The sequence below is a fragment of the Lissotriton helveticus genome, chromosome 1_1 (assembly GCF_964261635.1).
Source record: "Lissotriton helveticus chromosome 1_1, aLisHel1.1, whole genome shotgun sequence".
NCBI classification, from domain to species: domain Eukaryota; kingdom Metazoa; phylum Chordata; class Amphibia; order Caudata; family Salamandridae; genus Lissotriton; species Lissotriton helveticus.
This window is the reverse complement of record NC_136057.1, coordinates 2,119,717,992-2,119,862,170: the sequence shown is the minus strand read 5'-3', so window position 1 is coordinate 2,119,862,170 and position 144,179 is coordinate 2,119,717,992.

Genomic DNA, 144,179 nt, shown 5'->3' with positions numbered 1-144,179 from the left:
GGCGCCTGCGTGTTCCTCCCCGGACCTCGTCACGCAGGGAACACTGCACCCCTGGGCCTGCTCGACCCTAGGCCCCTCCTGCTGAAAGAAGCGGTCGCGCTACTGGCTTGCGCGGAAGCGTTTCCTCGCTTCTCCTGACGCGCCTGGTGCCCCCCGGGGTCCCGCAGACGGACCACACTGCGCCGCTCCTCACACGCTGCTGCTTTCCTCCCCCGGCTCCAGAAGAAGTACCTCACAGATCGGGCACTCGCTCCTCCAGGTGCTCCAGGCTCCACAGTTCCCCAACCACCTCAAGGCGCTCCAAGGGGACCACAAATGACTCGCTACCCTGGTAGGTGCAGCGCTGGGCAGGGCATATAAGACTGAGTTTCAGAAAGCAGATCCTGTCAGTTTCTACAGGAATGCTGATCCAGAAGGGTTTTTCTTCTCACGAAGCTTGTTTTCTTGGTCAATAACTGTTGTCTTGAGAGAGGGATCGGTCAAGGGCTAAAGGGGGAACAATCCTCTGAAGTAACTGTCAGCCTCAAATGACAACTAGCTGCTCTCAGTGTGTCCACCTCCTCTCACCACTGCCTCACTCCTCTACTCTGGGGTCAGCACCAAATGGCTGCTGGTCACTGGCCTTATATAGGGTGGCCTGAGACCTGCAGAATTCTCTAGGGTATTCTAGAAAGTTCCCTAATGTTAACCTATGGACCTGTCCTCCAGTGGTGTCCGTTATGGCAGTTGGTGGACACCATCTTAGGTTTCTTGAGATCCCTAGATTTTCAAGGGGGCTGACTAGGCCTCACAGGTTATGAGGGAAAAATGGCGTCATCGCCAAGGAGCACCTAGCCTCCTGACAGCATTAAAAAAATTCCTGATGGACATATGTAAAAATAAAAATAGAAAGTCTGGGAGGCTAAGGGGGACAAAAATAAATCATGGTGGTTAGAGTCTTCCCAGAAGCAGACAGGTCTAACAGCCACCATAAGGAGAAAGTCACAATTTGAGGCTTATCTCATTAATATTCATGAGGTAGGCCAGATTATGTCACACTCTGAGTCAGAAATTTATGAATGTGTCTATTTATACATAGGTTGGTTCTCAAAATTCGATACTGATCACAAAAGTACTGGCTGCAAATTATGACAGTTTTTTGCAATGAATAGTTCTTACATCTGGCACCTTATCTGGAGATGGTTCAAAGATAGTTGAAATACATTCAAAGAACACATTCAGTTCAAAATAAAGAATCTGGGGGCATATTACCAATGATTAGCGATATTTATCGCTAACGAAGCTTAGCAAAAAAAATGTTAACGCTAAGCATCGCCGGAAATTATCGCAGAGATAACTTGCTATTAGCAAGGTTTATCTCAGAAGTGATAAAAATCCTTGTGCTAACTGCCAAATGAGAGATTATTGCAGGAAAACCAACGATAATCTCTCAAAGTTTGGCGTTAGCTTGATGATAGGGGCTCACAAACTTAGCCATGATATCCACCTTCCATAGGATATCATGGCTAAGTCAGGAAAATACCAGGTGTAAAAAAAAGCAGTGCTAACCGTGGTTAGCGCTGCTTTTTTTATCACTAACAGGGTTAGCGAAATCCTTGATAATAGGAGAAATGTCGCTTAACAACATTTCTCCTATTATTTTTCTCTGGAACGCCCCCCTTTGCATCTCATTAGAGATGCAAGGGGAAGCGTAGAGAAAAAGGGTGCTAACATGCGAATTTGCATGTTAGCACCCTGTTGCTGATAGGGAGATAATTTTATTTCCGCATTCTTGGCTTTTAAAGCCAAAAAAGTGGAGATAAATCCCTTGATAATATGCCCCCAAATTCTCCTATTGAATGAGTACTGAGGGGCATATTATCAAGGGGGTTTATCTCTGCTTTTTTGTCTTTAAAAGCCAAGAAAGCGGAGATAAAATTATCTCCCTATCACCTATTACCAGTTAGCGACATCTAGTAGGAGATAGCGACCATCTTGGGCCCCACTTTGTATGTCAGTGATATTTATCACTAATGACATGCAAAGTGGGCGTGCCAAGATGTTAGCGACTGGAAACAGTCGCTAACATCGCTATCTCCTATTACCAACTTTTGGACATATTCACGCTAAGCGCGATTATCTCCAAAAGCTAACACCTGCCCTGAGCAGTTCTTAGCCATGTTATCCAATGGGAGGTGGATAACATGGCTAAGAGCATTAGCTCGGTAATGCATGAATATCGCTGACTTTTCAGCGATATTCATGCATTGCGGCCGTTTTTTATCGCATTTGCGATAAACCTTGGAAATACCAAGGTTTATCTGCGGTAAAAATCGCCGCAGCTCAGCGGTAAAATTTTGTCTCTAACCAAGCAATAGCGATAATTATCGCTATTGCTTGGTAATATGCCCCTGAGTTCCCAGTGAACTGACCTCAGAATCTCAAAGATGCAGGATGCAACATTTAACATCCATCTCAAAGAAGTAGGCAAGTTGTTTTGAATGTGTTGAGTTTTTGTTTTAAAATTTTGCAAAGACAATGGGTTTCTATAGTACTGTATCTCCTAAAATATCTCATGTGAGTCAAGGATCTAGTGAGGCAGATCTTGGGATAAACCATGGTGTGATGGCTGGTCAAGAAGAGACTTAACCCAGGCGGAGATGCATAAAATCTCAGGCACCTTCTTGTTGCTCAACTTTGAGTCTGGGTAGATACTCAAATCAACTCAGAAAACAACAAGAACATGAAGATTCTTGGCTGCTCAATAATTTAAAAAAATAGAAAGTGAACTAAATGCCAATCAAGGATGTGTGTGATTTCTACTTGGCTACTTCTACTAAACCTATCCCTCTTTAGCACTGTGTCTGGTCAACTCCTGGCTTTTAATAACCCCCTCAGTATATCTCAGAGATAAATAAAGCTGAATTGGTGCATTGGCAGATGGGATAGTAGGTCACAAACATGACGAATATCCCTTCTGGTGCAATGCAAGCTCCATATGATATAATGGAATTGTAATTTGTTGAATGGGATATTTTGTGACTGAGATCCCTATCAACCAAGATCTTAATCAGGTCCCAAGTTTGGAGGCAAATCTCTCTTCAATATTGAGCCAGAGACATTAACTATGGAAAAATCAAGGATGCATTTTTTTGCCTCTTCAGCTCCAGGTATGGTATTTCCTGAAAGTGGAATATTTTTAAGAGTAGGCATAGTTGGCGGAGTCCCACTACACGGATTTATGCAGAATTGATCAAAAACTCTGTGAAATTCGCTCCATTCTGTCGCCCAAGAATTATTTAAAAAGAAACCTCACAAACCCTTGGTAAAACATCAAGTGACTCTATTATCACATGCTAAAATGCATATAATCATCTCACAAAAGTAAAAATGAAAATACAGCAAGCAGTGACAGAGGTGATGATTTTGATGTCCTCACTAACCTAGGGAGAGAACCAAGCAGATGCCTTGAACACAAAGAGCACATCCTGCTGAACGATTGGTGGTGTTCCCATCCTCCTAGGATCACCCCAAGCACAGTTATGGGCAAAAAATACAATCCCAACCAAAGGCCCTGCAAAGCATTATGGGACAATATTCAAAGGTGCCGTGAATATATTATAGTATCCAATATCAAAACATTCCTCAAGGGGCAGGCTCTTGGACTCAGCTGAGAGCTAATACTATAATATTCACTAAACTCTAAAATCTCAACCCATAATGCTTTGCTGGGCCTTTGATTGGCATTGTATTTTTGCCAATAACTTTGCCTGGGGTGATCCCAGGAGGACGGGACCACAATAATCATTGAACATGATATGCTCGTTGGGTTCAAAGCACCTGCTTGGTTTCCCCTCTAACTTAGGGGGGACCCCAAAATCATCGCCTCTCTCATTGACAGATAATTTTCAAAGCTTACTTTTGTGAAATGGTTACATGCTTTGTAGCATGCCAAGGTAAAATTGTTTTATCAATCGAGTGTAGTTGTATTAGCCTATTCGAGATTTTTTGTTTGAATTCTGTTGTGTGTATTAGTAAAAGTATTAAACAGAAAACGGACTTACCTTTAGTAAAAAATTATTATCTTTGCATGTTACAATACATATAGCCATCTTGCAAATTTGAAAATATAGCAATCAGTGCTTTTAGTCAAACAATAAATAATTCTATCTTTATATGCTAAAATGTATTTAGTCATCTCACAAACGTAAAAATGGAAATTAGCAAGCAGTGAGAGACTTGATGATTTTGGGGTCCTTCCTAACCTACGGAGAGGACCAAGCAGATGCCTTGAACACAACGAGTCCATCATGCTGAAATGATTCAGGGGTGGTGCCATCCGTCTAGGACCACCCCAAGCACAGGTATGGACAAAGATACAATCCCAACCAAAGGCCCTGCAAAGAATTATGGGACGATATTCTAGAGCGCAGTGAATATTATAGTATCCAATATCAAAACCCTCCTCAAGAGGCAAGCTCTCGGGCTCAGCTGAGAGCTAATACTATAATATTCACTAAACTCTAGAATCTCGCCCCATAATGCTTTGCTGGGCCTTGGGTTGGCATTGTATGTTTAACCATAACTTTGATTGGGGTGGTCTGAGGAGGAAGGGGATCACCACTGAATCGTTCAGCATGATATGCTCTTTGTGTTTAAGGCATCTGTTAGCCCTCACCCTAGGTAAGGGGTGACCCCAAAATCATCACCTCTCTCATTGCCTGATGTTTTTCAAAGTTCATTTTTGTGGATTGGTTATATGCTTTTTTTTTTAGCATATAAAGGTCAAGTTGATTTACCAAAGGGTTGTGGGTACAGTAGGTAACTTCATTGCGTAGCAGAGTGGGAATTTTTGCATGAATTCTGTGTTTTCAATGAAATGCACAGTTACCAAATCTCTGCAACTTCCGATAGCAGAGCAGAGTTCATTGCCCAGTGTTAATTATTTTTAAAGGCTTAATCAGTCATTATTGCTGGTGCGACCTAACTAATCATAAGGGAAACCTCAGGCTTTTTGCCAAGTTACGCAAAATGATAAACTTGTTTTCCTGGGAATACTATTTGTGATAAAATAAATTAAGATTTCCATGCACCTAAAATCCTAAATTGAACTCCCCAGCCTCAGCTTGGTAAATCTTTCTCAGTCATCAAAACCTTACACGTAGTCCGCCCGATTCAGCTAATAGAACTTCAAAAGAAATCTCTGTTGGTGATCAGTTGCTCAAGCTGCCTATAGAGCCGGAACATGTCACTTGTAGGAATGAGAAAAGTATTTCAGATATATTTTCAACCTCGGAAGTTCTGCTTGGCGGTCCATAGGGGTTTCCTCTCTCTTTTTATGGGTATTGTGTAGCTAACAAACAAAGGCCCAAAGGCATGATTAAGGTATTATCAAAGGAAGAGAGGTGTATGCCTATTGGAATGGCCATAGGTAATATAACTTTCACTCTCATTCACCAGATAGGTATTCTGCACACATCAATCAATGAGTAATCTTGTAAAGTGCAACTACTATCCTGTGACGGTCTGAAGGTGTTATACATATCACATATTGTGGAGCCTGTTGAGCAGTCAACTCACATTGCAAAGGTCAAATCATGAGTAGGTACTCATTAAGAATGCTGTGATTTTATTCACTCTCATCCTGACTTAACTGAGTTACTGAGGACTATAAGTGGAACTCAGAAATAAAGAATCACTGTGAGAAATGTGAAAAAAGCTCCTGATTCTGTAAGTAGCTTCTCAATCTTTTACTGCATTTTACATGGAAATTTCTGTAGCTTTAGACAATCAGATTCTTTGGGTGAATCTATGCAACCTGGAATTTTGATAGGCCATTAACTTGCAATACTGGCCTCATCTTATACTCCCATAATGGGAGCCTACATCTCCAGAGCAAAAAAAGAAATAGGGGTAATTCGGGAAAAATGAAGAGACAGTTACTTTCAGTAATATTGTAAGTAGCTAAACACTGGGATTCAAAATGTTAATGGCCCTGAATCCTAAAATGTCATCTTGAAAGGCCTTCATTCCTTCTAGACCACCCATAACCTTAGTCATATATATCTTTTTTTAAAACATTTTATTGAATAAGAACAGTACGTAAAACATACAGTGTAGCAAGCATGACATTTAGGGTATAACACTGGTCCGGCCAATCAGTCATCGCATATCACATGTAATTGAACAGAATATCAAGTATCATCAAGTTTGGCCTAAAACATACAGTTGAGCAATCATGGCAAGTAGAATGTACCACTGGTCTAATCAATCAGGCCTCTCATTCCATACGTAATTGTCCAAATACCTCTGGTTTTGGTTTGAGACTCTAAGCCTATCTACCCTGCCCCTCCCTGACTCACTCCTCGACATCGTCCTCATCCGAATCTGTTTGTTCGTCCTCTTGCAGGGGTTCACAAATCTCCCCCCTGAACACGTTCCACTGGGTCCAGATCTTGTTCCACCTGCATGGGCTCGCCCCTGCTGTATAGACCGCCCTTTCTGTAATCATAACCATAACCATATCCATGTTCTTACACCACTGTGCTAACGTGGGGAGTTCTGCTGCGCCCCATTTCTGAGCTATGTCTCTCTTCGCTACTAGCATGCCTACTGTAGACCAGGTTTGACCGTATCTAGTGAGGTCATTCGGCTTCCATACGTTTAGCAGGCATTTGCGTGGCTCAGGGACAAGGGACACCTCCAGGGTCTGGGAGATGGTACGCAATACTCGCTATACGGGGACATTCCCACATGGTATGTATAAATGTTCCTTCCTCCCCGCACCTGCGAAGACAGTAGGGGTGTTGGGCCCGTTGTATTTTGTGTAGGGTAGTTCTCGTGTAGTACACCCGGTGCAGGATTTTGAGCTGCACTAGACTGTACTTAGCCGAGATGCCCACCTCTTTCGGAGATGCCAGCGCCTCGTTCCATTCCGAATCGTCCATATCACCTAATTCTTAGTCATACATTTTTGAAAGACAGTAGAACCACTTTGCCAGACCAAATGACATATTCTTGGCTGGCTCTTTCAGGTGTCAATAATGCGATACATTGTTTAGAGATTTCATCCAAATCATCTTGATGATATGTGCAAGTAAGGCCTAGGGTGGAAAATAGCTCAGTCACTGATTCGGAGGCAAGGAAATTGTCAAGTCAAATGCCATCATTCATTTAGCATTGAATTTCCCATCCTTAGTAAAAAATAATTAATTATCTTTGCATGCTAAAATACTTATAGCCATCTCACAAAATTGAAAATATAGAAACAGTGCTTTTAGTTAAACCATAAATAATTTTATCTTTACATGCTAAAATGCATATAGTCATCTCAAAAACGAGAAAATGAAAATTAGGAAGCAGTGAGAGATGTGATGATTTTGAAGTTCTTCCTAACCTAGGGAGGGGACCAAGCAGATGCCTTGAACACAAAGAGCACATCATGCTAAATGATTCAGTGGAGGTCCCATCCTCCTAGGACCACCCCAAGCACAGGTATGGCAAAGATACAATGCCAACCAAAGGACGATATTCTAGAGTACAGTGAATATTATAGTATCCAATATCAAAATCCTCCTCAAGGGGCAGTCTCTCAGGCTCAGCTGACAGCTAATACTATAATATTCACTAAACTCTAGAATCTTGCCCCATAATGCTTTGCTGGGCCTTTCGTTGGCATTGTATGTTTACCCATAACTTTGCTTGGCTTGGCCCTTGGAGGATGGGAACACCACTGAATCGTCAAGCATGATATGCTCTTTGTGTTCAAGGCATCTGTTTGCCCGCACCCTAGGTAAGGGGTGACCCCAAAATCATCACCTCTCTCATTGCCTGATACTTTTCAAAGATCACTTTTGTGAAATGGTTGTAAGCTTTTTTTTAACATGTGAATATAAAGTTGATTTACCAAAGGGCTGTGGGTACTGTAGGTAACTCCATTGCGTAGCAGAGTGGGAATTGCATGAATTCCGTGTTTTCAATGAAATGCATAATTATCAAATATCCGCAACTTCTGCTAGCAGAGCGGAGTTCATTGCCCAGGGTTAGTTGTTTTTAAAGGGTTAATCAGTCATTATTGTTGGCGAGACCTAACTAATAATAAGGGAAATCTCAGGTCTCTTGCCAAGTTGCGCAAAATGCTGTACTTGTTTTCCTGGGAATACTATTAGTGATCAACAAAATTGTAAGATTTCCATGCACTTATAGGTAACTCTTTCTGAAGTGCCAACCTAACACTGCTTTACTCTTCACTCCTGACCTCTCCCTAGTCAATAAGGGAAAAGGTCCGAGGAGCAACCCTTTCCATTATTATAGCACTTCCTCTGTACCTAACTGCAAGCAATCCCACAGCGCCTCTCGCTTCCTAAATCCAAGATGGTGCCAAGATGGTGCCTTTCCCCATTATACAAAGTGTGTGTGTCTATTCCAGAGGTGTGCCAGGGAAATGAACAATTCCTCCTCTGTGGCCACTCAAAACCAGGTCTGGGGCTGCTCCTTTCTGACTGGAACTGGAGGATGCCTAACTGGGGAACAAAATAAGAACCCTGTCCAGGTGCCAGCTGGCATTTACCTATGACAAATGGGTTTCTTTGTAGTAAAGAAGATCCTGGGCACATCCGAGATAGTGAACTGCCAGAGGAACCGAACACCTCTCCATACCAAAGGCCTCTTTTTCAGGGAAATGCACCTTCACTGCGCATCCGTGACACCGCATGCTGTCAGAAAGCGGTCATTATAACGACCATGTTGTGACAACGCATACCATTACTCTGCAAGTCGTTAAGGGGGGGAGAAGGTGTTGGATTTAAAATCCAACACCTTCCCTAAAGTCCGCACAGAATGGAGTTGGAATAGTAAATTTTACTACTCCAACATCCAGCGCCCCACAACGACTTGCGGAGTAATGGTATGTGTTACGACCGCGTTGTGACAGCATGTGGCAAAAAGGTATGCGGAGTGAAGAGGCTTATTCCTTTTTCAGCTAAGGGAACACATTTGTACCTTATCAAGGGAGCTATTCAGCTATCAGGTGACATGGGCTCATGCAAGTGGTGATCCAGACCCATTAATTAAGGAAAAGGTAACTTTCAAGTAAAAACCTTTTCCTAAAAATTACGAATCCAACGTTACTAGTGAACTGGGCTTGTAATAAATATTTCAATGAGTCCAAAACTAGAATTTGCAGCTTATTTATAGAAAGAGATAACATTATTAAATGTAAAACTGTATCCCAATGATTTTCTTTTTGATCAGTCAACCCTGCTACAGTGAAAATCACTTTTAGGGACTTTTCACTGTAAGGACATATTTAACAATAACCTTTGCAGGCCGAACATTTAAATACCAAATTTTGTGCCGTACTTCTACACTCTCATTGTAGTGGATGGCACAGTTGGTGTTGCAGTCCACTTGTGACATTTAATTTACAGGCCCTATGTACCCTTTTGTAGCATATACGAGTGATCTATAGGTAAGTTAAATATGCCAATAAGAGGTATGTCAACGTCAACATGATGAGTGGTAAAGTGCTAAGAGTTCTACAGCCAGCAACAACAGGCAAGGTAAATATTTACGGGTATAGCATGCACAAGATGGTAATTTCCAACAACTTTGAAAATGTCTTTTGCTTTTACATTGGTTACCCTTCTTTTCTGAAGCTAGAAAGCTCGTCAAAGTAGCTATAAGACTATAGTAGCCACATCTACATAACTATACTCTTCTCTGCACATCAAGTCAGATAGTCCCCTAGTGCCATTACTCGTCAAATCACCCATTTGGATTGTTCTCTCTATGATATCAATTGGTGGGCACTCAACACCCATGGGGGCGGGGACGACAGAGCATACAATAGCTACTAACTCCAAACATGATGGTTGGGAAAGTTTGTCACTAGTGTCCTGGGATCTATCCTGCGTTGTTTCCGAAACCTGGGCCCAGTGCAAGCCTGTCAGCTCTTGAGGTAAGCATTCAAAGGCTTCTTAGAGACGAAGTATGCTCAGAACTTGTTCCTACACTAACAGACAAAGGGGCATATTATCAAGAGAGTTATCTCCGCTTTTTTGGCTTGAAAAGCCAAGAAAGCGGAGATAAAATTATCTCCCTATTACCTAGCTGTCGCTAACACCAGTTAGCGACAGCTAGTAGGAGATAGCGACCATCTTGGGCCCCGCTTTGCATGTCAGAGAAATTTATCACTAATGACATGCAAAGTGGGCGTGCCAAGCGACTGGAAACAGTCGCTAACATCGCTATCTCCTATTACCAACTTTTGGAGATATTCGCACTAAGCGCGAATATCTCCAAAAGCTAACACCTGCCCTGAGCATTTCTTAGCCATGTTATCCAATGGGAGGTGGATAACATGGCTAAGAGCATTAGCTCGGTAATGCATGAATATCGCTGCCTTTTCAGCGATATTCATGCATTGCGGCCGATTTTTATCGCATTTGTGATAAACCTTGGTAATACCAAGGTTTATCTGCGATAAGAATCGCCGCAGGTCGGCGATACATTTTTGTCTCTAACCAAGCAATAGCGATAATTATCGCTATTGCTTGGTAATATGCCCCAAAATGTAATAATATCCAGACCAGTTATTATCATTTTCTTTTAGTTCCTTGGCCGCCAAGAAGAACAAGGAACTGGAACAAAGTGAGGGGGTTTAGATGCTACGTTTATACACATTTTCGATACAGGGAATAGAGGTTCTATGCTAAAGGCATCATTCATAACTGGCTTAGGTTGGTTTTATTTCAAATGTCATTTACTTGCTGTTTCTCTTACATGTTTTTGTTCAAGGGAATAGTTATCATAGAAGGGTGTAATTGATCTGTCCGCAAGTACGAGTATTTAAAACATGGGCACAATGAACTATACAATTTGTTCAACTGGCTGTCATTAGCCTTCCTGAAGCACTAATCTGGGACAGATGAAAGGGCAGGCTCTGCCTTGAAGCTTCATCATGTTGAACAACAGAAACTGTAGTCCCACCCTTCTCTTCTTCCATCTACCTCAACTCAGTGCCCAGGAAGAACTAATAGGCAACCTTACATATATAAATAAAACTAAAAGACCAGAATGTGACCAATCTGTTCCCAATGGAGTTATAAAATTGGGGAGAAAACCTCCTCAACTATTAAAAACTGCAAACAACAATTAATTGATGTAAACACGCACAAATACACAGTATGGATCTCCATTATTTTCCCTCAGAACATCTATAGAGTTATGTTCCATATGAGCGAACAATTTTTGGTGCAGCTGTGCTTAGTAAAAATAGGTTACTATTCATGAGAAGCAAATCTCACATTGCATTTTATTCCAGACAACGGCAGTTCCAAACCTAATGGGGCGCACTAATGACACATTATTGTACATTAATAAATAAAGATCGAAGTAAAAATATTTAAGACAGACAGGTCAAGTAAATTGCTCACTATAAAACATGTCTTCTAAAGCCTTGAATTGCATTAATTCAGTGAAACGTTTAAAGATATGTGAAACATTTCTTATCCTCCATCAGGAAGTTTGATTTTAATCATGTTAAAAAACTCGCCTTCATGAAATGGTATAAATGAGAATATTAAGACATAATTTTCATAAAGTACGTAGTGACTTATGTTGTCTTTGATTTGTTAAATACATGGTCATATACATACATAAATAAATATATACATGCATACATTATTTAGAGTTTGATGGTCAGAGAACTCTGCCACAGAAATTACCCCCGGACCATGAGTCAAAACTCTCACTACGTGAGGGACATGTATTTATGTTTTACAAAGACAAACTCTACTTTTGGATTTTGATTGCAAAACAAAAATAATTGCTGTGGGGTTGCATTGAACATGACGTTTACACTGCAAAGCAACTGTACCGTGGGAGGATCCTCAGTGTCGGTGGCTCCTCTGTAGGCACAAGCATGTAGAAATCTTCATTCAAATATAGTGTGCTGCAGTACACCAGGGTGTGGAGTACATCCCTCGGAAGCCTTGGGGCCATATTATGTATGAACATATTTTCCTGGTTAGTGCCTAGTGCACATTTCAAAACGGGCACCCAGTGCTAATCAAGAAAATGGGCTGCATTATAATAAATGCACCACCCCCAGGGCAGCCATGAACTAGCACTGCCCTGAGGGCAGCACATTCAGGTGAAAAACAGAGCAGCTGCTTTAAAGCTGATCCGTGTTTTCACAGTGCAGGTACAAACCCGCCTGCACTTTTAAAGGGGGTTAGAGATCCCCTTGCAGGAGGATGAAGGGAGTAACTGCAACTGCCCACAAGGGGTTGTCTGGGGGATCCATGGGACCCCATTTCCCCCTGCCAGATGGCTGCAATCAAGGGGGGAGATAAGAAAAAACTCATCAGCCCACCCATTGGCGGAACTTCATCATCTGGGATTGTGAAAGTACGAGCTGGTATCCACTAGATAACTCACTATTGTTTTGTGAGTATTTTCTAGTACCGGATCCACCAGTGATGAAAGAAAGTCAACAGAATCAACAATTTGCTACTTTCATCTACTATATTGTGTGTCTGTATACACTGTTTTGTTTATTTCCAGGAGAGGTGACTTGATATCCATGAAACGCGGAGCTACCACTCACTAACATCTTAGTTGGTAGGTCATCCTTGCATGGTATGTAACTCTCACTATACTTTTCTCAGTAATAGTTGCAGTAGTGTCGTTATCATAGGTCCTGAAGAAAGCCACTCACGGCTGAAACATGTCGACCAGTTAACTTACCATCAGGATAGCAGTATTTGCTGAAATTCTATCCACACTCTGTATTTTAACTTTGTCATCATGGTGACCGCCAGAATAAAAGTTACACTTTGGCACCATGGTAGTCAATTTTAACATACCACTTTTCACTAGCACATACCCTTTGAGCACTGCAACAATTCTGCCCACAGCTCTTTATATTCTTTTGACTTTCTTTCATCACTGGTGGATCCGGTACTAGAAAATACTCACAATACAACAGTGAGTTATCTTGTGGATACCAGCTCGTACTTTCACAATCCCAGATGATGAAGTTCCGCCAATGGGTGGGCTGATGGGTTTTTTCTTATCTCCTCTCACTATCTGTCAGTCTATATACACACACTGTTTAGAAGAAAGCAGACACTCACTAGTCCACTGAGACCAATAGCACCCCATTTGTGTTTTTTTCTAGTTAGATTTGGGGATAGGGTGCATTTTGGTCGGTAAACCTGTTTCCCCTATAGACCTTTCTTTATCCTTGTGTTTTTGTTACTATAAGTGCAGCCACGGCTGCGGGTCTTTCTTCATACAGGCAATTTACTTTTAAGTTGCTGTAAGCTCTCCCCTGGTGATTCCTGGTGGACCCATTAGGATGGCGGAATTCGCGGGCTTGGCCTTCGATGAGGACACCCTACAAACAATTCTTAATGATAATCCTAGTATACTGGATTCTCTACCCACGACCGATTAAGTGCCTTTAGGTGATTGGGATACCATCTTAAATTTGAAGAAGAGTCATACTCGTACCACCATTCATGGCCAGATCATGGCAGAGTACCTTCATGGGAAATGTGCCCCCACAGGCCTTATATTCACCAACACCCCTAGATTATTCTTACAGACAAGGCCTTCCTCAGGAATTGGTCGTTAATCGCGTGGCGGTGCACCCACGGCTTATCTTGATTATTACAACTGCTAAAAGAGTGGCTGATACGATTCTTATCGAAATACAGGTCCTAGAGGGCCAGATTAAAACCACTCTTACTGACAAACAGTTTAAGAAACAACAGGACGAGGCTAATAAACCCAACAAGGAGTATAGAGACTCAATCTTTTTTACAAAGATAGAGAAATTCAAGAAGGATCTAGCCAAATTCTCAATGGAAAAGATCTATCCATATATCAGTGACAACTATGTACCTCCCGATGTCACTAAGAAAGGAAAGAGATATGGTTCTAAATATTCCACATCCTCTTCTGATAATGACTCTACTGAATCAGACCCGGGCTCCAGTGGGACCTCCCAATGGAGAGGCCGAGGTCAGAACAATAGGCCCAATCGTAGGAGGGGCGGACAGGGCAACTATTTCCAACAAGGTCCATGGTGGCCCCCAACACCCTGGGGATATCCTCAGTTTCCACATCCAATGCCACAATACCATCCACAGCCCCAATTTTTTGACGGACAGGCTTTTTTAGGACAGGGCCGGGGCCGGAGCCGGGGCCGACGGAGGGGCCAGCCCATGGTACACTGGGAGGACGAACAGGAACCCCTCAACACCCGCAGCCGACGGGGCCAACAATAACCACTTCAGGTAGCAGAGAGGACCTGGTGGTCAATCTCAGCTCACGGAATTTGACCCCCATTGAGCACCAAGTCCTTAGTAAAGGCCTTGGATTTGTTCCTACTTATAATGGCAATGCTTTCGAACTGCGCAGTGAAATTGAAAAGCTCTTCAGAAAGGTCCGCCTTCACTTTTTCTTTTCTGACCAGAAAAATGATCAGGAATCCATTGAAAAAGACACCAATACCGGTCTCAAACCTAAATCTATGTTTACACCTTTACTCCAACAAGTACCCCCAATGGTTGGTGCTTTCGAGAAAGCCGTTATTCATGAGATTGGTTCTATATCTTTATCAGATCGTGGCATTTACCAAAATCTGTCAAAAGCTGAGAGAATGGCAGTTGATACACTTTCCAAAGATACCAGGATTACCATAAAACCTGCCGATAAGGGAGGTGCCATAGTGATTCTCGACACCATCTCTTACTGAGCAGAATGCCTTAGACAGCTGAGTGATTGTAATTCTTACACCTCACTTAGGGTAGATCCTACTGAGAGACTGTCTTTGGAAATCAAAACCTTGGTGGAAGAAGCTAGTGCTGAGGGCTGGATTACACCCCAAGAGGTCCGTTTCCTGGTTACCATCCATCCAGTGACTCCATACTTTTATGCCCTGCCGAAGATTCATAAACCAGCAAGACCACCACCTGGTCGGCCTATAATTTCTGGTATTGGATCTCTTTTGGAGCCGCTCTCCACCTTTGTGGATGTGTTTTTGAGGCCCTTGGCTCGACAAATGCCGACCTACCTGCAGGACACTAAGGATGTCCTTCGCCTGCTGCCGGAGGTTGCATTCAACATCGAGACTGACACCCTTGTCAGTTTCGATGTTGAATCCCTCTACACCTGCATTCCGCAGGAGGAGACCTTACTGGCAGTGAGGAGCTTACTAGAAGCCCAAGAGCACGACAGTATCACACCTATCAGCTTCATCATGGAACTTGCCAGGATAGCCATGATGGAAAACTTTTTTCAATTTGAGGACTCCCTTTACCTACAGACATCTGGTACCTCAATGGGTAGTGTTTTCGCCCCCAGTTTGGCAAACCTTTATGTCCACCTATTTGAGACAAGATCTGTACTCGACCACAGTAATCCGTTCTTCCATCAGACGATACTGTGGAAGAGATACATTGACGACGTCTTGGTTGTCTGGCACGGTGATACAACATCTATATTTGCCTTTCAAAATTGTCTCAATGCTCAAAACTGATACCTCAAATTCACAGTTGAGCATAGTAAGATTGAACTTCCGTTCTTGGGTCTATTCATTTTCCCAAAAGACGGTCATTTGGCTAGTAAACTCTATCGCAAACCGATGTCTAGGAATTCCTTATTGCAATTCCACAGTCACCATCCACGATCCCTTCAAGAGAACTTGCCCTTCGGGCAATTTCTGAGGGTCCGCAGAAACTGTTCTGAGACTAGTGACTTTGAGGATCTCTCCCGGGACCTGAGCAGTAAACTCAGAGAACGAGACTACCCTCACGCCCTGATACGGAGAGCACGCAAGAGAGCCTCCAATAACCATCGAGAGGCTCTTCATGCCCCTACAGCTGTCAAACCTCCCTTGGAAAATTTGACCTTTGTCACCACGTTTAGCACTGCTTCCACACAGGTACAAAAGATAGTCCGCAAAAACTGGCGGATTCTTAACACAGCTGGAGTGAATATTCCACTTCCATTGTTTGCCTTCAAGAGGAGCCATAATCTACGTGATGATTTAGTACACACCAGACCTCGCTCCTCCCCACAAGACCTTTTCAATACACTATGGGACCTGCCACTGGTCCAGGGTCATTATCCATGTGGTTGCTGTTCAGTGTGTCCACAGACTGAAAAAACACTCACTGTCGACATCGGTACAGAACGCCCATGGATTTTAAAACACCACACTAACTGCAATAGTGAAAAGGCGATTTACCTTGTAACTTGCCCTTGCTCTCTCCGCTACATCGGCATGACCACCAGAAAGGTCAAACTCAGGATTAACGAGCATAAAAGCACCATCAGGCGGAATCGACAAGCAACGCGCCTGACCAATCATTTTATGACTATGAAACATACCCCTGAAGAACTGAAGTGGATAGTGCTGGAGCAACCTTATATCCCTCAACTCGTCAGCGACATTTCCCATTTTCTGTTTGTCAAAGAACAAAAATGGATTTTCAGGCTGAAGTGTGATACCATGGGACTCAATGATGAGATTCCTTGGGTCCAAATCTGATGGTTAATTGGCCCATTATCAATCGGGCTCCTTTGACCCTGTGTTCATTCCCTTCAGAGCACTAATAATTAGATCTCTGTTTTTCCCGACTTACCCTATATGTTTTCCCGCTCCATTCTCGGGACAGTTGCCAACGCCTGTGGCTGCCGCTTTCTGTTCATTATACAGTATTCGAACTAGACCCCTTTCGAGCCTACTTAGCTGTTTCTCAAAGGGCTTATACATGACTATGAACTGAGTGGCTGTAACTGCAGTGTCGCGCTGTTACTGTTACATACTTCAGTTCTCACTGCTACTTATTTCAGGTCTTTATTACAATATTCTATTGTTGCATGTTTCATATTTAGTCTGCTCATATATAATCCTATTTCCGATCTTTGCATTGACAAAATCCGATGCGCCTTGCAAAGACGATAGAGAACGGAGCCGACGTCAACTTGGCCAGCGACGTCACTAGACAGGCTTGGATTGGCTGTCTGCCGGGCCAATCATCCCGACGAGAACACGCTGTGTCAGTTGACTCGGCCACGTCTTTGTATCACCACGTGCAAGCTCGGTCCTGATTGGATGATGCTTCATCCTCTTACAAGAGAGAGTTTTCGGTATTGCCGAATGGAAGCAAACAGGGCTTTACTTGGACGCCTTTGCCTTGTACGTTATCTCGGGCAATCATAGCTTCCATACCGGTTCGCGCTGTCAGAGCCGTGGCAGCGCTCACAAGTATTCATTACATTACTCCACACGGAGAGAAAGCGGAAGTGTATGTTTTTCCGTTCTCTCTTCGGCCCGCATAATGGGTATTTGAGCCTGTTGCCCCTGTCCGTCACGTTACCTTCCCCTCAGCTCAGTTGAGCTTGGAGGTACCGACGGACAGGTAAGCACAGCACTCTTCTTACGACCTAATTTTTTGTTGTAAACAAGTCTTACTGAGGGTGGTTATCTAAATAAGATAGACTTGAGAGGGTTGCAAACTTATTACTCGTTTTTTTAACTTGCAACTCGATGGTGATTTCAAGTACTCGTTTTTTCAGCTAGTTAACTCAATGACTCTACCAACTGATACTTTTTAGCTGATTAATTTAGATGCTGCAGTTTATGCCGAGAATTATTTCGAGTACCATTTTTAAGACAAACAGACATGTGTAGTGACCAGATGGCCGTTTTTTGACAACTATACACATTTGTACTTTTAACATCATTTATCATCAGTTGACTAAGTCAGCTGAGTACCGCTGTCCGGCTGTTGTCCATCTCTTTACACTAGGGGATTCTAATGAAGTGGAACTTATACCAGTTAAATGACTATATTGGTACTTTCCTTCTTTCCATTTCCTCAGAGCGGGGCCTCATTACCTGAGCGAGCGCCAGGCGAGGTGAGGCCACTCCCAAGCAGATTTTGGGTGAGTGACTACTTAGAATAAATATTAATGAGCAATGTCTCACTGGATGTTATATGTCAGTCAACAATTTGCTACTTTCATCTACTATATTGTGTGTCTGTATACACTGTTTTGTTTATTTCCAGGAGAGGTGACTTGATATCCATGACACGCGGAGCTACCACTCACTAACATCTTAGTTGGTAGGTCATCCTTGCATGGTATGTAACTCTCACTATACTTTTCTCAGTAATAGTTGCAGTAGTGTCGTTATCATAGGTCCTGAAGAAAGCCACTCACAGCTGAAACATGTCAACCAGTTTACTTACCATCAGGATAGCAGTTTTTGCTGAAATTCTATCCACACTCTGTATTTTAACTTTGTCATCATGGTGACCGCCAGAATAAAAGTTACACTTTGGCACCATGGTAGTCAATTTTAACACACCACTTTTCACTAGCACATACCCTTTGAGCACTGCAACAATTCTGCCCACAGCTCTTTATATTCTTTTGACTTTCTTTCATCACTGGTGGATCCGGTACTAGAAAATATTCACAATACAACAGTGAGTTATCTAGTGGATACCAGCTCGTACTTTCACAATCCCAGATGATGAAGTTCCGCCAATGGGTGGGCTGATGGTATTTTTCTTATCTCCTCTCACTATCTGTCAGTCTATATACACACACTGTTTAGAAGAAAGCAGACACTCTCTAGTCCACTGAGACCAATAGCACCCCATTTGTGTTTTTTACTAGTTAGATTTGGGGATAGGGTGCATTTTGGTCAGTAAACCTGTTTCCCCTATAGACCCTTCTTTATCCTTGTGTTTTTGTTGCAATCAAGGGGGCGCACTGACAGTGTGCCACCTTTTATATGCTCCACTGTCGGTACACATCCTGAGAGTTTCTTTGCCTCTGCTCCCACATCTGTAATAGTGCGTGGCACAGAGGCAAAGGGATTCCCTCAATTGCATGAGTCCACACCCCCATTCAAATGAGGGAACACCCTCTTGAGGAAGCGCTGGCTCTGTATGTGTGGAAGGCGGTTTCCGAAAAATTAACTACGGACGAGCAAAGACAGTGCTGCGGACCCTGAGTAGTACGCTAGCACCTAACGGGTGCCCAACAATTCATCATTGTGGCATACAAGATCTAAATATTTGAAATAACACATGAGCCTCAAAAGAGTGGCGGATTGGCTGCATGCCATCTACTAGGAAGATTGTGTTCTGTCTTATAAAAAGATTGTTGGTCCTGAGGAGAACTCCGAATTGGGGAGTTCGAAACGCGTCGACCTGTTTTTTTAGGGTTCTTCCGTCAAATCGAAATTAGTAGATAAATAGTGTTTATGAAATAGGACTAATACTAACGTGATTGTGTTTAGTACATTGATTTCCATCTGTATCCATTGTCTATTAATTTATATAAACTCACGTGGTTTGACATTAGGACCTAATCATTTTTTGCTTTGTAGGGTGAATGTAGATGGATGAATGGTTTGGCCAAAGTGAAAGTTGTTTTGTATAGTATGTTTTCTTTATAATGCTTTTTCCAAATTGTTTGTATATACACATGAATATATATATATATTTTTTTAAATAATTCTCTGATCCACTAGTGTGAAAATAAATAAATAAACTAGTGACGTAAATAAAAAACCGGATCTTTATGTCTTGTCCATAGGGGTCTTTCTAAAAAACAGTTAATCATATTCAGTACTGGCAGTTGTGTTGTTGGTTTTATAGGCTCTGTATGTGTGCCAGTGCTTTCAGTATTACAGAAGGGGATGCACAAGCGTCTGCGACCCCTTCTGTAACACCAAAGTGCCCCCGGGTATTTCAAAGCGAGCGCAAACACCCGGTGAGCCCCCGGGGCCCTTCTATAATATGGCCCATAGTCTTAGCCAATGTGTGCCTGATAATATTGATGGATGGGGCCTATAACAGTAGTTACAATGCCATCAGGATTACAAGATATGATGTTCATTCTCAAAGTAAAACTGGGAAACAAAGGCATGAATTAGCATGGAAAAGATGATTTTTGTTTATTACTTGCAACATACATCTAATGTACTGTATTACTGCCAAGCGCTACCGATAACAGAATTGTTTATTTGTATTAATAATGCTGTCTATCTTTATTTCTATCTATCTATCTATCTATCTATCTATCTATCTATCTATCTATCTATCTATCTATCTATCTATCTATCTATCTATCTATCTATCTATCTATCTATCTATCTATCTATCTATCTATCTATCTAGCTATCTATCTATCTATCTATCTATCTATCTATCTATCTATCTATCTATCTATCTATCTATCTATCTATCGATCTATCTATCTATCTATGTTATGTTATGTTATGTTATGTTATGTTATGTTATGCTATGGTATGGTATGTTATTTTATGTTGTGTTATGTTATAACCTCCTGCTTTGTTTTGGTGAATGTGGGGGTGGTGCAAGTAAGTGTGAGGTAGAGCATAGAAGTCGTGTCTGCTAGTAAAAGTGTATGAGATTGTTAAGGTATGTTAGTCCAATGTTGTGTGGGGCTTTGTAAGTGTGAGTGAGTAGTTTGAATTAGCTGCATTTGTGAATGGGGAGCCAGTGGAGTTCATTGAGTTACAGTGCAATTTGGGTGCAGCATAGGAGGTCTAGTATGACTCTTGCAGCGGCATTCTATATGTCCTGAAGTCTTTGTAGGAAGGAGTTACTTGGAGATTCCAGTGTAGAGTGCGTTTTCACTGACAAGCCTGTTTGAAGGCTTGGGTGATTGTGTTTTGTGGCAGCTGCTTGGAGATCTTATATAGCATGCATGATACATGGAAAAAGGAAGTAATCACTGTGTTTACTTGTGCTGTCATGGAGAGGTTTTCATCTAGGATGATTTCCAGGTTTCTTGCATGGTCGGTGGGTAGCAGTGTTTGCTCTGCTGGCCACAAGGTGCAGTCACAGGGCAGGTATGGTTACCAAATTAATAAAACCACATTTAAAGCCAATTCTTCATTGCTCAAGAAACATTATCTACGAATTCAAGAGATCTGCACTTTCTGCTGAGCTGCTTATTTGTCAATAGTAAATGTGAATGTGCATTCATCATACACCTGTCTTGACAGATAGGTGAAATACCAGTCTTGTTTGTGTTTTTGTCACAACTAGCCATAACCACACTGGCAATAGCCTGCTTCCGTGAAATACTGCTGGACAGATACATTTTCTTGTGGAGGTTCACAAGACTTTTGCATCCTTGTCAATTTGGTTGAATGGTACCTGGTGCCATATTCAAGGAGCAGGTTGCAAAAGCTACCTACTTTGGATTGCGCTTCTCAACCCAGACAACAGAAAGCTCAAACTTTTCAATTTTTATTTTTTATTTTGATCCGACTAAAAGTTGCTTAGATAAGGTCAAAACCCAACAAAGTTGGTTTTACTCAAAATACTAGCCAGACTTAGGGGTCCTATTGAGGGAAGCATGATGTTCTAGAGGCTCTCGTCAGGTTCCAGCACATCTCATCCTTTGGGCATCAGACCTTTTCAAGGGTTATTGTTAAGGTGAAAAACACAAAAATAGTCCCCCATCCTCATGTTTTAAAGCAGTTTTACTGTTTGCCAAAATTTCAGAATGCTCTCAGCAGCACCTCTCTTAAATTCAGCATTCAAACGATCTACCTATCCATATCTCTATCTATCTATCTATCTATCTATCTATCTATCTATCTATCTATCTATCTATCTATCTATCTATCTATCTATCTATCTATCTATCTATCTATCTATCTATCTATCTATCTATCTATCTATCTATCTATCTATCTATCTATCTATCTATCTATCTATCTATCTATCTATCTATCTATCTATCTATCTATCTATCTATCTATCTATCTATCTATCTATCTATCTACCTATCTCTATCAATCTATCTGTCTGTCTGTCTGTCTGTCTGTCTGTCTATCTATCTATCTATCTATCTATCTATCTATCTATCTATCTATCTATCTACGTATCCATACATCCAGCCATCCATTGTTTTTAAGATTCAAAAATCCTGATTCTTCAGGAAGTTGCTTGAGCCCCAAGGTTCCAAGATTCAAAAATGCCAATATGAAAAATACTTTATTGTTTTTGATTTTATTTCCCGAGTGCCTCCTTGGGGCCTCTGCACATAATCCTGAGAGTTAAGGTTGGTTCAGTCTGCTGCTTTATGCCCTATTTCTTTTTATTTTGCACACAGTGCTTGGTGCACCATGCTGGGTAATGGTATATATTGTCCGTGACAGTCAGCCAATTAAAATACGGTAGATTTGCAAATCCACTATGAATGATGGGAGACAAAGCTCCTTAGTCCTTTATTTTTTTAGCTGTATTAGTGAATCATTCATGGATTTGCAAATCCATGGCATAACCAATGATTTACCATTGAGATAGCTCTAACATTTCTCCTCTTCATGGCCATACCAGGACTTTTTGAATACTAATTTATAAAATAAAAAAATTAGCCCTGGCTAAAGGTCCTACAGAAAATTGCATGGGGAAAACACGTTTTGGGACCCCCTTTTTTCTCAGCCCCCACTTCACGAATCACCCCCAAAGTTTCAGGGAAGGAGTGGAGCAGAGCAGGCCATTTTCTTAGAGAAATTCACGCGCAGATTCGTCCACCGACGCCAAAGTTATTTCAAATAGAATGTTGCCGATTTTCTATGGAAACTAGGTTTTAACTATAACTACCCATTGGCGACCACCAGTAGGTAATATATATATATATATTTATATATATATATATATATAAATATATATATATATATTCACTGAAAAAACCACAGGTTTCACACCAGTTATAGTTATCTGAACATTTTACTCATACAAAACCATTGAAATTCCCACGTTATAGTTAGTTGGACTCACTATAACTCGCGCGCCCGCAATCCACTGCTGATGATGTCACATATTACATCATTCATGACATGGTCAGTGACATCACTGATGACATCACTGATGACATCTCAAATGACATCACTGATGACATCATCCAGTAAATGTGTGTTCCTGTAAATTAAAAATTAAAAATGTGTTTAACGTATTGTAGAATGAGTGTATGTATGAGTGTTTGGATAATGGATTTAGTAGATGTATGACTGACTGTATGAGTGGGAGATTAAATGTGTCTTACTGAATGCATGGGTTAGTAACTAAACTGTCTGAATGTGTGCATCATTATGTCTGTTGTTGTGTAAGCTGCTGCATGTGTTGATCAGTAGCTATATGAGTGGCTATATGGGTTATTGATTGGTTGTCCAAGTATTTGTATGTGAGGGTGAGGGTGTGTGTGGGTGGCTGGGAGGTGTGTGACTCTGTGCATATATGTGTGAGCAGTTGATTCACTTGGTATATGGGTTCAACAGTGCATGTGGAAAGAGCTGTATGGGTGGTTGACTGTCTGCATGGATGTGATGGTGAGTGAATAGCTATATCAGTGCTCCATGTCCAAGTAAGTGCATATGTAAAACACAGTGCATGTGAGAGTTGGTATATATAAATGACTAAACATGAGAGCCTGTGATTGCGTAAGTGACTGTGTGGATCAATGTGTACTTGTATCAGTGATTGTAAAAGAGAGAAAGTATGTGTTAGTATATGTTTGAATGAGTAAGGTTTAGTGTGTATAACTATGTAGTTGAGGAAATGGGAGTGTGATTGATTCTTTGCATAACTGACTAGGTGTGTGAGTAACTTTGTGGATGAGTGTCAGCGTGTGAGTGTCTGTATAGGTGTATGAGTGGATATGATAGTGTTCTATGGATGAGTGACTGTATGTATGAGTAATTGTAAGGGTGAATGAGTGGATGTGTGTGTAGACCTAGGAATCAGTGAGTGCGTATGTAGTTACGGGTATTGGTGTGTCAATAATTTCAGGAATGGTAGTTTGTATTTAACACTGGGTGTATCAAAGGTTAGATTAGAGTGTGAGGAGGTGCATCGTATTATCACATGGATGATGTCATCAGTGATGTCATCAGTGATGTCATTTGAGATGTCATCAGTGATGTCATCAGTGATGTCATTTGAGATGTCATCAGTGATGTAATCAGTGATGTCACTGACCATGTCATGAATGATGTAATATGTGACATCATAAGCAGTGGATTGCGGGCGTGCGAGTTATAGTGAGTCCAACTAACTATAACGTGGGAATTTCAATGGTTTTTGTATGAGTAAAATGTTCAGCTAACTATAACTGGTGTGAAACTTATGGATTTTTCAGTGAATTTGAAAGGTTTTTTAAATGCTAATTCCTAACTATAACGAGTGTGAAACCTATGGTTTTTTCAGTGAATTTCAAAGGTTTTTTAAATGCTAATTCCTAACTATAACGATTGTGAAACCTATGGTTTTTTTAGAGAATTTCAAAGGTTTTTTAAAAACTAATTCCTAACTATAACGTTTGTGAAACCTATGGTTTTTTTCAGTGAATTTCATAGTTTTTTTAAAAGCTAATTCCTTTGTATATCGACTTTGTAACCTACGATTTTTTATTTTTTTATTAGCTGTTTTTACAACAATTAATTATATTTAAAAAAAAAAAAATATTTGTTCAATGTATATATATTTTTTTTACATTTTTTCCTGGTGCGCTCAGGGTGCGCGCACCGGTAAGCTTACCGGTACCATTTTGTCTTGGAGCGCTCAGGGTGCGCGCGCCGGTAAGCTCTCCCGAGAGCGCACCGAGAGCGCTATTTCTGCGTTCGTAAAAAAAAATATGTATGAAAAGTAAATAATAATGCAAGACATTTAGTACCATACTTATAAAAGCAGTATTTTTGATTTACGAACTGAAAATGATTTTGCATTTCCATAAAACTATCAAAACGTCACTCAGGCGCGCCGCGGAAGCGCCTATGTTCGCGCCGAGTAAGCGCCCCCGGAAGCGCTCCGGTGCGCGCAGCGTAAGCGCGTCAAGTCATGTGACCCTAAAATAACTCTTTTCATTGGTTGCTAACAGTTTTGTTTACAAAGAATGAAATCCCCACCCATTTCCTTCACTTCTTCTTTCACTTTTGTGACTGCAAGACCTGTCTTTTTGCTGCTTAATCTTTGTTGCATTATCATGGCTGCCAGAGCATCCAGCAGCAGTGATGACACAGAAGGATTTATAGATGAAGAGGTTCCTCAGCCTAGAGTTAAGGAGCATTTTATCTGGAAATTTTTTGACATACCTGAGGGACGTAAGAAAGTAAATGCTCCAAAGGTGGAATGTAAGATCTGCCATACTGTACTTTCCAGAGGAGACTCCACAAGGAAGTACAGTTTTGGTAATTCTACCATGATTCGCCACGTGCAGAGAAGGCATCCCCAGAACTATGCCCGGGAGAGTGTCAGGGCACTGGCACGAGAGGCTCCCAGGGATGGTGCCTCTACTTCAACCGGAGGACCAACTACATCGGTGAGGGGGCGACCAGAAGAGCTGATCCCTAATATTCAGCCTGCTTTTAAAGAAGCCGTAATTAAATGCGGACAATGTGATCAGCTACTTTGTTTTGGGAAACAAAGTGTTCTGCTCATGGTTCGAGCATTAGAGAACCACCGCTGCCGTCCCCAGTCCTAATTGTTTTTTTTTTTTTGCTCCTGTTGAGCAGTTTCCCATTCCCTGTTTTTGCTTTTGTTCAAAAAAAAGGAAAAAAGAGGAAAAAAAAGTTATTTTTAGAACTACCTCCAATTCTCATCAAAGAGCTGTATTCTTAAAAAAATGAAAAAGAGTAACTGAAGTGGAGTGCAGTGAGAGAGGAGACGAAAATGAGTGAGAAAGCAAAGAAAGGGACGAGAGGGGAAGGGAAGTGAAGTAGGGGGACTGAAAGAAGGTGAGTGTGGGGAAGGAGAGTGAGGAGAAGGAGAGTGAACATGGGGAAAGTGGATAAGTGAAGAAAATGTAGTAAAGGAATGGGGGTGTGGAAGGGTAAGAAAAGAGCAGTGATGTTTAGGAAAGAGTGGAGATACAGACTGGATAAAGACAAGTGAGTGTGAGAAAAGGTGAGTAACGCAGTGAAGAAACAGAGAAAGTGAAAGAAAAAGTAAGAGTAGAAGACTGAAGGCCTCATTTATGAGGCCATGCGTCACTTTTACGCACCAGTGCTGTAAAAAATGCACCTTGTTGAGTCATATTTACAAAGTGACGCATCTACGTAGATGCGTCACTTTGTAAACCCCTGCGCCACATTATACCTGCGCCAGGTGTAATGTATGCAAAGGGGGCGTATTGTCGCAAGAAAGGGTCGTAGAAGTGACGCAGTGAAATCTATGAGATTTCACTGCGTCACTTTTAGGACACCGTTGCGTCAAAATCTTGCACCTGCCTCACAGCAGGCGTAAGACTGACGCAGGCCCGTTCACATGGGGCTGGCCCCATGTGAAAGGATGCATTGCTGGAGTTGCGTCACTTTTGTGACACACTCCAGCAATGCATCACTTTTGCGCTTACAGATACGTCAGAAATACTGACGTATCTGTAACTCCTTGCAACATAATGCGTCATACATTAAATATGACACATGAGTAGAAGACTGAAGGCCTCTTTAATGAGGCCATGCGTCACTTTTACGCCACCGGTGCGTCACTTTTTGTGACGCACCAGTGCTGTAAAAAATGCACCTTGTTGAGTCATATTTACAAAGTGACGCATCTAGGTAGATACGTCACTTTGTAAACCCCTGCGCCACATTATACCTGCACCAGGTGTAATGTATGCAAAGGGGGCGTATTGACGCAAGAAAGGGTCGTAGAAGTGACGCAGTGAAATCTAGGAGATTTCACTGCGTCACTTTTAGGATACCATTGCGTCAAAATCTTGCGCCTGCCTCACAGCAGTCGTAAGACTGACCCAGGCCCTTTCACATGGGGCTGGCCCCATGTGAAAGGATGCATTGCTGGAGTTGTGTCACTTTTGTGACACACTCCAGCAATGCATCACTTTTGCGCTTACAGATACGTCAGAAATACTGACGTATCTGTAACTCCTTGCGACATAATACGTCATACATTAAATATGACGCATGAGTAGAAGACTGAAGGTTTCATTTATGAGGCCATGCGTCACTTTTACGCCGCTGGTGCGTCACTTGTGACGCACCAGTGGTGTAAAAATTGCACCTTGTTGAATTGTATTTACAAAGTGACGCATCTAGGTAGATGCCTCACTTTGTAAACCCCTGTGCCACATTATACCTGCGCCAGGTGTAATGTATGCAAAGGGGACGTATTGACGCAAGGAAGGGTCGTAGAAGTGACGCAGTGAAATCTATGACATTTCACTGCGTCACTTTAAGGACGCCGTTGCGTCAAAATCTTGCGCCTGCCTCACAGTAGGCGTAAGACTGACGCAGGCCCTTTCACATGGGGCTTGCCCCATGTGAAAGGATGCATTGCTGGAAATTATTTATTTCACTCAAATTTTTTACACAGTTTTTCCCCGTGGTGCGCTCAGGGTACGTGTACCAGTAAGCGCCCATGTGCGCGCGCGCACCCTGAGCTTACTCCGCGAAATTAAAAAAAAAACTAAAACTTTTTTTGCCCTTCGGAGTTCTCCTAGGCCCCCTGATAAAACATAAGGGGGCAGGGTGTCTCTACCCTGCCCCCTATCAACGTTTTCCACTTTTATTTATCACCTCTTGTGTCTCTGTTCTTCAGAGTCACAAGATGGAGGACTATGCAGACCATTTAGAATGTTTACTGACACCCAAGAGCCAATTAGCTTTTGAAATTTAGAACCAATTAAAATGTTTCTTTGGTTTTGAATTTGTGTGTGATGAAGTTTCATTGCTTTTCTACATGAACATACATGAAAAATGAGAGGTAAACACAGCCATTTTGTGATAGTACTCTTTGAGGTACATTTGTGAGGAATTTTTGGTGTTCTTCTTCTGGTGTTAAATTTACACAGTACTAACTCTTCTACTGCTTTTTAAAAGGTGAGTTGTTAATTTGTAAGGGGAATGTAATACTTGATAAAGCTAGTTTTATATTATCTATTACTAAAAACGATAAATGAAAGTGATTTTTTTTCTGCATTTTACAGCTTGAAATTTGAAAAGAATATGGATCTGAATGAGGATACCGTTGATATTAATTTTGAAATTTCTGCGACTTTTGTTGAGGCGAGTTTTATTGAGGTCTTGAATGATCCTGTTGAAAACACTATAAATAAAGAAGACCTTTTTTTGAGAGGAGATGGAATTGGGGATTTTAATGATGAGACTTTGGATGCTGAATTAATCGAATGTTTGGACTATATTGAGTTCCAGGATTCATGTATGAAGACTTCTGATGAGGAGATTCGTGATCAGTTAATGTTAGAAGTTCTTTTAAATTATGAAAATTTGGAAGAATAAATTTATATTTAGAAATGACAAATTGTTTGAGACATTTTTTATTATTCTATTTGTAATTTATGAGATAGTAGCGAAATGATTGTGGTACAAAGTGAGACTTATAGTATAGAGTGCAACATTTCTGTGTTACATAGTAAGTTTACTCACAGTTACTTCCCTACTCCCACTCTATGTTCTCCAATATGCATTTCACATCTCTTCTTCATCTCATGCCTTCTTTCTCTCACTGTCTCTCTCTAATGTACACCATCGCCGCCATTTTGTGTACTTTCAGAAGACCGTGAAATGTAATGCTCCAAAGGTGGAGTGCAAGATCTGCCATACTGTACTTTCCAGAAGAGACCCCAAAAGGAAGTACAGTTTTGGTAATTCTACTATGATTCGGCACGTCCAGAACAGGCACCCCCAGAACTATGCCCGGGAGAGTGTCAGGGCTCTGGCACGAGAGGCTCCAAGAGATGGTGCCTCTACTTCAACTGGAGGAGCAACTGCATCAGTGAGGGGGCGACCAGAGCAGCTAATCCCAAATATTCAGCCTGTTTTTAATGAGGCCTCCATCAAATGCAAACATTGTGATGCCCTAATTTGTTACGGGGAGCAAAGTATTATGATCATTGTTCGAGCATTAGAGAACCACCGCTGCCGTCCCCAGCCCTAATTTGGATTATTTTTTTTGCTCCTGTTGAGCAGTTTCCCATTCCTTATTTTTGTTTTTGTTGAAAAAAAAGAAAAAATAACTACCTCCAATTCTCATCAAAGAGCTGTATTCTTAAAAAATATGAAATGCTGTGAGAGATGTTCAAAGCTTTTTTTAAATGGCATAAATTGAGATAGAATATACAAAAAAAGAGAGGCATATTTACAAGTTGCGTGCACAATCTTTGACATAGCTGTGTGTCTATAAGGTAGACTCTCACAATGATAACATCTCTCACGGCATTTCATATTCTTGTCTGGGTGCATATTTACAAGCTGTGTGCACAATCTTTGACATAGCTGTGTGTTTATAAGGTAGACTCTCACAATGTTAGCATCTCTCACATTACATAAGGTAAGGTCATGGGCTTTCCCCATGTGAAAGGATGCATTGCTGGATATTATTTTTTTAGTACAATTTTTTACACTGTTTTTGCCTGTGGTGCACTTCAGGGCCTCATTTATAAGGCCATGCGTCACTTTTACGCCGCCGGTGCGTCACTTTTTGTGACGCAGCAGTGGTGTAAAAATTGCACCTTGTGGAGTCATATTTACAAAGTGACGCATCTAGGTAGATGCGTCACTTTGTAAACCTCTGAGCTACATTATACCTATGCCAGGTATAATGTATGCAAAGGAGGCATATTGACGTAAAGAAGGGTCGTACAAGTGACGCAGTGAAATCTATGAGATTTCACTGCGTCACTTTTAGGACGCCGTTGTGTCAAAATCTTGCGTCTGCCTCACAGCAGGCGTAAGACTGACAAAGGCCCTTTCACATGGGGCTTTCCCCATGTGAAAGGATGCATTGCTGCAAATTATGTTTTTTACTATAATTTTGTACACTGTTTTGCCCTGTGGTGCGCTTGAGGGCCTCATTTATGAAACCATGCGTCACTTTTACGCCGCTGGTGCGTCACTTGTTGTGACGCACCAGTGGTGTAAAAATTGCACCTTGTTGAGTCATCTTTACAAAGTGACGCATGTAGGTAGATGCGCCACTTTGTAAACCCCTGTGCCACATTATAACTGTTCCAGGTATAATGTAAGCAAAGGGGGCGTATTGACGCAAGGAAGGGTCGTAGAAGTGACGCAGTGAAATCTATGAGATTTCACTGCGTCACTTTTAGGACACCGTTGCGTCAAAATCTTGCGCCTGCCTCACAGCAGGCGTAAGACTGACACAGGCCCTTTCACATGGGGCTTTCTCCATGTGAAAGGATGCATTGCTGGAAATTATTTTTTTACTATAATTTTTAACACTGTTTTGCCCTGTGGTGCGCTTGAGGGCCTCATTTATGAGCCCATGCGTTACTTTTATGCCGTTGGTGCGTCACTTGTTGTGACGCACCAGTGGTGTAAAAATCGCACCTTGTTGAGTCATATTTACAAAGTGACGCATCTAGGTAGATGCGTCACTTTGTAAACCTCTGTGCCACAAAAAGACGCAACGGTGTCCTAAAAGTGACGATTGATTGATTGAGAAAGCAAGGAAACATGTAAATAAATCTGTTTCTGCTTACCTCAGAGACTATGGTATGGGTTCCATTTACCACAACAACTTGCGTTACAACATGCAAGACATCTATAGGAGAGATGGTGTGCATTTTACAGATGAGGGGAATGGAGTTTTCCTCTTGAATATAAGACTCTAAACACTCTACATTATTTTTTTACTCTATTTTTTTACATTGTTTTTCCCCGTGGTGCGCTCAGGGTGCGCGTACCGGAGCGCGCACCTGGGAGCGCACCCAGCGCTTATCCCGCAAAAATTTAAAAAAAAACAAAAACGTTTTTTTGCCCTTCAAGGTCCTTCTAGGCCCCTCTCAGAAAACCTAGGGGGTCAAGGGGTGTCTACTCTGCCCCCTTTTAATTATTTCCCCCTTTCTTTTTCACCTCTTGTGTCTCGATTCTACCGAGACACAAGATGGCGGACTCTCCAGACTGTTTAGAATGTTGACAGACACTCCACAGCCAATCAGCTTTCCGCTTGCGTACTCCCGTAGCGCGCCGGGTGCGCTCCCCGGTACGCGTACCGGTGAGCGCTCGGAGCGTGCCTATAGATATATATGTGTTTTTTAAGTTAATTTTCAAAAAAACACTGGAGCAATTTTCAACAAACATAGCAAAGGCACATCTGCGTACCAGTCCCTACAACTTTGCCAAGTTTTGCGTAATTCCATTCAGTGGTTCGGGCTGTAGACTTGTCAGACCGCCCTATGGAAATTAACATGGGGAAAACACGTTTTGGGACCCCCCTTTTTTCTCAGCCCCCACTTCACGAATCCCCCCGAAACTTTCAGGGAAGGAGCGCAGCGGAGCTGGGCAAAATTTTGGAAAATTACACACAAATTTCTCAACCGACACCAGAGTTATTCCCAATAGAATGTTGCGGATTTCCTATGGTAGCCAATCCTAACTATAACTACCTCAAGTCAAGTCAAGAATCTTTATTCGGTGAATAAAAAACACCATAAAAGCACATTTATATACACAATAACAATTAAAACATTATTAAATACTGATTAAGATCCTTGTACATAATTGTTATAATAAAAGGATTTGCCAACATAAGGGCCCAATAAATACAAATTCATTCATTCGTCTCCTCTTGTTTGTCTTAAACGAATAGCAACTTTAATAAAATTCAGGATGCTACATAGAGTTAATGGGTCAGAGGCTTTAAACAGAAATATTAGGGCATCCCTGGCGTGTTCCAATCGCGTTTTTTTTAAAATATTTACAAGGAATCTGCGCCTGGGCATGGAAAAATAGGGACAAAGCAAGACAAAGTGAAGGGTATCCTGCGGAGACCGGTTGTCGCAGCCGCAGGGACCCTTCTGCTCAATAGATGAGGTAAACCCTGCAGGTATAGCCAAAATAAAGGGGAGCAAATTCAGTCTGAGACGGCACATTAAAAATCTGTCCTGTGCATTATGCAGAAGGGATAAGTAAGGCTCCATACCCTCCACACTTTTTACCAAACCATGGGCCCTTACAGTCTTTTTCACTCCTTCCGCATCCGCTCGGCGTTGGGTTACTTGCCCCAAAAATAATTCCCCCACCCGTTTCTTATGCTGTGCTGAAATAATGGCAGGATTTGTGAAAAGATTCCCCAGCCCTATCTCCTCCAAAGTATTTTTCACGTATTTGAGCCAGGGGATGCGCATTGAATAGGTCCTACCTAGGCAGTCCAATAGGATTTCTCTACTTAAATGCGCGTCTGGGTTTATCCATATTTTTAACCAGGCCACTATTGGTCTGAGTTTTACCAAATCTTCCAAATATGGCCTCCCTAGCTCCCTGTGGGCTATAAAACCAGCCGTGCTGGGTGGCACCCTCAGGATTGCTTTCAAATACCTAGTTTCTTCTTGTTGGATACTTACTGTATTCACAAACCCCCAGACTTCTGCCCCGTAAATTACTTTAGAACATGTTATGGAGCCGTACAAATTCATCACCTGTTCCGGACTCCATCTGCCCACCCTCCTACCATATCCAGCTATTGCCCCGTTAGAAGCAATCATTTTTGCGCAACGTTCTACCACCAAAGGGGTAAATTGCAGGGCACCATCAAAAGTTACCCCGAGGTAGGAGAACGTCTTAACCTGCTCCAGGCGGTGTGAGCCAATTGTATAAACGAATTTGGTGGAAGGTTTTTTGCCGGCCAGAAGCACATATGATTTCCCTAGGTTAACAGATAGGTCTAGGTTACTCATGAACTCCACAAACCCTTCTATCAGGGTTTGTAGGCTGCGTGGTGTTCTTCCTAATAAAACCGCATCATCTGCATAAAGCAGGACGGGGATATGCCGCAGCCCAACCCTTGGGCAGTCTGTATTTAGACCCAGAAGGAACTGCTCCAGGTTGTTGATATACAGAGAAAACAGAAAGGGGGCAAGTATACAACCTTGTCTGACTCCACTCCTACATGGAAAGGAGTCAGACAGTCCTCCCTCCCTGTTAAATCTAACCTTGGCCGTGGTATCACTGTGCAGTTCCCTCAATATGGTGATTAGGCCACTTTCTATCCCCATACCTGACATCATGTCCCACAGTTTTCCTCTGTTGACGTGGTCGAATGCAGCTGCCAAGTCCATGAATCCCATATACACGGGTTCGTCGCTGGCCAGGGTATACTTGGCAGTCAGCATATACAGGTTTAGGCACTGGTCACTGGTGGACCTCCCTGTCCTGAACCCATACTGAGTATCCGAGAAGATGTTATTCTCTTCTGTCCATTCGGTCAATCTATTCAGGATTGCCCTTCCCAAAAGTTTGGCCGATACGTCAATCAGGGAAATGGGCCGATAACACTTCGGGTCATCTCTATTGCCCTTCTTAAAAATTGGTACAATGATCGCCTTGGACCATGAAGGGGGGAGACCACAGGTAATGGCGGTGTTTAAGACCCTTGTCATCAAGGGAGCCCATAGGTCTATGTTGCTGAGGAACAGGTCTGGCGGAATTCCGTCCGGACCCGGGGCTTTATTTTTAGTTAAACCCTCCATCCCTGTCACAATCTCCTTGAGAGAGAATGTAACTGGTGGGGCCTGTCTTGAAGATTCCGGTGGTTCCACATGGGTGCCCGACTCATGATTATATAAACCCCTAAAATGGGTTACCCATTGCTCTGGTAGAATATTAGCCCCTATCTCCGGAGAATCGTTTTCTAAAAAGGTCGGCTTATTGATGATTCTCCAGAACCCCGCTAAATCTTTTCTTTCCCCAGCTTCCCTTAGATCTGCCCATGCTTCTGCCTGTAAGGCAAGTTTCCTCCTTTTCGTCTCTTTTTTGTACCTTTCTCTACTGAGCCTAATAATCTGTGGATCCCGTGGTTTCGTCTTGAGGGAACATTTCAGTTCCCTCAGTGCCTTAGAGCAATCTCTATCAAACCAGCGGGGACTTGCCTGGATACGTATAGGCCCACTAGACCTTAATAGTTCATCAATTAGGCTAGCAATGTGGACAAACGCTTCCAGGACCCTTGGGCCCTGTGTTTCCAAATCCAAACAATCATTAATGGCCACTAGCCCCTTATCGCCCAGGGTTTTATAAAACTGTGCCCCATCAATTTTGGACCACTTCAATCTCCTACCTTGATCAGTGGCCCTCTCCTCAATTAGACAACGGGATTTGGTTACACTGCCCGCTTTATAGAGGAACGTTAAGGTGAGCGGATTGTGATCACTAAAACCGCTCCACTCTATCCCTACACTAATTATTTTGTTGATCAACGGTCTCGAGACCAAGATGTAGTCTATAATAGATGCACAGCCCCTACCCTTGAAAGTTGGTGGGAGCATACCGTCCAGCTGAGGGTCTATCATGTTAATGGTATGCTCTAGGTCGTACTTAGCCCGAAGCAGCCCAAGAGCAACCCCAGTCGGCGTATGTGCAAAATGCGGCCCTTTCTCGATCGGGCATTGCCCCCAATCTGTATTTGCCTTTATCAGAGCCGGGCAGAGGTGACAGTTAAAATCTCCTGCCAAAAGTACGCCATGAGACGGCCCATTATTCTGAGATATGATTTCTTGACCCAACCTCTGATCCAGTTCAGCCAATAGGGATGAATTAGAGTCTGATGTCTCACTGTTATAAAAATTAAAAAAAGACAATTTCAACCCCTTGCCAGAGAACCGAACTGCCTGTATTCCGTACAAATTCCAATCAAGAGACAGCCAAATGCCTGGGAGAGATAAATCTACATAAATGGCTAAGCCCCCCATTGCTCTCCCAGAACTCGATTTTCGGGCGGGGACAAAAAAACACTTGTAACCCTCAAAATGGTAGTTATTCACCACCGCCCATGTCTCCTGCAGACAAATAACATTAAATTTCCTAACAAAATCAACCCACTCCTTGTTACTAAATATTCCAGCTAAACCCGCTACATTCCAAGAAATTATCCTCATGTCCTCTCCACCCAAAACTGCACCCCCCTGGCTCCTTGAACCCATCTCCTGCAACTCCCCTTGTGCGTCCCCCCCACCTCCTCCCACCAACCCATCCACAGCCATACCATTATCTTCAAATAACATGGGTTCCACCTCCCTGAATGTTTGAATTTGCGGGGTCCGGTGTCCTTGCTCCTCCGGTATTGATACTTGAACACCCTTTTCTATGTTCTCCTTAGGGGCCTTCTCTGCTTGTCAATCCACCCCCTCTAGGCCGTTCAGGCAATCAAACCGGTTATAAGTAGGGAGGGGAGGTACTGGTCTGCCAAATAATGGCCTAGGTTGAAAGGCCTGATGACTCCCCCTTCTCCCAACCCTCTCCCATCTATCATGAATTTGGGGTGGGTAAAATGGACCAGGGGCGATGGGAAAGAAGAAGGACACGCGAAGGGTTTGAATAGTGGATTCCCTCGATATGTTTTCCCCTTGACATATGTGTGACACCGTACCCTTGTCCCTAAAGCTCACCAGTAAACAGTCCCCAGGTATGGATTTTTGGGTTCTCCCCACCCATGGGACCCTTCTTACCATTATAATTTCATTATTGAGGTGTCTCGGGAGGGGTCTATTTCTGTTTAGCCACTTGATTACCCTGGTTTTTAGGACACAAAAATCCTCTACTTCTCCTTCATCAAGTTGCGGGACCCCTGCCATAACCACAGTAAGGTCATTAGTTTCTGGTGGTAAATTAGGACGACGGGGTTTTACAGGGGGCTTCCTTTGATGGTCTGGGCCACTATTATCTACCCGGTGAGCCGAAGCTACTGGTACTAGAGGGGGATTAAGTGTATTTACACAAAGTGGGTTGGTAGTTACAGGTTTCGGGTTTAGGGATTGATGCTGGACTACCCCCTTTGCAGCTTGTGGAGGGCCTGAATTTACTACCCTGTGTGCCGACCCTTGTGGGGCTACAGTGGTGGTACTAGGTTCTGAGTCACTTCCCTGTCCGCCAGCGCGTGCTTTCAGACTTCCCAATGTAGCCTCCAATATGGTTAGCCTGATCTCAATCTTTTTTATACTTTCGCTGATTGGGAGTAGCAGCGACCTTAACAGGAATTCCACATTTCCCAGCGGCACAACAGAGAGGGGGACATTAACAATACTGGTCCCTGCATTATCGATCCGGGCAGGAACTGAGTTCGCCTGAACAATGGGTTTTGGGAGTGGCTCTGCCGGTGCTTTTACTGTAGATGCAGGGTTTTTAAAAGATTTGCCAAAATCCAGGTGTGAGATCTTGGGTTTACTACTTCCCTGCGCTCCCTTTGCCCTTCTCCTACGCTTTTTTGGAGGGGGTCCCAAGATTGCTTGTGTGTTCACTACTTTCGGTTTGGGGTTTCTATCATTATGGTCTTTGGGCAGTTGTGAAATTAGATCAATAGTCCCCCTGGCGGGACTGGGGCTTGTAACCAAAGCTGGACTCCTAATTCCAACTGGTGGTGTGTCAACGCACTCCCTTAGCAGGAGTGGGACATCCTCAATACAAGTGAGCTCCTCCCTAACTGTGATAGATTGTTCTCCCATGGGAGTATTTTTCAAATTATCTACTGATCGTCTACGTTCCGCCCTCAACCTGGACAAATTTCCCTCTTTGTCAGCTTCCCCCACCGCCCGTGAGAAATAGTTTTCAAGTGTCCCAGTTTTCGCTCCTCCCGGTTTCTGTGGGGTACTCTCCCTAACCGGGGAAGGCATTATTTTACTCAGAGAGACTCCAATATGAATCACAGGGCAGGTAAACAAATTAATAATTCAATTGTTCCAGCAGTTACCTGCACAGTCAAACAAAACCAAGAGAATAGGCCCAGCCCAGCCTATTCCGGCCTGTGACGGCCTAGGACGGTCCCGCCCTTGTCCCGGGCTTCTCCCGGCGCTTCCGCGCGCTTCCGCGCAGCGGTAGTGAGTGTGTCTATTTATAAGTCAATATAGAAAAGGGGAGGGGCAGACAGGGAGAGCGGCCCAGGTGTGGAGGATTGGGTCTGGCAAGCGCTCCTGGGAACGGTAGTCCCTGCAGAGCGCCTGCACTCGCTCGCAGCCCCGCCTGTCACTTGCCTGTGAAGGGACACAGTCCGAGTTCCTGATGCTCCGGCACACACCCCACACGAAGCGGGACCCGCGGAGCGGGTTCCGCGAGAGGTAGGAGGATGTTAGGAAGGTTTAAAGGTGCTCCGTCCAAGGCGCTGCAGTGGTTGAAGAGTAAAGCGTCCCAAGGAAAGCCCCAGGCACACGAGTCTTAAGCACTGGGGGAGGGGAGGGGCAGACAGGGAGAGCGGCCCAGGTGTGGAGGATTGGGTCTGGCAAGCGCTCCTGGGAACGGTAGTCCCTGCAGAGCGCCTGCACTCGCTCGCAGCCCCGCCTGTCACTTGCCTGTGAAGGGACACAGTCCGAGTTCCTGATGCTCCGGCACACACCCCACACGAAGCGGGACCCGCGGAGCGGGTTCCGCGAGAGGTAGGAGGATGTTAGGAAGGTTTAAAGGTGCTCCGTCCAAGGCGCTGCAGTGGTTGAAGAGTAAAGCGTCCCAAGGAAAGCCCCAGGCACACGAGTCTTAAGCACTGGGGGAGGGGAGGGGCAGACAGGGAGAGCGGCCCAGGTGTGGAGGATTGGGTCTGGCAAGCGCTCCTGGGAACGGTAGTCCCTGCAGAGCGCCTGCACTCGCTCGCAGCCCCGCCTGTCACTTGCCTGTGAAGGGACACAGTCCGAGTTCCTGATGCTCCGGCACACACCCCACACGAAGCGGGACCCGCGGAGCGGGTTCCGCGAGAGGTAGGAGGATGTTAGGAAGGTTTAAAGGTGCTCCGTCCAAGGCGCTGCAGTGGTTGAAGAGTAAAGCGTCCCAAGGAAAGCCCCAGGCACACGAGTCTTAAGCACTGGGGGAGGGGAGGGGCAGACAGGGAGAGCGGCCCAGGTGTGGAGGATTGGGTCTGGCAAGCGCTCCTGGGAACGGTAGTCCCTGCAGAGCGCCTGCACTCGCTCGCAGCCCCGCCTGTCACTTGCCTGTGAAGGGACACAGTCCGAGTTCCTGATGCTCCGGCACACACCCCACACGAAGCGGGACCCGCGGAGCGGGTTCCGCGAGAGGTAGGAGGATGTTAGGAAGGTTTAAAGGTGCTCCGTCCAAGGCGCTGCAGTGGTTGAAGAGTAAAGCGACCGCCAGTAGGTAATATGATTATATATATATATATATATATATATATATATATATATATATATATATATATATATATATATATATATATATATTACCTACTGGCGGTCGCCAGTAGGTATATATAGTTAGGATTTTTTCTCTATGGGTTTTTTGAAAATTCTATGTCTAATAACTTTGGCGTTTGTGGACGGAATTGGCTGAAATTTTCAGGAAAATGGCACATTTTGTTTCTGAGCAGCCCCTGAAAATTTTGGGGGGGTTCGTCAAGGGGGGGCCGAGAAAAAAGGGGGGTCCCAAAACGCGTTTTTCCCATGTTAATTTCCATAGGGCGGTTGGCCTCACTTTTAGCCCGAACGGCTGAATGGATTTGCACGAAACTTGGCAAAATTGTAGGGACTGGTAGCCCGATGTGCCTTTTGTAGGTCTCAATATATGTGCTCCAGTGGATTTTGAGAAATTAACGTTTAAAAAAAGATATATATCTGTAACAGCGGACCGGTTAGCGCTCTGGTTCGCGGACTTTTCGCGCAACGGAGCTTTGTGAAGCGAAGCTGATTGGTTCTCCGGCGTCTGTCAACATTCCAAACAGTCCGTAGCGGCCGCCATCTTGTCTCTCGGTAGGATCGAGAGACAAGAGGAGGCCAAAGCGAAGGGGCAAATGACCATAAGGGGGCATAGTACATTGTCGCTCACCCCCTAGGTTTGATGTGGAGGTTTTAAAAGGGCCCCGCGGGGCAAAAAAAAATAAAAATAATAATAATCGAACAGCTGAATGGATTTGCACGAAACTTGGCAAAATTGTAGGGACTGGTAGCCCGATGTGCCTTTGCTAGATCTCAATATATGTGCTCCAGTGGATTTTGAGAAATTAACGTTCAAAAAAAGGTATATATCTGTAACAGCGCACCGCTTCGCGTACTTTTCGCGTTACGGAGCTTTGCGAAGCGAAGCTGATTGGCTCTCCGGTGTCTGTAAACATTCCAAACAGTCCGTAGCGGCCGCCATCTTGTCTCTCGGTAGGATCGAACAGCTGAATGGATTTGCACGAAACTTGGAAAAATTGTAGGGACTGGTAGCCCGATGTGCCTTTGCTAGGTCTCAATATATGTGCTTCGGTGCATTTTGAGAAATTAACGTTCAGAAACAAGATATATATCTGTAACAGCGCTCCGCTTCACGGAGATAAAATTATATGTGTATTACCTAGCTGTTGCTTTTGTTGATTATTTTTTATTTTTTTTTATTTTTTAAGGATTGTTTATTGTGTTTCATAATTTATTAAACTTTCTAACGCGGCGCGTCATATGACGCATTACGCGACAACGCAGGTCCAGAATATAGTCAAAATGTCTCCACCAACCAGCGGACGGCACACAACCCCTTTCAGCAGGCTAAATAGTTCTGTTAAATGACAACAGAAGGGACAGGCAACAAGAACCATCAGTCAAAGAGGGGAGGGCAAGTTCTTCTCTACCGGGTCACGTTGGAGCGCTACCGGAACTGATCGAATTGGTAGTCTACAGTGTTTCTGGATGTTTCAGACTGAAGCTGGCGTTAGCATGAGAGCACCACCATTTCGTAGCTCCGTCGTGGCCATTCCACGAGCAATCATGCTAGGCGCTCCCCACCAGAAGCCTGCGGGAGTCGGGGGCCCCCAAGACTTTTGTAGAATCTTCAAGGATGAGGGGACGCTTTCGAGAATGGAGCCCAAGCTCTAGCAGACAAGCGTCCGAGTTCCAAGGTGTCGCAGGCCCATTTAGTGGACCACGCCCAAATCTGAAGAGATGGCCGCCATTTTGAGAGTCCTGTGGCAGCCGCCTATCGCTGCACCGCAAGAGCGGGAGCAACTCAAGTACATGGTGAGCGAGACGCTGTAGTCGAAAGAGCGGGCGGTAAACAGCTGAATAGCGGAAGAGGCACAGTGTAGCAAAAGCGGGCTGAATGGCAAATGAAACGGAAAAGGGGTGCCCCACTACAGCGTGTCTTTAGGTGAAACGGATTGTGGGACAAGGTGAAGAATGGAAGAGTCACCAAAAGGAAAAAAGTTCCGCTTGACCCCGGGAGCCGGCCACCTATGTCGGGGGCGATCTCAGGCCACACCAGGGCAACACGACTTGGGGAGGGGGCCGGAGCCAAGCGCCCCCTCCGAGTCCGCGACATGACACCGTCCCTCGGGGGCCTCCGTCAAGCGGTTCAGGGTGGCACCGCATCACAACAGCCCCCACTTACTTTAAGAATAGTGAAGATGAAGCAATTGCAAATAGGCTTCAGACAATGTTACAAGCACTCCTCAAAACTTTGAACTTTCAGAGTGCATGAGTTGGGACAGCGAGGGGTGATTTGGTTTCTCGGATTTGGTTTCTCGGACTGTTTTTCTGGTCTCTCACCACTGGCATACTTTAACGTTTTCTTGTTTCTAGGACATTAATAGGTTTTATCATTACGTTATGTTATCGTTTCTTTGTTTGTTGTTTAATAAAAGTTCATGTTCATCAGTGGCCTACTGATTTTCGTTTTCCTATTTTTTTCTTTCCAGGTTGTTTCATGGTAAAGTTTCTGTTAACAGGATACAGTGATCACTTCGTTATTATTGCATATGTCCTTTTCACTAGGGGTGCTCTCTGGTCGGGCCAGATGACGTATCTCTAGTAAATGGTCCGGGTGAAAAAGGTGCATCAATCAGTGGGGAGTAGATAGGCATGACAGATTACAACGGGGGAGAAAGGTCCGCATTACGTACCCTTTCACTACTTGCAAAGATTTTCCTACGTTTATTTGCAAACAGGGAATACCTCCAAAAAGAACTAATTCCCAAACAGTCAATGTTCGGACAATCAATCAATCAATGAGGAATGAAATAGGTACGACGTGTTAAAGGCTTGCGTTACCTACCCTTCACTATCTGCAAAGGGAGAGAGAATATTCCTATTCTTCCTCGTTTGCAGGTAGAGAAGATCCTTAAGAGAATTAACTTCGAACAATTCAATGCTCGATTGAAAAAATCAACAAGGGGTACTGTGAACACAAATGAACGCCGCTTATGTACATACGCATTGCTATTTTCAACAGGTTGTTCCTAATGTTTCTATTTTAGCGAGGTCAAAAAGAGATCCCATTAGTGGCCTACTGATTTTGCTCGATTCCTTTTGTTTTTTTACACGATTTTTCGCTATCTGCAAAGACTAAACAGAGTATTGCGACTCTGTGCTTGTTTGTAAATAGAGAATGAACCAAAGAGAACAATCAATCAAATGGAGAGAGAAGCAGGCACGACGTATTACAAAGGGGGCAAAGGGCTGCGTTAACTACCCTTCACTATCTGCAAAGAGAGAGTACTCCTAATAGAAATGAGGGGTGGGGGGCAGCATTCAAAGCAGATCAGTGTGCATAAACACAAAAATGTTTTTACTTACCACGTACTTGACATTCGACAGCTTATGATATTTGCTATTAAAAAACCATTGAAATTCACTGAAAAAACCATAGGTTATAGACCATATATAGTTAGGAATTAGCATTTACAAAACCTTGAAAATTCACTGAAAAAACCATAGGTTATAGACCATATATAGTTAGGAATTAGCATTTAAAAAACCTTATTTTACTCACACAAAACCATTGAAATTCCATATATAGTTAGTTGCACTAACTATATATCGCGCACCCGCAATCCACTGCTGATCATGTCACATATTACATCATTCATGACATGGTCAGTGACATCACTGATGACATCACTGATGACATCTCAAATGACATCACTGATGACATCTCATTTGACATCATTCTTGTGCTAATACGATAAACCTCTTCAGACTCTAATATAACCTTAGATACACTCAGTGTAAACAGACACTCACACACTGCCACTTATCCATGGAGTTACTCACACACCCAGTCAGTCATGCAAAGAAACAATCTCACCTCCATTTCTTCAACTATACAGTTAAACACACCTTACTTATTGAAACATATACTAACACATATTTACTCTCTTATACAATCCCTGATACAAGTTCACAATGATCGATACAACCACTCACTCATTCAGTGGCTCTCATGCACAGTTATTTATATATGCCAACTCTCACATGTACTGTGTTTTACATATGTACTTACTATGACATGTAGCATTGAGATATCCATTCACTCATCAATACACTCATGCACACAGTCAACTGCCCATGTAGCTGTTTCCACATGCACTCTTGAACTCATACACCTAGTGAATAAACTGCTCACACATCTATGCATAGAGTCACACACCTTCCAGCCACCCCCACACAAACTCAATCTCCCATAGAAATACTTGGGCAACCAATTAATAACACATATAGCCTCTCGTATAGCTAATGATCAACACATGCAGCAGTTTACAGAACAACAGACATAATGATGCACAAATTAAGACAGTTTAGTCACTAACCCATGCATTCAGTGAGACACATTTAATCACTCACTCATACAGTCAGTCATGCACCTACTAAATCCTTCATCCAGACACTTATACATCCACTCAAGACATATTTTAACTTTACAGAAAAGTACAGTCACTGGATGTTGTCATCAGTGATGTCATCAGTGATGTCATTTGAGATGTCATCAGTGATGTCATCAGTGATGTCACTGACCATGTCATGAATGATGTAATATGTGACATGATCAGCAGTGGATTGCGGGTGCGCGATATATAGTTAGTGCAACTAACTATATATGGAATTTCAATGGTTTTGTGTGAGTAAAATAAGGTTTTTTAAATGCTAATTCCTAACTATATATGGTCTATAACCTATGGTTTTTTCAGTGAATTTTCAAGGTTTTGTAAATGCTAATTCCTAACTATATATGGTCTATAACCTATGGTTTTTTCAGTGAATATATATATATATATATATATATACATATATATATATTACCAACTGACGGTCACAAATACAGAGTTATAGTTAGGACTTAGTTTCCATAGGAAAAGCTTTTTTAACTTGCCTATATCTTTGGTGTTGTTTGCAAATCTTCAAGAAATTTCCCCCAAAAATTGCCCCAGTCATTCTTATTGTGAATGGAAAGTCTTGGGGTAATCTGTCACACGGGGGCTGACAAAAAGGGGGGTCGAAAGTTGTGCGTGTCCCATGTTAATTCCCATTGGCCCTTTAGACACGTCTGAAGCCTGAACTGCTAAACAGAATAACACCAAATTTAGCAGGAAGGTAGATGTTGGTCCAGGGAAGGGCCTTTTTGTGAATTTTTGTAAATCTGTTCAGTAGTTTTAGAGATATTACCCGAAATTCAAATTTGAATATATAAGGACACAGATCTACTAAGGATACCTAATTGCCCGCAGAGAAATCTCCTTTCAATCTTTAGCCTTCCCCTCCATTGGCTCATCGGACTTCTTAGTTGTCCGCTGTTCCTCCTTTAGTACCCCGCTAACCTGCCTACTTATGTACCGCCCCCCCCTCCCAACCTTCTCAATTTTTTCTATCTGGCTTCCAAGATTTGGTGGCCACCTTAGCGGTTAAAAATTTCTCCATCTTGGTTTTAGGAGATTTTAACTTCTGGCCCTCAGACCCCGCTGAATGCCCGACCTCCAAGGAATTCTCGGATAACCTTCGTTCCCTCAACTTTGACTTTCACGTTCACTCCCCCACTCACATCCATGGTCACATCCTTGACCAGATCTGGTCCCTCAATTGCCCAGTAGACTCCCTGTCCACCTCCCCCTGTACCTGGTCCGACCATTTTTTGATGTCCTTTTCCCTACACCTCAGCTCAGTCCCCAAGCCCTCTCTTCCCAAAACACCTGGGCACTCTCCTGGAATAAGGTGGATGTGGCTTCTCTGTCTGCCACACTCTCTGCATTCAGCCCGGACCTTCATGGTCTGTCGTCCTCCGCACAAGCCGATTCCATCAACTCTTGGCTCCAATCAGGCTGCGACTCTGTCGCTCCCCTCAGGCGGGTTTCCTCCAGGAGGGCGAACGACGCAAACCGTTGGTTCAATGAGGAATTAAAACTCACTGTACGTCGTGCTGAGCGGGCCTGGGGGCGAGATTATTGTCCCAATCTTAAAAATCAGTACATCACCCTCCTGTCTTTGTACAAAAAAAACATTCTGGCGACCAAAAATGCCTATTTAGCTTCAAAAATTTTGGCCGCCGAAAATCAGCCTAGAGAAATTTTCTATATTGTGCACGACCTCGCCTACTCTGATAGAACTACCCTTAAGCCCTCCCCTTCCCAGGATTTATGTAATTCCCTCAACTCTTTCTTCCTGGACAACATTTCCAACATTAAGGCAAACATTCCTCCTCCCCCCCTCTTTTGTTGACCCCCAGGGTCCATTAGCTGGGGCACGTCTTGACTCTTTCCCCCTTTTGACAGAGGAATCCTTTCTTACCCTACTGCCTATGGTCAAATCAGGCTCCCCGTTGGATCCCTGTCCTGCCTACATTCTTAAACACATCTACTCGGTGTGCGTGCAGCCCCCCTCAATTTTCTTAATAGCTCACTATCCCAGGGCATTGTTATTCCTCCTCTCAAATCGGCCATCATCGTTCCTATCCTTAAAAAGCCTGGCGCTGACCCCTCCGCTCCTGCTAATTACCGCCCCATTTCTTTATTGCCTTTTCTGGGGAAGGTATTGGAGTGCCACATGACCAGAGCACTCAGCACCTTTGTAGAGGAGAACAGGGTGCTAGCCCCCCGTCAAGCTGGTTTCCGTCCCGCACACTCCACGGAGTCCGTGTTGCTATCGGTTCTTGACAACCTCAGAGAGGGTATGGACACTAACCATCCCCAGGCCCTGATCCTCCTCGATCTCTCCGCCGCCTTTGACACGGTTGACCACTCCATCTTACTTTCCCGTGTCAGGGCGGCGGGGATCGGAGGCTCGGCGTTGGTTTGGTTGTCCTCCTTCCTGAGGGACCGCACCCAGGCAGTGCGCCTGGGCGACTTTTCGGCGGACTTCCGCAAAATACAATGCAGAGTCCCCGAGGGCTCCTCCCTTTCCCCTCTTTTATTCAACCTGTACATTGCCCCTCTTATTTTTTCCCTTCAACAAATGGAGGTCTCCATCTATAACTATGCGGATGACCTCCAGCTTATTTTTTCCCTATCCCCATCCCCCGAGTCCATGATCAACTTCCAGTCTATCATGACCTTCATTCGGGACTGGATGAACTACAACCACCTGAAGTTAAACCTAGACAAAACTGAGCTTGTTTTGACAGGTGGTTGCTCCAGTCCCTGGTCCTCTCTTTTCTGGCCCCCCTCCCTAGGTCCCCCTCCCTCTCCATCTTCCTCTGTAAAAACTCTTGGTATTAAATTGAATGACCAACTCACCTTGCACTCCCAAATCAGCCAAGTGGTGTCCTCTTCTTTCCTCTCACTCCGTACCATCCGTAAAGTCTCTCGTTTCTTTTCACTCTCTGCCCTAAAGCTCATAGTCTTGGCGATGGTTATCTCCCGCCTAGACTATGGCAACGCTCTATACTGTGGCTTGCCCGCTTATAGTATGCGACGATTGCAGCTGGTCCAAAACCAGGCTGCCCGCCTGGTTTATAACTTGGCCAATTCCCATCACATCACTCCTCTCCTTAAATCCTTGCACTGGCTCCCTATCCGAGAACGAGCTCAGTTCAAGATGGGTTGCATCACCTTTCAGGTCCGGGCCGGCTTAGCTCCGGTCTTTATCTCCTCTGAAATTAAAACCTATGCCCCTACTCGGGAATTACGTTCATCCTCCCAACAACTGTTGACAGTTCCCCGCTTTAAGGGCAAAAAGTGGGGAGGTACTAAATTCTCCACACTTGCCCCCGCCTTCTGGAACTCTCTCCCCGTCCACCTCAGATCTTCTACCCAATATTCACACTTCCGTAAAGCGCTAAAAACGCTTCTTTTCTCCCAAGCCTTCCCTTCATAACGCTCTTATCTTTTGCTCCTTCCCGATCTTCTTGTCCTTTTGGGCTCAGCACTCCATAGCGCCATGGAACCGCCAGGTGAACGCACGCTCTATAAATATTTTAAACTCAAACTCAAACAGTCCCCATGCTCAAATCTGATTGACTGCCAACAGTTCAAACCAGGAAGTGTTGGCAGCCAGGTTGGGACTCGGCTTGATAGAGTGCCACAAAAAACATTAAAAAGGAAAGGGGGCAGGGTATGAAAACCCTGACCCCTAGATATCATGGGAAGGTCCCACAGGGACCTCCCTGGGCTCTGGAGACCACCACCTCCCTGGGATGGGGCCATGCAACCCCACTCCCAGGCAATTCTACGCTCCAGAGACAACTTCCTCCCTAGGGCAGGCCGTACAGGAATAAACAAGCCAAAAATGACTCTGAGGACCGCCACCCCCAGGGCCAGCTGATGCTATGTCCTAGAGTGCCCAGCACCGTGACATAGCTGCTTGCTGTGGCTTGGTGTACGCCTTACTGCTCCCATCAAGCCACAGTAAATGTTCATACATATATAGGAAAGGGTCCCCGTAAAAGTGGTGTATGCCAGCGGGCCACACACAAAAGGGAATTAGTAACAAATTATAAAAAGACAATCAACAAAATTTCCAAAGGTAATAAAGTTTTATTACCAAAGAGTAGAAGACAAAAATTACCTTCAATACAAAAATTACAGATTTTCAGTATTAGCAAGCCCCAAGGGGGGGGGGAGGAAGGGAGAAGGAGAGAAAGAAACTAGAAGGTAAATAAGAGAAAAAAATACACAGTATTGATAGTGACCTGATTATTACAAGATTACATGACACTGTACAAAAAATTTTTAACAATATAAATATAAAGGCCAAAGATACGGCCCAAATCGGACAATTCACAAAATATCAAAAAACATCCAGCACATATGGTAATTCAAATTAATATGGGTTGTGACTGGTGTATCAACAGAAGACAAACAGTCGACGTTTCGACCCCTAATAACAGGCTGAGTAAAAGTCCTTTCACGGGGTCTTCATCAGGACGTCATACAGGGAAGGGGAAGGGGCCACACTGTGGGAGGAAACATTTGGACTTTAGTACAAGGTGAAGACGACTGTTTGTCCAAGTCTAAACCAAGCGATTAATTTAACAATATTTCAACAAATTTAATTTACCATGGGGTACGGCCTGTGAGAAGGGCTCTGTACACAGAGTAGGCGCCACGCAGTTAAGTCGCGGTCACTCACTAATGATCGGAAAATCAACAAAGGAGGAGAAGGTCAACAATTAAGTATGTATATGTACTTATGTCGAAATACATCTTAGGATAAATCAAAACCTACACATAGAGCCTAATATTAACAGTTCGAGCTGCCATAAGAGTGGAACAACAAAGCTTCTTGCCTCACTCGTATTCAGAAGATTAGAAATTAAATACTTAAATACCTCGAAATTCTGGCGAAATTATTGCACCAGGAGAAACAGCGGGCGGGGCACTCTGTGACTGTGACCAAGGTAAGCGGCTCCTCACATTACCAGGGTGACGGAGACCGCTTACCTTGGTCACAGTACAAACTCTTGTAAGTTCGCCATTGTGGCCCTGAATTAATTCATGAATCCTATGTGCCATAATTTGCTACATTCAGTAACATGAGTACGTTAACTTATTGATTTCCAGCGGGTCTGGATGGTCCTTTCTCACAAAGAGTGCCCCGCCCGCTGTTTCTCCTGGTGCAATAATTTCGCCAGAATTTCGAGGTATTTAAGTATTTAATTTCTAATCTTCTGAATACGAGTGAGGCAAGAAGCTTTGTTGTTCCACTCTTATGGCAGCTCGAACTGTTAATATTAGGCTCTATGTGTAGGTTTTGATTTATCCTAAGATGTATTTCGACATAAGTACATATACATACTTAATTGTTGACCTTCTCCTCCTTTGTTGATTTTCCGATCATTAGTGAGTGACCGCGACTTAACTGCGTGGCGCCTACTCTGTGTACAGAGCCCTTCTCACAGGCCGTACCCCATGGTAAATTAAATTTGTTGAAATATTGTTAAATTAATCGCTTGGTTTAGACTTGGACAAACAGTCGTCTTCACCTTGTACTAAAGTCCAAATGTTTCCTCCCACAGTGTGGCCCCTTCCCCTTCCCTGTATGACGTCCTGATGAAGACCCCGTGAAAGGACTTTTACTCAGCCTGTTATTAGGGGTCGAAACGTCGACTGTTTGTCTTCTGTTGATACACCAGTCACAACCCATATTAATTTGAATTACCATATGTGCTGGATGTTTTTTGATATTTTGTGAATTGTCCGATTTGGGCCGTATCTTTGGCCTTTATATTTATATTGTTAAAAATTTTTTGTACAGTGTCATGTAATCTTGTAATAATCAGGTCACTATCAATACTGTGTATTTTTTTCTCTTATTTACCTTCTAGTTTCTTTCTCTCCTTCTCCCTTCCTCCCCCCCCCCTTGGGGCTTGCTAATACTGAAAATCTGTAATTTTTGTATTGAAGGTAATTTTTGTCTTCTACTCTTTGGTAATAAAACTTTATTACCTTTGGAAATTTTGTTGATTGTCTTTTTATAATTTGTTACTAATTCCCTTTTGTGTGTGGCCCGCTGGCATACACCACTTTTACGGGGACCCTTTCCTATATATGTATTACCTAGCACCCAGGTCCCCGTGACTACATGGGTTTAACCCCCCTTTTATGTAACACAGTAAATGTTCAGGCCCGAGTGGGCTGCATGCCCCGCTCCCAATAATAAGTATGCTGGACCCTGGGGGGATGGGGTTCCCGGGGACCCCCTTCTCTAATATGATTTTTATTTAAAGGGCAAGCCTTGGGGGATAGAGTCTCCAGGGCTGAAATTGGCCCATGGGCCTTGGGGGATCAGGTCCCCAGAGCAAAAATAAGTTGTATGGCCCCCTTTGACAAATAAAACAAAAAACAATTTTTTTTTAAAGCTGGCAAGTCACTGGAGTTCCCAACCTCATTCACCACTACTCTACAAATGCAACTCTTGGTGCACTACTAGTTGGGGGTTGATATCCCCTTGACTCCTGAGGGTCCTTGGTGGCCAACTACCCCTCCTGTTCCCTTCAGTAAGACAGTAAGTCCCACACAGTTGAATTGCTGATAGGCCATCTGAGTCCACGCCCCCATTCTCCTCCACTATGCAAACAAGCCTCCTGGTGCACTACTGGTTTGGAAATCAACTCCTGAGGGTCTTTGGGAGCCAATACGCCCTCCTGTTACCTCTAGTAAGTCCCACAGAGCCGGAATGCTGAAAGGTCTTCTGAGGCTAGGCCAAGTTTCTCCACCACTCTGCAAACATGCCTCCTGGTAAACTACTAGTTGGGGGATGAAGTACCCTTAGATGCTGAGGGTCTATGGGGGTCATGAGCCCCTCCTGTTACCTCCAGAATGTTCCAACCAACACAATTTCTGAAAGCTAGTCAGAGGCACTGGCCCGTTTCTTCACAACTCTGCGAATGCGACTACCAGTTAAGAAACCATAGATATTCACTTAAAAAAACAAAGTTTATAAGGATGCCATAGTAAGGAATTAGAATTTGAAAAACCTTAGAAATTCACTGAAAAAGACAAGTTACAGGGATGTTATAGTTAGGTTCTGATTTCACTCATACAAAACCATAGAAATTCAGCAGTTATAGTTACCTGAGCTAACTATAACTTAGGCCCCTGCAATGCACTGCTTATGACCTTACACATTTCATCATTCATGACATGGTCGGTGACATCACTGATGACATCACAGATGATATCCCAGATACGTATCCACTGCGGTGGATCCACAGATCAACACGCCAACCACAATGCCATGGTTAGCTGGCCGCAACCTGACAGAAAAGTTGCAGCTGCAATTTGTCATTAGGGATACGGTTACCGGGTGGGGTAATAAAGTGTAAATAGGATATATTGGATCAGTATAGAGGTATCCTGACCTCATGGGGCTGATGAAGGGGATTGTGTGGGACCCCTCATGGGCAAGAAGTTGTTCAAAATTGTTTTGTGAGACGAGCGAGGTTCCATTCATCCACATCAGCACTCAGCATGGCATGTGAATCCATAGACCTCAGAGACCCTCTCAAACATTCACTCACATACCTACTTACACACCAACACAGCCATTCACACACCTACTGAGAGACCAGAGCATCACTCATATACCCACTCATATACCCATTTAGCCACTCACATACCCACTCAGAGACTGAGAGAACCATTCACACACCCACTTACAGACCCATAGAACCACTCACACACCCACTCAGAGTCTAAAAACACTCTTCATGCACCCACTTATATAATCATACAGCCACACATACACCCACTCAGAGACCAGAGCACCACTCACATATCCATTTACAGACCTACAGAGGAACTCACATGCCCATGTACATACCCATGCAGTCACTCACACACCCACTCACAGACCCACAAAGACACTTACACACTCACTCACAGACCCACATTGCCAGTCACAAAAACACTCACACACCCACCACATACTCATGCACTCACTTACACATCCACACAACCACTCATGCACCCACTCACAGATCCAGGTAACAGGGACGTAATAGTTAGGACATAGAATTAAAAGCAGTACAAATGTACTAAAAAAACAAAGATTACATGGACGTTATGGTTAGGAAAGTTAGGAAATATCATAAAAAACTGAAATTCACTAAACAAACAAGTGTTAAAGGGACGCTATAGTTAGGTTCAGATTTTACACACACAAAAACATAGAAACTCAGCAATATATTTATCTCAAGTAACTATAACTCATGCTCTTACATAACTATAACTCGCGCCCTCTCCATGCACTACTAATTACCCCACAAAGTAGATCACTCATTATATCTTCTATGAAATCATTGATAATATCACTGTAACATTTGCAGTAAACTTTTTGATGAGAAAACTGTATATGGCGAGGGCTAGAGTTATAGTTACCTTCAGGATCAAAACTACAGTAACATTGCCGAATAGCAAAAAGTTTGGCAAAAAGTTAGAACTTTACTCAGAAAACACGCTTTTGGGATATTTAATGAATCAGTCCGGCCATTTTGAGGATGTGATAAAAACTAGTTTTATCTGGACTGTTTATATCCAGACATGCTCTGATTGACCACTTTAATGGGAAAAAGTCGATCCTGATTAGCTGGCCACAACTTGACAGCATGCAGTGGTAACCAGTACAGGACTCAGGGACACAATTCTTGCATCTTGAAAATAAAATAAAATAAATAAGACTGCAGGTTACAGAGTACACTCTGGCCACAGAGTACATTTTTGGGGTCCCAAAGCCAATCCCCCTCGATTGGTTGGCCATGGCGTGGAAAATATATTGTGACAGCTATTACAGGACTCAGGAACATGGTCCCCATTGAAATGAATGCAAAGAAGGACTGTTTATGAGTGTCACAAAAAGGAGCACATATAAAGGGTGGTCACTGAATTTTTGTCATATTATAAATCATTTGTTGATGATTCCATACTAACTTGAAGAACTTTGGTGTGTTCTAAGGTCATTTTATCCTCTAAAAATGCTGATTCTCTGTTGGAACTTGATCAACCATGCTTGAGAGAAAACTGCGTTCTCTCAAGAATTTCTCATAGAAGTTATGAAAGCTGCTCAAATGGGAGCACATTTTATATAAGTTCACACTATCTTCCTCGGCTATTTGAGTCTGCTATTCCAAGTAAAATGTGTACTTACAACAGAAGCATCCTGTCAGATGATTCCCCACGGTTCAATTGCATCTTCCAGCAGCATTTTAATGAACAAATAGAATGTTAACATTTATTTATGACAAAGGTGTGCCACACCTAAAGCCATTTTGATTGAATTTAAAACTATAAAACTTAACCATTGCCTTTACAAATGAACAAAATGTGGGGGTTTGTTTTGTCATAGCGATTATGGTTAGTGCCCCAGAAAGATTAAATAAGTAGGGATTTGTAAAACTTGTGTAATTTGGTGCAGTTTAATTAGACAACATTACTAAAAAACTCGTATCAAATTACGCAAAATGCATATCCCACTCAAAAAAAATCTGAACGGTCCATTTGGGTAACTCTCATGCAAAACTCTGGTGCTCGCTGTTGGATTTATAGTATCACACCCAACAATTACCCAAAAGTATATTCAGGTAAAAAATTTACCTGAAATGCCACTAGCTTTAAAAAACAATCCTGAACTGTAATCTTGCATTAAGATTTCTCCACCAAATTATGCCTGAGTCTCTTTAATAGTGCATGAATTTTGTAATGCGAAATCACCAAAATTACTCAGCTATATTTTTCTTTCTTAAAGCATTCTGACATGCAGATGGAAACATACTTTCAACGCAAACAGCAGCCTGTCAGTTGATTTTCCAGTGTCTTACTGCAACTTCTTATGGTGATACAATGAACAACTAGAGTGCTACCATTCTGTATTTCTGATAAAAGTGTGGCACACCTAAATCAATCTTGATGGAACCAAAGATGAACAAAAAAAGGGGTTTCTTTTTGTCATAGAAATTATTGTTAATGCTCTAGAAAGCAAAAATGAGGTCACATTTTCTATAACCTCTCAAATATCTTCATCCATGCAGACTGAAAACATGCACTCTCAACAACAGCACCAGACTGTCCGGTAAGTATTCTAATGAGCAACTAGAGTGCTAAAAAGAGTGGCATCCTGTGGGATATTTGGAGCTCAGATTTTGGCTATTGTTAATATCCTATTAAAGAGCGAGCTCCTAAGGATCAGGGACCTTCCCTCTTTGCCTATTCGTTTATCTTCATATATCAATGGGAGCCATCTCTTTTAAAAAGATCTCAATCGTATCATATGCTATGTTAGAGCATAATTTGAATTAGGGTCTGCTCTGTGTCTCATTTTATGTTAATCTGGTCTCAGCAAAAGGGTTTCCTGCAAACACGTAGGGGCAGATTTATGAGGCCCTTGCGCCTCCTTGCGCCGCAATTGCGTCACTTAATGTGACGCAACGGTGGCGCAAACAATGCGCCCTATTTACAACGTGATGCATCTAGGAGATGCGTCACGTTGTAAAGCCCTGCGCCATAAGGAGGCGTTCCTGCGCGGGGGGGCGTTCCTGCGCAGGAACGCCTCCTAAAAGTGGCTGAGTGAAATCTATGAGATTTCACTCAGTCACTTTCTACGTCAATTCCTTACGCCTGCTTGAAGCAGGCGTAAGGGTGACGCACCATGCATTGAAGAGGTGGCCCCTGTGCATTGCAGGAGTCATGTCGCACTTGCGACATGACTCCTGCAATGAGCCGCCCGTACGCCGAGAGATGCGTCACGCATCTTCACTGCCTTGCACCATGGTGCGACGCATTGTAAATGCGGCGCACCATGGGTGGCGGAGCAGTGGCGCACTGTGGCGCACATTAACTGGCGCATCCCTGGAGATGCGCCAGTTAACATAAATCTGCCCCGTAATGTCTGGGGAGGAGCTTTGAGATAGCTCCAAATCAAGCACCTTTTATCTGCTGATTTCAGCTCCTTAATGTTTAGTCCTCATTCTTTTCACAGAGAAACCACCACTCTCCTTTGAACTTCGTAGCTGCAACCTGTCCTAATGAACATAAAAATGCATCTGAGAAATACACCAAAGACCCATCCCACTGTGTCCTGGGTATTTCCCCCACCACAAACCTCAAACATATTAACAGTCTACATGTGTGAATCAGCATGGAGATTCACTTCTATTGCCACTCCCCTCAGTATAATCTTCAGGAAGCATTCTATAGAACAACTACTAGAGTTGACCCTAGGGTTGCACAGCTCCTGCATCGGCCCTTGCATCAACACATAATTTTCCTCTTTCTTTGTGGTACCTTGTACTGTCTATGGAAACACAAATTCTGTAGGTGTGTGTTCACCTACTATGTCCCTGTACTCTCAATAGTTCCAGTGTTTCTTTTGGGGTAGTCTTGTTCAACTACCTTATCAAAATTAACCTTTGTTGATTTCAGAAATGTTCTCAGATTAGTTACAGAGCTAGCTCACTGTTACATTCTTATCAGTTGATTCACATCAGTCTTTGACAGTTGCATTTATTTTAAGGCTTTTCCCTCTTGATACTGTCTTCTCTGTGGGCTGAGTGTCTGTCATCCATGGTTAGAAGTATATATTTCCTCTGTTTTGATCTCTCCTACTGATAAACTGTATTATTGTGTTTGAGTCGCATGCATAACATTTTCCTAGTTTCATCTTTATCCATCACTTCAAATAGCACATTGCACGAGTAGGTCCATCAATATCTTATTTGATCATGTTTCAGCCTGTTCATGATAGGTCTGAAACCTCTCTTCTGTGCAAGGTGACTTGTTCATTGTCTTGGTAGATCTCACAGCTGGCATCCTAAAACAGAATCATCTTGTGTCATTTTATCGCAGTCTCCTAATTTTCTGAAAAGTAGAGGAATTTTACCATCACATCTTGGGATCTTTGTTCATGTTGCAGTCATTGGGGGCCCACTCTGTGAGCCCTATTACTGCATTACTTTTGGATAAATGTCCTCTAATATCATTGTGTGGAAGACCTCCACAAAGGTGATCAGGTCTGCATTTTCTGTTCAATCTTTCAGGCCACTTAGTCACAGGTTTCACACTTACCTCTGCTTTCAAGGTCTTCAGCTTAAACAGGAGTCATTTCAATTTTCCTTTCAAAATTATTTCAGTTGAGACCCTGCCTCTCTTTAATTTAATTCAATGGTTTCTACCTTAGTTTTCTTGATGATCACACAGCTGCCCACAGCATCCACAACTTGCTGTAGCACTCTTATTTTCAATATGAAGATCTTGCAGATTGTTGTCCTGATCACTTTTGAGCTCCTTGTGAAGTTCTTGTTTGAATACGCATGGCAGACCCAGTAATTATGTCTTTGTAAGTGCCATAGTCATTGTGGATGTAGGGGTTTCCACATGCTCTATCTGTGACAAGTCATCCCAGCCCTCAGAATTCACTGGGACATAGTAGTTAACAAGTAAGGAAGTAGGCCTTTTTGCTCCATTTTCCTGGGTTTGAGTGGCATTCACTGTTGCCTAGTATTTCAATATGCCTTTCATCTGTACGTCTGTGGTCAAAAGCATATGGTTCTCATCTGTTGCATTTCCAGAATGGGGCTTGTAATAGCACATACTGGATAGTGCTTATGGCTGTTTAGCGTCTTTCGATATCAGAAAATACATAGGATTATTATTTAGCTATCAGCATTTCCCAATCACGTTGTCAGGCCTACTGCTCCTCTCTGACTATCTCATTTGTTTTATTTGGTTGGATCCTGAGAAGTAAAAGGGAAGTCTGTGTCACAGAATGAGTAAGTTATTTCATCCCCATTAACTAGGCCATCGTCAAAGAAGGATCTGAGGTTTGCTGCCCTAGTGGGATACTCTTTTTATCTTCACTCCACAAAGATTCGACAGCTCCCTGTTCTTTTTCACCACTGTACACCTCATCTCACTGGAAGAAAGGCATTTTTCAGTGAGGTAAACCCCAAATTCATCTCCAGCAGTGTCATGGTTATATATTTCAAGTCTTACCATCAGAACCTGCGGGGATGTGTGCCATCAAAATGCCAGAGGATCATCTAAGGTGCTCCCTTGTTGCTGAATTTGGTAGCGAGCACCATTATAAAGGCATGCCACGTGAAGCTCTGAAAGGGCTCAGGAGATGAGCCACAGCCCCGGGGTTACTTTCATCCACCTACGGGCTTAGTTCTGGCCTGCTGCCCATCTCTGCTGCTTTAATCTCTGGTCACACCACCATCCACCCCCAGGTCTTTCTTCCTCACTGGATCCAGGCCTCAAGTGCCACTACCTCACCAGCCATCGTAGGCCTCTGTAGTAGTGGGTGAGTAGCATATAGTTCTCTTTAAATGAATCAGTAATACTGTAGAATGGCTAGAGAAGGAGTAGAATGTTGGGGAGTTCTAACATATATATATGGTGACATTGAATGTGGGCATCAGTCAGTGATGGTACAGTGCTATTGAGATGAGGCGTTGTATACATCCTTGTACCAAGAGAAGTGGAATAGACAACGTTTAACTTAATGGTTTATGTACATCTTTGCTACAATTTTCTAGCGATGAGCGGGAGCTATTAATGGCAAGTTGACCCATTATGAGATTTATAATGTGGCACACGAGCTCACAATGAGGGGGAAGAGTCTCTTTTAATTGACTTTAACCACCCCGCCATGTAGAGTAAACCTTGCTGGATAAAGGGACTAGACGTGTTGCCTGCGGAAGAAGCGCTGGACTGAAAGATATTAATTTGAAAGAAACAGTTTACTGGTCGGCATTATTATTTTTAAAAGCGTACCGTTAACACACAAAAGAATTGTTGCTCCTCCTGTAGACGTTCCAGATGTCAATACGTCACACGCCCTTGGCTGAAAGAATCCAGTGACGTGGCCACTTCACCAGCAGGCATTCCTCGAAGTAGACCATTAGTATACCTTCAAAAGATGTCAGTGCAAACCGCATAATGTACCTTCACTCCAGAACGGTAAGCACCGATTTCCAGGAATATACACACATTAAGTAAGAGCTAACGCTTTCCAGCTGCACACAACCAACATTTCTTTCAATTCACTCAGTTTCAGAAAGTTCCCTTTGCTTGACAGTTTCCACTCCAAACAACAAGATGAAAACTACTCCTTTTTAAAAAAAATAATCGTATGTTCTTTGGTGTTTCAACATCGCTAGTCGCCAAATTGTAGAATGATAGATCCATGTAGAGTGAAAGTAAACTTGTTTATTTAAGATAAAACAACGGAGCACAGAGCAGATCCAGGGAACAGCCTTCCTTGCTCAGTTCCCTTGCAGCTGCCATTTCTAACTCCTTCATGATCTAGAACTCAGCAGAGGCACGGGACGGGCATAAAACCTTACATACAAATAACAACACGACAACAAGAATATGCATGTGCAATATACATTACATGAAAACGCTAACAGGCGCAATACATATGCCAGACATAACAAGCACAAGCAGCAAGGTGAATTTCAATTCGAAATCAACATGCAACGATGTACAGCACAATTATCAAACATGCCCTAATTCATGTGGAAAACAACGCTTGGCAAACACATCAGCAGCAATGTTAAACCTTTGTGAAGGATGCAATTGGAATCTATGGCATACATGTTTATTGAAGAAGGAAAGTATAGCGCACATAATAATTTCTGATTTCTTCCTCAGTGTCAGAAGAGGAGAAAACTCGACTGAAGAACTAAATATGATTGTGCATGTGCATCAGTCAGTGGCACACTACAGCCTCACAAGAATGAGAGTGGGGCTCCCTTGCTGCTTTGATAACACAGCCATAACTTTGACTTTACCCCATCATTGGAGAAGTCTTAAGGACGGGGCTCTGCAAGGATACACACTATCGTACTGCTGCACAGTCATGGTGAACAAGTTATCCGTCCTTGCAGACAATGCTGTGTAATGCAGGTTTGGGTTTGCTTAATAGGCATTGTAGAAGGGGGTGGACAAACCACCTGCAAGATGGCTGCAGGCTTGTGAAGTTCTGCGTCACGCCGGAGACTTCACAACCTTCGGGGCAGCAGTTTTCTTTTTGAAAGGCACGCAGTGAATGGAAACAATACGTGAAAGCAACGGAAGAAGGTGTTTCCCCTTTTTGCCTTTTTTTAAGCCGCATTTAATGTTTATTTCCCCCTACGTCACTTTCCCTCACATTCAGCGGTCACGGCAGCCATTTTTTTAATTGAAGTGCGCAGCGGCGCTTTGATCTTCCTGCAGAGTATCACCATTGGAATAATGCATTTCTGGTCCTTTAAGATATTATTCACTGTCTGTGACTTAGTTTAACAGCCTCATGTGCCAGTTAAGTGTATTGGATGCTGATTTCTTACAAGCTTTAATGACACTGTTGAAGGCTTGACACACCTGCTCCGTCTGCAATCTTATTGCATATTGCACTCTTCATATGCTGTTGAGATACTTATTACAAGGCAATTGCATATCAATATGGACATTTGTTGATTCTCATGAAGGTGCCTTGTTTGGTTGCATCCAAGCTGGCTGTGAACTAAGGTTTTCTAAGCAGTTCTCTCCTTCTGCTTGAATTTTCATTGCTAATTTACGACATTTTAAATTGTTCTGCCCCTTCTCCTGTGACTTTAGATTTTGCCCTATTTACACATATTGAGTCCTCCTCATCAACTTGTCAAAAGGCTGCCACCTCATCTGGAAACATGCCTTCGGTCCACAAAGACTCCATCACTGCCACAAAGTGACAAAACAAGGATCCTGGATCTCCTACAAAGTCTCCTTTCTTTCTATTCTAGATGATATTATGGAAGAAATAAAGCTCCTGAATCCTTTTATTATGGAAACTAATCCTACACTTCAGTGACTAGAAGAGAAATGGTCTAATCTTGATTCCAGGTGGAAAAGGTTGAGCAAAGTATTAGCGATTTACAGGATGCTGCAACCAAGATTGATGGTATGTCTAGGGAGAAAGTGTTCCTTAAGCAGCAAATGGAGGATTTGGAAAATCACAACAGACGCAACATTCTACAAATTCATGGCATTCCCGAAGGGGCGGAGAGTTCTGATACACATGCCATTCTTAAAATACACATTCTGAAGATAGTTGGTATTAAGGAGGGAACAAACCTTAATTTACAATTTGCTCATTGAATTGGCCCTAACTCTGTCAGTGCTTCACCATCAGGTCAGCCTAAATGAATAATTGTTATTTTTTTGGAATGAATTGAACTGCTTATGGTTTAATCTGCAGCCAAGCAATTACATTTATGGCCTTACTTGTGTGAATGTCCAATTTAGGAATGAATGTTGGCTATGATACGTTCCTGCTCAAACCCAAATTTCATAGTAGATGGAGATTTCAAAACAGCAACAGCAAAAGAGGGGTGAACAGGGGATAACATGCGCTGGGAAAGAAAAATGAGTACAATCACAATATTTAGTAAGCTTCCAAGGATCAGATTCTGGTCACCCCACCAGAGTCAAAACCTGCGACACCAAGGGGCCACAGTTAACCAATATAAACAAGCACAAGATCCTGAGCTGGAAAAAGTTCAAATAAGTTCAAGAAATCAAGTCCCAATATTTTAGGTGCTCCTCATTTTATTCTTCATGAAAAGATTTTTCTTTCATTCAATTGATGGAGTCCAATCTTCATATATTTACAAGTGAGAAACCACAACCACCGCCAACACGTGTTTCGTCTAGGTCGTTAAGACCACTAGACTTCGTCAGGGCAAAATTTATCAATAGCAATTTGCTATTGATAAATTTTGCCCTGACGAAGTCTAGTGGTCTTAACGACCTAGACGAAACACGTGTTGGCGGTGGTTGTGGTTTCTCACTTGTAAATATATGAAGATTGGACTCCATCAATTGAATGAAAGAAAAATCTTTTCATGAAGAATAAAATGAGGAGCACCTAAAATATTGGGACTTGATTTCTTGAACTTATTTGAACTTTTTCCAGCTCAGGATCTTGTGCTTGTTTATATAGATGGAGATTTCATTCTGACTCCCTTTTAGACAGAAAATCCCAAGCTAAATATTTCCCTAATAAGATGCAAAAAGTATTTGCACAGTCGCTTCACTCCAGAGGTATGGTGGATGCTTGGAGACTATACAATATAGATACTCTAGACACTCTTGATTAGACTTTCTCCTCATCAATCCCAGTCCAGAATTGATTACATATTTCTTCCCCTCCTTTAATTTCCCCACTTATTCATGCTGGTATCAGTTCTATACTTATGTCAGACCATGCTTCTGTTACAGTTGATCCTGATTTATTACCTGAATCTTCTAGATCTAATAGATGGCACTTTAATAATAGTCTACTGAAAGATAACATTATTTTACAGACTCTTGAATACCTTCTTACAGAGTTTTTTTTCACCTGTATTAAGACTCCTGACCTTCCATCTCATCATTTCATGTAATTTGGGATGCCTTTAAGGCATCTTCACAAGGCTATATAATTGATTGCATTGCTTCTAAAAAGAAAAAAGCCCTTAAGGAGTTTTTACTTTTATTAACTTCTTTTAAGAAAACTGGAACATGAATATTTCACCAATAAAAATAATGCTACATTTCAACGCCTAATGCACACTAAATTGTAATTCAATAGAAATCAACAGAAGAAGCTTCTGGAATATTGTTAAAGTTCAAATCTAAATTTTACAGAGGACTTAACAAAGTAGGCAAATTACTTGCTAATTATTTGAAAGTTAAATCTCAGAAGTCCAAGATAGTTAAGATCATAGCCAAAAGTAACCATCTACATTTTAAAGATACTGATATTTTGAAGTGTTTTATAAAACCCTCTATAAACCAGATCAGTTTCCTTCTACAATGCACTTGACTTATTCTAATTCCCTTCACACCACAACAGCAGCAGGTACAGAATCAATCCATTTTAGATGAAGACATTTTGATTTCTAAAGTAAAATCTGCACTTGTTAAATTGCCCAAGAATAAAGCCCCTGGACCAGATGGTTTCCCCACTGAATTGTATTCTTGTTTTTCTCATCTTTTGCTCCCACATTTACTTACCTTGTATGAGTATTGTCTCTCTCATAATGCAGCTCGAGGCACTTTTCTTGAAGCCATTATTTGCCTAATCCCCCAAAAAGATAAAGGTCCTTCATCTTGTACCAACTATAGACCTATTTCTTTCATTAATTTAGACTGTAAACATTTTGCCAACATTTTAGCTATTAGGATTTTTCCTCTTATTTCAGACTTGGTAGGTTTAGAGTAACCTGGATTCGTAAAGGCTAAACACATGATTGATAACTCTAGACTTTTTCTGGATATTCTACATGTTGCATCAGTAAGTAATACCCCTATAGTGCCCTCACTTTAGATGTGGAAAAGGCTTTTGATTGTGTCCATTGGTGATTTATGATGCATGCTCCTGAATATATGCCTCACCAAAGACATCTGTATTTCTTAATGGTACTCAATCTTCTTATTTTTCTCATTTCTGGGGGACCAGACACAGATGTCCCCTGTATCCTTTCCTTTTTATACTGTCCTTAGAACCAATTTTGCATTCTTGATGCCACTCCTCATGGATTCCTACATATAGAAACTGAAATTAAAGTCACAGCGTATGCGGATAATGTAACCCTTTTTGCATCAGACCTGCTAAACATCAGTACCTGTCTTTGCTAATCTTTTATCATCTTATACTGATTTATCTGGATATAAATAAAAAAATTCAAAATCTGACGTTCTCCTCCTTAACAAATGTTGTTTAAAAGATGTTTGTTTGCACTGGGCTTCGGTGGAACTTGCAGTCTATTAAATGTTTGGAAATTAATGACTCTACCTCCATTGCAAAACCATCCAGATTAATCTAGATGACGTCCAATACAAGAATCTTCAAGTGACGGAAAAATGGTCCACTTTGGATTTGCCTTGGTGCGACAGTCTGAACACTATAAAGATGATGATGTTGGCCGTCAACAATTTTTATTTGTCCATGCTACCCTTTAGCTTCCTTTGAAATTCTTTAAGGCACTCAATAAATTCCTTGAAGTTTTTTATGGTGTGGGAGAAAAGCAGACATTTCCTCAACTTCCTTATGTAAACTCAAAGAATTGGGTGGGGTACTCTTTCCAAATATTCAGTAATATCACACTGCATTTGTCTTAAAGCAAGTTTTACCTTCTATAAATCAATCAATCAATTAATCAATCAGGGATTTGTGAAGCGTGCTACTCCCCCGTGAGGGTCTCAAGGTGCTGAGGAGGGGGGGGGGGTGCAGAGCTGATTCAGCCAAAGTGCAAGGTTTTGAGGCTCTTCCTAAAAGTGTGCAGATTGGGAGAACATTTGATGTTGAGCAGCAGCTTGTTCCAGGTCTTAGCCGCAATGTAGGAGTAGCTTCTTCTGCCCGCTCTGCTCTGCGGATGCGCAGGGTGTCAGCGATGGTGAAGCTGGCAGAGTGGAGGTTTCTCTTGGGTACGTGGAAGGGAAACTTTTGTTGAGGTATTGGGGTCTGGTGTTGTGGAGGAATTTGTAGGCTTATATCAGTGATAATAACTTTTTGTCTAATAATGTATGACGTAAATTAGAAGATTCTCTTTAAGGAGTGGGGTACAGTTCCTAAGGGGTTGGTGGAAGGGAAAGAGGGGGGAAAAGACACAACTTTTGTCTTGTTGCCCTCACACACCCCCGAGAGGTGTCATGCTTCATCATTGGGCCTTGCTCCTCGTCGCGCCGGTGCTACAATGCTCGACGGGCTCACCGTTTCAGGGTCTCTTTGTCAGAGATCTTTTGGAGGAAGCCGTTGGGTGCGTGCGGATGTGGGGGCAATGGGGGTAGGTGTGCATGGGTGGAGTGGTTTGAAATAGGTCAGGGTTGGTCCTAGTAGCAATAATTGTAATGGTAAAGGTGGATCCTGCCTAATTAAAATAAAGTGGATGCCCTACAGGAATGTAATGTTCCTAGCAGGCCGGCTTTAAAGTGGGGTCGACATGTTTCGTGCCAATTGTTCCAGGGGAATCCGTGGGCACTTCATCAGGTCCAAAGTGAATTAAAGTGCACCAAAAAATGGAAATTGGAAAAACAGGCAACAAGACTTTTGGAAGTAGCCTGTTATGGGGCCAGAGTAGTCCTGTTTCTAGGCGGAGTTGACACCCGTAAAACAGCAAGGATTTATTTTGGTCGCCTTCAACTGATTTGTTAAACAACAAGCATAAAGCTTCTAAGGACTCTACCATGGTCTTTCAGCCTCAAGGATTTTTTCTTAATATATGTTTTATTTTCTCCTGTTTATTATTATATATTGCTAATATGACACAGCCTATGTTATGGTATGATATAAGTATAGAATATACATTGTAAATTTCTTACAACTTCTTTGACTCTTTCTTTTTCCTCTCTTTTTTCCTTTTCTTTTCTTCCTTCTCTTTCTTTTTCTTCTTTATACATTATGAAATATGAAAGGCATATTTTATCGGTATAGAATTAGTGTATTATTGTAATTGGTTTACAAAATATTTTGCTTTATTTCTTAACCCACTATTCCTTCATGTATTTTTTTATGGCATTATTTTCTTGCACATTCTTTGATTCTTCAGTTTAGAAGGAAACTCTGTACTTATGTAACTTAATGTAATAAAGCTTTCTTAAAAAAAACAAAAAAATGCATTGTAGAAGATGGTACTTTGCTACACAACTGAAAAAAGGTGGCTGCAGAGGCTGTGGTTGCAGGGACTCTTCCTGTTCATAGCAAAAGGGACACTAGAGGAGATGATGTGTGGGAAGGTCTGTTATTATTATTTATATGGACAGCACCGATCCGCCATCTTGCACATGCCATTTATATATACAGATGTTTAGATCAGCCTTCGTTAACCCTTACAGCAGGTGTTCTTGGGGATAATCACAATCACCACGGTACGGATAGGTTTGGCTGCCTGTAGCAGGCAGAATGGTATCCCATGCTTTTCCATCCACTTTAAGCTCTATGATTGATTGCCTTTGTTGTCAGTATGGTGCTTTAGATGTGTTTCTTTCATCAATATTGGATTTTGTCCCAATATTAGAACATAGAATTCTCGCCAATGCCTTGTTAGCATTGGATGGTTATCTTTGCACAGCTGACATGCTGGAACTATTTTTAAATCCTGTGTTTACATGTACTGCATCCTTTCTCAACTCAAAGGAAATTTTTACACAAAGTTTTAATTTTAGACACATAGAAATAAGTTTTGAGTGTTAGACCCTGACTCTCCATGTGGAAGTGTGCTCCTTAGCCACTGTAACATGCTGATCATTATTCATTTCTTTACCACGTCTTGTTCAGAGAAGACCAGCAAAATTTGCATATATGGTCTCCTACTACTGAAGTGTACAACTTTTAGCACGTCTACCCACATTCTCACTTCCCCTTCTAAGGCCCTTGTTGTCCTGGCAGTACATCTCCCTGCCATGCAGGGGTCGTTTAAGCACTAGGACCAGGTCTGTTTACTCTTTTTTGTGCCACAAAATGCTCCAAGTGATTACTGGGGAGAAAGAGGTGACATGCTCCACTTTCACAGGTGACAGTGAGCCAACTACTAGCCTGCCCTCTCTATTCACCCTACATTGGCCCTCCTTCTCCTTTATTTCCTCTTTGTAATGTTTTAGTTTCACTATTTCGTATGTGCTGGTACCTGTGAAAATAATTCAAGTCCTGGCACCTCGCATCCCTCCCTTAGTGAAATGAGGGCTCGTCAAAAGAGTCTGGACACCAGTAACAGGTCCTGTATGAAAGCAGAGAGATTGTCATAATGTTGTAAAAAGGAGTTCTGTTTCTGGTAAAAGTGTATTTGTATAGGGAGGGCTCTGAATCTTCCAGGTTGTTGAAAGGGGTTGAATGGAGTAATAAAACTCATGTAATGTTAGGGACGATCAGGGCATCGTCAAAATGAATCTGGGAATTGAATTTATTGCTTAGGTTCTCTGTGTCAAGTGCTTGTGTGAAATGCTTGTGGAGCTCAGCTCTAATGCAAGGACTAGTACTATATTCAGGTAAAACTATATTTTGTCATTTTGATGCTCAATTTTACCAACAATTATGTCACTCGCTCCAGTCTACCGTGCCGTTGTGGCATCAGTGGTGATGTCACAACCCAGCTCCCTATTGTGATGTAAATGTAGTACCTGGCTAGGCGACAAGATTTTTCATCTCTTACAACTTTTGTAAAGCTGTTGATTGACATACTGATCTGGAGCTCACTTCTAAACTGTAAGGGGAAGAAGGCAGGTCTGAGGTTGAGGTGGTTGACGCATTACTTTCTTTGTGCATAGACTAATAATGTTTGCCTTCAAGATTTTTTTTCCTGTGATCTTTTGGAATTCTGATGTGGTGAGAGGGAGCCTCTTGTGTTGGACAGACTGCTGAAGAAGGTGAGGCAACCCTGCCAGGTATGCTGGTGACTGTGTAACAATGCCTGATAGGTAGCTCCAGTGCAAGGATTTTTCAGAGTCCCAAGTAAAAAAGTTTCATTAGGGTGCACTCTTTACATTACAACAAGGCTTCTTAAAGGACATTTATAGCAATCTGGAACCTTCTTCTGTCCATTTGTGTCTCAGGCCACAGAGTCTAATACTATGCAATACTCCTTTTGTTGTACACTCACAGCACAAACCATAGAGAGAACTTAGAACCTTAAAAATATTCTAACAGATTATAAAGTCCAGGAAAATGCAGCTCTCTACCTTCTTTTGTTGCTGCTGCTCATAATCTATGTATTCTCCATTGAGATCTCCATCAAGAATACTGTTAAGGAATTATTTTACAAGTGTGTATGGATTAACAGCTTTCTACACTGACCTTAATAGAGCACCTCCATACCTGGTAGGTGTCCTGAGCTCACATGATGGAGGACATGTATTTTGCCAGGGGTAAGTTCCAAATAGCATTTAAATGATATTTGGTATAAGCCTGTCTGTGGTTTATTGGCAATCTATGATTGAAGGAGAGATGTCAGTCGCTGTTGGTGTAGAACATAAGAGACGTCACAGAATGACATCAGCAAAGGCTTGAATTCTTCAAGGTCAGTCACTGAGACCCTTTTCTGCAGTAGATTTTGTTTTGTTCACATGAATCAGAGGTTAGCGCATTCTCACATGCAGCATCAAGGTATAATGGCTAATGCCTTTATTTCAGTAATCATAAAATGCTTTTTTAGCATTAGCAGCAGGACCAATTGGCATTGTCATTGCTTGTTCAGCGGGGTTCTCAAGTGACTTCAACTGATTCTGCAGCACGCACCACAATACTCTATAGACCTTTTAAAATCCGACACTCTTTTGGAAGAGAAAATATGTCATTCGCAAAGCCATTTGCATCTACATTTGACATAAAACCACCAATTAAACAATTATCTAACGGTAATCTTCATTGCCATTATTTTAGTCCTCTTCATCACAGTAATTACTTGTAACGCTATCCCATCCTCCAGAAAGAGCCAGCTACTGACTCTTTCTTTTATTTCTTTTAGAGCATACACTAGATCCCTCAAAGGACCCTCTATAATTTCCTGTTACACCCAAGCCAAAATAAATGAGTCACAGGTGTCCAAATAGTTCTGAGAGGGAGGAAGGCTAGCCTAAGGATAATGATGATTGACAGTCAGTAATAGGTTCATTACCCCCAGCTTAGATCTCCTCATCAGAGTAATTGCTAATGAGTATTTGCAAATCAGCACTAAGACACAATCATATGACACATAGGCCTGAGTAATTACCTGTTTTACCCACCTTCTTATTATATATGCCAAGCATTTTTCTTTTTTTGCTGCCCCATATGAAGCAAACAAAATTCTGAGATGGCCTCTAAACCTTTATTCTTTAAAAATAAACTAAACATTCTTTCTTAAAATCTAGAGAGGACAGTACCTTCCTTTGTGACAAAGACTGAAACATAGGACACATTATTTCCTGTGAGTAGTAAAACTTTACTGTACCTTTGTCCTAAATTTTAGATGTGTCCTGAGGACTACTCTAGTCAGGAAAAAACCCATAAACGGATACGGAGTTAGGAGCTTAACTCTCCTAACTATCCTGAAGAGGTTACAGCCACCAAAATACTGCCTTATCTTGTCACCTAAGATATTCGTGACTCATTCAGAGTTCTTTTGTAAACCTTCTAAGACTATGAAAAGGCCCCACAAAGGAATAGGATCAAGAACTACTGGCCTTCTCAGTCCAAAACTCTTCAAGAGTCTAACCGCCAATGGATGTATCGCTAACATTTTCCTCTTGTCTCTCTACCGGATGTGATCCTCACCCAGTACAATGTCAGAGTAGAAGGGGATAAACTCTTTATAAAGCCTTTCCTCACAAATTCTACGATTTTAAAAGGTTCACCTGCAAGTGGATCTGTACCAGTTTTTTGCACACCAAATCTGTAAATAATTCCATCACTTAGCATATGCTTGCAATGTTGAATCCTTTCTATATGCTTCACTGTCAATGGGTATCTCCCTACAACAACCCTACTCTCAACATCAAAGCCATCAGCTTCAGCCTATGGAATTGTTGAATTGAAGGGATTTGAGATCGTAGAAGAGGTGGATGGAGAGGCAGTGCAAAATGATGGTCAAGATCTAACCTAGAAAGCAGCGGAAATGATCACCAAAAGGGCGCTGCCAGAATCATCACCATTCCCTCCCTCTGAATCCTCTGAAACACCCTTGGGAGGAAGGGAATTGGTAGATGTGCATACAGAGTTCCTAGAGGCCATGGTACTCCTAAAGCATCTGTCAGCCACAATTCTTTGCACCATATCTCGGTGCAGAACTGAGGCATGAGCAAATAGGATGGGGAACACCAAAAGATCCTAGATTGGTTGGCTTAAACAGTCCTCTTTTGGCTGGAATGTTAAATGGCTAAGAAGAAAATCTACTGATGATGGAATATACAGAGTCAATCTGCTTGAAAATTATCTCTCCCTGGAGTATAAATCATGATTATGGATAGTAGATCTTCTGAGCAAGCCAAAATCATTCTGGCTTGCCTGGTTAGAGACCTACACCTTGTTCATCTCTCCCTGTTTGATTTAGCTACATGATTGTCTGTCCTTATTGGTTGGTTGGTCAGAACATTAGAAAAGCTCTACAGTCTGTTCTTGATGGCAGCTAGTCAATTCTAGTTGTAAGACTGTAGTCATTGTGATTGGGAGAAGCTTATCTAAACTTCTTGATTGCCCATGTCGTACCCCATATCCACTGTCTGACATCCAGTCTGAGAAATATTGGAAGAAGTTCTTGCATAGAACCCAATTTCTTTGAATCATATGGGACCAACCACTATTGAAGTTCCTGAAATATCTCCTAGGATGCATGAATTCAGTGTCATATTTAAACACGACACAAGAGACCAGTTATTTGCTTGAACTGCGCTCTCTCTATATTATATTGTTTCCATTGAAGCCTAACTCATGCTGGCAGATGAAGCGGTGTGCCAGGATTCTAGCTGACTTTGTCAGTTTTTTTTGTTTTTACTTTGTCAGTTCATCCTGGGATCTGAGCCTGCCAGTCACTGCCTGTCATGATTGGGTTCCTTTGCATTAAACTCCTAAATCCATTAGCTGTTTCTTGTGCGTTTGTTTACCACATTTGATGATGAGTAGGTCTTACCCATCGACAATCCTCGGCGCTTCACTTTTCAGCATTTTCTTCTTCATGAGAAACTCCTCAAAGGCAAGCAGAGCCTTTTCTACTTCCTCCTGGATATGTGCTGGGTCAGATTTATGGTGTGTGGCCTATCTCAACCTTCCTCCAGGGTGTAGGCTGTGCTATGCACAAATTTTCCATCAACAAGGATATTTCATCCTCCCTGGTGTGAGCGCACTCCCAGTGCCCATCATGTCACACACTGGGCATACTCTGCTGCCTACCACCTCTATGCACCAGACCTGGGTCAACATGTTGCCAGCTGCTCTGCATGTCACAATACTCAGCTGGACACCATTGCATTTGGCATCACATGCAGTGGCCATATTGGTTTGGGCCTATTCAAGGTATGAGGTGCATTTTGTGAAAACCTACAATCTGAAACCCGAACCGACATGCCACTGCCTGTCTTGGGAGAGTTCAATGACATTAATTTGTTTCTGGAGCATTTGTTTACAACTCATGAACGGGGTAACACTACTGTGCATGCAGTCATCATTTCCTTAATCCTCATCCACTTTTGAGCAGTGGCCTCCCGACATTGCAGACGTTGTAGCAGTTTTTATTGAAGGTCCGCAACCCTTGACTCCGGAAGAAATACACATGCGTTCTGAGTGTCGAACAGAGCCCCATTAAATGATTCTGCTGGGTTCAGATGTGCTGTGATTTTTCCATATTCAGTAAGAATGGCAAGGAGGTTACACAGTAGCACCCCAACTCAGAATGAGCTTCGGGCTTTGAAAAAGAAGGTGAAACAATAAGCTAATCATCTCTTGAGAGAAATGGGTGTACATCTTTCAATTGTAAATCAACAACAACAGCATCCAATAGCTTTGTAAACACCCTCAGGGATGACAGGAGGGTGAAGGTAAGAACCTTGAATTGGTTAATGAAACTCTGCTACCATAAACCTCATGTATGTTTGAGATTCTACATGTATTGGGACATGAAAATAGGTGTTCTGTAGGTCAACAGTAATTAAAAAGTCCCCTTTTGAAACCTAAGTTATTACAATATTCAATGTCACCATCTTGAATTATATTTTCCGACATATTTGCCTACGTTTTTGAGATCCAACACAAGTATGAATTTCCTCCTGCTTTTGCAACTAAAAAGAAGATTCAGTAGAAGCAGTGAAAACCTTAAGATTCCAGAACCTGCATTACCGTTCCCTTCTGTAAAAAAGCTTGATTGCATAGCTTGATTCTCACTTCAGATCGGACTAGGATCTGAAGCAAGAATGGTTCTGGTGGGAGCTGGACAAAGTCTTTCAAGGGACCTTCTTCACAATTAATAGCACCCACTTGTCTGAAACAATCTTTTGCCAGTTACTGAAAACTTATTTTGTTCTTTCTCTGACCATATGGGAGTGATTGTCATAGCTTTGAGGGTTTGCTGCTGTAGCTGCCCTGGTTGGATCTTTCCTGCCCCTGCAGCACCTCAACTATGAGCTCTGGCTCAACTGGATATGTATTCTCTGGTAGCCCTAGAAATGGGCATGCTTTGAAGAAAAGACTTCCTAAGGTTGGCAGGTCAAAGGGACTGGAGTTTTCTCTTCTGTTCAACTGACTTTTTGGCTAGACTATCTGACTGAGGAGACAACAATAATCACCTAAAATGGAAGATGATGCACTAGAGTTCTTTGCACCAGATCCAATTTCCACATTTTCAGCAATTTGAGGGATATTGCTGCAACTGAAGGCCAAGCTGATGCTGCTGATGACCACAGCAAATCAACGGATATATCCAAAAGAAACTGTTATAAGAGTACCATGCTCGCCAAGACCTCTTGGGATTTGTTTCCCTTTTTCCTTCCTTCCTGAAATGTGAATTTATAATGTAAACTACTGCCTGGAAGCATCCAAGTGCTAACCAAATAGGAATAAAAACCAAAAACAGTAGACATGGAGGAGAACAGCTGCCTATTGATTCAAAACCATGTTTTCAAACCCTTCCTGAAATTAAGTAGATGTGTAATTTGTTTTAAGATCCGGGGAGTGTTCCAAAGTTTGGAGACACAAGTAACAAAACTTCTGCCTCCCTTTTTGGCCCTCTGACTCTGGGAGCAACTACATTACCTGGCTATGGGTGAATGTAAGGATCTGAAGGGGGAGTACCACCAAAAACATTACCTCAAGTAAAGGGGACTAGATTTATGTAATGTCTTGAAGGCTTTGCAAAGTGCCTTAAATGAAATACATTTTTTCACAGTAAGCACATGCAGTTTAATCAAGGCTTGTGAGGTTAATTGGTATTCGAGAATACCTAACAGTAGACGAGCAGCTGCATTTTGCACAACTTGTAGCTCATTTCAAAGTTTGTTCTCTACATTGATAAATAGACCATTGCAATAATCAGGTTTAGACAAGAGGATGGCGGACAACACAGTCTTCTGCCACTCCTGAGGGTTAAACAAAAAGACTTTCCATATTAGTTTAAAGGTGTAGAAAGGGGAACAGGTACTGGCGTTGATCTGATTTTCAAATGACAGATTACAGTCAAACCTGAATCCTATGTTTTTCTGCTTTTGATACTAGTTTAGGAAGATTACCCAACTCTTGTGGCCACAATATATGTGAATAAAATGTGATATTGCTTCTAAAGAACAAAACCTCTATTTACCCATCTTGAGCATTAAACCATTTTTGTTCATCCCTTTGCTGACCTGTTTCATGCAATAATGAAATCTTACAGTTTTGTCTGAAGGGTTGCTGGCCACTGGCCACTATTTGGTTGTTGTCGGCATAGGACACCGTTCGTCAAGGTTGGGGACATTTGAGGGCTCACAAATAATGCCATGATAAACATTCCATTTAGTCCAGATCGCTATCCATTTTCAGGGGCAGCCACGTGCTACATATACCGGCTTCTATCCTTACCATATGCCAGTCCATATGCACCTTCCAGGCATTCAGCGTTGGTGGTACCACCATCTGACCAAGCGTTGCCCAGTGTTTGCGCTTGGTGTTAAGGTCCGTGGGCTCCCAGACACTTAGGAGACATCTCTTGGCTTTGAGCCGAATTTCCCCACCCCAAAACTGTGCTCATACATTCGTGCACTTTTGTCCAGTAATCTTAAATTAACGGACATTCCCAAATAATATGCAAAAAGGAGCTTTCTAAGCCACATTGTCTTTTACACAGCCCTTCCTCAATCCTGCACAACAACACCAGCCTATGGCCAGAGAGATATATTTGATGTAAAATCTTTAACTGGACTAGCCTCAGTTTGGATGAAATAGCAACCTCCCTTGGAGAGGACAGTGCCTCTTGCCATTCTTCTTCGTCCAACTCCAGGCCATCCTGCCCCCATTTCTCCCTCAATGATATTAAGGGGTCTGAAGTGTTATAGATTAGCTTTTTGTATGAGAGGGAGATAGCTTTGTCTGGCAAGTACCCATCTAGCAATCTATCTTCTAGAGGAGAAGAATCTAACATCCCGCCAGGATGTTAGATTGGAGGGAGTGTGCTTTTTGGCCCATCCTAGGATACGATTTACTATGTGCCAGAGCTGGACTGAGTGTTGTGTGGGCCCTGTCAGTAAATATTTGTTGGGCCTGGAACAGAGCGCCCTAGTGAAAACGCCACCTGGGAGTACCCATTTGTCCATCCTGTAACCCGGGTTGTCCCCACCGCGGTAAGTGCAATGGTTGTTGGCTGAAAGATGTGCCACTCAGTAATATTTTTTTTAATGTCAGGGAGTGCTATACCTCCGTCATACCAACAAAGCGTCAGCTTGTGGAGTGCTATGCGGAGTTTGCCATCCCACAGTAGATCTCTTTGGGTGCTTTTGATGTCTTTAAAGAACCTGTGTGGAACTGGGTCTGGGAAGTTCTGGAGGGCATAGCGGAAACACGGCAATTCCATGGCAGCGTCTTCCAGGTAGTAGTGTCTCGTTTAAACCTCTGCATGGGTGGGAGGAGATTCCTTTCATAACAGAGTTTAGCATCGGCTGTGATGAAAATACCCAGATATTTAAATCCGTCTATTGCTGTCAGGATCAGGCAGTCTCTTGGTAGGAGGGGAGATCTCCATGCCAGACATATAACAGCGACTTGCTCCAATTAATTATGTAGCCAGAGTTTCTCCCGAAATTTGTGAAGATATCTAGGACCACCCGTATTGACTTACGGGGGGGAGGAAAGATACAGGAGGATGTCGTCCGCATAAAGTAAGATTGGATCCTCCCATCCCTCAGCCCACTTAAGTTCCCTGCTGGAAGGATCCTGCCGTATCCAGGCTGCTAGTGGTACGAGGGACAGGGCAAAGAGTAAGGGTGAGAGGGGGCATCCCTGCCGTGTCCCTCTGCCAAGAGTAAACACTTCTGAAATGTTATTGTTTACTACCACTTGGGCCAACGGTTCTGTGTGAAGGAGCCACACCCACCCGATAAATTTGGGGCCGAAGCCCAACTTTTTGAGGACCGCCATCAGATATGCCCATTCGAGTGTGTCATATGCCATTGTGGGGTCTAGCGAGACCCCTACTGCATCTTACTGGATGGTGGCCTGATGTCCCAATACTCCATGAAGTCTTCGCAAATTGAGTGCAGTATTACCATGATCAGGGTGCACCAGTTTGTCTATTACATGCCTTAGCAGGTTCGTCAATAGCTTAGCAAGGATTTTGGTATCCACATTTAGTAGGGAAATAGGTCTATAGGAGGTGCACTTACCTTTCGGCTTCCCTTCCTTAGGTATGGCTACCAGCGTGGTGATACGTTGGTCCCGCATGAGTATGCCAAGTTCTTTACAGTCTTTGAACATGTTCTTAAGGTATGGAGCTAGTTTGTCGGGCTTGAGTTTGTAAAGCTCAATGGGCAGCCAGTTGGGACCCAAGGCTTTCCTGGGCCGGAGATCCCTAATCGCTGTAGCAAGTTTGTCATTTGTCAGTACTTTATCTAAGGCTTCCCTATTGGAGTCAGTGAGAATGGGCAATTGGATGTCTGCAAGAAGTGCAAAGGAGTCCTCCTCCGGTTGTTATGAATTACTCCGATACACTCATTTGAAGTGGGTAGCAAACTCAAGCACTATGTCGTGGGGTTCTGTTAATACAGTACCAGAACTACTCTTGAGCTCAAGCACCAGCCTTTTCGCACTCTCTTTCTTGTTCAGCCAAGCGATCAGCTTGCTTGCTTTGTCTCCTTGATTGTACAGGCGCCCATCCCTGTCCCTCGAAAGGGTTTTAGCAGCGCCTGTCGCCACTGCTTTGTATTCAGCTGCCTTAAGTTGCAAATTATGAAGAGCAGCCTGATCCTTCCCTTGTTTCGCCGCCTCCTCGAAGCGCAGGAGGTCATGTTCAATACTAGTCATCTCTTTATCTTTTTCTTTGCGCAATCGGGCTATGGCCGAGAGGGTTTGGCCCCTAAATACCATTTTGAACGCCTCCCAGAGGGTGGTGGGGAGTCAACTGTGCCTTCATTGTCCTGGAAGTAGTGTATGAGGGTTTGGATGAGCGTAGCTTTGATTTAGATGTTGAGGAGATACCACAGTTTAATGGGTGCTACACAGCCTACCCTTTTTTTACCAATTGTTAGATGAACCCAAAAAGGGCAGTGATCAGAAATGCCCCTTGCCAAATGTCAAATTTCTTGTGTGATAGTGTTTTGTTGCACAGGCATAATGATATAGTCAATTCTAGAGAAGGTGTGGTGCAATCCCGAGAAGAATGTGTATTGTTGGGGCCAGGATGATGCATCTACCAGAGGTCCTTGAGGCCGAAGGGCTCAAGGAAGTTTGAGATCTAGTTGTTCCCTGCACTGATGTCTTGCGGTGGATGTCGGTCAAGTGATCCCAATACAACTGTGTTGAAGTCCCCTCCCAGTAAAAGTTGCCCTTCAGGAAGGGAGATTATGAAGATCCGAGGTCTTTGTATGACTGGGTCTGGAGACCTGGTGGAATATAGACTACTAGCAGTGTAAGGGTGTGCCCCTCCCAGTGCCCCGAGCCTGCTGAATAGTGCCCCAGTGGGTTGGTCCAGGTATGCTTTATGCTGAGCTGGAAGGTACGTTTAAGTAGGATGCCCACCCCTCGTGAGCCAGAGGGGAAGCCGGCATGTGCCACCATTGCGTATCCCCATCTACTGAGCGCCTTACAGATATTACCGAATATGTGTGTCTCTTGGAGTAGGGCGACATCTGGGGATTTACGTTTTATGTATTGGAGAACAATGCTTTGTTTTACCTTGTCCCCCAACCAATTAATGTTCCAACTTAGGAGCTTTAGGCTCTTATCCCACTGCGTACTCATTTTTACAAACAAGATTCCAGCCAAATCTTTGAAACATGCAAAACAGCCAAGCTAGAAAATGTTTGTTTGTGCCTGACCAGTGATCACCCCCCACCTCCCCCAACATCCCTAAGAACTGCTTACAATAAAACTGAAGATAGAACCCCCCGACACCACCCCCCCTGCTACGCTGCTACATAGGTTAAAAACTACCCACATCCCCAACTAGCAGAGTGCCTATTGCCCCAGTAACAGATCAACAGTTGAGGGGGAAAACGGGCTAGCACCGACTCCGGCCGCCGGGAGTCTGCCCCTACCCGTCCAAGGAAATTGTCAGTTTGAGGACCCCTCAGTCCCGCAGGGTCAGTGTCTATTGGCATACCCCCCCGCTCCGCCTCCACATAGTAAAGTGTTATACATTACGGTGTGCTGGGGCAGATCCATAAGTCCAACATGACAAAAACAGATTTGTTCAGTCTCTGTTGGCTGCTTGTGTCCCCAGGCTGCTGGACCTTGATCTCCAGGATCGTTGACTGTGCCTGTCTAAGTCCAATCTGCTTTCTGCCGAGCCCGGCGAATGGGCGCGGGTGTCTCTCCAGTTTTCCCCTACGGTCGCTGCTGATCTCTGCATGGTCACCTTATCCAACCAATTTTGCACATCCGCTGGAGTCGTGAACAACAAGGATTTTCTGTCTGCAATGATTTTAAGCTTTGCAGAGAAAAACATCATGTATTTGATTTCTCTTTCTCGAAGCACCCTCTTGATCCCATCGAAGGAGCGCCGCTCTTGTGGGACTTTAAGTGTAAAATCTGGGAAGAAGCAGACCATTGCATTTTCGTAGCTTAGGTCCGCTTGTGTTCGAGCTGCTTGTAGGATTGTGTCACAGTCCCTGTAGTTGAGGAGTTTTGCAATGATAGTCCTGGGAGCCGCCCCAGGTTTTGGTTGGAGAATCGGTGCCCAGTGCGCACTCTCGATTGTGAAGAGGGAGGAGAGTTGTTTCGATCTGAGGTGGTTGAGGATTAAATCCTCGAGGAAGAGGTCCAAACACGGTCCTTCTGAGCCCTCCGGGACCCCAACCACTCTTATGTTGTTGCGACAGGCTCGTCCCTCCTGGTCCTTGAGTCTAAGAGCCATCTGGCGGTGTTGGTAGACGAGCTGCTGGACCCGCTTATCAAGTTTTTTAGTGGAGGTTTGGTGCTCCAGAACATTTGTTTTATTTACCTTAACTCTGTCTGCAGTTTTATTCATCTCGGCTCTTAACAAGCTGGATATCTTATCAATTTTGGTTTCAAGCGTAGCTCCCAGCACCCGGATGGCCGCCATTATTGAGGTGAGAGATGGTTTGTTGTCTCCAGTCTGTCCTCCCTGGCTCCTTTGTCTGAGGGGAACTTGCTTCAGAACCGCATATTTGTCAAGTTTATTTTTTTGCACCACTGTGCCAGTTTTAGGCTTCATGACAGGGGCGTACGCATCTGGTCCACTCACCGGAGGGATAGTTCCACAGCTCTTGAACACCCCAACGTGGTTCTACAGTGCGGTCAGTTCCAGTGACTGCCTGTGGTGTCTTTGTTGCCGTTCCTTCAATCTGGCCAGGCAGGGTGTTTGATAGCCGATCGTATCCGATGTGGCACCCCTTTGTTGCTGTCTATAGTGAGCATAACAAGTGCTTATGTGGGGGGGAATGGGCTACTCCCCGTAGGTCCCTGGGGGCACCACCGTTGATTTTCCAGATGGCGGCTGCCACCGCCGCCTGCCAACCACGTGTTAGGCCACCATTCAGTGCTTTCCAGTATCAGCCTCCTGCACGGGCACAACAACCCAGTGTTCCCGGTGAATCTGCTTTGTCTCTGTTATGGGTGGCACGTGCACGTCCCAAGGTGGGTCTCAGTTATGGCTGGTACTTAAGTCAAGGGCCACCTGCATCAACGCACAGGGGAGATCCGGGCTCATCATCCCCCACCCCTGCAGATCCTGTGTGTGACCGTGGAGTCGCTTCGCTTAATTGCTGCCCAGCTCAGGGAGATCCGATGTTAGTGTGGCCCTTTGGGGGGGGCGGGAAACGGAACGGAGGCCCGCTGCCTCAGTCCTGCTCATCGGTTGCATCTGGGCAGCTTACAGTGTGGTGCAAGGTGTAGGCCATGATCCGTCCCCCCATCCAGGATCCCGTGGCGTGCAGAGCGGTCCCTGGAAACTCCTAGATAGTGAGCTCCCGCCCCCCTACTGCCACCAGCGCTGCCTGGGCAGACCCTGGTGGAGACGAGGGCTAGCCGCTGGACGCGGCAGAGGGAGGCGGGGAGCGGAGAAGGGAGAAAGCAGCACCGGTCCGATCCCCGTCAGGTAATCGGCCAAGCAGGGTTAACAGAGGGCAATTCAAGGTTTTACCTCAGATTGTCATGCGGGTCTTTCATAGCGATCCCGGCGCCGCCTTTGAGTTGAGGAACAGGCCCACAAGGTCCTTTTTCCGGTCTGGATTTTTGTGGTGATCAGGTCGGATAACTCTTTGACAACGCTGCGGATGTTCTGGGGTCACTCCTTCAGGATTCGTACCGAATTTAAGGGTTTTAGGGCTCGGCCCCTGTGGAGCTCTTTCTTCAGGCGGCCATCTTCACCAGCGCCAGGCCACGCCTCCCAACAATGACAAACTTGATAGTTTTGAGTATTCTCAAACTCTTCATAAATCCCTTCTCATATGTAAATCATCATACATTTAGTTATGCTAATGGTATGTGTACATCCCTTTTCAAGGGAAAGGGAATAGCTGGAAATTTGAAGGGGTATTACTGTTTCTCCATGTGGAACACATTTCCTAACAGAGAAAAAATATATGCATTTGCACAAAAGTTATTCATAAGTATACAGCAACCTCTGTAGAATAAATGTTCTATGGCAATTTATGTTTCAATTGATGAACCATTAGAAAAAGTTTGATTTCCACAGAAATTGTGTGTGAGGCAGTGCATTGCCTGACTAGGCTTCAGTGAGTGTCTAATCTTTTGCACATCCTATTACAATAATTACAATAATTCATTGCAAGGGATTCAAGAACCCAAATTAAAAAGCAAACATTGCATGTGATATTCCTTGCAAGAAGTTCAATTGTTCATTACAACAGATTTTTGCTCAGAATTTCATAAAAAAGCACAGGATGCTTTAATGCTTCAAATAAAAAACAAGTAAAATTTCCAACCTCCTAAAAATAAATCTGTACTTTTTTATTTATTTCTTGTCATTTGCTTACCCGCCATATGTCAAATGGCCTACTTCATGTGTGCCACCAACAGCCAGTTTGGTCTCTTTACTCACAGAAAGGTACTCTCTGGAACCTATAGGTTCATACATTGTGACCCTGTTAATGAATGGAATGAAATGCAATATGAATGCTATATTCAATACAACTCTTGAGCATTTACTATTTATAGTGATAGTACAGACAGAGTCCAATATTTACTTTCTAGTACAATTCAACATATAACTTATGGGCTCCAACTCAGCACCAAATCTTCTTCTTCTAGGTGACAGACCTTTGCCACCATTGTTGAAAGAAGCTAAGTCAAATCAATATCAATTGATATTCACATTTATTAGTTCTTAAGTTCAGTCAATAGTGAGAGTTTTGGATTTGTTTCAAAAAGCTTTATTCTCATAAAGGGATTAGCGAGAGCTTATTTTTGTCTTTACTCAGTAAACCACCATTATACAGAAATTCATCAAGAAAATATACGGTTAGAGTCATTAATAATACCAAATAACAAGTGTGTTCCATAAAGGAAGATTAGTCCCTATTCTAAATAAAGGTCCCAAAATCAGAAGTTAATAGAAGCCATAAAAAGATCAGGAGAAGAGGGAATATAAAGGAGCATGAGATTTGAAATCAAATGAAGTAGTCAATTTCCCCATAAAGTGCAGGTCATGAAACTCAGCTGAGTTCCAAGTACCCAACGTTTATCAGCATACAGCTGCAGTACAAAAAGCTTCAACAGGAAATACTAAGGGGAAAGAGATGAAGCAGTAGCTACCTCTATAGTAGGTACCTCCACCAAGGATATTAAAAGGAAGGTTGAAATCTGGGAGTGTCACCTCCAATGGTGGCATGCAACAGTAGTAGCCATCAGGAAAATCTCTACAGCAGTAGTCCACAGCAGATAGACCACCAACATGAATCAGTGTCCTGACTAACTAGGAAACTCACACTAATATGAAAGACACGAACACATGAATATTTTGTTGCAGGTTAAATCACTCTAGTGCAATGGAAAGACATCTTTCGATGGTGAACAGTATTAATTTTTCCTTTCACACGGAAATCACATGAAGTTGTTTAGCAGTGGTTCCCATGAGACTTTAATGCAGAGTCAATACTACCATTTATTAAATATTTCACTGCTTAACAATGAGCAATACTAAAGACAGAAACATTTGCTTGCAGATTTCTAGTCATGCAATGTTTTTCATACTTCATGTTAGTGTTGAAATATGCAGTTTTCTATTCAGAATTGTATGAACATGAGATAGATAGGAAATTCAATCCGGATGTATCAAAAATATGTGGCTTAAAGATATAATACAATTTATTAAGCTGGTAACATTCTGCAGCTATGATAAAAACTTTAAGCAAGTTGCATTAAGGTCAAGCTATCAAATTAATGTGTGCATGGGTCAGCAATTTCTAAAGCTACTGTTTGTTAAACAGGAAATCTAACAGTGGCCTGCCTACCAGTTAATGTGGCTGCCTGGTGCATTTGCACATTTTGACAACGTGTCATTTTAAAATGTGTTTTCATGTAGGAACCTAAGACAAATATTTAGCTTTGTCAATACATTTTAGATTTAATGTCCATCTTTATCAATTCCCACATCATATGGTTCTTACCCATCAAACTAATTTCATTTCACATGTGAGGTCATTCAGGAGGCACTTTCATTATCTGTTGAGTCTTGCCTTTTTCTTTTCTGACCACAATACTTTAATGTTTTTCATGTAGTCATCATATATGAGACGATTTAATCACAATTCTTGTTTTGAATCTCTTATTCAATTCTTGTTCCCTTCTGTTGCGTAAAGAAGCATAAAGAAACAGTAGACAAAGCAATGTGATTATTACTGGCATAAAACCAGCCTTTACAAAACCTCCTTCTGCAATTGTCAACCAATGTCCACTTATATGAATTCCTTTTCCAAAGTTTTTAAAGACACTATGCGACTTATTATGATTCCGGTCGGATGTGCGTCCGCCTGGCATTGTGTCGAATAGAAACCGACCGCCTAGTAGTTGGCAGTTCCTTCAGACAATCATATCTATTTTTCCATCGCAGATTGTGCTGTATCAGAAAACGGCAGCAGCACAAGCCCCATTGGTAATATGGATGTTTTCAAACATCCATGTGCCTGTCACATGGGGTATAGATGTTTGTGCCCTCCAGGCCTCATAGCGGAGGCTGTGGAGGGATAGTGTCCTGCTAGGGGTCTCCAAAGTTTGTTTCTGACAGCCTTTCAATGTCAGTCAGACATCTATTGAAAGTCTGTCTGAAAGGGACACCCTAATCCCTACAGCCGGGCCTGAGCAGGCACTGCTATTGTAGGGAGTTACATTCTGACCGACAGTCAGGCGGGCTACTTGAGCCCATCAGAACCGTTGGTTGGTCCCTCCACCCTGCCTCCCCACACCGTGCATCTTACTGCATGGTCAGACTGAGGCAGCAGATGTCAGTCGGATCCCAACAGACGGCCTGTCGGTTGCGATCCGATCGACATCGTAATGAGGCCCAAGAAGTTTTCAGCTCTTCTAATTTAGGTTCTAGATCAGAAATATTCTTCACAAACCCTTCAATTTCCTCTTTTCTGCACGTAACATATCTATAACTAGACAGTCCTGCAAAACCATTGAACGTATAGCAATTAACTCGGGGTTCACTACTGGGAAAGCTCCAGATGTGCTTGTCACCAGCTTGTCAACAACAGTTGACAGTCTTCTAGTATTATTGCCATTTAATATGATGCCTACAGGTGGAATAATTACACCAAATATATCTCCCAATTTAGCTCCAGTTTCTGTATTACATTTGTATCTGTGTGCTGATGCCATTGTTAGTGCATTTATAATTTGTACATGGTACATTTAAGAAATTAATGCAACTACCCTTCCGATCTACAGGTAACAAGAAATAAGCATTTTGTCCACACATAAAATGAACTATGGGAATTTCAGATTATTCTTCTTGTAAAAGTTGCCATGCTCCTCCTGTTAATTCAAATTTGTGTACACAGCTACAAACCCCTTCATATCACGTTTGTAAGGGTGTTCTGCCTCTGTAAATGCAAATTTTCCTTTTGTGTTTGCTATTTAGCTTTAGTTTGGGGTAAGCCATTTTCTTTATAAATTCATCTTCTTTCTTTGAAATATTTTTCAAAGCATCACTATGTTTATCTTTAGTACGTGTTACATTCATGTATCTCTCTTCTCTATAGGTCTCATTAAGAAGGTTAAATTGTTCTTGTGAACCTTAACACTATCTATAGCTCTACGAGGAAAGAGGTAATACCACACTGTGTCCATTTCTTTTGCTTGTGGGTGTACATTCATGCTCTCTATCAAAGGTACTCTTGAAAGCTAAGGTCATAGTTAGAATAGAAATATAAAAAATGTTCTTGCCTATTAACAAGTGAAAGCAAATTACTACAAGATATAGGGGGATGTCCTCAAGAACGTGTGTTAATCAGTGCCAAAATAGGTTAACACAATTTTTCATATCGACATCTATTGTGGGAAAATAACTCCATGTAAACGTCGTATCAACAACCCAGCGGTAACATGCGATAGTTTCCCGATAATGCGTCAAATGTCCGTGATAAAATTACCGGGATGCCGATGAAAATGTAAACCCGAATGTGAAAAAAGTTGGGATGGGCTCAACTGCAATAAAAAATTCAGCGATAAGCAGCGCCATGCCTGCAAGTCCCACAAGTCAGGTGGGAAAAATCACTATAAAACTAAAAAAGCGGCACCCAAAAATACAAACAAAACTAAAATGACTGCGAAGCACCATGGAGGTAGCCGGAGCAAGTAGAGAGGACAACCAGAAACCCAAAAGCCCCACAGAGGCCATGCCATTTTCGGAAGGTCAGCTATTGTGTTCTGCGCTGCCTCTGTGGTAGTCCAGGTGGTGTTGGAGGTATGGGGGTGGTGGCGGTGGGTGTTGTGGCCCTCTTGGGTCTCCGAGTTGCATGATCAGTGGCTCCATGAGATGTGTTGGTCTTCAATTGTGGCTCTGGGCTGGGCTTCCTTTCATACTACAGGTTGTCAACCTGCTTAACACCATTAAAAGTCATGTGTTAAATCCCTGCTGCTAATGTGCCTTATCGCCAGTTTTGGATCACATCGCAGATCTGGCTGGTTGTTGAGAATATCGCGAAGTGGTGTTTTTGTGTGTTTTTGCACGGGAATGCCTACTCTGCATATCAATAGCGTTAATTGTCGCTCTCATCCGTGGCGATGTTTTTGCGGTAGCTATCACTAGAAAACTGGCGATATCGGCAGTTTGCACCAGCTTGAGAATGGGACGATAAATCTATCACCACTTTTGCGGCACTAAAGTGCAGAAAATCAGCAAAAAGTCTTTGAAAACATGCCCCTTAGTGCATGATAATAGCGTGTGATAATAAGTGATGTTGGTAAGTTAGCGTACACATAGCAATACTTTGCATCTATAGCTTGAGTGTATTCTTGTGCTAATCTAGAGTAAACATTAGTAGAGAAATCATCTTTCTTGTAGCTAATATTGGACGCTCTTAGTCGGTCCTCATCATTAATGTATGCATATGGTTTAGTCATATTCATTATTCTAGATTAAACTTCTGGGGTTGCATAAAATCCTACTAGTACTATAGTAATCATTATTACTGTTATTACAGAGCGGAACTTCGCAAAGTTGCAAAAAAAGCACCGCTGCGCTACGCGTAGTTCCGCGAGCGCGAGGTGTGGCTTGTCCCGCCCTTTGTGTGACGTTTTCCACCATACGTCAACGCGAATTGCTGGTTCAGATGAAAATATCAAACTGCACTACGTGGTCGCACATGGGCGCAGCCATCTTGTATCTTACTCTGTTTGTGGTGCTGGGGCCTACTTTTTCATCCTTCCTTAAACTCTGTAATGCTTGGCTTTTAAAACTTTTTTTCCCATCTGTTTTATTTATTATCTTAGCCTTTGTCTTTCTAAGTGGGTTGTTATGTTTTTTTCTACTTTACTGTGTGTTTTTGGTGAGTTTCGTACTTTATTTTTTTAACTTTCCTACTTCCTTATTACTACCCGGTCCTTCTTTTTCTCTGTTTCTTTTTTTCTCTCTTTTCTCCCAGCCCCATGAAAGATAAGGGCACACCAAGGAGTGGCCGCCGTCCTTGCAGGTGGTGCCAGGCAGGGGTAAAGCCCAATGCCCTGTTTTCTGTGGTGTAGGTGGCAGTGCTGGTTTTTTATATCTAGCACCACTGCCTATTTATCGTGACAGCAATCAGTAGGCCTGTGTCCGGATACAGGATGTGGGAGTGCCAGAAGCACTGCGAGAGGGTGTGTTGGGCAGTTTACCACTGCTCTGGGGTGCATCGCACCCTTCAGCAGTTGGCGCACCTCTGGACTGATATCCTGGACTGAGAGCATGACCTGCTGGACCTGCTAGGAATTGAGGTTGCAGGGCTAGGTGAGTAATTAATAAAATTATACATTTTTATTATTACCTCTGTTCTATGCTATAGCTAATATATTTTTTCTCCAAATAATGGCAAGCATGCTGCTTACATGCAGGGAAGTAGAGTTTTCAAATATTATGTAATAATTTGTTATTCTAGACAGGTGCTTAGCTTGCTTAGCGCTACCCACCTAACCTAGTTATTGAATCGTACTTGTTGCCACTTGCTTGGGCTGATGTCATTAGTGATGATTATGTAAGATGTTCTGTAATTTGCTATTTGTAACATAGTAACTGCATGGTGCATGCCAATGCCACACGGATGGTGCAGGGATGTTTGTGAACAACAACATCCATTTTTCAATGGAAGCTTGTGTTGCACGCCTTTTACGTCTGCCACACAAGCTTCAATTGACAAATGAAGGTTTGTTACTGCTCTATGGCCTGTGGGCGATCGCATCAATTCGTAGTAGACTAGTGCAGTCATCGTGACCCCGACGCCAACCTACGGCCGGGCAGTTCAAGAACCACAATGGCATCCACCCGACATCATTGTAATCATTATAATAAGGCCCTTAGTGCGTAGTGCATTGGCTTGTCAAAGGGACTTGACTTGAGACTGAGAGATTGCGAATCAGATTTAAGAAGAAGCAAACATGAAACATCATGATTTGTTGTAATTTATTATCAATAATTCCAAAATGCAGTTTACTAAATTTGGAATAGGAGTGGACTAGGTAGGTAGGTTTTTTAAATATTAAATAGGATAGGGCGGTCCGCGATATACTGCTACTAGTTGATCTGATTTAGGGAAGTTCAATGTTATTGCAAGTGCCTTTGCCTGTCAAATATATTTTGGGGAGATATTATTTATTATACCACTAATCTTTCTTTGTTTTTATGTTTTACATCAGCTTCCAGGGGTAAGAAGCAAGCGAGGGTTGGGATCTGGACCTGGAGGTGCCTCCCAGAGTTCCGCTGCCGAAGGCTCTGCTGGCCCCATTAAGTCCTCCTGGTGTAAACATTAATATATTTATTCCCCTAATATTTCTGCTCCTTATTGAATAATGTGCCGCCTACCCTTTTATATATTATTTTTCCAAATTCTCTTCAATGTATCCATTTCTAAATTCTTGTTATCCCTGCATTATCCTATTTACTTATTTTCCTCATTTTAAGTTTCTCTACTTTACGTCAAACCGTCTCAAGTTACTACTAGTTTGTCTACTCTGTAGCTTTCCCTCTACCCTTTTGTGGACTGCCTAGCGGTTATACTCCAAGTCTTAGAGAACCCATTGATCACACAGTACTACTACTCCTTTGCCATGCAGATTCCATGCCTATTGCCCAAGTAAGGTATTCTACACATGTAATAGATGAGAAGGCTTATAATCACTAAAACAAGAGAGTGGCGATGGTCATGATGGGCACCCCAAAGTTGTGTCTTCTTATTAGCTAGGCTTAGTATTATATTAGCAGCTGTTGGTGAACTGATGATTGTGCACCATGTGTGGGAGAAGTACGAGGGGGACAGCCCCATTGCATTAGCCAACCAAGGCCATATGCTACTTTTTCTCAAAACATCAGATTCATCAATCAATAGCACCAGCCACTCCGTAACAGCTTGTCTCTTGCCTTGACTTCAGGCTTTTTAAAAACGTTCCAACAGCAAAATGCCCATCCTGATATTTTTTATAGAAGATACTGTCTGTAATGTATCCAAATTGTAGCGAATGATGTGTGGGTGGTGTTTTCTTTATTTTTTTATAAAACATCTAATAGGGGGAGGTGTATCTGGCATCTAAGAAATGTGTAATCTTTTTTTTCTAGCGGCATTAACCCCCAGTGCTGGGGCCATCACAGACTGCAACAGCCAGTCTGTAGATGCAGCAGCAGAAGGGGATGAGCCAGCGGCAGCGGTGGCCGGTGGTAAGTCATATTGCTTGCTTATTATTGACAATTAAGTACAATTATAAGCTCACTGTAAAGGTGCAGTCTTGTTGACTTGTGAACAACAGGTGAACACAGCAGGATTTGAACTTTAACGGAGCAACTAATGGCCACTCCTATTTTCAACTCAACAGAAAACATTTCATGAACAAGACCTTGAACTATGGGTTGCTGGAAAAGGGAAGGATAGAAGGGGAAAGGTTATATGAAATGTATTATATATGACTGAAAGTGAAGGATGCATGGGTGGAAGAAAGATAGCACCGGATGCATAAATAGTACTATAGGTGGCTGATATCTAGGATGCATGGGTGGGTCAAGTATACTGGTAAGAACAAAGCTTGCCTGGGTAGGTAAAAGTGTATGTGTGAAAGGATGCCTGCCTGGATGGGTGATTAGAATCCTGTGGTGGTTTCTTTTGATTGAAATAAACTTAAGGACACATGGGTGGGTAAATGTAAAATGACAAATGTATGTTGCTGAAAGGTTTGTACTTGAGATCATGAGACCAGAGTGAGACAGAGAGCCATGGTTGGAACTTTGGATGGATTGCTATATAGATGGATAGTTTCAATGGTGAAGAGTGGATTGAGAGAATGTAAAAAAACTTAAATGGTGGTGAGTAGCAAAGCCAAGGGTGAAGAATAAAAAATAAAATACTCAAAGAAAAATGCCATTTTAAATGTAAAAATCCTTGGGAAGAAGAATAAGGAACTATGGTACTCCTCTGTAGTGGTGGTCATCTCACAATTACTTGCCTGGAATTTTTTTTGAAGTTCTTTTTATTCAAATGGTTGAGGAGGTGGTATTTCAGACTCCTTCCTGGACTCACAGTAGTTTTTAAGTGCAACAGTATGTATCCTTCCTACCCCTCCATCATCAATCTCCTCCCTCCATACCCATGGCATAATTTTCTATGTGTTTTGGTGTTTTGCTAAGAGCATTGTTTCCAATTTGACTTTTTTCTTTCTTGATATGTAGCTACTCCTGCTGCTCCAACGACCAGGCAGGAGATTGCAGCCCGGACCTGGCAGTGGAAAATGGAGGCCATCTGGGCCGAGTACCAGTGGCTGGTGGCCGAGGAGGATGAAGCAGAAGCTGTTGCAGATGCCTCGGGCCCAGCCAGGCCCCAACAACCACCCCACCACCACACTGTCGCCACAGTCCAATGGGTGCCCTCCGGCACCACCATCTTTCCACCAGCACTGCTGCTCCCCCTTATTTCTGCTATTATGAGCACCGCATCATGCGAAGGTAGGCGGATATTGAAGCCAGGCAGGAACGGGTAGAGAGGGACCTCTAGAAGCTCCTAACCCACCATTAGTGCTCTCTTCAGCCCCTTTTTTATTCTGTTTTTGGGTGGGTGGGTGGCAGTTGGGGGATAGTTCAGTTTTTCTTTATTTATGGACATTTCTTGGACACTACTTGGACATTGGTTGGGGTTAGGGAGAGGGGTGTTCCAGTTGTGGGTTCTGAAAAAGAAATTAAAGTGTGCAGTACTGGTTTGTACCGTGGATCCAGAATTGTGGCACAAATGTAATGGTTGCATGACAACAATGCCTCTTTGCACCCTTCTATTTTCAGATAAGCGAAGGGTTAAGCTCTCCACTAACTAATATGCTTCTTTCTTTTTCCTCCACACCTGCGTACATTGCAGACATCCCCCTTCAGATGTTCCTGTAGCATGTGCAACAGTGGGATAGTTTGGTCCTTAGAACAGTCCTCCTGGCTGACTTCACGTATGAAGAGCTTGAAAGGAAGTAGCATCTCTGTCAGCCATTTAACTAGGCCCCATTGGTCCATCTCAATGATCATGCCTTTCACAGTAGAATCCCCTTTATGCATGACATAGCCATTGATTGGTCTGTACTGCTCAATCAGACATTTAAGCATGTAATACGTTGAGTGCCAACGTGTTGGCACCTACTGGATGAGTTCTTTAACTGGCATTCTTTTATCACGTTGAATGATTGTCATCTGCTTCCGGGCTTTAAAAGAATGGCTGAAATGTGTGCAGATTCTTCTGCAGGTGGTCAGTAGGTTGCTGTCTCTGTCCTCTTTTTTCAGAAAATCTTGAACAATGATGTTAAGGCAGTGTGCCAATCACAGGACCCTGAAATAGGCACCATCGGCCATGGCCTTTTTACATTACTGCTATTGTCCGTGGCAACAAAATGAATGGTAGGCCCTCTTGGTCGCAGCTATTCAAAGACCTTGCTGTCAAAGTCTTCCAAAATGTTTGCAGCAGTATGAGGTGTCTCCACAGCAAACATGGCTATAATTGCATGTTTCTGAGTGACCTTAAAAATCTCAGCCGTGTCAACAACACCTGCTGAGTATATCTTTTCTCTAACCCCACAAAAGAGATCCAGTGTGCAGTGATGCATATGTAATCAAGGGCTTGTCAACTGATCCACATGTCTGTTGTCAGGCAGATAGTGTGAACATCACTCTGCTGCAAATCTTGTCCAAGTAATTCCAGCACGTTGTGATGTAGTGCTGGAACAGCAACTCTGGTGAAATAGGACTGTCTGGGAACCTTCCATTTTGGGCAGATGGCTGTAACAAATTCAAGAAAACCCACCCCTTCCACAAAAGGAAAAGGGAAGAGGTCCAGTGCTAACATTTTGGCCAGGTTAGCATTGTATAAACGTACTGTTGGGTGGGTGTGTTCCTATTGCCCCTCTGACCTAAACATGCTAAGAATGGAAGACTGGATTTTCTTCTTTTCTGGTGCCACTGATGCTGGTGACTTCTTGATGCCAGATGTTGTTAGGCTCAAGATAAGTTTTTTTGTTGTGGTACGCTCTTGCCTGGGACCCCTCGGTGTCTCAGCCTAACTCTTGTGCCACTGCGATGTTGCTCATGAGGATGTGGGTGGTACCACTGTATTGCTGGGGACAGTGGTACTTTGTGTATCAGACAAAATGTCTCCCTTATGTTCACCTTTCACTAGGATCTGATCTTCTACGTCTTCATCCCCACCAACTACAATGGGTGCAGTTTTTTGCACACTAAGGTACGCCTCACACTGGATCGAGTGGTGTTTGAATTTTCAAATGGGTTGTTTGGCCTCCGGTACCATACTTTGTACCAAGCTTACACCGACTAACATCTTGTCCACAAATGGACCATGTAGCAATGTTCACCTCCTTCCTGCTAACCAAAAAGAAGTCCCAAACTGGGAAGGTAAACTTTCTGGTGCTGCTGTTGCCACTAGTAATGCTCGATGAACTGGTAGGTGGGTGTTGAGTTTAACTCTTTGCAGTACCTACATCTACTGAGGTGGTTGTGGTGGATGTAAGTTGCTGTCAGTGAAATATATAGGCTGGAGGTAGTGTTGGTGGTATCATCTGTGTTGGTGGTATCTGGGCCACATCCCTCACAGCAATTTGGGATGGGGTAATGTCAGTCTCCTCTGGTGCGGGACCAATGTCTGTGATGACTGGCTCATCATCATCATCCTCCTCTTCTACATCTACCTCCGTAATTCTAAGACTTTATGGAACCTTCCTTTTCCCTATCCTTGTCTCGTGGGCATGGCGTGTCTCTAACTCAGATGGAGGCGGGATCCAAAAGGTGTCTAGATCATCAGAAAGTGGACTTGGAGAAGAAGTTGGTGGACGAACCCTCCTTTTCCTTGCTGGGGATCTTGTAGACAATGGATCTTCTGAAAGAGTGGCTTGCTCTTCTTCTTCCACTGCAGGAAGCTTGATCTCCTGAACTGTCCCTACTTCGGGAGGAACAAGAACTATTGGGGGTGGTTGCTGCTGTTGTTGCCCACCTATCCGAGTTCCCTGCATTGATCGGGTACTACTTTGTGATAACGATAAGTCAATATCAACATCACTGCCCCTCAGTGTTGGACTCGTGATTAGACTGGCTGTCTCTGCAACAGACATGGGTTTGGGCCTAGGTTGGTGGGGTGGGTCCACTGATATGTGGGTGCTGGTCCCAGCTTGCTCCCTGTACATCGCTGCTGCAGGCGCAATTTGTGTTTTTCCAAGAAAAGTCTTGCGGGACATACCGGTCATGTTAAGTGGCAGTGCCTTCTTCTCACTTGCAACTTTCTAGGTTCTGGACCTGTTACCTTTCTTTGGGGTCAATTTTGTAGACTTCAGCAGCACGCAGTGGCAAAGTTAAAAACATGTCTGTGGTCACACGTCATGTGGCCTTGTGTGCAGCAGGAATTCTGTCTGGCAGTATAATGGGTGATGATGTCTTCTCCTCTTTTGTGCACCTAAAAGCAAAGAAGCAAGAAGAAAATCAGTGAAACATGGCATTCATTGTTGTGGTTCAATTACTACTAGTACAAACAAACAAATATAATATATAAGTTAGTGTGTGGTCACACTTGTTAGTGTTAATAATATTATTAAATGTATTACCACAGTTATTAAAAAAACATAACAATACAGTGTAGACATTTGTACAACTTTGGTAAAAATAAGGGCTTTCATGGTTGGTGTACTAGTACTTTGATAGGAAAAAAGAAAAGAACAGCAACAAAAATACAAATGAAACGGACCCGGTTTGACATTGTGCATCACATGGGATTCAGAATTCAAGGAGCTCCAGCTGACAAGGGATAGAAGCAATAAGCCAAGAGGAACAAAGGAAAGACATGCAGGCCTGATGCAGAAGTACACTGGCTGCCTTCACAAAATGGCCGTCAGCCACATAACCTGTCCAGAACAAGAAGAAAGAGAAGACAGACAATGCAGGCCTACGGCAAAAACACACTGGCCTCCTTCACAAAATGGCCACCAATCACATAGCCAGGCCACAACAACAAGAAAGGGAAGATAGACAATGCAGGCCCATGGCAAAAGCACACTGGCTACCTTCACAAAATGGTCGCTAGCCACATGGCAAGTTCACAACAACAAGAAAGGGTAGACAGACATTGCAGGCCTACGACTAAGGCACACTGGCTGCCTTCACAAAATGAGTGCAGTCTAGCAAACCACAATACCCTGCGACTGAATCAACATATTTGTTTCCCATGAAAATGTAGCCATTACCATTTTGAAAGGATGTATATTTAACCATGCAATCTCTTCAGGTAACTGTAAGGCTTTCAACAAATGTTTAAAGTGCATTCAATTTCTGATTGGAGTACCTGAGGAAGTCATCATCATACATTTTATTCAGCTTTTCAGATAAAAACCATAAAAGTCACAATTAAAACAGTACAGACAGAAATAAAAAGGAATGACTTGCCCCCAACCAATTAATGTAAGTCATCATCAGATAACATACAATATCTCACACATATTATAATTTAACAGAATAAAAAAAAGATCTAGCAGCCTGATAGGCATAACATTTTAATCACAGCTCGATCTAAGCCTAAGTGCAGCCTTTAAAAAGCTAAGTACATACCATATTGTGGACCCTGAAAGAAGAGCTAAAATTTTTAAAGTGGGACGTACTTGATTAAAATTCAGGGATTTTAAAAGTGGGATTCTAAAAGTCTTCCTCTGTACCTCATAAAACCTGCAAAACATTACAAAATGGATCATGTCCTGCGGTGAGTGAGACCTATTGTCGCAACCACATAAAGGCAAGGTCTTCCCTTTGTTACACCCTCAGGGGTGGGCAAGGAGAAGATAAAATAAATCAAAACGGAACCGTGTCAGTAAAAAACAATCATACGTATTTCGGAGCCCTAGGAGATACGGTTCAGTTGATTGTACTGTTTTTAAGATAATGTATCTCCGTACGCTAGGTTTTATTAGTTCTGACTCCTCCCTTTTTACTGCCTGGGAACTAAAAAAATGCTCCTTGGTCCAATCCCCAATATATTTTAGCCAGGGGATACAATGGGGATGATCAAGTGCCTGAGGAAGTCAAAATAACTCTTTCTGTCCATAATTGCCCCAAATCATGGACAACACGAAAGTCAAACTGACTATTTGCAAATATAGTCTCTCTTACCTGAGTGGTTAAACTGCCTTCTCTGGTAAGGGCAATCAATTCGGCAACTTGTGCTGATGTAACTCTTTGAACATGGAAAGCTTCCACAGTGTCATTTATGGTGTACACAACATATGTTGCTCTCAGTGTGCCCTCATTACTTCATTACTTCTTAGACATTAGCCATCTGGTAAAAGGACATGATCGGGCTCAATCAGGGGCTGAACTTTAATATCAGAGCTTGGCTTAGTGCATAAATCTGAGACATCAAGGCTATCATGTTCAAATTCATCATAAATAACATCATTTAAGGTAACAGAATTGATATGTTTAAAATGTTACATCTTTTTAGAACAATGATATCTGCTGACTATATGGTCTGCTCATACTTTGCCAAATGATTAGGGGCCGTGTATTCAGTTTTTGTTCTTATCAATAGAAGCTCAATTGAGTGTGGGACCATACCAGTTAAAGGCTATCTTATCACTATGTTCTCATTCTTTTCTAGACTAATTCTTATTGTGGCAACTAATTTAAGGCAGGTGGGAAGATCTGCAGCAACAGGTTCAATATGGCAGAAAAATATGCCACATATTTTTGAGTGTTACCAGGCATCTGAGTCAGCACTTAGAGAGCGCAGCCCTCTCTCTCCCTGCAAAATAAAGTAAACTCTTTAATATAATCTGGCATTTCTAGTGTTGTGGTGCAAGATAATTTCTCTTTCATCTCTAGGAAGGCTTTCAAACAGACATTGTCCCATGGAATTGGTTCAGACACATCTCTGTGTGTCAGCCTCTGCAAAGACTTTGCCACCAAGGACACGTTTGGTATCCACTGCCTAAATTAGCCAATCATTCCTAAAATCCTGACATTCTATTGTGTTCAAGGTGGGTTTATTTGAAGAATTGCTTCCCCGCTCTCTGGCACACCTTTCTAGCTCATTTCTCAATTATGTGTCCCACATATTGAACTTCTTTTTAATAGTACTGCAGTTGACCTGGAGACACTTTGTGTCTGTTCCCAGCCAGGTGATTCAATAAGGCAAAGGTATCTTCTTTATAATCTTCTCGTGTTGCTGATTCTACAAGCAGATCATGTCTGTACTGTACACGTACTGATCTGTAGGGTATTTACAATGATTCCAAATTTGTTTTTAGAATCTGGTTGTAGCTAGAAGGACACTCTCTGTATACCTTTATGAGACATGACACCATGCTAATACTCTGTTGGAACACAAAGGAAAAAGGGGATTGGCTATCTTCATGCAAAGGCACTGAATAGAAAGCCAAACACAAATTAATGACTGTAAACTATTCGGCAGTACATGGAATTTGAAACAATATTGTGGCTGGATTCGGCACCATGAGACAACAAGGCACTGCTATTTCATTAATCTTTCTAAGATCCTTCACTAATCTGTATTTTCCATAGGGCATCTACAAACACATAATTGGATTATTACTCCAACTCCCAATTAGTTCCCTCAAGATTCCTTTTTGTAACATATCTTTTATCACAGGCATTATTCCTGCAATCGTTTCAGGAATCAAATGATACGGTGGTGTTCTGGGATATACTGCATTTGCCTTACAGCCATTCAGACTGGTTTTACTCCTTTAATTAGTCTGATATCTTTTCCTGTGAGATTCCAATGTTCTGCATTCACAGTGGCTCTCAAAGCAGAAGGTAATTTTTCAACTGTGTTTATGGTAACCATTCTTGTACCAGTCGGTTGTGGAAAGCTACACCCTTTGGTGTACAGTAAATGGTGCAATTTTACTTGCAAAACAAATCTCTCCCTAGCAAATGTACAGGACTTGAATCACAAACAACAAACTGATGTTTTTATTCCAAAGAACCTATCTTAACTGTGACCTTTTCTGAAATTGGATTGGTAAACTGTTTTACATCACACCTGCAACTTGAATATTTTTTCCCTGAGGGAGGAATATCTGGGTCTTCTACTGTTCGAACAGTAGATTGGGTAGCACCTGTATCAATAAGAAAGGATACGAGGTGGCCATACACTTCAGCCTCTACATATGGACCGCTTTGTTTTACCACTAAGACTGCACCAAGTATGCAATCTTCCTCCCCTCTCAGGCACCTTCATTGAGAGACATCAGAACTGGAATCTGCATTTTCATAAAAGTGATACTGCTGTAAAGCATTTTGGTATGGATTAGGAAATAGTTGCTTTGAAGTCTGAAATATGTTAGCATTCATTTTTGGCATTTGATTTAAATTGAATCTGGGATTTCCAATATTTTGTTAAATCATTTGAGCTGACGGGACTGGCACCATTGGGCTTGCATTTGTATAGGCACTGGCACCTGCTGTACAGGTATGTTTTGCATTTGCACTCCTTTCTCCATTTGTCCATTTCCATTAGCATTATCAAGATTATATCTACACTCCCTTTTCCAATCTCCGACTCTGTGACAGATGTGACAAGGTGTAACATTTTTCATAGTAGCAACATCTACTCCTAAACCCGGAGTAACAAGAACACCTCTACCTCTACCCTGAGGCACATTCAACCCTCCTTGATTAACCTGGAAGCCAGCTTGTGGACCCGCAACACCTTGTATACCTCAATGATTCCCTGTAAAAGAAACATTTCTGAGTCAGCCTTGTCTGTGCCAACATTAATTTCCCTTTTATCTCTTTCTGCTTCATCTCCAGTTCTTGACTGCAAAATGTTGCATACCTCAGAACTTCATCAAGCAATCTGTTCTGTCAGCAGATCACACTTTGAGTTATATGTGAACTGTACTGTGGTTTGAACTGTGATACAAAATAGCTCATATAATGTTCTTCAGGATATTCTCATCTGTTATGCTAGTGAAACACCTATAGCAGTAGTTCATACACTTGTGAACTGATTCCTTTGGTTTCTGGGTCGTTTGGCAAATTTTTACTCAATCCAAATCCTTTGGGTTGCACTCGGACTTTCAGTAAAGTAATAACTACTTGATATTGCTCCATAACAACAGGAGGTTATGCATTAGTACTGAGCATTCCTCACTGGTTCCTCTAGGGGCCATTTTACAGCAGTCTTACACTCACGCATCAGTCAGTAGTACAATATCAAAGAATCAGCCCACAACACCTTCAAAATCTTTATAAAACATTCTACTTGTGAGTACCACTTCACACGTTTTTCTCTGAATTTTGGAAAATTGTTCATAAATGCTGCAAGATTGCCACTGCTCCAAGGTACATGCACATACATCACTCCTGCCATTTCTCTCAAAGGATATGCTGTAGTCTCTCCCTCATTTTCCTCATATTTCTTTCCTGTTACTTCAGCTTCCCTTTTTCTGTTCATGTTTCTTTGTACACTTAATTTCCAATTTTCCTGCTTCACCCCATGTGCAACTGAATACACTTGACCAATACCAAAGTATGTAAACACATTCCTGTTGCATGCATATTTTCAATTGCTACATCATCCAATTGACCCCTATAACTTTCCTGCAAATGCAAATTTTTGGAAAGATAAATATCATAGTTCTGGGCTAATTCTGCCATTTATCATGAATGACAGCTTCTCATCTAGCAATTTCTTTACACAGGTAAATGAATTCTCTCTGTTGATATTGTTCCAATTGTTCAAATTCTAAACATCCTCTTCTTATCTTCTCCAATTCCACTTTCAGTTTGGTAATATTTAAAGGTTTTTCTTTTTCTGGGTTCAAATTAACATGTGTATCTGTGCTTTCTGTCTTTCCAATACCTGCTGCTTCCTCAAACTGGGGTGGAAGAATACTATCCTCAGTAAAATTGATTTCTCCTGGCATCAAAAGTGTTGTAAAAACCAGCGTTCCTCCATGTATAAGTGCTTGTACAATCTGTGGTGGTCTCTACACAACAATCTGTGAATTTTGTGAAGTTGGAATAAGCCCAGTTGCAGGTAGACCTCCTGCAGCTCTTTGACCTTCTAGAATCAAATCTTCATCTTGTGGAGCCTTAATAACTAGTCTAGGCAGAGTCACAACAGGCGTATTAGTCACAGTAAGAATTATAGCTTGTGGTTGAGCCATGGCTGGTGGAACAATTATAATTATTTATTTATTTATTAAGTTTTATATAGCGCGAACGTTCATAGGTCTTTCAATCTGTGATACACTTGGTTCTACAGGGGCAGAAGTCACTGTACTACTCGTACTAGCACTTAGGTGATGCATAAGGTATGGGTCTTGCAGCTAGTATTTCTTCTAAAATATCACCCCCTGAGTTGATTTTTGTCTCATCATTCTTCTTTTTCTTTTTTTTCACTCTTTCCTATTGATTTTCTATAATTTCCCTTTTCTGCTATTTCAGTTGTAACAGCTGACTAGAATTTGGTTCCCATAATCACAGCTTTTCTCCATCTATTCTGCCCTTTATCCCATTGAGCATTTGCATAATTATGCACTGCTCTCTTTGTCCTCCTCTGATATTCATCCTTCTCTTTCTCTCATGTAACTTTCTCCCATAAATTTAGAGCATCATACAGAGCAGGTCAAGGAGGTATTCTGACTTTGTAACATTTCTCTTATAAATTGTCAAGAATTCTAATTCTAATTTTGGGGATCTCAATGGACTCACTTTTTCTGTGATCTTGTACCATTTCCAAAGCCAAAAACATGTATGTAATCCATGTTTTGTTGTCACAATGTATGCAGATGTACACTCAGAAGATGCCTCTTCACCTTTCTTTTTGGGAATAGTAATATCTTCCGTTACCAAATTCTTTATTTCTTAAAAATATTTTATGATCGCAATAACTCAAAATGGAATAAAATCAATTTCAATTCAATATTTCAATTCTGTTGCCGATACATCAAATCCTTTTAAACCAATCCAGTCCCAGCTAACATTTGCCAATATTTGTCAACAAATCGTAATGCTATATTCACTCAATCACTGACAAATCTCAGTGTGGTACACTGAGGTCACCAACCAATTGCAGCGTGAAAGCACAACAACCAACCTATCCTAGTGCAAACCTTATGATGTATGACTTCACTCCTCGCAACAGTTCCTCCTCCTTTACAGTTTCTTAATACTTGCACAGACTTCAAGAACACTTTCAATTGACACAAAAACATGTATCAATTCTTCTTTTGCTTCACTATAGGAAAGAGCAGTATGACAATCATCCTTGAAAACCCACAATCGCAAGTGAATTCTGGACCAGCTTGAAATCACTCAAATGAATGATGCATCACCTTTTTTGCGCAATTGTGTTCTGCTAACATCAATCAATGTTATACTATCCCAGCACTGTTGTAATATGTCTCCCATATTGGTATAAGTGATGGTATCTTATAATATATTCCTCAAACCTGCAAACAAGAAATACCATTCAACGATGACTCTTAATTACATCATTTTATCTATCTCTCCCGAGGTCTTAGAATACGGCGATTCTGAAACTCTTCAACTTCTTTACATAAAAGCAAATAACATCTCCTTCCAACTATCATGTTAACTCCAAATAACAATTCATCCTCATACAAACAACCCTAGACACATCACCCTATTAATACTTTCACCTTCAAAACAGAAACTACCTCCGAATCCTGCCTTGTCAGATCTTTAGGTTCTGGGCATTGGATTACAAGATTCAGGTAATTTGTTCTTGGGAAATTATTTTATAGTTCCAGAGTCTAAACAATACTCTGCTACAAGAAAACTGTTAGCACAGAAAGAGTTCAATATTTACTTTCCAGTACAGTTTCACCTGTAACTTAAAAGAATGGCTGCCAACTCTGCACCAAATCTTCTTCTTCTAAATGACTGGTCTTGTCCACCATTTTTAAATGAAGCTAAACCAAATCAATTTCACTTGACATTTAAGTTTACCAGTTTTAAATTCAGTCAATATTTGGTTTCAGAAACCTTTATTCACATAAAAAGATTAGTAAGAATTTTTTTCTCTTAATTCATTTAGAAAACCATTGATTTACAGAAATTAATTAAGAAAATATATTTTTACAGTCAATAACAATGCCAACTGTCAAGCATGTTCAATAAAGGAAGATGAGTCCCTATTATAAATAAAAGTCCAAAAATAAGAAGTTAGTAGAACCCATAAAGAGTTCGAGAAAAGAGTTAATTCAAAGGAGCATTAGGTTCAAAATCAAATTAAGTGGTCAGAACTCACCATAAAGAGCAGTTCATTAAACTCAACAGGGTCCAAAGTTCCCAAAGTGCATCAGCGTAAGTTGCAGTAGCAATCTGTACAAATAGCATCAACAGGGAAGGTTAAGAGGAAACAGAGGCAGCAGTAGCTATGTCAGTCAAGGATAGGAGTAGGAAGGTTGAAATCTGGGAGTGTCACATCCAAAGGTGGCAGGCAACAGCAGTAGCTGTCAGCAGAATCTCTACAGCAGTAGTCCACAGCAGATAGACCACCGAAATGAATAAGGGTCCTGACTAATTAGGAAACATGCGCTAATATAAAAGACTAGAACACATGAATACTGTCTTGTAAGTTTACGTTTATTTTTATTTTGCATAGTTAATTAAAACCATTGCAATAAAATATTCCAAAATTCATAAAACATCCATGTTTAAAACCAATAAAAAGTCAAAGAGTGATAAATTCATTACAATTTAAAATGATAGTTCAGTGGTGCTGATTAGAGACAAACATTTATTCACTGAATGCTGGAAAGTGCATATCTCAGTTTTCACTTGCTCTCGCCTAGCTTAAATGTTTGTTATGTTTTCCACATGGACTCTGCTTGTTGCACAATTTTTCCCTCTGCTGCTGATGGACATCCTCAATAAGGTTCCGCTAAATCCTTTTGTCAGACTACTGGTCAGCTTTGGTCGGCGGGTTTTATAGAGCGTTTTTCAGTATTTTTTGCATTCTCCGTTCAACCACCATCATACATTTTACAAATCTGCAGTTTAGATTGGTATTTGACGGGTTTAAGCGGGCCAGCACCGCTTGCCTTCTGGTGTGGATGCCTTTCTGCTTAAATGGTTCTTTAAGGAAGTGTTGCTGTGCTTGGTGCAGCTCTTCACATAGGCAGATTACGTGAAGGATGTAGCCATTCTTGGAGTTACACAGCCTGCAAGTAACTTGTCCATTTGTCCTCAGCCATGGTGATAGGTGCTCGGTGCATGGAAGAATCCCCAGTCTGTGCCTTAAGAAGTTCATTTTTATGGCTTTGGGATAGTCCTGATTAAAGTATGTTTGTGGAGTTAGTGCTTTGTAGAAGGTTTGGGTCATCCATGCATGAGATCTTTTTGAGCAAATCGCCTTATCCTCCAGCAAGGAGAGTGATTTTACATTTTTCCAGACTCATTTTTTGAAGTTGGGGTGACTAAGTTGTACATCCCAAAGATCAGAGAGTTTAGTGGCTGCCAAGGCCAGCCGAAGGTGGCTTCTCGCCTTAGAGAAATCCATGTGTTCTATGTCGCGCCACATCAGATAGTTTAGCGTGTTTGTAGTGGCGCTTCTTATCTTGTGCCAAAAGATGATGCATGCCCCGTACCTGGCCAAAACTTGTTTTTGCAGGCCAAACTCCAGCCTTATTTGAGCCTGTGATGTATAAAGCGGGAGGGTAGAAGATAGTTCTATAGGCTTTAACCTACATGTTGTCCAGGTCTTTAGTGTCTCTTCTCCGCATTGCCTCACTACCATAGGTGATCGAGGGGAGCAGTTTGGTCTGAACTTCCTTCAGTAGCGGGGTCAAAGTTGGGCCCATCAGTTAATTTGCAAGAATTTTCATCGTCATGGCGATCAGTAGGCCTCTCCTTCTTATTTTCTGTTTCTAACGCACAAAAGACACTTCCTTGTCGAATGTAACTCCCAGATATTTATACTCACAAGCTGGGTCAAATTTTGTGCCGCAGAGGAACCAGTTCTTCTGTGGGTTCTTTTTGTTATTTATTGACATTGACCGTGTCTTGCTAAGATTTATTTTTACGTTATTTTCTGTGGCGTATTTCTGCATTTTAGTCAGTAGTTGTTGAAGGCCAATATGAGTGTGTGAATACTGTGTTGTAGGTTAGATCCCTCTAGTCCAATGGAAATACATCTTTCGGTGGTGAGTAGTCTTTGTTCTTCCTTTCCCATGAAAAACGCATGAAGTTGATAGTCTACTCTCAAATATGTAACAGACACCACTAATAATTTGAATTTCTAGAAACATTGCCCTTGGTTTGCAGAGTCTATTCTACCATTTATTAAATGTTTCACGGCGTAACAAGGAGCTATACTAAAGACAGAAACATTTGCTAGTACCTTTCTAGTTAATTAATGCTTTTCATTTTTCATGTAAGTGAGAGTTATTGTTGAACTATGCAAATTTCCATTCAGCATTTTTTGAACATGAGATAGATAAGAAGTTCAAGCCGGGTGTATCAAGAATATGCAGCTTAAAGAAATAATAAATGTTTATTAAGCTGGAACATTCTGCAGTTAAGACAAAAAAATCTAAGCTTTTCACATTAAGGTCAAGCTATCAACTACATTTATGCATGGTTCAGCAATTTCCAATGCTTCCATTTGTTTAAGGAAAAATAAAACAGCAGCCTACCTGTGAATGTGGCTGCCTGGTGCATTTTGCACATTTGGACTACGTTTCATTTTAAAGCGTGTTTTCATGTTAATACCTAAGCCAAATTATCAGTTTGGTTAATAACATTTTAGATTTGATTTTCATCTTTATCAAGAGAAGAGTAAAGGCTTCATAATCAATGCAAGAGAAATGGTTTTGGAAAGTCCTAGTACTGGCAGAAATGTATCACAGGAAATCAGATTCTTGCAGTGATGCTGGTGTTTATTTGTGCCTGTGTGATCATGTTTTTTCAGAATGTACACAGTAAAGCAGAAAACACATGAACTTAGGCATAGACTAGATTGGCAGAGGCATGCCCAGTCACTATCACCTAGTTGTTTTATAGGTTTTTTGAAAAACTGTTTTCATGCCAAAATATTATGAATTTGAGAAGAATTTGACAGTGTCTTGGTGCTAAATGTTAATTTCGAAGTACTTCATTTTAGCTTTACAAAGGCTTTTTATTGTTTCCTCTTCCACTAAAGCACCTTTTTGCCATGTTCTCATTCTGTGGGGGCAGGAGATGTAGCCAGAACTACCTTATTTGGGATGGAAGAAGGCGAGGTTTGAGGCACAGAGCGAGGCTGTTTTTGAAGAACGGTGCGCTCGGTGTAAATATATGTTTCACCCTCTGAACAGGAGGGTAAAAACCTTGTCTGGCATAACAGGTAAAATGGGTAGTTTTAGGGCAGCCCTGATCAATGGCAGTTCACTACACAAACACATTATAAACATCTACAATTTATTATTGCTCAATAGCTCAGATGCTCTTTTTTTGACAGAAACATGGATGAACGACGCCTCCTGCCCCTATTTGCATTTAGCCATTCCTTACAACTATACCTGTGTGCATGCACACAGAATAGAAAAAAAGGGAGGAGGAGTTGCCATTATATATAGGAAGGCTTTTAAATGCTGTATGATCTGAAAGAGGCAGATGCCATCAGCTTCAATATTTCTCCCAGAACCAATCAAATCTATTCTGGGGTGCTGGTCTATCGCCCCCCAGGTTATGTTGGGTACTTTATAGCCTCCTTAGAACCCCCAATGCATTAACGATGCACATTGTACCATCTTCAGTGACTTCAACCTACATCTGGAGAAAAGGAATGACCCTCTATACAAACGCTTCTTGGAAGCATTAGCTTCTCTTAATCTTGCATGTGTGGATACTGGCCTTACTCATAGAGCTGTCCACACAATCAATGGAATCTTATCCAATATAGCAGTACTTTGGAAAGCCCCTGAACCAATGGTATCGTCAAATCATTTCCTACTTCTTTTTTCCTGGCCTATGGCTGGTGTTAAGGATAGTAGATTACCCATTCGGGTGCAGGAGAAAATACCTTGAATAAGGTCTCGCTGCCTTAGTTCAAGAAGGCCCTTGATGAATTCATAACAATATGCAGGGTCAGGGTCACTGAAGACAACTTAGCCATAAGTATATGGCCCTGGACGGCTGCAGATAGAGTAGCACCCATGAGGGCCACTCAGACGGGATTGAAGGCATGTTCAGCCCACTGGTTTACCCATGACTTAGCCAAGGAAAAAGCATCTTTTAAAAGATTGTAGTGAGTCTGGCGACAACACTATCAGGAAGCGGAAAAACACAATATAAAATAGCTCTTAGTGTCTATCATAAGAACCAAAAACGAACCTGCTGCACCTTCTATACTACCCATAGAATCATAGAGGCTGATAATAATGAGAAGGAGATCTTTAAGATCAACTCCAGCTTCCTTGATCCAAAAATGATGAGCCCACCACCGGATAACAACCAGGACCTTTGTGATGGGCTCAGTGATTTCTTTAAAGAAAAGTTCATCAAATTCCAGGCCATGTTGGTGAGTCCTAGCCAGCATGTCAATTTGTTACCGAGCCCTGATGTGCCAGAAGGACCCTCAGCTGCAGTTAAGCAGACTCACTTTCTTCCCCCTACGATGGAGGATATGAGGGAGGTGCGCTAACTTTGCAGATCAGGGTCCCCGGATGGTTTCTGTCCACCTCACATCCTCAGGACCAAAGCGGATAATATTGCCCCAATATATCAGGAGTTGTTTACCTGTTTACTCCACTCTGGTGTCAAACCTGATTCCCTGAAAAGGGAACACGTGGTCCTCCCTTCTTTAGAAGGGCAAAGCAGATCCTGAAGTACCAGCAAACTTTAGGCCTGTCTCCTTATTGCCAACAGCGGCAAAAGTTCTGGAACAAATGGTAAATCAACAACTCACCACCTTTCTGACAGACAATAGTCTCTTACATCCATCCCGATCCAGCTTCAGAGCCCTTCATAGTACAGAAATGATGTCCCTTGAGGTTTCAGAATCCATTAAACTTAGTTTAAATTCCAGTCTCAATGTGGCTCTAGTGCAGTTGATCCTGACAGCAGCTTTTGATATGGTGGACCACAGAATTCTATTACAAAGACTAGAAAATCTAGGAGTGCCAGGCCAGACCTTGGCTGACTGAGCTTCTTTCTGGAGAAACAAGAATAGATTGCCTGACTGAACCCCTGCTCTTGCAGAACCAAATCTTTTATTTGTGGTGTTCAACTGGGCTCCTCTTTAAGCCCCACCCTTTTCAATGTGTATATTAGTCCACTGGCCTGACTGGTTCAATTTTTTGGCATTGAGATTGTGTCATAAGTGGAGAAGTGTGGCTCAATGGTTAGAGGCGGCAGACCCGGAGGCTGAGGTCGCCCCGGGACCAGGGTTCAATTCCCGGCGCAAGCGGATGCAGGACCAATGTCAGCGGGTCCAATAAATCTCGCCTCGGTGCCACTCTAACCATGGGGTCCCACGCTGCAACTCTGGGCAATAGCTTGCTTAATCTCCACTCTGACCCCACCACCGCCGGGGATGCCTGGCTTCACCTCGGGCATCCCCAGTAAAGGGACCATCTCACAGGGAAAGCCAGGACGGGTTCCCCAGTGGTACAGCGCTAGGACGCTCCAGGGTAACCACGCGCTCTATAAATCCAACATTCATTCATTCATTCATTCATTCATTCATTCATATGTGGATGATATGCAGCTCCTGCTCTCATATCAATTAAATTCAGTGAGGACCAAAGAATGTTTTGCTCTCTGTATGAAGACACTATTAATTTGCCTTCAATCGAATAAATTACAGATGAACCAAGACAAAACAGAGATCCATTGTTTGGGTTAAATCCCTCCTTAGGGTGGACTGGAACTTGGCCCACTGAGGTTTTCCCTCCGCACCCACAGCAGTGGCCAGAAACCTGGGTGTAATATTTGTAATATTCCAACTATCCTTCAAGGTCCAAGTTTCGGTGGTGGTTAGATCTTATCTCTATATCCTCCACATTCTCAGGAGATTTCTATATCTTCTCCCTCACAAATCTCAAGTAAACATAGTCAGGACATTGATCTTGTCCCGATTAGATAATGTCAATGTTCTGTATCTGGGTCTTCCTGACTACTTCTTTATGCATCTACAAGTAATACAGTACTTGACAATATGCCTTATTTTCAGGCTACCTAAAAATGCTTCCATATCTCATGACAGGGAGAAACTTCATTGGCTTCCAGGCCGCAAGCATATATTGTTCAAAACTATGACTCTGGCCTACCAAACCCTCTATAATAGAGGTCCTTCTTACTTAATTGAGAAGATCAAGGAGTATAGACAAGGAAGAATCAGTGGCGGCTCCTCTGCCAAGGCAGAGGCGAGGAAGCGGCGAGAAGGAATGTTTGTGCATTCCTGCTTCCCTGTGTCCTTCCCCTTCTGCCCCCTTACCTCCCTCGTACTCCGCCTCTACCTCCGATCAGTGCCAGCAGCCACTGGGAAGATTGCTACGATCTAGTAGTACGATCTAATAGTACTGGCCTGTTAATAATCCCCCATTTCCAAAAACATCCTCCTTTATGGTCAGTGTCTCAAGAATGTGAAACCAGCTGCCTTCTCATGTGAGCTTCATAACTGAGGAAGGACCCTTCAAGAAGGCCCTAAAGACATATCTTTATTAGCTTTAGGACTGGAGATATGGTTAGGGGCTTCGCCCCTTCCCACCTGTTCTTCTATGCTGAGCGCAGGGGCACTCTCTGAGTAGCTGTGCAATATATAAGATATTCATTTCTTCAACATCAAGTAACATTTTAATCTCATGAAGACAAAATATAAGTGTTTCACAGTCCATTGCTATTGCTTTTACTGTTGAAAGTATAGGCTTAGAATTGCAGTAAACCTAAAGCTACTGGCCATAAAATCCCAGGAATGGCTGAAGGTATCACACATGAAATTGGCCTCTTGCAAATATGCAGGTGTTCTTACCTGCCTGTATGTGAACTATGTATTTGTGTCTCTATGAGTTATTTGTGTACAAGTCTGTCCTACTCCTCTAAACAAATAAATAACATATTAGAAAGATAAGCTGAAAATGCCCTTTCTGTCCATGAAACCTTTAAGTGCTTGCTGCTTTTTCAATATAAATATTTACTTCTTTGCATTCTAGTACTTTAAATTAGATCTGGATGAGCTGCTCACGCCTGACACTGTACAATTTTATGCATAAACATTATTGGAGTCACATACAGAAAGTGATGCACATTGTCCTGCATCCTACACCTCCATCTCTTTCACCCTTTTAACAGCGCCAGCCCGGTGGGGCATTAAAATTATTTTTTGCGTCTACCCCACGAGCCAGGCACTTTTTAAACATCACTCGTCGATAACCTCACCACTCACGCACATAAAAGATAAACCCTCACACACACCCCACATAGTCATTGATAAAGTGCTCCCGCGTAATCGTAGGTCGCAGCACGACGCATCCCGTAGAGGGGTGCGAAGATCCCAATGATGAAGCATGACACCAAGGGTCCTTTTGGTGTGTGAGGGGTATTTTACCAACACTGGGTGCTCCCAACCATAGTAGGGAAACCCCTCTATCATAAGAGTGGATTCATTTTGTTTATGCATATTAACTAGGGAGAACTAATGCACCTAAAACACTCTCTCCCCTCTTTGTTATTTACTGTACAATTTTAGCCATTTCTGATACCATCAGCTACTACACATCAGCATGTGTCTCCATTGTACAACACAATGAACAGTCCTTGTACACCACCTTTCATCCCAGCTGTGTTTCACCTTGAGCTGAGCTCCAAGTTTGGGTATTACCCAGTTTCCCCAAAAGCACTATTCTCAGTGGTCATCTTAAGCTCTCCTAAGCATTTTCACCAAGCGATCACCTAAGACATTCCTCCTAGTGACCCTGGAGCATCACACTAGTACACCCTGGTGCAAATTACCCTGTACGACCCTGGTGAAGATCACTCTTCGCTCCACTTCTATCTATCACCTTGTGTCTTTTAATGCACATCGCTTTGTGCATCCTGCTGCACTTCATCATATGATTCAGAAAAGGGGGTGGTGATGAACAGAGTGTCTGAATTAAGCAGACCACTCTTACCCAGTCCAAAGATCACGGCTTGATCCATCACCGTTTTTTAGCTCACTGCACCATCCCAGCTCAGAACCTGGCTATATGCAAATTAGTCTGTTCCTGTCCCAGTGCATGATGGGAACAGGGCAAACCAAACTACCAAGCCAATTCTTATACTGGGAAGGAAACAAGCTTCCGGGGACCGGTTTCTGGCATTTCAGCCGTCGTCGGCCCGGCTTGCTTGAATCCTGATGGTGCAATGAGCAAGGGACTCACATCTGAGTATACCCTTCCACGCTTATGGTGGACAAAATGATTCAGAAAAGGGGGTGGTGATGAACAAGCACTTCATCATATGCCCCATTTCTGCACATCAGACCGTGTTTCCTACTGAACAAGATAATGTATTACTTTAAGCCTGTTTGCAATTTAGGGGCATATTATCAAGCATGGCGATCACATTATTGCCTCTTTAGCGGCAAAAACTACCGCTAAAACGGCAAAAATGGGCTTGATAATACGCCATAGAGAATTCCCATAGATGCCCATATTCACACCAGACCATGGGCTTTTATGGGAATTCACAAGGGCATATTATCAAGCCCATTATCGCCACCTTAGCGGCAGTTTTCTGCTGCTAAAGGGGCGATAATGTTAACGCTGTTTCTTGATAATATGCCCCATAGTGCTTATGTTTGGTAGCCCAATGTGCGTGGCTGCCTGTTTATCTGCTGCCTTCTGTGAAATGGGTATCTGGGTTTATCTGTGTGAATGACCAAATGCCCTGTGTGTCCCTGTGCCTATATCTTCTGTATTTTTGTGTATGTGCATTATTCACAAATCAAACTTATTGTCATTGTTAGTGCTTGCTTTTGGAGTATCTCAAATATTGATCAATTTGTAAGAAATGTTTGTATCCAGACTTTAGGGAGTATTTTAATAGAAACATTTTTTTATTTTTTTTTATAAATTTTTATTGAGCATATTCAAAATATACATAATTGAACATATGTTATAGTATACATATAATACATAGAAAAGAAATGGATTTTTCATCATATAGGAACGCACGTAGGATGAGAACATAGTTTAAATGTAAATATTAATATGAGTTCAATTTATAGGATGTGGCAAGTATGATAATGACTAAACAAGAAGCAGCTACAAAGAAAACAAATAATAAAAAAGTAAAAAACAAACAATTAATAAAAAAAAAGAACAAGCATTATACAATATATACTCATTTTTTTCATTTCATACTTCTATATAGTATATAGTAGTGACATCACTATTACGCTACTATGACTAATTTTACCCTCAGACCCTTTGCAGTTCGTACCAATTAGCCACTGGGGACCAAATCAATTCCCCTTTATCTCTAGATTTTTTCCCTCTAGTTTCATATATGGCTTTTTCTTGTTTATATGTTGCTAAAAGTCTATTAATCCATCCCTGGAATGTAGGGGCCTCAGTATCCTTCCAGCGAGCTGCTAAAATAATTCTGTATATGGCGGTACATATATAGGTCGTGTAAATTTCTGGGTTACTAAGTTCTAGGGAGCTATCAAAACCTAATAAGAACAATGTTGATGAAGTTTGGATCTCACGGCCGAAGATCTCGATCCAATATTTAACTATACTTTCCTTTAGTTGTTTCAACTTGGGGCAGTCGTAAAACATATGTACTAGGTCTGCGGGGCCAAGTGCACATCTAGGACATTTATCATGGCTGATCTTGCCCCATGAGAATAGCTTAAAAGGTGTGTAATATACATTGCAGATCGTTTTATAGATTTGGGCTTTTAAGTTACTTGCTAGTAAAACTTTAGAGGATAGTTGTAGCACCATATCTATGTCAACGTTGGGATTGTTTAATTTATCAGCCCAGCTTTTTTCTATTTTTTCTAAATCATCCGGGTGGTTGTTTAAGAGGATCCCGTAGATATCGCTGATTCTGACTGATAATTTTGACATCAAGTCTAGGAGTGGTATCGACTGTAGCTCCATATTTGTAAAACCGTGTCTTAGTATTGTGAAGATTTGGATAAATTTTAAATAATCCGCTTGGTGGATTTGATATTTAAGGCGTAACTCGTTAAAAGTTATTCTTCCATCTGAATTTAGAAAATCGCCAATAGTGATAATACCTAAATTTTCCCATCGTTTAGTGATGTTATCATTGAGATATTGGGGGAATATCGAACTGTGCCATAGAGGTGTATATTTTGTACATTTAGGTATTGATAGTATTTTAGTGACACTAGTCCAAATTTTAAAAGCATCTGTAACTATTTTAAATTTAATTTTTCTGTAGTATGAGGGCTCGATTTGTCTTAGCAATAATCCTCGAGCTGTATTTCCTAATGTCAATTCATAGATAGAAGGGATACTATGCAGTAATGTATTTTGATCTGGACCTTTAGGTATAATTAGGAAGGACATTTGTTGTAAAATAGCAGCCCACATATAATAGGTTAAATTTGGTACTGCTAGTCCACCGCGGGCTATCGGTAGCGCTAACTTGGATATGGCCCTTCTTGTCTTCCCGTAGTTCCAAATAAATGATGTTATTGCTTGGTCTATCTTCTTCATATAAGTATTGTCGATTAGAATAGGAATTGCACGAAATAGGTATAGTAATTTTGGAAATATTGTCATTTTTATGTAATTGCTTCTGCCAATTATGGATAACTGAAGGTTATTGACTCTGAGAAGATCTTTTTTTATTCTTGTAATTAAGGGATCATAATTTAGCGTGATGATGTTGTTAGTATTAGGTGAGATGTGAACTCCTAGGTATTTCGCGTTTTCCACTCTATATTGGCTTGTATATGGTGTATTATCGGTACAAACTACCATCGTTTTGTCCTGGTTTAGTGAATAGCCTGAATAGCGACCATATATTTTAGTGACTGCTTCTATTTCGACTAATGCCTCAGTAGGATTAGTTGTTAAAATCGCTACATCATCGGCGTAGGCAAGAATTTTAGTATTATATATGCCGGTTTTTATTGGTATTATCGCCGGTGATGTTAATAATTTAATGATTAAGGGGTTGATATAGAGTGCGAATAGAAGTGGAGAGCACGGACACCCTTGTCGTGTGCCTCTTTGGATATTTATGCTTTCGGATTCGCTACCACCTGTCAAGACTTTGGCTTTAGGTTCTACATATAAGGCTTTTACTGACTTTATAAACCCCGGGCCGATGTTATTAAGGGCTAGTAACTCCCAGAGAAACTGCCAGGAGACCCGGTCGAAAGCCTTTTCGGCATCTAATAATATAAGGGACATCTGGCCTTTCTCTATTTTCATAATATCAAAGAGTGTTATTACTCGGCGTATGTGGTCAGTGGTGCTTTTGCCTGGTATAAACCCGTGCTGCCAGGGAGACACTAATTGTATTATGCACTTGGCAAGCTGGGTAGAACAAATTTTTGCATAAGTTTTAGAATCTGAATTAATCAGCGAAATCGGTCTGTATGATGTTGTTGAATCAGGGGGTTTGTCCTTTTTCTTGAAAACTGCTATATTTGTTTGTTTCCATGACTCTGGAGGTTTTCCATGCCATTGGACGCCTAGGAATAGATCATGGAGGAATGGAATTATTATTTTACCTAGTATTTTATATAGGTCTAGTGGTATCCTATCGGGTCCTGCTGCTTTCCCTGCGGCTAGTTCCGCTATTGCCAGCTCAACCTCTGTTCTAGTAATTTCTTTCTCCAGTTCTTTCCTTGTATCGTCATCAACAGTTTGTAGCATGTTAGTCTCGCTAAGCCAGCTAACTAAAAACTCCTTAGTTTCATCAGCCGTTTGTTTATCTTCATTCTGATATAATTTTTGATAATATTCTTTAAAACAGTTAGCAATTTCTTCCTGGGTGGTATATTTGTACCCGCTATAAACAATACTTTGTATAGTGTTGTAAGATTGTGTCTGTCGTGTTTTTAAGGCAAGATGTCTCCCAACGTTTTCCCCTATCTCGTATGATTTATTTCGATAAGCTTGGATAGTTTCTGCGGCTTTAACCGTAAGCTCATTATTTATCTCTGCCTTAAGTACTAGGATCTTTCTTAGGGTATCCTCAGCCTCTTTGCCCTGATGTATTTGGTTGGCATGTTTATATTCTAGCTGTACTAATTAGTTTATCAATTGGTTATGAGTTTTCATTCGTTCTTTCTTACGGCTAGCAACAAATGCAGCAGTTTCCCCCCTTAATGCAGCCTTAAAACTATCCTATACGTTACAGCGTGAAGCACGATATTGATTTGCATCAAAAAATTCTTTGGTCCATTGGGCTATGTATGATATATATTCTTGACTGACTAATAGTTTCCTATCGAATGTCCATTGTGTGTGGACCCGATTGTAGCCAGATACTTCCAATGTAGTATGTATAGAATTATGGTCGGAGATTGTCTTCGGGTCCTTAAAGATCAGAGCATTCAGAGCGATATCTGGAGTTGCAAAGATGTAATCTATGCGAACATATTTCCTGTGTGGATAGGAGAAATATGTGTATCCTGGATCCTTACTATTTTTTAACAACCATATATCTTGAAGATTATGGGTCTGGATCAGATTTAATACAGCTCTGAACACTCTGGGCTTCCGCCCGGTGTACGTATAATGGTTCTGAAGAGACTGGGTTTGATCAAATGTTAAATTAAAGTCGCCACAGAGAATCAGAGTACTTGGCCATAATGCTAATTCCGATTCCAAATCATTATATAATATAGGGTCGTCAAGATTAGGGCCATAAATGGAGCATATTGTAATTCCCAGATCTAATTGGACAATGGCCCATCGTCCGTGATCGTCAGCTTTTTTACGTACCGGGCGACCTAATCTTGTTCTTGCTAAAATTGTGACCCCCCTAATTCTTGTGGTTTGCGTTGTTGTAATTAATATGTGATAACCTGGTACTTTCAGTTGGTTGATCTCTCCTATTGGGATATGGGTTTCTTGTATGCAGATGATGTCCCAAGAACTATGAGCTATTATTTGGCAAAATTGGGCCCTCTTTCCTCTGTCGTTTAGACCTGCCACATTCCAACATCCTATGTTTAACCTGCCCATTTAACTATACTAGTTTTTGAGTGGCATTCATCAATCAGCGTTCCTTCAGTAGTATCATTTTTGCTCATTTTATATTTTTTTGCCCCCCCCCCTACACCAAGTGCACCCTGTGCACCCCGTGCACCCTGGCTCCCACCCCCCACCCTCCTCTCTCCTCTCCACCCCCCCCTCCCCTTGACCACCCAGAAAAGGCATTGAGACTCCATGAGAGTCTGTAGTGATGCATTAGCATGTTCCAATCAGGACTAGTGAAGCATGCATTCTTAAGTGTACAAAACTGAAATAGAATAGAATAAACATTACCGGAGAAAAAGAGGAAATGTGACTTAAAGAGTAGAAAAAAGCATGAAAAGGTAAGAAGATTAGTAATTAAAGATTGTAAATCTAATCTAATCTATTTTTCGGATAAGCCAATTTATGTTCAGAATTTTTTTTTGAGTTGGTTGTAAGAAACCGACAACTTAAATCTATTTCGTGTCTATTTCATGTCTACTGCAGATATCTCCCCAACTTGTTCTCATATATTTTCACTTGTTTTTTCATAGGCTCTCTAGATATTCCTTAGCTTTGACCTCGGAAGTGAAAAATTTGGTTTGACCCTTGTATATTACTTTTAGTTTCGCAGGATTGTTCATATATACTACTGCCTTCTTCTCTATAAATGGTTTGATGAGTTGCCTGAGTCGCCACCTCCTTTCAACAGTCCAGTGGCAAAAGTCAGGGCGTACGAAATATGATATTGAATCTTTTTTGCGATGTTTGTCAAGAGTGACTTTTTCCGCAATGGCTTGTCGAAGCAAGAAGTTTCCGAAGTACACTAGTATTGCTCGTGGGTATTTACCTGTAGTTGCCTTGGGTTTTAAGGATAGTGGAACCCGATGAGCTCTTTGCACCTCGTATCCCCAATCCCAGGTGTTTAGTTCAGGAAGGGTATCTCGTAATAGTTGTACAATGAAGGTGCGACAATCCTCACCCTCCATTTTTTCCGGAATTCCTAGCACTCGTAGATTGTTCCTGCGAAGCCTATTTTCGTAATCTTCAAGCTTCCATCTAATGTCCTCAACCTGTGCTTCAGTAGCTTCAACTCGTTCGTTTGTGGCTACGGCTTCTGTTTCATTAACCACAATGCGATCCTCTATGTCATTTAATCTCTCTGTAAAAGCGCCCATGGTTTTTGAGAGTTTATGAACCACTCCTTGAACCTTTTGTAGCCCAGCTCGGGCTTTGCAACTGTCTTTTGAGGTTTCCTCTCGGTGTGATGCTATAGCTTGCAGGACTGTCTCCATTACTTGTGTTAAGGTGGTTCCTGACGCCTCGAAAGATTCTTTATTTAGATTTTGATCTGAGGGTGGCCTCTGATTTCTAGGATCAGGAGTATGACTCTGATTCAATGCCAGGACTGTAGGAGTGTAATCCCATGTTAATTCATTGGCACCGTGGTGTCCAGTTTTCCTCTTTTTTAGTATAGTTCTCTTTTTGTCACGTTGCTCTTTTGGTGGATTGGCTTCAAATTCTGAACTTAGGTTAGAGTCTGAGTCATTCTCCGGTTCTTCTGCTTCGTCTAGTTCGTCAGTATCACCAGACCAGCTGATGTCTTCGGATAATGAGTAAAAATCCGTTATGTCTTTGTCGGTCTCTAGTACCTCTAGTATCAATGGGGTGATCATTTATTGCAAAGCTAGACTGTGGTATTTCTGTATCTAGTTTTGATGTTTCTGAGGTCTCTGCAGTCTCTGTCCCTTCCCCCTTCTCTGAAGCTTTAATGACCCCAACTAGTGGGGTATGATTTTCGACTATGAGAGAGTTTACTCGTATATCCGTTAATAAGCTCTCAGGTGAGGGGTCTGCTAGCATCTCCATGGTGCTTTGAGGGTTTGCAGTATAACTCTGGTTAGCGTTCTTGTTACCAGTGCTGCTTTCGGGCAGTATTGTAGAAAAACTTGTAGCCTCATGTCGATCAACATATTGATTAGTATTTGTGAAAGCATATTCATTGGTTACATAGCAATTCTCCACTTGACTTGCTGGGCAGTTTTTATCCACCATCTCTTCGTTTGTAATATCAGCCCCCCCCTGATTAATTATATCAGATCTGGCGAGTGCAGAGCCAGAACCAGAAGAGGTACAGTGGCTTACCTGTCCGGCAGTAGAGACAGGTCTTCCAGATCTGTTGTCAGTCTCAGCCTCAGGCTCTTGTCTTTGTTCCTGCTGCAACTCTGGTACTTTCTGTGCCCCTGTTTGACCGGTTGTAACATTGTTTCCCACCGATAATGGCGTTGTGGGGCCCGTCTGCCCTGCTGCTCTCGTTGCAACAGTGTTACTCCCTTTGTTCCCCGTATTTATTGACATCGTCCCCTCCACCACGGGGTCAGGCGCTTGCTGTTTTTCCGTGCTCTGCTGTGTCTCTCTCGACACTATTCTCTGGTTAACAGCGCGGAACATTGTAACCACTGTTGTGACGTTTGTTGGTGTATTCTTAGCGGGTTGAGTAGCTAGCGATGTTTTACTAGAGGCCCCCCTCCGGGCCGGTGTTTTTTCCACCGTTTTCTCCACTGCTGTTGCTGCAGTCTCTGTGTGCACCGCTTGTGCCCCCCCACGCTGCTGCTGCTTACTCATCTCCTGATCTCGTAGCGCTTGTCTCGCAGCCCTTGTCTTAGCTGCTGCTGCGGCTGCTGCCGCCGCGTTTTTCGGGGCCATAGGTGGTGTCAGGTTCCGCACACTATTATGGGCTGCTGTTATTCTCTTGTAGTCCGTATCACTCACGGAATTCACAACCTCTGCAGCACTCGTGAAACCGAGCCACCAAAGGGAGCGCAGTTCATTCACTGATCGGTGATTGCCGATCAGCAGGCGGAGAACAGCAAACCCGATTGCAGAAGCGAGGAGTGAAAGCGGCGTCCTTGTTGGAGGTGAGTCCTCGGCAGGAACAAACTTAAACTCACAGGGCTGCATTGGACATCTCCGTTTTCCCTCTAGACGTTAGCAGCTTTGTCTGTACCATTAGATCATCTCCGCATGTCAGTCTCCGGTATTATTTTTGGCATACTCCGCTGTCCTGATCAGAGCTGCTACCGGCGTCTAGCCTGACGCCGCCATCTTGCCCCCCGCAAAATCTAATAGAAACATTTTAAATGTTATTTGTAAAACAGTGAAATGCTGCATGGCCAATTTTGATTTACTACTTTGTGGGGCTCATTAACAAGCCCCTAGAGGCACATTTCTGCCACCAGAACATCACCTTTGCTATACTCTGGAGGCGCACAGTGCAGGCCCATATCTATGTGGCCATGGAAAACCACCACGAATGGCTTTTTATTCCCTCAGAAATATGGTGTGAGGCACTTCTGTGCAACCTGCTGAGTTGCCTCACACTGTATCAAGGAGGCATGTCATGGGTGCTTCAGTGGGTGTTGCCACTCAACGCTCTTGGTATCTAACACATAACCAGATTTACAGTATACCTGAATCTAGGAATGCATTAAAACTGTGAGCCCCTTTAGGGCAGGCACAATGTTTTTTTTGTGAAGGAATGTGTCCCTTTCTACACAAAAACAACTGTTTTTTAATGCAGGCACTGTTGCGCCATGGCGCTAGGGTGTCTGTATTAGCACAAGCCTGCTAAACAGAACCAGTGCAAAGGAAAGAACAGGGAAGTGTGTATCGCTGTTAATACGATGCATATCTGAACTTTCTGTATCGTGTGGTGCGAACAGCAAGCTGGCTTGTGGCCCCGTGTTGCGTCATTTTGTTTGAAATTATCCCCTTAGGGTCATATGTATCAAGGTACCTATTTGCGATTCTGAAATAGCGATTTTTAAGAAATCGCTATTTCAGAATCGCAAATGGTATGTATGTACAAATTTGCATTTTTTTGCGAATTCTTAGTATTCCTTAATTGCGATTAGCAAATTGTGAATCGCAATTAAGGAATACTTTCCCATTCATTTCTATGGGCCAGGCGGCCCATAGGAATGAATGGGAAGGTATTCTCAATTTTGCGATTCGCAATTTGAAAATCGCAAATTGAGAATAATTTCAAGGGTGCAGGGGTGTCCAAAGGACACCCTGTTGCACCCCTGAAATAAGCATGGGTGCACATGTGGTGCACATACATGCCCTAAGGGCTTGTATGTGCGTCACATGGCACTTTGAAAAATGCAAACATTGGCATTTTTCAAGGAATTCGCAAATTACAACCAACTTGAAGTTGGTGGTAATTTGCGATTCCTTAGGGACAATTTGCAATTTTTTTTGCTTCATAAATTGCATTTAAGGAATCGCAAAATTTGCAATTCCTTAAATTTCGGCGTTTGCGAATGGGAATTTGCTTCATACATATGGCCCTGAGTCTCTTACACTGAAAGGGGTCAGTTCAAGTTTTTTTTCAGATGAATGCATAATTTTGGCTTCTATTTTATGTGATTATAGATTTGCCATCCGGATTGGTTCTCTAAACTAGCAGCGACTGTTTTTAAATCGTGTTCTTCTCTAATTCTTACAATTAATCATTTGGTTTGATTTTATATTTTCGTGCTTTTCTTTAAATGAATACTGTTTAACTATGTACCCTGCCCAATGATTATTTATATGGCAACATCTAATTCGCATTTTTCGACTTTCTTTATTCTTTTTTGATTTTGAAAGTTGATCTATGTGATTGGATGAGGAGATTGTAAGGCAGATATGAACAATAAAACCCAAAGCAAACGATACGGAGTTATCAATCACAGCTCCCTTTACTCCCAACGGCAAAGTGGCACCTCCAGGGATAGCAATGTCCTTGTAAACTTGTCAGAGCTGAAGACGGCACAATTCTAGTGCATCACTGCACAATCAACATAGTAAAGATATGTTGTAAACGAAATAATTGTATACATGTAGCATATATTACAAACTAGATTCACCTCCGTAGACTTGACTATGAGGTGGTAGCATTACTCAATGCATTGGAACTTATTTTATGGACCTTGGATGGTTGGTAAGTTTTGCTGAGAGTCACACGTGTGACCTGCAGTTCTTCAGGGAGATGCACACACCGCCGAAGTCATTTTACTCTTCTGGTACCAATGTCGACTTTGGGTTGAAAATTACCCCATCCAGAAGAGGAATACTGACTACGACCATGTGTGCTCTGGGAGAGGAAGGAGGCTGCAAGGGACTGATGGCCTCATATTGCCATCCCATCAACGTGTCTTTCTACAGATCATATATATAAAAATTCAATTTGCTACATGTTCAAATCTGAATTATACGTTCTGGGCCAAATAGTAAAGTATTCATAAAGGAGCTAATATGTATCCATCACTACGCAGGGGTCTTGAATTCATACATGTCCTATGGAATTGGCAAATCGGCATTTAACTACTGTTTAATATTTCTCTAATAGTGTTTCATTCTCATGATACTGCACTCACAAAACCTGCACACAATCCCTAATATGCTGCGCTTAACTCAGCGAGGCCTTCCCGATTTAATGGTACACATGCAAGGAAACCCCTGTATTATGCATTGCTAATAGCATACATTAATAGCTAAAAGCTTTTAGAATAAGAGTGCTCTATGCATTTGTCCTGTTCATGCATGTTAAATGTTTTATGGTAACGCTTATTTACTGTCAAGAAAATATATCCAGTGAGGCTTAGGCATCGCAGATAATGGGTAAAAAATAAGCAAGCAGGAAAAACTCTTTCTTTGTTGCTGGCCGGTGTACCTTGCAGCACTTCCCCCCGAATTCTTCCACACAATGGAGGCATTGTTATGACGCCATTACGGAACTCTTCTGCCTAGCTAGGCTCCGCACCACTCAGGATAAATGGCTATAGATTGCAGAAAAAAACGTCCTTCAGACAAAGCACACATGACCCACTGTCCCAGGAAACAATTCATCGGAATACTTCGGCTGAATGGACGCATTTTCCAAATGTTTTAAATCAGTTTTAATACAAAAGGTAACATGTTAAAAATGGATTCGTCTTGCAAGCCTTAAGCAACGTGGCGCCTCTTTCTATATAGCATTGTAGCTTTCCGTTCAGGGCGAACTTCAAATGAAAGAAAAGAAAAACACAATCACGCATAACTTGAAAAAACAAACTCACAACAAATAAGACCATGCATTAGTACAATAGCTGAGAGGCATTTCATTTTTGGATGCAAAGAGGCAGGGGAGAATCCTGTTTTCTTTCTAAAACCTTTTTAAGATGGTTACTGCATCGCCATCTTGTAGACATATTACTTATGACATCCCAGTTTTCCTCCGTTCATGATTTTACATTAGAGTTAAATCTCTGCAGCTCGAATCTCACGGCTGATTTAGCCAGAGCCCATCAAATATTGAAACCTTTCGAGCCGCAGCCCGCCAGGTTGAGCGAAGTTCATGTCCAACGCTGAGCTGAAGGTTCGGAGACATCCCAATTGGAGTGTAGTACAGAGAAAAGCACTGATAAAATTTTCATAAAATTGAGCGAAGGATATTGCTAGCATGCTTCCTGGCATCTGTATGAAAACTTAATCTGAGCTAATGGAAAGGATACCAAAGCCTTTTTCAATTCATACACATTCAGTGCATAATTCATAAATAATTTTCAGGGAAGTGATTTTTTTCTGAGATTTGTGCTTTTTTTCAGATGGCAGCAACTACAGGAAAGCGGAATCATTTTTGACCTTTGAGCCTGAAAATTTTACAGTAGAGCTGTCAATAACACCAAGTAAACTGGGCATTTCTGCGAATGGAAAATAAACTCACAGAATGCCCGAATCGCCGCAGGCGAATATTTACAACGTCTTCTCGATAATCGCAAACCTCTCAGCCACGGAATCCAAAAACATATCCCGAGAGCGAAATGAAAAATCCATGTTTTCAATGACAGCCACAAAAAGGTTCATTATGTTAAAAAGGGAAATTGAGCCAAATTTGCTTCACTTTCTACCTGAAGTTACCAGCTATGGTTGTCTTTGTAAGCCTATGGTTGAATTAATATCCCCTGCAAAATTGCAGGAGAATATTCATTTTGACAGATTTCCTGTTACTTAGCTATACCTCACTTTTAAAAGGTTGGGTGTACAAAACAAAATCATTTAGCTGTAGAATGTGATTAAATATTTCAACACTAAGAAAGGCTGCTTTACAGCGCTGATACATTATCTAACTGTTAAAACCAGATCTGACAAAATATTTCTTAAACCTCTGAATTTGTCCTTTCAATTATGTTTCATACTGTATGTCCAAAGTCAGGCATTTGCTTTAAGAGTAATGTTTTGATTTCAGCGCAACTTTGCGTTTTGCTCACTTTCATTTTGTTGGTGTTTATAACTAATTCACTGTTTCGATACACACACACAAACACCCCCCCACCCACACCCCCCAACACATACACGCACACATACAAACACCCACACATACACACACCTATACATACATACATATATATATATATATATATATATATATATATATATATATATATATATATATATATATATATATATATATATATATATATATATATATATATATATATATATATGGGTAGTTATAGTTAGGACCAAGTTTTTTTTGTTTTGCTTATGACATTGGTGTTCTTTGACAAATCTTCGCCAAATTTTCAAAACTAGTTTGCCACTAAATTTAGCTGCTGCCTGGAAAGTTTTGGGGTGATCCATCCAGTGGTGATCGAGAAAAGGGGGGCACAAAATTTGTTTTCCCCATGCAGTTTCCCTTAGGGCTTTTAGATATGACTACAGTCTGAAGCTCTGAACGGAATTACACCAAATTAAGTAGAAACCTAGATCCTGTTCCAGAAAGAGTAACATTTTTATTTGGTGTGAATCTGTTCAGCAGTTTTGGAGTTATTAAAGAAAAAATATTCTGTATATCTAGAGACGTGGATCTACTGTGATTGGCTGGTTGTGAACTGAAAATAAATTTGGGCTACATTTCTGTGTATTGGTACTCGGTCCCAAGGGGGAAAAATAAAAGTTAAAATTGATGGAAGGGGTCAGGGTAGATGTACCCTGATGCCATTGGACTGATGGGTGTTCTGTGAGGGACCCCTTGGGGGCAAGAAATTGACTAAAAATGTTTTTGGGGCATGAGATGTATCCGCTGACACAGACCCCAATTAAAAAAATCACCCACTCACAGACCCACTCACACCCCCCACTACCAGTCACACATCTACCCACACATCCATACAACCACTCACTCACACACACCTTACAAACACTCACACACCCATTCAGTCACTCACACATCCACTCACAGACCCAGAGATACACTTACAGAACAACACAGGCACTCACACACCCACTCACACAGCCACTTACACAACCATACAGCCACTTGCACACCCACTCACAGACACACACAGCCATTCACACACCATTGGATTTGGTCGACATCCTACTCACAGCAGCAGTCAAAATCATTCTAACGAACTGGAAGAACACCGCTAAAGCAACATTTAAGGGATGGGTCAACTGGGTCACTTTCCTCAGGGTAGCAGACAATATCACGAAAAAACACGACCACACAACGAGAAGCGAAATGTGGGCCGCGCTAGACGCGCACCTGGAGTTGCACAAACCTCCGTAGAGACACGAGGCACAGAACGCGGACTCCCACACGAACGCCAACGGCATGAGGGTTACAACCAACATATGGTATGTCCCCCCCTCCTTACCCTCTCTCTCTCCCCCTTTCTCTCTTCTCGCACTTTCTTCTTTCGCTCTTGGGGGCCCTACAGGAACTCCGCACCACCAGGACCAGCCTACCCAGCTGCATAAAATTTCTCAATAAAAACGTTTTGAAATAAAAAAAAAGATAAATCTCTGACACAGCCACTCACACCCCCAGAGAGCCACTCACACACCACTCAGAGACCCACACAGACACTTACACACCCAGTCATACACTCAGCTATGACTAAGAGTAGGCGCAAAACTCTGCTCTGCGGATGGAGTGCACAGAGTTTTGCCACTCGGCACTCCACTTGGAGGGCAGAGTTCAGGAAACAAATTCCGACAACCATATGGGGAGCGGAGCTTTTTTTTAACCGGCACTCTTGTCTCTAGGGTCCTCTGGTAGCAATGCACCCTGGGCCTTTGAGACTCTACTACGTGCATTCCAGTCCAGGCAATATTCAAATACAGGTTTTGTGTTGATTAGAAGCCTGCCAGCTTCCCATGTCACCATTGGCTGATGTGCTCTGAGCAGTATAAGTCTTTGAGCGGTCTATAACTTACTGTGCAGCTCAGACCTCGGAGTCTAAGGAATGTCTGCAACTGAGATCATAGAGGGAGACAGAAGTTACTGTTTTGTTCGGACCATAAAGCCATAGGAAAGAGAGTAGAGTTCCAATGAAAAATTAGAGCGCAAACCACAAGACAATATAGCTGAACTGACCTGCCCCCTCCTGTGTGCAGTGGAAGTTGAGAAGGACCCTCTGGCCCGTTTAGGTGATATGTGCGGTTAAAAAAACTCACTCACCCACCCTGACAAGGAACTCCCATGCACCATGCCATGGTATGTGTGTGCCCACGCAGAGTGTGACTGAAAGCAGTGTGGTGGTAGTCCCCATATGCTTGGTTTGGGAGAGCCACAATGACATTAGTTTGTAGATGGACTGTGTATGTGTATGTGGACACTTTAATGTGTGTGTGTTCAGAAGGAATTGTAAGGCACATTATTTATAAAACCACAAATAACTTTGCAAACGATAACACATCGTCTGCAGCAGATCTGTGCATGACAGGCCCTGAGCTCTCTCTCCTGAAGGTCAAAGAATGGTCATTGGTTACTTAAGCACAGAGAGACAGGTCTGTATTTGTTAGGGAGTGCAAAGAGACAGTTGGTTTGCTTGGGGATCGCTTTAATCTCTAAGGTCGCCATTCCTTCACCCATCTCTTACCTATTACCTCCTTTTAGCAGGGTCTTCTTGTTGGTGGGTGTATGTGAACAAGGCACTCTTAACTGGCCCCTAAGCACCGAACCTGACCATCAGCAGTGCACTTGTCGCTCCCCTAAAGTCCCTGATGATGTCAGCTGTCTCCTGCTATTCCCATTTAAGAAATCTGCAACTTAAGGGACGACTATGGTAACTAATGAAGCAACGAAGGGCGGGCTAGACTGTCTGATACAGAGGAGATTTTGAAAGATGCCCAACTGTCAGTCTAGGAGGCTAGGGACGGGGCAATGGGAGAGCAAGCTAGCAGCAGCACCATGCTACACTAAAAACCAGAAAGCAACACAGTGTCACCCATTCAAATGCAGTGCTATGGGCAACGACTTAGACAGCTCTACTGCAACAGCAAGGCACAGTGCAGAGCCAACCAGCAATTGCAATGTATCTGTGTGCTGAAAATAACACTTAAGGGGTGGCCGAGCAATACTCCGCCTGCTCATGAAACTCTGTGGAATTTGGCAGAGTTTTTCAGGTACTCTGTGGAATTCTGTGGCATGAAACTGTGAGCTCCGCCCAGGCCTACTTATGACACACTCACATGCCCACTTACACATCCACACAACCGCTCACACACCCATAGAGCCAGTAACACACCCACTCAGGGACAGAGAAAACCACTCATACAGCCTCTCCCTCACTGATACAGACACTCACACACCCAGTCACACATCTGCACAGCTACTCACATACCCTCTCACATTCCCATACAGTCACTGATATATCCACTCAGAGATCCTCTCACATACCCACCACAGTCCCACACAGACCCTCATACACCCACTCACACACTCACACACCCACACACCCACTTAAACACCCACCCAACCACTCACACACCCAGTCATGCACCTATATAGCCACTGAAAAACCCACTGTATTAAATGTGTTGTTGCTTTGTTCTGATTGTGTGCTTTTGTTTGGGGAAGGATCTGCATTTTTGTCATAGATCCACTTGCAAGATAGCCGGCAGACCCCTTATTTGGCAGAGGATCCACCGTGGATCTGAATGAGAAATTATAAAAAAGGATGTAAAAACAAAAAAAAAGTGTTTGGGAAAAGATTGGCTCTGAAAAGAGCCATTATGTTTATGGTGTGTAGTTGATAACGATACATAGAAGTTGAGGCAGTCTTTAAGTTGTTTGAGAACACCCTGTTGCTTGTGTCTGTGAAATAGACTCTGTCTTTTTGATATATAATGTCCATATAAAAGCGTAAGTTGTTATGGTATGTGCAGCCCATGTAGTAGTTTCTGAGAATTGCAGAATCAGCTTTATATGTTTATGAGAGTTCTCTAACTATGGACAAAACTGAGTTGACCACTGCCACTTCTGTTTTTAGCAAATATTAGAGAACACCAATGCAGTATGTGGGTAAAAGTGACATTAATTTACAAAAGGTATTCTTTATTAGGATTTCGAGTCCTACCCCAGTAATTGTGCCTAGGTCATTGTCACTACAGTACACAATCATGACGTCTGGATGTTGGCAAACTGCAATGCTTTCAACCAAAGGCAGCAATTGATGCCACTTTAACTCTCTCTGGCCAACTCAAGTCAAATCTACATAAGTAAACCTAGATTTCTGTCAATGCCTCTCTTTCTATCACTCTCTCTGACCCAAATCGCAAATCTTTGGCCCACAATCCAGGCTCTAACAGTTTTCGAGACAAGCAGGATTAGTACACATGAAAAGGCTGCAGCAGAATGAGGCAGTTTTGAAGATGAAAGGCAGTTAAAATGGAGGACAACAAGTAAAATATAAAAGAAAGTATTTGATTGGATGGTGGAGACGTTCGAGGAACTAAAATTAGGTAGTGACCTTAACAAAAAAGTAACTACCTCCGTGATTGGTTTTGGAAAAATTAAGCAAAGTAATGTTGTTTGGGATATGCTTGGAACTGCTGACAGTCAACCACACCTGCTACAGCTAATGTGAAGCTAGTATTCTTTTGAGAGCAAGTTATGTGAACTTTTCACCTACCGGTAGGCAGCGCCTACTGGAAACATGGTTACTATTGAAATGGAGGAAAAAGAGTGTGAGGGAAAGAGAACAAAAGATACTGCAGTGTGAAACTGAGTAGCAGACTAGTGTACATAAATTGCTCAGTAGGCAGTGTATGTCTTAACCCCTTGCATGCTCATGATGGCCCCCAGCCATCATGCGTCACGGTGGGCGTGTGCTGACGATGGTCGGGGGCCATCCGAATCCTGCCCACTTTTAAAATCGCCCACACAGTGCAAAAATTTGTGGCGCATGCAAGGAGTTAAAATTGAAAATATTTTACAAAATTAAACATAAATGAAAAGCATTACCAGCAGATTGTTGAATGTTTTTGAGGGCTTCAGTGTGGATCCCTGAATCTACTGCTGATTTACACAGGGGCCACACTGAACGCTGCAGTGGATCGGTGGAACTGTAAAAAACCTACCAAATTGGGCTTGTTTACAGGAAAAAAGGAAAGGGTAAAAATTAGTGACCATTTAGGAGTAGTATAACAAAAACAAAAGATGACAGGAAGTTGATGATTTTCTAAGTATAAGAGTAACCCTCGACGTAGTTTGCGTGGTAGCGCGACGCGTAGCTACGCGAAGTGCACTTCACACTACGCGTAGCTGCGCGAACTACGTAGTGCACTGTGCAAAATGCTGTTCGCAATGATTGATTGCACAGTGTGGGATGCTTGTCCGCACTGTGCAATCAGAGCAAACCGCATCTTGCACAGTGCAAGCGGTCGTTTTCTGCCACTCAAGTAGATTTGTACTCGAGCGGCAGCTTTCTCAACGCGGAATGGTAGTTTCTCATCACGAGCAGTCGCGAGAAGAGGCAACCACTCACAATGAGAAACCTGATCTCCCTGCATTGAGAATCTCGCCGGGAGGTTTATTATCCACGCTTGCGATCAGCAACTTGATGTTGCCAATCGCGAACGAGGAAAAAGTCTCTCCGAGATGTTATTTTGCTCGCTCGTGGTCGCCAACTTGATGCTGAGGACCGCAAGCAAGCAAAAAATGCCCGCTACGCTACGCAACGCGAATTTGTACTGTGCTACATGCAATTACCGTACAGCGTGGTTGCAAAAACTATGCGAGAGTAGCATAGTCCTACGCCCAGGCCTATATAGGAGTATGAGTAAGAGGACATGGGGAAGGGTAGACTTTTTAGGTACTTTTCTACGGAGAGTGGAAGAGGATTGCCATAGTTCTGATTCGAGATTTGGAGTAGACAACATATGTTAACAGATATTATACTAAAAATGGAACAACAGCAAAAATGATTTCCAGTGACTAATAAACTCTGTCACATACCCATAAAATCATTCACATATCCATTTACTCACCTATACATCCACTTACATAGTCATTCATATACCCACACAGTCACTGTCACATCCACTCACATACCTATACAGTTATTCAGGTACCCAGCACTCAGACAGTACACATACACCAAGTTATACACTCAGTCAACCAGTCATACAGCCCCTCACATACCTATTTACAAACCATACATCTGCTCTCACACCCAGTCAGAAAGCAACAGAGACACTTAAACATGCATTCACACACCCACACAGCACGTGTCCACCACTAATAGTCACTTGCACACATAGTTACACACCCAAACACTCACTAATACAGCCAGTTACCAATCCATGCAGCCACTAACAAACACATTTAGACACCCATACCGTCACTAATATACCCAGTCATACACTAACACAAGTACTTACACATCCAGTGATACACCTACAGAGGCACTGATACACTCACTCACATATCCACCAAACTACTCCCACACCCAGCCACCCACCCATATTGCCACTCATATACCCATTTATACACCCATAGTCAGACACGTACACAGCCTGTTGCACACTGACCTAACCACTACTCAATTGCTTATAGTATGGCATTTAATAGTATGTAATCTTAAGTTAAATGTGTTCTATATTTGCTTTTCAGATATCTACTTGTATTCAAAGAGTTATGGAAGATATAAGGATGAGGTGAAAAAATATGAACAATTATGCTTTTTGACAGCATCCATAAACTAGGCAACAGAAGATATATTTAGTTCAACTGGCACGTGGCGTTTGGCACAATGAGTGACAATGTCTTGCAGTTTTGGTGAAACAGTGGGTATGGTAAGCATCTCGTCAGGTGGCAACTGTCCCACAGATGGCCCAACTGCTGATGATGATGATGATGATGCACCACCTTTCCACTTTCTTACCATCCTTTGATACGTTCTTGTATGTATGGCTTTGAGGAGTTTTGAAACAGATGATGTGCCATGTGAACACTTCTTCAGAGCAGCTCTTGGCAGTTTATTGCAGAATAGATTACTAGATTGTATTAGACAATTTTTGTGAAAATGTTCTTTTCTCCTGAAAGGATGGAAAAATATTTCCAAAGTCGGAGGAATTCTTTTGGAGTGGTAAGCCTTCTTCTTCTTGTCCTGATCTATCCATTCTCTTCTATCTTCAGCAGAAGAAATCTTAACATTGAAACTTTTTTCTTTTGAAGGAAGGGGCAACATGCAGTGGAGCTGCGCTGCAGAGACTTCCTCCAGAGAGAAGTGAAACTGAAAAACAGATTTAATGTATGGTTTTCAATGTTGCAAGATTTGTGGTGGCATTGCAGCAGATCTGCAGATCCATTAAATGAATGGAAAACAGAGTTAAACCTTGTGTTTTGAATTTGTGAAAAGTTCAATAAGTTATGTTATGTTGATTTTTTATTTGTTTGTTTTAAATTGCATAATAATAAATGTATTCATAGAATGTATTTATAAACTTGTAAACATGTATATTACTAAAATGAACTTATAGGTGAAATTGTGGTACAATTTGGATTGAATAAACCAGTGAAACTCACCAAAACAAAAAAAGGTTACAGGGACGTTATAGTTAGGAAATAACATTAAAAACCATAGGAATTCACAGAAAAAACAAACAGGCTATAGGGACTTTATAGTTAGGAAATAGATTTAATAACACATTAGAAATTTACTGAACAAACCAAAGATTACAGGCACATTATAAGTAGATTTAGATGTTACACACACAAAACTATATAGAAATTCAACAGTTATAGTTCCATGAGCTAATTATAACTTATGCTCCTGCAATGCACTATTTATGACCTCACATATTACATCACTGATGACATCTCAAGTGATATCACTGATGACATACCCAAGTGACTATACATGTTTCATAGACGTTTGTGAGACTTAAGATTTATACTAAGTTACATAAGTCAAACATACGTCATCTGAATTATAATCCGGTTTTGAAGCAGGTATATTAATCAGTGATCTAGTCTGTGCACTGACATATGTCCTCTGCTGATGTATATGTATGGTAGAACTTTGCAACAGTGTAAGCTGTCTTTTGACACATCACTCCACAGTGATGGCTGAATATATTTCTGTTTTACGATATATTGACCAGTTTGCTTAGACCCCTTGCCTTTGTGATGAATGACTGTAGTAGTAGAGTGCAATAAGTTCATCTGTTGACTAAGACCTTTCTCTAGGATGATGGCTCTGTGTAGTAGACATTAACAACAGACTGTCCTCTCTGCCCACAACTTTCTGCAGGATGAAGAATAATTGTACTAGTGGTTTGTGACACATTGCCTATCAGCTAGAATATCTCTATTGGTTGTATTTTGTAGTGTTTTTTATGAATCTGACATGTGCACTAAAACCTCTTTCCAGGTTCACAAATGGTGTTGTGGTTTGCAATAGACTAGCCTATAAAGTTAGATGTTTTACTTTGGTTATTACTGTTTATATTAGTGGTTCAGAAGAGACAGGACAAACCGTTGAGAACTGTCTTCTATGTGATACGTGAAATGTAGTAGTTGATTACAGTGAGTTCTGAGGTGTAGGTCTCTCATCTGTATCTTCTTTTTTTTCAAAAATATAAATGGTACTTTATGTAGTATATTGAAGTTTACTTTGCTGGAAGATGTCCTCAGTGATGGTATTTGAGAGGCCATTTGAGGTGTCATCTGTGATGTCAAGAGTGCTGTCACTGATAATGTCATGAGTGATGTAACATAAGAGGTTATATGTAGTGCATTGCGGGGCTGTAAGTTAAAGTTAGCTCAATTAACTACAAGTGTTGAATTGTTATTGTTTTGTGTGTGTAAAATCTGAGCTTATCTATAATGTTTCTGTAACCTGTGTTTTCCTCAGAGAATTTCTAAGGCTGTTTATAATTCTATTACATAACTATAAAGTCCCTGTAACCTTTGTTTCTTTCAGTGGCTATATATACATAGATCTTCTCCAATTGCGGTCTACAAAGTGGCACGTTCTCAGTGCTGGTGTTCGCTGAAGAAAGTTCAAGCCTCCTTTTCAATATCAAATTCAAAATCCATCAGCGGCATTTAAAAGGTTTATATTTCCTTATTTATTTAGCATCACAAATCAGTAACAAAAACACCTGCCAAGTCGGTTCTTGAGATATATATATAGATATATAGAAAAAGGTTTTTTATGTTGCTAATAACTTTAGCACCATTTAGTGACTCTTCACAAACACATTCCAAAAAGGTTCTCCTTTTTGACTAGTTTGTGCCTGGAGAGTTTTGGGGTGATCCGTCAAGTGGGCACCCAGAAAAATAGAGGTCCCGAAATTCAAAATGCCCATGCATTTTCCATAGAATTCTTTAGGAAGGGCTAGAGCAACAACTGCTGGACGGAACTACAACAAATTCGACAGGAAGCTAGATCTTGATTCGCAGATTGTGATTTTTGTAAAAATAATTGTACATTTTGGCAGTTGGGCTAGCGAGCATCCCACAGACGTCCTCCGAGAGAATGAAATAAAAATGGAGCCCTGTGATTGGTTGAGATTCCTGTTTTTCCTGTGAACTTTCATGCTTTTGCTGGAGCGAGAGGCTTCTGCGAGTCTCAGAAGCACTCTGATCCGCTGGCTGTCTGAATGTTAAAAATGAAATGGTTGCCATTACTGGTCACTGTAAAAAATTGAAGGTGTTGTGGGAATGAAGTAAAAAAGCTATATAAGGGGACAGTGAAAAGATATGCTACCCCCTTAGATTTAGAGAGGAGGTGTCTAAGAGATGACTACTTTAAAGATAATTAATGTATACTGCTTTAACTAAAGTTTATGATCGCGTGAAACTTTTGTGGATTTGTGAATAGTAAAAAAGAGTAGATGTGTTCTCAATGTACTCTATCAGTAAGAATCCAAATAGTGGTCCTTGTTTTTGAGAGGAAGTGCGTAAGAGATCAATACTGTGTTGATTAGATGGTAATGTTTATTTTTTTAAATGTTTATGATCGCGTGAGACTCTTGCAGGATTGTGAAAAGTAAAAAGGAGTATTTGATCTTTGAATACACTGTAGTATGTATGCTTACTACTGTAGGAAGTAATGTAACTGGAGATGGTGTTTATCAGAGTGTACTACACGCCCATCATCTTTTTAAGAGTTGTGATTAGAGTACAGTCTCTTCCCACACTCTACAATGCATACCTTTTTTATCAGAGAGAGGGGTGTATGCAGGGAAGACACTCCCTCTCCATTCAATTCTACACACACCCTTCATCTGAGAGAGGTGTGAGGAGAGAGGCCAGTCTCTCTGAATACACCCTACTATGCACACCCATCATCTGAGAGAGAGGTCTGAAAGGACAGGCCTTTCATTCTCCACACACTACAATGCACACCGTCATCTGAGACAGAGGTCTGAAACAAAAGGTCAGTCCATCCACATACTCTACTATGCATACCCATCATTCATGAGAGGGGTCTCAGCGGAGAGGGCAGTATCTATCCATACAACTTTGTCCTCTGAGAAAGATTCTTGAAAGGAAAGGCCATTCCCTCCCCGCACCCTGTTCCGCACATCTGTCATCTGAGCGAGAGGTACGAAGGGAAAGGCCAGACCCTCCCCACGGACTACTATGAACACCTGTAATCAGAGGTATAGATGTGAAAAGGCAGGCCTATTGTCCTGGACACAGTACTATGCGCACCTGTCATCTGAGACAGAACTCTGAAAGGAAAGGCCAGTCCATCCACATACCCTACTACAAACACCCATCATCTGAGAGAGACGTCTCAGCAGAGAGGCCAGTCTCTCTGAACACACCCTATTATGCACACCCATCATCTGAGAGAATGGTCTTGAAGGAGAGGACAGTTCCTCTCCTCTCACTACTACGCACATCTGTCACCTCAGAGAGCGGTCTGAGAGGAAAGAGCAGACCCTCCCCACTCACTTCTCTGCCCACCCATCATCCGAGAGAAAGGTTTCAAAGGAGAGTTTATTCTATCCACACAACCTACTAAGCTCAGCCGTCATCTGAGAGAGAGGTCTCAAAGTAGAATGCTGTCCTTCCTTACTGAGTTCTCCGCACACCTGTTATCAGAGGGAGAGATCGAAAAGGACAAGGCCAGTTCCATGACCCAGCTTTCTATGTACACCCATTATGCAAGACAGGGGTCTCAACTGAAAGGCCAGTCCCTGAACACACCCCGCTATGCATAGTTGTTATATGACTGAGAAGTTTGAAAGCATAGAGTAGTTCCTCCTCATACTCCAGTATGCACACCTATTATCAAACAGATGGTTTTTAGTGGAGAGGCTAGTGCTTTCTATATTCTACTCTTTCTCTACAATTGTGTTGTGAGTCCCGCATGAGAATTGTGAGAGTAGCCTGCAAGCTGCAGGGAGAGAGGCTTGCCACATGAGGCTCATGCGATGGCCATTGATATCTTTGATTGCAGGGAACAGCTATGGGTTCCCGTTTTTCTCACTTTTGCCAACTTTTTTATGGGGGGAATGAGAGGGAGAATGTTTGGGGAAAAGGTGCCACCCCTGAACTGAACACATAATCTTTTGGAGGAGGTACATTGATGACAAAATGGCCTTCATCACTAAATACTTAGTACATAGAGACAAGATTTTTAAAATCTTACGAAGGCACTGGCCTCTTCTTTTGGCTATTCCGGGTTTATACACTTATATTGATGAATATCATTTGGTGATATTCAGGAGGGGGTGCACACTCAGTTACTCATTATGCCGAAGTTACATTAAGTCACCACAACAAAGAGGAACTGGGGTCCCATCCAAACCATGTGACTTTTACATATGTAATAATTGTAATTCATGTTCAATTGGTAAAAATAGGACAAAGGAGTTCAGGTTCAATACATCACAAATACACTATGTGAAACATTTCATTATTTGTATCACACACTTTGTAGTATACATGGTTGGTTGCAAATGTAATATGATCTGTGTAGGTAGTAAATCACATAGGGCTAGATGTAGGTAATTCTATTTTACCACTTCCTAAATACCGAATTTTACCGATTCGGTATTTAAGAAGTGGTAAAATAGAGGGGGGGGGGATGTAGGTATTTCAGAATCGGTAAATACCGAATCGTTAATGCCCATTGATTCCTATGGGCATTGAAGCCCATAGGAATCAATGGGCATTACCGAATCGGTATTTACAGATTCGGTAAATACCGATTCCAGCAAGGGTGCAGGGGGTGCCACTTTGACACCCTCTAGCACCCCAAATACAGGCATGTGTGCCATGTAGCACACAGACATGCCCTAAGAGCATGTCTGTCTGTCACATGGCATACGTGTGCATGCACACATGTGCATGCACACCTGGATTCGGTATTTTACCACCCAATTGGATTGGGTGGTAAAATACCGAATCTGTAAGGCCTTTGGGACTCAGAGGAGTCCCACCTACATCTGGCAGTTACCGAATTGGGAAAAATACAGATTCGGTATTTTACCGATTCGGTAAATTTACCGATTCGGTAAATTTACCGAATCGGTAAGATTGGCCACCTACATCACAAATACCCATTTACCGGTCGGTAAATGGCCTCCTACATCTGACCCTTAGTCTCAAAACATGTATACAAGATGTTAGACCTGGCACCATTGGTGTGGGTCTCTACTTTTGCTGTTGCCTCTTATGTTTTTGCTGGTTTTAGATGCTTTTGGGCACTGTGCCACTGCTATTCAGTGCCACAGTGCAAGTGCCCCCTATGGTAAATTGATGTATGGATTGGTGACTCCATGATTTGCTTGTTTGGTTTACTTGTCAGACCCTAGTACAGTGCACTGCATGTGCCCAGGGCTTGTAAATCCAATGCTGCTTATGGGCTTGCAGCTCTGATTGTGCCACCCACCAGAGCAGCTTGTAAAGTGTGTCTCAGGTCTGCCATTGCAGAGCCTGTGTACAGTCTGGTACTGCCATGTTGACTTGGCAAATGCACCCACTTGCCAGTCCCTAAACCTTCCCTTTTCTACATATTAGTCACCCCTAAGGTATGGCCAAGGGCAGGGTGTGTTGTAGGTAAAAAGTAGGACATGCCCTGATGTTTGCGACATATCCTGATAGTGAATTACAGCCATTTTAGTTTTTCACTACTGCAAGGCTACCTTTTCCCCTTAGGTCAGAATGTGCAGTTTGATTATAACATCTTATAATCCTAACTGACTCAGGGAACTATGTAGAAATTTGAGTACAGTATGCCTGAACTCAGAATGATAAAATACATATTTTAGTGACGTTGGTTTTAACATTCTGTGTGTGAAAATACCACTTTTAGAAAGTAGGTATTTTCTTGCATAACTGCCCAAGCCTGCCTCTGCTAGGTTGTGTATTCCTTTTCTGGTTTGTGAGTGACAGGGGCTGGGGGACTCCAGGAGACAGTGTGTGTCAGCACAGGGCTGAATAGACCCATCTGCATGTAGAGTGGTAGGTGGGGAGCACCTGGGACCGCAATAGGGCTGTGCCTGCCTTCCACAATGTTGGCTCTACCTCCTGTGGTGCGTCTGATGTCCCTGGCCTACACTGTCAAAGGAAGAGAAGGGGTCCTGTAAACTAAGTGCTTCAGGACTGCAAAGAACTGGTTTGGACTAGGCACAGACACTCTCTGCCTTCAGAGACAAAGGATTTAGAAGTATAAACAAGGGGGCCCGGACCCCTGAATTTTAGATCACTTCTGGGAATCAAGACAAACCTTTGCTGAGGAGAAGAACCAGGAAGCTGAAGGAGGAGACTATCACTGTGCTGTGTGTTTCGGGGTTAGCCTGGAGTGGTTGCTTCATTGCCAAAGAAAGGAGAAGAGGATAAGGAGGAACTAAAGAATTATAGGCCCATAGCAAGCCTCCCTTTCCTAGCTAAAGTGGCCGAAAAAGCCATGAACCAGCAGCTATCAGAGCACATAGAGAAACATCATCTATTGGATGACACACAGTACGGTTTCCGTAAGTATCATGGCACGGAAACCGCCCTTATCAAAGCAGCAGATGATATCAGAACTATTCGTGATCAGGGAGGGACAGCACTACTTGTATTACTAGATCTCTCTGCAGCCTTCGACACGGTCGACCACAAGATCTTGGTCGACCGTGTCGGAAGGATGGGCGTTCACCACACTGCGAGAGACTTGCTCTCCTCCTTCCTGGCCGATAGAACACAGGTGGTCACACTGGGGCCATACCAATCAGCCAAGCTGTCACTACCGTGTGGGGTTCCTCAAGGCTCATCCCTTAGTCCGACACTATTCAACATCTATGTTTCGGACCTTGCTTGTGTGATCAAAGCATACGGGATGAGCCTAACCTCATAAGCCGATGACACGCAACTGGTGTTGGCCATTAAAGGTGATGGGCTGGAGGTGGCAGAACGCTTCCAAACTGGAATGATGGCTATTGGAGAGTGGATGGCAGGTAACTGCCTGAAGCTCAACTCCAATAAAACGGAGGTGGTCATCTTCGGACCCCTCTCTCCGAGTTGGTCTGCATCCTGGTGGCCATCAGCCTTCGGTACCCCTCCTAGCCCGACCCCCAAGGTCAGGAATTTGGGAGTAACCTTTGATGATCATCTTAACTTCATGGCACATGCGAACAAAGTAGCGGCAACAGCCCATCATAAACTTAGATTAATAAGGAAAATTATTCCTTTTCTCCCGGATGATGCATCCAAAACACTGGTCAGTTCCTTAGTTCTATCATCCTTAGACTATTGCAATGCACTTTTTTAAATGCACAAGCCAGAGTAACTAAAAAGCTGCAGACAATACAGAATGCAGCAGCACGTCTGCTGTCTAGAACATCAAAGTTCGCACCCATTTCGGACACTATAAGGACATACCACTGGCTGACGATCCAAAACAGGATCAAGTTTAAGTCACTCTGCATAGTCTATAAGGCACTTCACGATCAAGGACCACGCCCCCTCAAGGACCAGCTCATACCCTATAAACCGATCAGACAGCTCCGATCCTTAACGCTCAATCACTTAGTGGTTCCGCGCTCTAAGACAGTCTCTTGGGGTGACCGCCGCTTCTCAGTCGCGGCTCCTAAGATATGGAATACCCTGCCACAACACATCAGAACCAGCCCTTCACTTTTGCAGTTTCTGAAGAGTTTAAAAACCTGGTTGTTTAACCAGTGATACTGCCCATCGATCCGCCAAAGTTATTTATATCTGGGGAAAGACAGCTGATTAGTCTGGCGCCGAGACGCCTACGGGTATTCGTTCGCGCTCAATAATAAATAAATAAATAAATAAATAAAGAGGACTGAGTGTGCTTTTCATCAACTTGAAGAAGAATTTCCAAGGGTTTGAACTTGAGCTTGCCTCCTGCCTGAAGTCTCAGAGATACAAGACTTCACCAACCAGCTCCACCCCGAATAGCCTTACAGGGAATTGAAGTGCCTGCTGGTGTGCAGGGACTTCTGAGAGACTGTATGTCACTGTGAGTTGGAAGCGTGATGCAACAACGAGGAGCTTGTCACCGCTGCAGCAGCTGTCGTCGCATCGCCGAAAAAGCGAGCCGCCGCTGTCATCATCGCATCGCCGAAGTGCAGCCCATCACTGGAGATGCGTGCTGCTGCAAGGGTCACCGTCTCATCACCGGAGAAGCGTGTCACAGGGCCTGTCACATCTCCAAAGATCATCGAGACGCCGCACAGCCGTCGGGTATGCACACATCACAACAACGTTGTTGCACCGTAATCAAGACGCCATTTTTTGGCATCACACCGGAGAGAAGTATCGCATCAAGGTGCCATCTTGTCGCATCGTACCGGAGAGCAGTAAGAAACCAATGCATCACCTCCCCACACAGTAAGGAAGTGAGTATCAACTCCCCTGTGCAGCAGTAAGGAAGCGACACATCCACTCCCCTGAGTGTAAGGAACAGACGCATTAACTTCCTTGCGACCCTTTTGTTTGCTTTGCGTTATGCATCCAAGGTACTTTGAGAGTAAAGTTTTGCATTTACAACTTGTTAGAACTGAGCTATTTTCTACCATTTCAAAGTCTATATTTGAGTACAGTATTGTGGATTTTTGTTGTTTGGTCTTGTGTTGAGTCTATATAAAAATACTTATTTGTATAATACAACCTGTGTGGTGTCCATCTGTAGTGTTGTCACTGTATTTCTGTGTGTGTTCACAAATGCTTTACTCACTGGCTATTAGATAAGCCTGCCTGCTCCATGGCAAGCTACCAAGGGGGTGTGCAGGGTTTATTTTAGGAGTGTAGCCCCTTACTAGATGCAAGGGTCCCTATTTGGTCAAAGGTACCTACCTCTGCCACCTAGAGACACCCAAATCTAAAACAAGAACATTAAAGAGCGCTGAGAATTGAGGATGCTAAATATCCCATGACACTACAGGGTGGCCCCTCCAAATGACACAAGCTTTTTGTTCCTTGGAATTGACCACGTAATTGTGAACTCTTGTGGGGGGATTAGGGAATTGATTTTAAGACAAATTGAGGCCAATTGGATATGTTGTCTGCGAGCAATCACTGATGGTCACAATATGGATAACAAATTCTATTACTTTTTGGGTTAAGGCAATGAACTTCATTACTCTTTGGATTACCCAGAAGATTAATATCACATTTTTTGTTCTTGACTTAAGTTTGAATGGATGCCTGTACTCCTTAGTGATATCATATGTGTGGAATATCAATGATGTTTATACATATATGAATGATATTAGAACTGCCTCCCAGTGTTATATCTAACTTTAAGACTTAATTCAGACACAGGGGAAAGGTATGAGGTTTGCCATCACTATGACAGTATTCTGTGAGTACTGAACCATTAGATCTCAGTATTCCAAAATAGGACCTTTCTTTTCAGCTCCTCACTAATTTTGCTGATTAGAGTATTGGTTCATTCCCACACATCTCTTTCTGTATTATTACTTACTGACTTTACGCATCCATTTTATTACAGCATTCCCTATCATCGATTTTGATATATTTTGATTATTAACAACTAATTGACAGTGAACTTTACCCGGTTTGCATTATCCCGAGACCTCATCTTATTTAAAGAAAGTCATCTGAAGTGAGCTATAGTGTTGTATTATATTTGAATTTTTTAATACTAAAATAGTTCACAAGGTGTGAGTCCTTCTATTTGTCTGGTATTATCTAGTGACCTTGATTTCTCTATACCGGTTACAATTAACCACTATGCTTTCATACTATTTCTTAACAAGTTACCGGTAACTTAACCGTTTTATATTTTGCAACCTTTACAGCAAAAAGATATCATGTTAAGTTTAAATAATCGCCACCGTCCATCATGGTTGAATCTGATGTACCTCATTTTATTACACTTTTAAATTAAAAACTTTCATTTAGGCATAATCAATATAATGGAGATTTAAAGTTGTACACCCGATCGAGCTATAATATAATATGTCTGTTTAATATTAGTTCACTTTCATTTTGGCAATTTGGTCATACATACCATGCAATATTTCAATATGGGAGAGGAGCTGGCCTAACGGCTAGGGCGGTCAACCTTGAATGTGGGGAACCGGGTTCAAGTCTTGGCAATGACGCTGAACATCCTGTGATTCTGAGCAAGTCACCTAATCTCCCCGTGCCTAAGAAAAATGAATGTGTCCTCATGTAACGCAACTGGTGCTATGTAAGCGCTTTGATACCCGATACCGGGTCAAGTTCGTGCTATATAAAACACAGTGAAAAGAATAAAAGAAGGTGTCTATGAGACTAGGATTACATGATATGATATGATAAAAAGATTTTTAAAGCGCTCGTTCACCAACGGTTCCTTGGCGCTGGGGTGGGGGGCACGTGACCAGATGGGAGGGGGGATGTGAGTTTAGTGGTTGTAGGCCTGAGAGATACTTCATGATTTTCTAATAGCCCTATGTTCTGATTGAATATGCTTGTTCCGTTTTTCCATTTCAAAGATGGCCACTGTAAAATGGCCACTGTTGTTTCATTGATATTTAATATTTGGGTACTTGGTGTTTATGGGAATTTATAATGTCTTTTAAACAGTAGCCCACTTTGATTTGGGCACTCTGGTCATACATACAATGTGAAATTTCAATTGGTGCTATTATACTAATATTTCATGCTTATAACACCTCATGAATTTCAAATAGCCCGATTTTCTGATTATATAAGCTTGCTCCCTTTTGCCATTTCAGGATGGCTGCCGTTTTTTCAGTGACATTCTAAATGGGGTGACTTTGCGTCTCCGTGACCATTAAAATCCAGCTGTTCTAATTAGCATACCGTTCCATTTAAAAAAGGCAATATCGCTGGGGCAAGTATTTATTTGTTAAACCTGGAACAGGCAAGAGGATACTTATCAAGGTATGTTTTGTCTTTGCGCACGATATGGAGTTTTTATACTGTCTAAAGCAACCTATCTCCCATGGGTTAAACCTTGATGTGAGCACCCATTTGGGGTATGCATTTCTAAGATTAAAAGTGTACTTACCAATACTAAAACTAAGATAACTTAACATAGTGTCAGGGAAAAGATATTTAAAAATCTGAAACAATATGAAAGAGGACAACAGGTGGTACCAGAGTCAGGTTGTAACCTACAAGTCAAGATTATGCTTCCATTTTGTTTAAATGTATGCTTGTCTGTTGGTATTGTAGAAATAGCAGTTGTCTAAAAGTTTTTAATCCACTGCAAATATGTCACCCCTGTGACTTGTTTTCTATAGTTGATAATAATTTGCAAACTCCCAGTAGTACAAAGTTCATCCAAGGTAAAAAATCATATCATTATTTTATATAATAGAAAAATGATTTGCAAAATATGTAGATATGTTGCTTCTTGCATCTCATGCAAAGGAACATAGCTGGCAGTAGTATAGCACTGTGTTCCCATGTCAAAGGTGACCATGTCCCAGTCAGGGGGAAAGTTGCAGGGACACTTAAGGCCTATTGCATTTCCATCAGCTTCAACTGTCATCCTTCATTGTAAGCTCACCTTCTGTATGGGAGGCAGGGGATATCATTATGGAGTCCCTCTCTTAACCTCCTCTTTTTGTAGGTTGTATTGAAACCCACCCCACTGCTTATCTTTACTTGGGACTTGATTTTCATTGTCAGAGAGGTACTACATTGCAAACGTGACAAGATTCTATATGCCTTATTAGAAGTATGTTACATCCTAATGCACTTATAATGAGGTGGAGAGGATATTCGAGCACCTCTAAATCAGGCCCTTGAGTAGGGAGCAGGCTTCATCTGATGTTTTAAAAAAATGTTCTCGTTATACTCTGTAAAAATGTATTGTGCTGCAGGCTGAATTACAGGGCAATTGAACAACCTTGGTACTCAAAATAAATTAAGGTAAATGCACAAAGAGATGGAGCTTCGTAACAATACCTTCGAAAATATTTGTTGATGGATGCTATTGAAAGAAACCATGCCCCTGTACACCCTGTGGAGAGTTGAAAGCCTAATAAGCTGTAGGACTGATATGTTATCTCCCCACTTTGGTAGGAGCTACATTCCTTTGGAATATGGTCTCCAAGTAGAGGGTAACCCTTTTTGAAGCAGGTGAAGCATGGACATTATTTCTCCAAAATGCCAGGGAAAGCAGGAGTGACATCAAACATCCTTTGACATTAATTGAGTTCCATCACAGGAAGTAACAGCATATAACATTTGACCTTAGGTCTTTCTGGAACATCATTTTACCTTGAAGAGAACACAGTAATTGACATCAGGGAAGTTCCATAATAACTGCATTATTAATATAACAAGATATTACAGACAAACCCTAATTTTAGTAATCACCTATATGAGGGTGCTGGAATGATCTTTGAAAATTATGGGGCACTTTACTTACCCTCACTTGTAGCAAATGAGTCAAAGTAAGTGAGTCAAAGCTCTTTTGAGAGGTTTAGGCACTCTCCACCAATAAAATTTTAAAGTACAATGTTCACATATATTTGCTAGAATGTCACAATATCATAGACTCTGAAAGTAGACTCATGAAATATTTTCTTCCTTTTATGGTGTGCCATGCTAGTGAAACCTGATGCTCGTGTGGGTGAAGAACCCCAAACCCCAAATTTAAATGTTCCCCAAAATTTAAATAACCCCAAATTTACCATTGAAGTTCCGCTGCATTACCCTTAAGCTTGAGATAAAGAAAACCCTTCTCAATGTCAGGCTCAACATTAGTTTAGCAGAGTAATAACATACTAATAGGTAACTGGGATCACTCAAAAACTGAGTTGTAGATCAGGGGAAAAGATAAAGGGTTTATTACACGTTTTAAGCAGTACAAACTAAAGACAAATATATGCCATGAAGACAGAGTACATAGTCAAGTAATCAGAATTATTCTAAATCCCGATGAACAGCAAAAACCATACGAGAAACAGACAACTTCCCTAGAGGAAAGTAAAAAAATCTGGCTCGCCCCGAGAATTAAGGGGTTTCATACACATTTTATGAATAGCTAATCAGCAATGACTGCAAATTCTACATGACATGGCTAGTAATAACACACATTGTACAAAAGAAGTAAAAGCATCAAAAAAGCACATAACATTTCCCTACTTTTAAGAAAGACTCCAGCAGCTCCTGCACTGTTGTTCTCTGGAGATGCATAACACAATATGAAACAATTTTCAAACAATAACCCATACACTGGTGTATTCATAAGGTCCACATCAGAACTGCAATGGAAATGTCCTTGGGGTTGCAACATTTAATACACAAAGAAAGTTTCATTCACAATACATTCACTCAAAGGAAAATTACAAATCTGCAAAGACTATTTGGAGAAAAGACATGCAGGGGGGAGTTTGATTTGGAGGGCGAACGAGAAGGAGAAAGATGAAAAGAACATCAGAACAGTTTCCATATTGAGAACAATTGTGTCTGTGTAATGTGGGACAACTAAATCACATTAATAAGCATATTTCTAAATGTGTAAAATTGTTTTTAGTCAGTCAGTCAAAAATGTATTTATTTCGGCATAAGCCCTAAAAGAAGCAGCAGGAAATAAAACATTTGCCAAATATTTAAAACCGTTTAAAACCAAAATATACCATTATGTACAGAAATGACAATTATAAAAAATGTAAAAAGCAATCCAGTTTTAGAACTTTTGTCCTTGCCCATCACATACGACACAAAAACCTGGAAACTGCAAATACAATGTGCAAGTCCTTATTCGTTTTTACAAGTCTATAAACTTCCTTACAGTGCCCAGAGCCCAAGTTCTTGCACAAGTTTATAAGCTCTTTCTGACGTATTTTGCCATATCCTCGGCAGAAAAAGAGCACATGCAGGTCAGACTCCTCTTTGGCTGGACAAGCAGGGCAGCCCTGGTCCCGCCCAGGAACACACTGATTTGTGTATGCATTGAGAGGGAGACAACCATATCGAAACTGTAGATAAAGTTTCCTAGCCAGCGTTGGATAAACAACGTTAAGTACAGTCTTCAGCATATATGTGCATTTCACATCTAGGAATATAGACAGCCTGGAGCCAGCCCTAGGACTGAGCTACAATTGGTCCATTTGAACATCGCAATATCCTCTTATCAAGACCTTCCTAGTTTTGCTTGCACAGGCTGATCTGGGATTCTCCCACAAGTCACATAATCCTAGAGCAATCAAACAGTTTTTAACATACATAAGCCATGGAAACTTCCTGTTCCACGAAATGCTAAGGATCTCCTCTAGCTCACTCCTATATACAGCGAGGTCCGAGGTAGCCCATATCGGCTGCCAAAAAATAAGTGGCCTACATCCTACAACTGTTTGATTGGTCTCAATCCTAGGTCCATGCAGAGAGGGAATAAAGGGGTGTTTACCAGGAGACCAACTATTTGTCTGAGAATTTTTTTTTCGGTGATCAGCATTGGATTTACGTTTGAGTGGCCCCATATCTCAGCACCATACAGTTTCGCACTTCTCACCTGTGTTTTAGAAATCTCTAAGACGGGGCTCATAGGTTTGTGATGGGTATCCCTGAAGACTTTGGCCAAACCCCCCGAGATTTGGGTTAATTAAGATTTGTCTTTATGACCTGGGGCCCCCAGGTCATTTTTTCATTTAGGGTGACCCCCACTTACTCAAATTCACTAACTCTCTCTAGGGGTGAGCCATTCAGGTGGGGGCCGGGATAAAGCGTTTTTCTGGGGTTAAAAACCATATATTTGGTTATCTGTACATTTATCTCCAACCCCTATCTTTACAAAAAAGTGAGAATCCATCCATTATTCTTTGTAGCCCCATAGGGACTTAGACAGGAGTAGCGTGTCGTCAGCAAACATCTACGCCGGCACACAGACCTGAGCCAACTTCGGGGCATCGATGTTCTTGCATTGGCTCATGCCGCGTACCAGACCGTTGATGTAAATGCAGAATAAGGTGGGGGCCAAAACGTACCCATGTCTAACTCCCCTATTAACCGGAATTGGGGTAGTGAGGTCCCCCCTTTTCCCATACCTGATTTTAGCGTAGTTCCCTACATGGAGCCGAATGATAATCTCTAGGAGATATGGAGGTATCCCCAACTCCCACAACACTCTCCACAAAGTCTCCCTGGGAACCAGGTCAGAGGCGCTCCACAGGTCAACAAAGACCAGATAAAGGCTCCCTCCCTCCAATACTACTGTTTTCCAGTGGAGGAGTTGGAGCCTAAATATCTGTTCTAAGGTCAAAGTTTTGGTTCTAAACCCAGCCTGTAGATGGGACATTATTTGGTTTTCATGCAGCCAGGGCTGAACTCGGTCAAAAAATCCTTGCAAAGGCCTTTTGAGATATGTCTATTAGACTGATAGGTCTATGTTTAGAGGGTTGAAAAGGACAGCCCTTCTTAAATACTGGGATTACTTCAGCCCCCAGCCACGATTCAGGTAAGTTCATCCCTTTAAGGATGGCATTAAAAATCAGCCACAGGTAGGGGGCCCACATTTTTGGCTCTTTTCTGTATAGCTCTCCGGGGACATTGTCAAGACCTGCCAGGGAGATTTGTGGGGAATCTATATCGGTGGTGGGCAGTGTGAAGAGAGATGTTACTACCTTAACACCATTATCTGGTGTTGAAGAGTTCAAGGCTTGATAGTGGTTGACCCAACTCTCTGCCGCTATGTTCACGTCCAAGGGAGTCCGACCCTTGCTGCTACCGGTCGCAACAATGTTCCAGAATGATCTTGGATCCTTGGATTCCAGGGCTATTTTTAACCTGTCCCATTTATCTATTCCCCAGGCAACCTTGGCAGAAGCAATGCTGTTCTTGTACTGGGCCCTAGCTGTTTTGATGGCACTCTGGGATTTATGTTTAATAGCCTCTATAAGAGTTTTCTTTGCCTGTTTACAGCCTGTTTACAGCTGCTATTAAACCACGTACCCTTTTGTTGACTCCTTCTGACCTGTGGACAGGGTCTGAAAAATGCTTCTCTTAGTTTACAGTAGATGGAATCATTAATGACCCTTAGTCCACTGTAAATATCAAGTAAAGCCCCGTTGTCCACTAGGTCATTAGGTCAGGAATGATACTTTCACAAAGTAGAGCCAGCTTCACTTGACAGTTTTCCATCTGCGCCCACTTGACCTTTCTTTTGTTGTTGGTGACAAATAGCCCATCCCTGGCACACTGATCTAGATCTCTTGATCCCGTTTCTAGAGGGAGCTCAAGGGTTGCTAGCAGGGCGTTGAGATCAATATCATGGTTGGGTAGGATAATAAATTCGGTAACGAAAGAACAACCTCTGGATTCTATTAGAACATAGTCCAGTATTGACTCGTGGCCCACCCTGTTAAAAGTATATTTACCAGGCGAATCGGAACTAAATTGACCATTACAGGCACGTAGTGAATGTTTCAAGGTAAAAGCCTTGATTTGTAGCGCCTGAGAAGACCAGGCCCTAATCGGAGTTGAATTTATCTCAGGAATGGCCCACACCTCGTCTTCTTCTCTGCCACAAGAGTCATTAAAGTCTTTTAGGTGTTCATATTGGCAGTTTAAATCACCACCCCAAAAAATTAAGGCATCTTCTAGGTCACCCGACATTACTATATCTAGATGGTCTATTGTAGGTGACTCCTTTCCGATTTTGTAATCCTTGTTAAAGGACAGGATAAGGGTCAAGATATCTGACCCAGTGTCCTCAGTTTGTAAGACAGTACATCCTAGATGGATCCCAATCCATATAATTAGCCCTCCCGATGGTCTTCCCTGCCCTTTAGAAACTGCTGGTTTGAAATAGGATGCAAATCCCGGACTAGTGTGTTCCTCAACAGCCCAGGTTTCTTGGAACATGCAGAAGTCCCAGGAATCTACCAATATTCCCCAATCCGTGTTATTCAATTTATTTTTGATGCCTGCCATGTTCCATGAAAGGAGCTTCACTGTGTTTTGATGGGGTAATAGAGATATTATGGGTCCCTTCCAGAGCATCCACATTTAAAGCCAACAGGGAGAACAAGCAGTGTTGTCAGGGGGTGCTTCGGCCTCGTTAGAGGACCCTTTTCCTCTAGTGGGTGAATGCCCACTTTCAGCCTGCAACTTAACCAATGCCAAATTTAGAGTCGGAGAAACAGGAGGTGAGGCTCGTACAGGACAAACATAAACATCACTGTGACTGGAGTCAGATTTCTCTTTCTCGGGGTATGAACTATCAGACTTTTGCTGTTCGTTAGCTATCCCTACTATTTCTCTACCCTTTTGAGTCTCCAACAGTCAGTCGACTTCATTTAAGTGCCTAAATCTATTTTGTAGAGGTAGTGTAAACTGGATGGGATTTTGGTTGAAAAAATTCTGTCCCCCTTGTGGGCGTGCTCTGCGCCAATTATGTAAACCAGTACCCTGATCCTCACACCTTGTACTAACATTATTGGGTACATAGAAGTGAAGTAAGTAAGAGGAAGACATCTAATACGTCCCCCACTTACTTGATGGTCAGGGATAGAGTGTAGGAGATGTTGTGTAATGTGTGGCTTTCTTAAATTGACTATTATACACTCCCCTTTAATGTCTTTTGGTCTATTTCCCACCCAACTTACTCTGCTTGTCAGCAGAATATCATTTACACTGACAAATTGACCCCTGCTAGAGAAAAAATGGAGGCATTTATTTTTTAACTCGGAGTGTGATTCCTTTGCCCCTGGACTAAGAGACGGGACTCCAGAAAGAATTACTACATAAGGAATTGAAGCTGGGGGGGGGGGGGTTGGGGTAGGCAACTCTGGACTAGATAACTTGCCAGCTGAGACCAACCCGGCAACAGTATTTGTAGTAGCTCTTGGGCCCTCAACCTCCAGGTTCCCCCTCCATTTGCAATTTTTTCCATTGGGCGATTAGGTTCCTTCTCTCTACAGGTAATGTTTTTTCCCCTGTCCTGACCAGGGATGCTTGCCCCTGGCTCTAATGGCTTAGAACCCGCCACCTCTTCTAAGATTGATGGGCTGTTTCTATCTGCGGTAGCGGGTGGTCTCTCATTTCTAGGCCCTTGAAGGCTAATTATTTTGTCAATATGTCCATGAATATGTGCCAATTCTTCCCTTACTATATCTCTAATTTGTACTTTTAGAAAACTTTGCAGGGAGGGGAACCAGGTAGGTTCTAAATCAACCTTTTTATGCTTTGCCTCACTCCACTTGTTAGGGTCTAGGCCACTCTCTACGAGCTCTATGGAATCACCAAGAGTGGCTTTCCTCTTAGTCCCAGCTCTTGTTTTTCTACTATAAGGCTTACAAGCGATGGGTTTCTGAGCTCCTCTAGCTGGGCCCCTTTTCTTCGTTAACATTTTTGGGGTGGTACCCACTCCCTTGTGGAGTACTATGGCTAGGTTGTTCCGGAGTAGGGGAAGGGGAATATGAGGCAATTAAGGGGTTGGGAGGTGTACACAATGGTTGGAGGTCTGGGGTCAGGGATAGCCTATGCTCTGTGCGTTCTATTTCTTTTGCGGCCACCCCTATCTCTCTTTGGAGCATTATATCAATGGAGGTTTGGGGAAGAGAAAGGGGTACTGGTTGTGGAGGTGCATGGCACTGGACTTTTATATTATGTTTCCCCATGTTAAAATACACGGTTTCTTGCTGTGATACAATATCATTGTCAATTAATAAAATAGTTCGATTTGGCTGACTTAAGTATTCAATGTACAATATGTACCTAATAGGGAGACACACGGTTAGCCAGGTGAAGGGTTTGGGGCTCAAAGTTCTTAAATGACCTGTGACTAACAAGGTTCTTTACAACCAGTACTTAATATTTTGATGGCCCTACCCTTGAGTCCAGGTATCTTCGTGGGTTCCGGATAAGTCTTCAACCAAAGGGGGGTGGCCCAACCCGGCCTCTTCCGGCCACTGACGGGCAAGGACGGGCCGCCCTTGTGGCACGCGCCCGTCCCGCGCCGCGGGAATGCTGAAGCGCTAATGATCGCCTGGTAGCTCCCCCCCCTGCAGCTGTGGCCAGTCCAGCTAGCGCGGGGCACCCTGGGACGTGGAGTCCCACCAGGATCAGCCGCTGGGCTGTTGACTCGGCAGGAGGGCGGGGTGTGGCGGTAGATAGACCTTGGGACAAGGGTCCCACCAGGGCACAGAGGTTGAAGATGAACTAGCCCCCAAAGCAGTAAACTTCTCTCTAGCCCACGGCGCGGGAATGCTGGAGCGCTTATGAGTGCCTGGTTGCTCCTCCCCCTGCAGCTGTGGCCAGTTCAGCTAGCGCAGGGCACCCTGGGACATGGAGTCCCACCAGTGTCAGCGCGACACAGCCACTGTGCTGTTGACTCGGCAGGAGGGTGGGGGTG